Source organism: Schistocerca piceifrons, chromosome 6 (genome assembly GCF_021461385.2).
Source record: "Schistocerca piceifrons isolate TAMUIC-IGC-003096 chromosome 6, iqSchPice1.1, whole genome shotgun sequence".
NCBI classification, from domain to species: Eukaryota; Metazoa; Arthropoda; class Insecta; order Orthoptera; family Acrididae; genus Schistocerca; species Schistocerca piceifrons.
In genome coordinates, this window is record NC_060143.1 from 507,130,198 (window position 1) to 507,274,376 (window position 144,179).

Consider the following 144,179-nt stretch of genomic DNA (forward strand, 5'->3'; position numbering starts at 1 on the left):
GCGCCATCTTACATAAAAATCATTCTACTTACACACTCAAGCTGTTGAATGGCTAGAATGACGCTGGTGCCCAAAACACTCTCACAACGTTTACCAGTTACGGCACAGGCAACAGAGCCCTCAGGACCCATTTTCTGGAAAAAATATGACCCTACTATGAAGAACGCTGTCACACAGTCACCTTTCCTGAATGAAGCCAAACCAGCTGATGTGCGAGCGGATTTTCGATTGTGTATCGAAACATCCTTGAAGATGGAAGTGGGCTCCGTGTCCACAGAAAGCTCCATGACGTTTCATGTCCGTTTCCATGCGAGCGAGAAATTCTAGAGCCAACGTTTGACTTACAGGCAAATCAGTAGAGGTGGCAAAAAAAAAACCTACAGAAATAACCGATTAGCGAGAAGTAGCAGCAGTTACTCTAATAACCGCTCATCTGAGATCACTAGTTGTTTTAATAACTGCCAATAGTGCTTCGCGCCATCTTTTGAACAAAGATCGCACTAAGCTTTCACGTCACTTGAAATCTAGCCACAAAGGAGAGGGGCGGACCATCCAGGTGCTCTATAGCCCATGGAAGCAACTGAGACTGCGCGCCTTCTGTTAAACAAGTGTACACTACGCTTTCGTGAACTCTCACTACTGTCGGCACAAACTAAGTTGGAGTGACGATAAGGAACTCGCGCGACTATGGAAATAACCGTCAGACGTCGGTATTTCTCTGTGGCGGTTATCGTATTCACTCACGGTTGTTCTCTGAGAGTTAACGGGCTACCACTAATCATAACTGATAAATTAGTAACTGTGTTCCGGACTCCAGTTAAAGGTCTTAGAAAGCAGTGATACTTCGAGAAAGGGTAGACACTGAAATGAACAGGTATTTACCTACTGTTACGGAAATAGCTGCTGGCCAGAAATCATTTAGCTGTGTAAAATTTGTAAGAATATTTTGTGTTAATTTTGGGCAGTACAGAAATCTCATATCAGCAGTAGTACAAGATGTAGCACATCTCCAAGCTTCTCAAAAACTGTGCTTAATAATTTGTGGCATTACTGTGAGGAAAAACTCGCTTTGTTTTACCTCATACATAGTACACAAAGATACGAAATATTGTAAAGAGTATGCAACATGTTAATAATTTTTAGATATTTTACACTTGCTAAAGTATTTGAGTACTGTAGGCGATCTGAAACGGAAAATAGTTGAGTATCTTGTTAAACTATACCATATCCGTAATGCTTAGTGGTATCATTGATGAAAAAGTGCCAGTGCTGTATCACTGGTCAAGCTCATTAAAAGTTTCTTACGAAATTATGAGTAAAAAAAACTTGTGTAATTTGGCGATACTTAGCATTGTGGCATTACTAAGTGAAAAACGAGTTTTCTCAATTTGTAAGCGTCCATTACACAAATAATTTTTCATTTTATTAGTGTCTACCCAGTGGCTCCGAAAAATTTTCTACAACGTATTAGGCACATCAGTTTTATACAGGAAAATTGACAATGGAATATTTCACTTCAGACAAGAATGGCAAATTACGCATTCCATGGAGACATATTTGGAATAAATACAGGTGTTTACATTAACAACCAGGTCAGATTCTTGTCAGCGGTATGTAAATAGAAGTGTAGATTAACTTGCTTTAGGGTCTACTAGTATTCGTGCATATTACATGAACACATTTGAATGATATATGCTTTTTTGGTTTCAAATGGCTCAAGTCAGTTCATTTTCTATTATGTTAGGTAACACTGCCGGGTCACTCATTACCACATTGAGGTTTTGTTACATACAAAACTCATGGTCATCCGTCTCTGGTCATCCGTCTCATTCATGAAGTAGCCTGTTATGTGTTTAGGCAGTTAACTATCATGGTATTAAACTGTAAAAAAAAGAAAAAAATAAAAGCACGTAGGAGACGTTGACAGGGAAAGGGCGCATATTATTGCCTCATATATTTGACAGAATGTGTACACCATCATCATATTTAAGTTAAAAGAAAGGCAAAACATGGGTCGACGCCGGTCGGCGTGGCCGAGCGGTTCTAGGCGCTACAATCTGGAACCGCGCGACCGCTACGGTCGCAGGTTCGAATCCTGCCTCGGGCATGGATGTGTGTGATGTCCTTAGGTTAGTTAGGTTTAAGTAGTTCTAAGTTCTAGGGGACTGATGACCTCAGCAGTTAAGTCCCATAGTGCTCAGAGCCATTTGAACATGGAATCGACAGGTGAAGTGTTTCTCAGGTCAGGAAATTTTGTTACTGAGAAATATCTGAAAACATTGCACACTTGTATTCTCCCCACATCAGTACTATTTATTCAGAAACTTACAATCTGGACATCCAAAGAAGAATAAGATCAACAGAGGTCAAAGGTACAGTAACAAAAACTGAAGCGCATAAATCTGTTACTCTTACGAGATTAACAAAATCAATCATCCATAGGAATCCGGCGTACAATAACACCAAACGTAAGAGGCAGATAACAAACTGAAGAAGACTTGGAGAAATATATGTAGCCATTCTCCCACCAAAAAATTAAGGCCCTCTAGATAGCTGAAGAAATCGAGAAGTTTTCCAGATCTCTCTTAAAACGTCGCTCAAATGGATTATGTTGTTCAGGAGTAAACGAATCTATCACGTTGCATATATTTTTGTGGCGTATTACAAGACCCAGCACTTGTTCCATCAAGCGAACAGCACCAAAAATCAAGCTTCGAATTTTACCTACAGTATTTAGCTTACATATTAGTTCATACCAGAAAAAGCGCGTTTTTAACATGTTACTTTAACAGTACTGTAGCAAAGTTGCGTTTACTTTTTGTTGCAGCTTCCAGGATAACATTTCTAATAGCGACCGATAACCTGTATACTTATAATATGAAACACTAACATCCGTTCAATCATCAACTGAAAGCTAATAGACCGTCAATACGCTAAAGGAGCGTCCACACGATGTCTTTATGCCTGTTTTGTGTTCAATTTGGCGCATGTGCATAAATATCCGACAGTGGAGCGACGCACGCACATTTGTGCATGCGTCATTTCCTAGAAATGGAGGCCGTGCGTAAAGCTCATTGCTACCCGCCTTCGGTGGGAATCTTTGAGCTTTTCAGCAGCCGACAGGCAGCTGGGGCCGACGGGTATTTGATTGTGCAGTGTGTTGAGGTTATGCTGTGAAGCGATTTATGTGCAATAATGTCTGTTGACTTCAAACGAAACACGCTGAAGTTTGTAGATGATTACAGACAGAGAAAAAAGTCGTATGGAATGTCACTTCTGAAGATTATTTGAATAAAAGTTCTAGATTTGTTGGCCTGTGTGCCACGTATTAGATAAAAAGCCCCCGATCACATTTCAGTAAGGAATAAGATTCTCAAAGTATGTGTGTACTGAAAGTAAAGATTACTGTAAGTTTTGTATATGAAAAGTATAAATGAAAACTGGACGAATATACATACTGTGGCGATTTAAAAGGACAACAAATGACGAGTCTGACATCTGAACAAAAGAACTATTTGGGTATGTGAAACTTCTCGACAAACTACAACAAATAGAAATGAAGCACACTGACAATGCAAAAATACGAATCTGAAAACCACAACCTCCGTTCTTTTGGATTCTGGCGTCTATGAAATTCCTAAATTTATAAAGTTCGAGGATGTTAATCTACGTACCATATTTCATGATTACATACAAATGAAGCACAGAAAGTTAATTAACCCTCAAATAACGACTAAGAATCACCCTTAAGTATATTACTATATTCTTATTTCTTTATTCGTGTTCTGTTGATCCAGTATCCAACATAATTGCATGGTAATGGAACAAGTCATAATCATACATGAGAACGTTACTTATAGATTCTAACAGATCCAAATTGCAATATCTGTTGTTGTTGTTGTTGTGGTCTTCAGTCCTGAGACTGGTTTGATGCAGCTCTCCATGCTACTCTATCCTGTGCAAGCTTCTTCATCTCCCAGTACCTACACCAACCTACATCTTTCTGAATCTGCTCAGTGGATTCATCTCTTGGTCTCCCTCTACGATTTTTACCCTCCACGCTGCCCTCCAATATTAAATTGGTGATCCCTTGATGTCCCAGAACATGTTCTACCAACCGATCCCTTCATCTAGTCAAGTTGTGCCACAATCTTCTCTTCTCCCCAATCCTATTCAATAGCTCCTCATTAGTTATGTGATCTACCCATCTAATCTTCAGCATTCTTCTGTAGCACCACATTTCGAAAGCTTCTAGTCTCTTCTTGTCCAAACTACACTCCTGGAAATTGAAATAAGAACACCGTGAATTCATTGTCCCAGGAAGGGGAAACTTTATTGACACATTCCTGGGGTCAGATACATCACATGATCACACTGACAGAACCACAGGCACATAGACACAGGCAACAGAGCATGCACAATGTCGGCACTAGTACAGTGTATATCCACCTTTCGCAGCAATGCAGGCTGATATTCTCCCATGGAGACGATCGTAGAGATGCTGGATGTAGTCCTGTGGAACGGCTTGCCATGCCATTTCCACCTGGCGCCTCAGTTGGACCAGCGTTCGTGCTGGACGTGCAGACCGCGTGAGACGATGCTTCATCCAGTCCCAAACATGCTCAATGGGGGACAGATCCGGAGATCTTGCTGGCCAGGGTAGTTGACTTACACCTCCTAGAGCACGTTGGGTGGCACGGGATACATGCGGACGTGCATTGTCCTGTTGGAACAGCGAGTTCCCTTGCCGGTCTAGGAATGGTAGAACGATGGGTTCGATGACGGTTTGGATGTACCGTGCACTATTCAGTGTCCCCTCGACATTCACCAGTGGTGTACGGCCAGTGTAGGAGATCGCTCCCCACACCATGATGCCGGGTGTTGGCCCTGTGTGCCTCGGTCGTATGCAGTCCTGATTGTGGCGCTCAACTGCACGGCGCCAAACACGCATACGACCATCATTGGCACCAAGGCAGAAGCGACTCTCATCGCTGAAGACGACACGTCTCCATTCGTCCCTCCATTCACGCCTGTCGCGACACCACTGGAGGCGGGCTGCACGATGTTGGGGCGTGAGCGGAAGACGGCCTAACGGTGTGCGGGACCGTAGCCCAGCTTCATGGAGACGGTTGCGAATGGTCCTCGCCGATACCCCAGGAGCAACAGTGTCCCTAATTTGCTGGGAAGTGGCGGTGCGGTCCCTTACGGCACTGCGTAGGATCCTACGGTCTTGGCGTGCATCCGTGCGTCGCTGCGGTCCGGTCCCAGGTCGACGGGCACGTGCACCTTCTGCCAACCACTGGCGACAACATCGATGTACTGTGGAGACCTCACGCCCCACGTGTTGAGCAATTCGGCGGTACGTCCACCCGGCCTCCCGCATGCCCACTATACGCCCTCGCTCAAAGTCCGTCAACTGCACTTACGGTTCACGTCCACGCTGTCGCGGCATACTACCAGTGTTAAAGACTGCGATGGAGCTCCGTATGCCACGGCAAACTGGCTGACACTGACGGCGGCGGTGCACAAATGCTGCGCAGCTAGCGCCATTCGACGGCCAACACCGCAGTTCCTGGTGTGTCCGCTGTGCCGTGCGTGTGATCATTGCTTGTACAGCCCTCTCGCAGTGTCCGGAGCAAGTATGGTGGGTCTGACACACCGGTGTCAATGTGTTCTTTTTTCCATTTCCAAGAGTGTATTTATCGTCCATGTTTCACTTCCATACATGGCTACACTCCTACAAATACTTTCAGAAACGACTTCCTGACACTTAAATCAATACTCGATGTTAACATATATCTCTTCTTCAGAAATTCATTCCTTGCCATTGCCAGTCTACATTTTATATCCTCTCTACTTCGACCATCATCAGTAATTTTGCTCCCCAAATAGCAAAATTCCTTTACTACTTTAAGTGTCTCATTTCCTAATCTAATTCCCTCAGCATCACCCGACTTAATTAGACTACATTTCATTATTCCCGTGTTGCTTTTGTTGATGTTCATCTTCTATCCTCCTTTCAAGGCATTATGCGTTCCGTTCAACTGCTCTTCCAAGTCCTTTGCTGTCTCTGAAAGAATGACAATATTATCGGCGAACCTCAAAGTTTTTATTTCTTCTCCATGGATTTTAATACCTACTCCGAATTTTTCTTTTGTTTCCTTCACTGCTTGCTCAATATACAGATGGAATATTGAATAACATCAGGGAGAGGCTACAACCCTGTCTCACTCCCTTCCCAACCACTGCTTTCCTTTGATGTCCCTCGACTCTTATAACTGCCATCTGGCTTCTGTACAAATTGTAAATAGCTGTTCGCTCCCTATATTTTACCCCTGCCACCTTCAGAATTTGAAAGAGAGTATTCCAGTTAACATTGTCAAAAGCATTCTCTAAGTTTACAAATGCTAGAAACGTAGGTTTGCCTTTCCTTAATCTAGCTTCTAAGATAAGTCGTAGGGGCAGTATTGCCTCACGTGTTCCGATATTTCTACGGAATCCAAACTGATCTTCCCCCAGGTTGGCTTCTACTAGTTTGTCCATTCGTCTGTAAAGAATTTGTGTTAGTATTTTGCAGCTGTGACTTATTAAACTGATAGTTCGGTAATTTTCACATCTGTCAACACCTGCTTTCTTTGGTATTAGAATTATTATATTCTTCTTGAAGTCTGAGGGTATTTCGCCTGTCTCATACATCTTGCTCACCAGATGGTAGAGTTTTGTCATGACTGGCTCTCCCAAGGCCGTCAGTGGTTCTAATGGAATGTTGTCTACTCCCGGGGCCTTGTTTCGACTCAGGTCTTTCAGCACTCTGTCAAACTCTTCACGCAGGATTGTATCTCACATTTCATCTTCATCTACATCCTCTTCCATTTCCATAATACTGTCCTCAAGTACATCGCCCTTGTATAGACCCTCTATATACTCCTTCCACCTTTCTGCTTTCCCTTCTTTACTTAGAACTGGGTTTCCATCTGAGCTCTTGATATTCATACAAGTGGTTCTCTTTTCTCCAAAGGTCTTTTTAATTTTCCTGTAGGCAGTATCTATGTCACCCCTAGTGAGATAAGTCTCTACATCCTTACATTTGTCCTCTAGCCATCCCTGCTTAGCCATTTTACACTTCCTGTCGATCTCATTTTTGAGGCGTTTGTAGTCCTTTTTGTCTGCTTCATTTACTGTATTTTTATATTTTCTCCTTTCGTCAATTAAATTCAATAATTCTTCTGTTACCCAAGGATTTCTACTAGCCCTCGTCTTTTTACCTACTTGATCCTCTGCTGGCTTCACAACTTCATCCCTCAAAGCTACACATTCTTCTTCTACTGTATTTCTTTCCCCCCTTTCTTGTCAATTGTTCCCTTATGCTCTCCCTGAAACTCTGTACAACCTCTGGTTCTTTTAGTTTATCCAGGTCCCATCTCCTTAAATTCCCACCTTTTCGCAGTTTCTTCAGTTTTAATCTACAGTTCATAACCAATATATTGTGGTCAGAGTCCACATCTGCCCCTGGATATGTCTTACAATTTAAAACCTGGTCCCAAAATCTCTGTCTTACCATTATAAACCTGTTAGTATATCCAGGTTTCTTCCATGTATACAATATTCTTTTATTATTCTTGAACCAAGTGTTAGCTATGATTAAGTTATGCTCTGTGCAAAATTCTACTAGGCGGCTTCCTCTTTCGTTTCTTACCCCCAGTCCATATTCACCTACTACATTTCCTTGTCTTCCTTTTTTTACTATCGAATTTCAGTCACCCATGACTATTAAATTTTCGTCTCCCTTCACTATCTGAATAATTTCTTTTATTTCATCATACATTTCATCAATTTCTTCGTTATCTGCAGAGCTAGTTGGCATATAAACTAGTACTATTGTGGTAGACGTGGGCTTCGTATCTATCTTGGCCACAATAATGCGTTCACTATGCTGTTTGTAGTAGCTTACCCGCACTCCTATTTTCCTATTCATTATTAAACCTACTCCTACATTACCCCTATCTGACTTTGTATTTATAACCCTGTATTCGCCTGACCAAAAATCTTGTTCCTCCTGCTACCGAACTTCACTAATTGCGACTATATCTAGCTTTAACCTATACATTTCCCTTTTTAAATTTTCTAACCGACCTGCCCGATTAAGGGATCTGACATTCCACGCTCCGATCCGTAGAACGCCAGTTTTCTTTCTCTTGATAACGACATCCTCCTGAGTAGTCACCGCCCAGAGATCCGAATGGGGGACTTTTTTACCTCCGGAATATTTTACCCAAGAGGACGCCATCATCATTTAACCATACAGTAAAGCTGCATGCCCTCGGGGAAAATTACGGCTGCAGTTTCCCCTTGCTTTCAGCCATTCGCAGTACCAGCACAGGAAGGCCGTTTTGGTTAGTGTTACAAGGCCAGATCAGTCAATTTTCCAGACTGTTGGCCCTGCAACTACTGAAAAGGCTGCTGCCCCTCTTCAGGAACCACACGTTTGTCTGGCCTCTCAACAGATACCCCTCCGTTGTGGTTGCACCTACGGTACGGCTATCTGTATCGCTAAGGCACGCAAGCCTCCCCACCAACGGCAAGGTCCATGGTTCATGGAAGGGGGGGGGGCATATCTGTATAGGAACAAAATATGATAATAATTACGAACTTAGGTATTAACTGCAGCGAAAATAGGTATAAAATAATCAAATAAGAAATTACAATTATTCCACATAACTAGTTACAAATCTGATAGAACTGAAATGTATTGTTCTGAAATGAGGAATAAATAATTCAAACGAGTATGCAAGTCGCCATTTGTTGGCAGCGTAATCGCTGCTATTTCCCGAGCACAAAATAAAAAATCTCGTTATGACCTCCTTCTAAAATATGCAGACAAAGTTTTGTCATCACTTTGTAGTTCTCGCAACTCTGTTGCTTATAGACCTCTTAACTTACAATCATTTTACGTTTCCTTTTTCTGTTGCCTTTTCATCGCAATAAACGTAAGAGAAGTTCCCAAGCAAACAAGGGGATACATAGTAGAATGCCAGCGCAATGAGGCAACGTGTGCACACGAGAACACCCAAGCGTACGTGCGTACCCTCCACAAATTTTTGTGTGTGCCATTTTATTCCCGTTGTAGCTGCTCACTGTTCTCCGAAATAACTGGATTTATAGATTCGTGTCGAAGCAAATATTTATTACTCTGATAAACACTGAATTATGACAACCACAAAATTACATAGAGTAAACAACGACGGCGAACTTGTCAGCCGTCTCACTATCGTGTCTGGACTACCGTCACTGTGATACGTCGCCACAGTAGCTCCCCCACCCATTTCTGAAGACTGGACATGCAGGTACCATTGTGTGGCGACTCTCTGGGGAATATGGCTGCTGTTTCTTCTCTTCCAACCTTAAAAATATTCTTCTGGAACCCTGGTACGCCTGTAACCTCTCGATACGTAGGATAAATGTGACGTCCAGCTCGGGAGAGCACTTCTCTCCGCTGTCCTGTTGCTGATCGAGGTGTCTCAGTAGGTACTACAGCGAGTACCCATGGCTTTCGTTGTTGTTCCTGTGGCTGCGGCTGATCAGCTGCAGTGGCGTCTGGAGAGTAGAGGCATCGAGGTACGACTTTTCTTCCTGCTCGCGTTCTGTGTTCCACCTTGAGTGAGTGGGCAACTGCCTGCTCGTCCACTTCTGACACACGTGTGAACGTTTCTACTCGCTCGTAAAGACCCCTGTATTGTCATGTGTTAATTTCTCTCTACTTTGTCGACTGTTTGTGGTTCCGAGTGTTGTAGACTGCGCTGTATCCCCCTCCTGTGCCACATACGCTGGCTTCAGTCTCTCTACAGATACTGCCGTGGCCTTGCCTTCGTGCTCTGTGACAAAAGTATGTGTCTTACACTTCAATACTCGGTATGGCCCCACATATGGCGGGCACAGTGGTTGTTTGACTGCATCTACTCGTAACCACACATGTGAACACTGATGAAGATCTTTCTGAGTAAATACTGTTTAGTATCGTGATGCAGAGGAGCCTGTGGACGAAGTTTTTTGCACTGAACGTTGTCATTTTTGTGAGAAGTGTTGTAGGACGGTAGCTGAAGGTACCATTGCATTTCGTTGCTCTGTTAAATCGGCGGGAATACGAATCTCCTGGCCAAGAACCAACTGACTTGGTGCTAGGTCTATATTTGTTTAACAGCTGTTCTTAACCCAAGTAGCAATACCGGCAAAGCTTCGGTCCATGTCTCCTGGTGACACATGAATGCAGCTTTAAGAGTTCTGTGGAGTATTTCTACCATGCAATTGCAGTCCGCAAATGGGAAATTCCACATAATCTCGTAAGCTATGAAAAAAGTTCACGTTCAAACTGACGTCCTCGGTCGGTTGTCACCGTGGATGGGACTCTAAATTCATACATTGATAAAGTTCCTAGCCACTGTCTCTGCCGGAATGCCCGTAATCGGTACAGCTCCTGGGCATTGCGTGGAGCGGTTAATCATTATAAGCAGGTAATTATATCTTTCCGACAAGGGTAATAGTGCCACGATGTCTACATAAATGTAGGTGAATCTTGTTGCTGAGGTACTGGCATTGCCAACGGGTGAAAAAACATGCCGTACGACCTTACGTTATTGACACTGTAAACATTCACTTGCCAGTTGTCGGCAGTCCTTGTCTGCGTTCGGCCAAGTAGAACACTAACAAGGGGAGGCCGCCAATTGTGAAATTCAGATTCGATTCATACTGCGCATAATAAAAGCTCATGGCCAGAGGTGTAATGTGGCAAAGCACCAAGATGCACTTCTCAGCCGTTGTCGAGAAAGTCGACAGTTAAAAGAAACCGTTGCGGTGAAATACTCTCTACGATTAACGGCTTTCTACAGCGTCGTGGTGTAGCGGTAAGCGCTCGGGTTCGTAATCCGAAGGTCGCCGGATCAAATCTGGCACCATGCAATTTTTTTTATTATTAGTTTTTGTAATTGGTTGGTTGGTTGTTTGGGGAAGGAGACCAGACAGCGTGGTCATCGGTCTCATCGGATTAGGGAAGGATGGGGAAGGAAGTCGGCCGTGCCCTTTCAGAGGAACCATCCCGGCATTTGCCTGGAGTGATTTAGGGAAGTCACGGAAAACCTAAATCAGGATGGCCAGACGCGGGATTGAACCGTCGTCCTCCCGAATGCGAGTCCAGTGTCTAACCACTGCGCCACCTCGCTCGGTTTTGTAATTCAAGTATATATATATATATATATATATATATATATATATATATATATATATATATATATATATATATATATATATATATATACTATTAATGAATTGCTTATGCATTTTGGTGAAGGCGGATCGCTCTCCAAATGTACCGCCTCCATTTTTCCGTTTGTTTAACAGGGTGTACCAAAGCTCTCACGTCCGCACTGATTTTTCGACGATGTTATAAGTTGCGCTAGGGACCGCATCTACCTTCTTTCGAAGTTAGCAGGCAACTACGCTGTTATGCGGCGGCTCGTTTCGGCCCATTCAACATCTGTCCTTCAAGTGTAACGAGCGAGTAACAAAGTTTATATTTCATACCTGCCACAGCGAATTTGTGTTCGTGGGGTCTCTATTCTAATTCGAACGTTTGACTTACGCTATACGTAATCGTTTCGGAATATCGTTTCTACGTCTTCCGTTAACTATACGTGGTTAACATTATGAAGACAATTAATAACGTTTGTGAAATATAACTCTGTTTGCGGAAAAAATAATGATGTTCGAAGTCGCCAGTTTTTCCACGACAAACAACTTTCAACAACTTATTATATGCATAATTGTTGCAACTGATTGCCGGGAAATATATATATATATATATATATATATATATATATATATATATATATATATATATATATATATATATATATGTGTGTGTGTGTATACACATTTGAATAACAAAAAACAAATACTAAAAAAAAAAAGTTGCATGGTGCGAGATTCGATCCGGCGACCTTCGGATTACAAACCCGAGCGCTTACCGCTGCGCCACGACGCTATAGAAAATTCATTAATCGTAGAGAGTATATCACCACAACGGTTTCTTTTAACTGTCGATTTTTTCAACAACGGCTGAGAAGTGCATCTTGGTGCTTTGCCACATTACACCTCTGGCCATGAGCTTTTATTATGCGCAGTATGAATCGAATCTGAATTTCACAATTGGCGGCCTCCCCTTGTAAGTAACCGCGAGCGCCGACGCTTGAACTGCTGGATGTGAAAGGTCGTGAACCGTGTGAAATGCCGTCATACTCTGTTATTCGGGAATGTGGGGGTGGATCTGACCGCGAACTGTGTCGCACCACAATGTCGTTTGCGCGGCCGGTACATAAATTTCTTTCAACTCATAACTCGAATTTTTGTCTTCCTTTAATTTCTCCAGTTCATCGTCCACTTTTTTTGACGGCGCAATAGCTGGCCATGATGTTCCTTGAATCGCTGTACACGTTCCTGAAAGACAGCTCGCCACAGTGTCGCCATAACCACTGATGAGACGTATGTCCGCTGTAAATTGTCCTATGAATTCCAGATGTCTGATGCGACGTGGTGTACTCTCTTAGTGATTCCTCTCAAATGCATTGACCAGTGGATGGTAGAGTAGGGTTTGCCTCTAAATCTGTACTGAGATACGTTACTCGTTTGTGTATTGCCAATAACTCCCTATCGATAGCTGACCACAGAGTTTGAGCCGGCATGAAATTTTTGATAAGAATGCCAGTGGCTGCCATATCGCTGCTACCCGCTGCAGTATTGCTGCACCAATGGCGCTCTGGCTTGCGTCATCCGTTAGAGCCAACGCTGCTGTATGACTTGGATGACGTAACAGTAGCCAATACCAAAGAATCGTTGAGGTTAGAAAAGGCTCCTCTCTTCTCCTGTAACCGCGGCATCTATCATTTGCCACTGGTAAGTTTCTCTGTTAGCACTGCATTAAAGTGCTCTTGAATCCTAGCGACAGGTGGTAAGTGACGTCTGTAAAAATTTATCAATCCTAATAAACGACGAACTCTTTTTATGTTTCTGGTTGGCGCGTATTTACTATTTCTTGTACTTGCTCTGGAAGGGGCTTACACCTTTCCCTGTTACCTCGTACCCCAGAAATTTTACCTTTCTTTTTCCTAATGTACGCGTATCATGGTTTAAAATGAAGTCAAATTTTTTCAAACGATCGAACAATTGTCGTAAATGTCTTTTGTGTTCTTCCTCGTCTCATGAAAACACCAAAATATTATCAATACAGGCGATACGAAAATTGAATCCACGTAACACCTAATCTATGAATCGCTGTATTGTTTGCACAGCATCAAATAACCCCTATGGCATAAATTAAAACTCAAATAGCGCTAAAGCTGTTATAACCGCTGTTTTTGGTATATCACAGGTAGCCATCGGGATCTCAGTGTACGTCTTATCACAGTCTATGGCACTGAATACTGTTGCCCCCCGTAACGTAACCGTAAAATCCCGAATGTTTGGGACTGCGTAACCGTCTGGCACTATCGTGGCGTTTAGCGCCCTGAGATCACCACGAGGTCTATAGGTACCATATTTCCCACTCACCAGATATAGAGGCGACGCCCAGCGGCTGTCTGAATTACGTGCAGCTCCTGTGTCTAACCATCTATCGACGTGTTTTTTGGCTGCTGCGTACTTTTCTAGTGCTAGGCGGCGGGTTCGAGCATAGACCGGTCGACCAATTGTAGTTCTGATACGGTGCATCATTGAAAGCTGACTCTCCTTCCGTCGTGTCGTCGGGTAGTCGTGCGTTGTCTGTCGAAATGGGTCGTCACTCTTGGCTGTGACTGTTGTTGTTTGAAATTCCGCCAGTTTAATTGCAGGAAACGTGTGTGAGGAATCGCCAGTAATTATTTGTTGATTATGTAAATCAATTAGTAACTTGAAATGTTCTAAGAAGTCCGTCTCCAAGATGCGATGGGCTACTGCAGCCACGACGAAATTCCATGTCCCCTGAATCTCTGGACTTAGTGTCTCTGACGTTAGAGTTGTTCTGAACGTCGGCATCGTTATCTCATTCGCTACTTACACCGTAAACATTTGCTTGGGTTGCATCATCACCAAGCACTGTTGTGGCGGATTGCTAATATCTGCTGTCGACAAGGTATTCTTTCGCATTCAAGGTGTGCCTGACAAAAATACGGCTATCTTTGGTATTGCTGATTTGTCGACTAGCATTTCGCGCTACAGTCACGTCGTGTTGCTCCTGTCTCTCGTTGAGGTTTTTGCGGCGATAAAATCGTAGCTGGCTGTCGACAACGTCTCTTATCGGCCGCTCTTGGCTTTTGGGTACCCGCATGGTTGTTCACACATCTTAGCGCATTAACCCAACTTTCTGTGACGCCATCACCACGCTCCAGTGTTTTCGCTTTTCGAACCTGGCCTCTGGTTGTACTGTTGAGCCAATCATGTCTTGACGCCGACTAGTGATGAGTTCTTCTTCCAATATCGTGTGGGTCTCAATGCTCCACACAGTTTGTCGTTTTCTTCCTTTTTAGTCTCTACATGCGTGGCTTCCGCCTTCCTCACCTCCGTGCTGTCCTCTTGATTCACCCTCAATAGCGACACATTTCCTTCATGTTATAATCGCTGGTGAGAACTGGGAGGTCGCGTCCGCTTTTTCCGTCAGTTCTGATAGCGACAAGGTATCGTGGGCTGGCAGTACTAATCTGATATTTGTTGGAAGACGGTTGAGCCAAATACTACGTAATGTTTCGTCCGAAAATAGACTATTTCCTGCTAAGTTGCTAAACGTCGCAGTAATTCTGATGATGGCGCCCGCTGTGGCCAAGCGGTTCTACGCGCTTCAGTCTGGAACCGCGCGACCGCTACGGTCGCAGGTTCGAATCCTGCCTCGATCATGGATGTGTGTGATGTCCTTAGGTTAGTTAGGTTTAAGTAGTTCTAAGTTATAGGGGACTGATTACCTCAGATGTCAAGTCCCATAGTGCTCAGAGCCATTTGAACGATTTTGAGTAATTCTGATGGAGTACGTTCACCGATTTTTTCCTCAAACAAAACATGTTGCATGCGTTGTTCCTTGTGCAGTACTAAGCGTTTTATAACTGCCTCTTTGAAGGCTTGATACGATTGCTCATGAAATGGCTGCATTATGAGATCTTGTGCTACTTTTGCTATCTCTTGGTGCATATTCGCGAAATACAGCTCAGTTTGTCACTGTCGCTGTTCACATTACATTGCTGGAAAATATCCTCCGGTCTTATAAACCACTCTTTAGGTAATGTAGTCCAAAATTTCGGCAAACGTAATGTTATAGTTGTGCTTCTGGTTGATGTAATGGAATCACTCATTTGTGTCGAATACGACTGTACGCTCGTACAGGGTGTTTCAAAAATGACCGGTATATTTGAAACAGCAATAAAAACTAAACGAGCAGCGATAGAAATACACCGTTTTGTTGCAATATGCTTGGGACAGCAGTACATTTTCAGGCGGACAAACTTTCGAAATTACAGTAGTTACAATTTTCAACAACAGATGGCGCTGCAAGTGATGTGAAAGATATAGAATACAACGCAGTCTGTGGGTGCGCCATTCTGTACGTCGTCTTTCTGCTGTAAGCGTGTGCTGTTCACAACGTGCAAGTGTGCTGTAGACAACACGGTTTATTCCTTAGAACAGAGGATTTTTCTGGTGTTGGAATTCCACCGCCTAGAACACAGTGTTGTTGCAACAAGACGAAGTTTTCAACGGAGGTTTAATGTAACCAAAGGACCGGAAAGCGATACAATAAAGGAGCTGTTTGAAAAATTTCAACGGACTGGGAACGTGACGGATGAACGTGCTGGAAAGGTAGGGCGACCGCGTACGGCAACCACAGAGGGCAACACGCAGCTAGTGCAGCAGGTGATCCAACAGCGGCCTCGGGTTTCCGTTCGCCGTGTTGCAGCTGCGGTCCAAATGACATCAACGTCCACGTATCGTCTCATGCGCCAGAGTTTACACCTCTTTCCATACAAAATTCAAACGGGGCAACCCCTCAGCGCCGCTACCATTGCTGCACGAGAGACATTCGCTTACGATATAGTGCACAGGTTGATGTCGGCGATATGCATGTGGGCAGCATTTGGTTTACTGACGAAGCTTATTTTTACCTGGACGGCTTCGTCAATAAACAGAACTGGCGCATATGGGGAACCGAAAAGCCACATGTTGCAGTCCCATCGTCCCTGCATCCTCAAAAAGTACTGGTCTGGGCCGCCATTTCTTCCAAAGGAATAATTGGCCCATTTTTCAGATCCGAAACGATTACTGCATCACGCTATCTGGACATTCTTCGTGAATTTGTGGCGGTACAAACTGCCTTAGACGACACTGCGAACACCTCGTGGTTTATGCAAGATGGTGTCCGGCCACATCGCACGGCCGACGTCTTTAATTTCCTGAATGAATATTTCGACGATCGTGTGATTGCTTTGGGCTATCCGAAACATACAGGAGGCGGCGTGGATTGGCCTCCCTATTCGCCAGACATGAACCCCTGTGACTTCTTTCTGTGGGGACACTTGAAAGACCAGGTGTACCGCCAGAATCCAGAAACAATTGAACAGCTGAAGCAGTACATCTCATCTGCATGTGAAGCCATTCCGCCAGACACGTTGTCAAAGGTTTCGGGTAATTTCATTCAGAGACTACGCCATATTATTGCTACGCATGGTGGATATGTGGAAAATATCGTACTATAGAGTTTCCCAGACCGCAGCGCCATCTGTTGTTGAAAATTGTAACTACTGTAATTTCGAAAGTTTGTCCGCCTGAAAATGTACTGTTGTCCCAAGCATATTGCAACAAACGGTGTATTTCTATCGCTGCTCGTTTGGTTTTTATTGCCGTTTCAAATATACCGGTCATTTTTGAAACACCCTGTATCTTCCCGTTGCTCCGCCACCGTTGTGCTACACTGCTTTTTATTTGTGATTTACACTGTATTATTTTTCTGCACTGGGTCACCAATGTAGCCACGCATCATTTTCCGAAATAAATGAATCAACAGATTCGTATCGAATCGAAAAACCGTATCTCTATTATTGGTTTCACAAACACTAAACATTGATAGCTAGCAAATTACAAAGAATAAATAACGGCAGTGAAATTCTCAGACATCTCAACTATCGTCTTTGGAGTCTTGTCATTGCAATACGTCGCAACATCATGAGTCAAAGACTGCCCATCGTGTGGACATACGTTATGGTTATGCCACGGTTCATGCGACATTCTTACAACTTCACACTACTCGCATTTATACTGACCAATTAAACTGACGAATTCCATGTAGATATTTAACTGTAACCCCGTCTGGAGAATCCGATAGTGAAAAATAACTGACATTTATAACGGTTAAAAATAACTGATACAAAAAATAACTTTAATTGTGGTAACGAATACTCCAAGATATTCGTTTGACAAATCTCCAAGGATCAGCAATAAGCAACTCCTATACGTAGTTGATTTCGTATGGATAGCAGTGTAAGACGTTTCACACAATTTTATGCACCGTGCTCACAGCCATGTACGAAGTTGCGGTAATTCCACGCGCACCTCATTTTTGCACACACCGCTCGATTCCTCCTGCAATGCTGTTTCGGCGTCTCCTACTGGCGTCGGATCAATTGTTTCCTCCCTCTGCCACGTTGGAAAGAACCTGTCTTTTCGAATTTTGTAATCATTATTCTCCATACTCTTGGCAGAAATCGGACCAATGTCTTTTTTCATACTTGTGGTTGTCCCGAACTTCTGCAGAGCTACTGGCGCACAGTCACCATTCTTGTAAAAGAACCTTACCAGCACCAAGCAAAATGAGATACAGCCACACACCCAGCATCCTTTATTTCGCTTATTCTTCCGCTTATAACGCCAGTTACTGTTTTTTTCTTTTATTTTCATAGTGTTTCCCCCTTTTTTCGGAAATATTCCCTTCACATATGATGTCATTCCGAAAGAGTGTTTTTTTTTTCACAGCGTTTTGAAATTGGGACTTAATTATAATCACCCCGTACACTCATGAATTAGTGCGGTCGTAAACTACTCTATCGTTTATGAAATCTTCAAACATTAAGAAAGGAAAACATAACTGGAATGAACTTCCATATTTGCAACTATATCAGGCAGGTCACATAACGGAGTGTGGCGGAGCGTATTCCTGTACCACAATCAATCTTTTTCTTTCTTTGGTTTAATTCCAAATGTTGAGTAGGAAGGACTGTCGGTAAACCATCATATTTCCGTTAATTTCACTGATTTTCCTTTCATGGTCATTGCAGTATATGTTTAAGGGAGGAAGTAATATTTTACTTCGCCTTTCTTGATTCTCGCTATCGGAATTATAACAGTAAACCTTGATGTGCTTACTAAACGAAACTGTGACGCAACTCGGCGCTCTTCTACTCATTTTATTTGTCACGTTCATTAATTATATCTGTTAACGATCTCAAACACCCAGGAATCAATCGAATTATTTATGATTTAATTAGTAATAACTGCACCAGTAACTAATTTTTTGATGCTTACCGCAACGCGTTGGGAGAATTTATTTTCATTTTCAAGTGCACCTCTGCATTTGTTTACGTGAATATGTTTGGTGATGTTTGCATGTGCGATTTTCTGCGTCTCCTGCGTGTTTCTGAAGTTAGACAGCAGTCGAAAAATCGGACAAAATGAAGGTGTGGACTACAACAGAAATTATTATATACCTCAAACAATGGAAGAGATAAATTCTCAGACTCAGGAATACACAAAACAACACGTAAAACTTGCTCAAGCTGTTACATAGGACGAACTGGCAGGAATTTTAAAGTTAGATACAATGAACATATCAACTGCTACTCACATAACTAATTTACATAATGAGCAATAGCAACACACATAATAAACACAGGACTCCCATTCGAAAAAAAAGAAAAAGATCTTAAGACAACCCGCCACTTCCAAAAATCTCATGCCTTGGGCTTAATGGAGGAGCTTCACATTTTTGTACACCGCTAAAAGCAAGCAACAAAATTCTTAATGACAAACCAGAAAGTGAATGAATTCCTTCAAATACTTCTCCTGCATATGATAATTGTAACAATTTTTCTAAATATGTACATTTCGTCATAAGAAAAAAATCGATCATTTAATAGCCAACAGTGGTAAAAGTACGTTTTGTATTTTGCAACATACTGCAACAACTCCGACTGTGTACAAACTCTTTGTGAATTCATAGTGTCGTAATATCTTTGTAACATGTTTTGTAAACAGATAGTGGAATTGATGATTTGCGTTGTGTGATATCTGTATAATGGAGGAGACACAAAACCTTTAAGTATTTTCTATAATTAGCACTTAGAAACACTCAAAGATTCATTTTTTTCCGATTTTTTCTATTGCAGTCTAACTACAAGAAGACACAAGAGAGGCTGAAAATCACACATGCAAACATCACCAAACATATTCCTGTAAGCTAATGCAAAAATGCACTTTAAACTGAGAATAATTTCTCGCAACACGTTGTGCTAAGCGTCAAAAAATAAGTAATTGATGCAGTTTTGATTATTTAAATCACGAATGTCACAGTTGCAGGCTTTCCTGAATCATCCAATATGATGAACGAAATTAAATCGATTTATTATTTTGCAAGCCACATCTTCCGCGTATGACACATAACCAACATGAATTTAGCAAACGACGTTATTTTGAAACACAAATGGCGGTTTATTTATACGAAATACTGAGTTATTACCGAGCGAGGTGGCGCAGTGGTTAGCACACTGGACTCGCATTCGAGAGGACGACAGTTCAATCCCGCGTCTGGCCATCCTGATTTAGGTTTTCCGTGATTTTCCCAAATCGCTCCAGGCAAATGCCGATATGGTTCCTCTGAAAGGGCACGGCCGACTTTCTTCCCCGTCCTTCCCTAATCCGATGAGACTGATGACCTCGCTGTGTGGTCTCTTCCCCTAAACCAACCAACCAACCAACTGAGTTTTATTGGCAGGGGATCTCAAGTTCAGTTCGAATTTCGAGACTTCCATGACGCTTTTGACGCCTTTTCCCACAATCGGCTTCGAATCAAACAGTCTCATTTTCCTGACAGAAAGATCACAGTAAGTAGTAACTGGCAGAAAGTCATCTATCGAAACCGAAGTGATACTTACGGTTCCCCAAGGAATTGTTACAACGCCCACTACTGTTCTCAGCCGATACTACTGACTTTAGATGACAATCCGCGCAGCCCTCTTACAGTGTTTGCAAATGATGCTGTCGTTTACCGTCTAGTAAAGTCGTCAATAGAACAAAGCCAACAGCAAAATGATTTATGCAGAACGTCTGTATGGCACGAAAAGTGGCAATTGACTCTAGTCAGTAAAAAATGCGATGTCCTCCACAATTTAAAGACTGCTGATTCAGTTGTAAGGGGTGATCAAAAACTTTCCGTTTGGGGTCGCTGTTGCAGATTATATATGCAACAGCGCGACTCCGATGCTGGTATATAAGCAACGACATGTGGGCAAGAAATCCGTGCAGCAATCGTGTCTGTGCGCAGCTATAACAAATGTGTCCAAACAGAACCAACGTGCTGTTATTCTTATCTTAGCCGCCAAAGGACAAGCAGCGACAGATATTCATCGGAGAATGCAGAATGTGTATGGCGCAGCATGTCTGTAGGAAACCACCGTTGTGGAATGGTGCAGGAGGAGGTGTTAGTACTTAATGATAACGCACGAACCCATATCCCAAATGTCGTAAAGCGGAAGTTACGCCAACTCAAGTGGGAGGCACTCGAGGACCCGCCCTACAGTCCTAATTTGTGCCCATGCGATTACCGCCCTTTCGGTTCCTTAGAAAAGTTCTTGAAGGTTCGTCGATTCCTCTCAGACGAGGATGTGCATCGGGTACTTACGGTCTTCATGCAGCAGGACATCGTGTTCTCCAAACGGGTATCATCAGCTAGGTGCGAGGGTGGGATTATTTCCTCAAAGTTCAGCGCAATTTTTTCCTGACTGGCATATCGATTCTGGACTGTGCGCCCATGAATGGAAACTTTTTGATACCCATTAGAAACATCTAGGAACTACCGTCATGAACAACTTATACTGGAGCCAAAAACTAGAAAAAATGTTGAGGGGAGACGAAACCAAGATTTTTTTTTCCAGAACATTTACAAGATGCAACATATCTACAGAAGAAACTGACCGCACTACACTTGTCCGTCCTCTTTGGAATGCTGCTGCGCAGTATGGGATCCTTACCACACAGGAGTGATGGGGGTCACCTAAAAAGTTCAAAGAACGGCAGTACGTTCCGTATATCACCAAATAGGCGATTGAGTAACATAGATATGGTAGCTGACTTCTGAATGCCAGTCATTAAGACAAAGGTGTTTTTCGTGCAGGCGAGAGCTTTTTCTCTCCCGAGAGCAAAAATGTTTCATCGACCCATGTATATAGGGAGAAATCACCATCGTAATGAAATGGAAATCGGAGCTGGCACGGGAGGATTAAGCAGTGCTTTCTCCCCATGTCCTATTCGAGAGCGGAACGCTCGAGAAATAGTCTAAAGGTGGTGCTATGAACCCTCTACCAAACACGTAAGTATGAAATGCATAGTAATCATGCAGGTGTAGATGTAAATTGAACTATATCTCTGTAGGGGTCTTTCTAAGTCTTTAAGGCTGGAAATCTACTGTTCCCTCAAGTCGCTTTACATCATCGCTCGCTTCACGTCGCTCCTAGCTACTTTACAATTCTTGCTGCTTCCAGGGATTTCTCGCTAACGGTTTAATCGAATGGTAACTCATCTTACCGTTCCAATGCGCTACGTTCATTTATGTTGAGCAGCTGGCGCTCATCACTGCAACAAGCAGCGATCCTCTACAGTTCTTACTGCATTTCCCTATAGACATCCTCATCAAGCTTCTTGTGTTTGCCACCGCGTCTTTTATAAGGCTAACGAACTGTATTCGTTACGATCTGTCACAGTTTCTCAGCATGATAACTTAATGGTGCGCCGCCGGATGTATTTCGGTGCTAGTACAGTCAGCCAGTGACTCAGTAGATGAGTATGAACTGTTAACTAACTTCAGCTAAGACCCATACGTGGCCAGACTTTTCGATGGGACAGCGGGTAAAATTCGGCTTTCAGAATTGATTGAAAACTTTAAGAGATAACACCACTGATATGATCTTAATAAAAGCGTTCGTAATTTTTTTTCCAGAAGGAAACAGAAGAGAGAAATAATACTTGGGATAGTTATTGAGTGAATATTTAAATATATTGGAAAAATTTGTCGGAAAGTATTACAAAATGGCGACACTGCAGCAATTCTCCCGAGGTGTGCTGAATTCGAGGCGATCTGCGGCACACACTATAAATGGTGGCAGTTTCAGTCTGAAAAAAAGAAAAACAGTCTATGTAATCTGCATGAGTGTAGCTAGTGACTCACACAGGGAATTTAAAAAAAATATATATTTATATTTGTGTAATTGGCGAGTATTTGATAAGAAAGTTCAATTTTTATCAAGACGAACAACCATTTGTTAATAAATAGTGTTTAAATTTACTAATCTAAAATCCCCTCCATGTTGGCTCTGAAATAATAGTTCAAAGTCGTCAGATTTTAAAATAAAAAGATCGAAAAGTTTTGAAGTTATGCTGCGTGCGGCTTTGAAAAATTATATTCCGAGGATAACGCGTTTCAAGTTTTGAAGCGTCTAATAGACATGAATAACGAAACAAATTTTCTTTTACAAAACTCTTACCATTAATTAGCTATCAAAGGACAGGCCTGTCGTTCTGTTACAGTTGCTATCGAAACCATATCCACTAGTTTATTAGAGAATGATTGGAATATCGGCCGTGGCAGTTCCATGAACACACAAAACTTTACAGTTCCGTTTAACCCTAGTCCAAGCAGGTGCATTTCTAGACGGTAGCAGTAATCTACTAAATTACAGGCCCATATCATTAACGTCGATATGCAGCAGGATTTTGGGACATATATTGTGTTCGAGCATTATGAATTACCTCGAAGAGAACGGTCTATTGACACACAGTCAACACGGATTTAGAAACCATCGCTCTTGTGAAACATAACTAGCTCTTTATACACACGAAGTGTTGAATGCTACTGACGAGAGATTTTACATTAATTTCGTATTTCGAGATTTCCAGAAGGCTTTTGAAACTGTGCCACACAAGCAGCTTGTAGTGAAATTCCGTTCTTATGGAATATCGTCTCAGTTATGTGACTGGATTCGTGATTTCCTGTCAGAGAAGTCAACTTCGTAGCAACTGTCGGAAAGTCATCGACTAAAACAGAAGTGATTTCTGCCGTTCCCAAAGGTAGTGTTACAGGCCCTCAGCTGTTCCTTATCTATACAAATTGTTTAGGAAACAATCTGAGCAGCCGTCTTAGGTTGTTTGCAGATGATATTGTCGTTTATCGTCTAGTAGAGTCATCAGAGGATCAAAACAAACTGCAAACGACTTATAAAAGGTATCTGTGCGGTGCGAAAATTGGCAATTGACTCTAAATAAAGAAAAGTGTGAGATCATTCATATGAGTGCTAAAAGGAATCCGTTAAACTACGGTTACACGATCAAACAGTAAAAATCTAAAGGTCGAAATTTCAACTAAATATTTAGGAATTACAATTACGAACAACTTAAATTGGGAAGAATACTAGAAAATGTTTTGGGGATGGCAAACGGAAGAGTGCATTTTATTGAGAGCACTTAGAAAAATTAACAGATCTACTAAAGAGACTGCCGACGCTACGCTTGTGCGTCCTCTTTTGTAGTATTGCTGCGCTGACTGGGATCCTTAACAGATAGGATTAACGGAGTACATCGAGAAACTTCAAAGAAGAGTAGCATGTTTTGGGTTATCGCAAAATAGGGAAGAGAGGGTCATTGATATGATACAGGATTTAGGGGGGTCATCTTTAAAACAAAGGAGTTTTCGTTTGGGCGGAATTTTCTCACTTAATTTCGATCGCCAAGTTTCTCCTCCGAATGTGAAAATATTTTGTTGACGCCGACCTATATAGGGAGAAACGATTATTGTAAAATAAGAGAAATCAAAGCTCTCACGAAAGATATAGGTGTTCGCTTTTGTTGCGCGTTGCTCGAAATTAGAATGGCTCTGAGCACTATGGGACTTAACATCTGTGCTCATCAGTCCCCTAGAACTTAGAACTACTTAAACCTAACTAACCTAAGGACATCACACACATCCATGCCCGACGCAGGATTCGAACCTGCGACCGTAGCAGTCGCGTGGTTCCGGACTGAGCGCCTAGAACCGCTCGGCTACACCGGTTGGCTCGAAATTAGAATATGCAGAGTTATTGTGAAGGTGGTTCGATGAACCGTCTACTAAGCACTTAAGTATGATTTGCAGAGTACCCATGTAGATGTAGAGGAGGATTCGACGGTTGATTTCACTTGCGTTTCGTATAAACTTACTACGTGCTAGAACTTCTGGGCAGTTTGGACAAGCAATAATTAATGTGAAGTCTCAGCCTCGATGATTTCGTTCTTGGTACGTGATGTCTCCATTTCAGGTATTGAGAAACAATAGAGCAAACGGGAAGAAAATTTGTAATCCCCTAGCTCAGTCGGTATTCACATTAAAATCTTCGTCACTGTCTTTCAATTTGTTAACAGAGGCACTGACCCTTTCTGAGCTGCTATCAGCCTCATTATCTATTTCCTGGCCGATTTGAACACATACCACATCGACGCCGCGTGGGATACGTGTTCCTTTTCTGCCAGAGTACACTTTCTTACCACTCATTCTTACTTGGAAGGCAAAACTATATATTGTATAATCACAAATAATCTATCAAAGATAATACTGCACACAAAAATCAAACACTCTTTCGTAAACGCACCGCCACTTGCCGACGCCAAGATAACGAATTATTGTTTGGAAATGTTTCAAACTATACCCAGTCACCCCAGAAGGTGTCGAGCTGATGCGCGTAGGCCGTTTCTGATCATCCGAGGCGCTAGAGGAGCAGCTCCGAATTCCAGAGAATATTTTTTTTAGACTAGACTTTTTGACGCGTATTTTAGAAGGTTCAAGGCCTCTGATAAGCCAATAAAAAATTTTTTTTGGAAAATTTTGCAATGCTTTTACCCCTTAAGTATTGGTTTCTTAATGCTAATATTGCTTCTATCACCTTCCACCATTTCATTCGTATATAATTGCCACAGCATCAAGAATTTCACGTACGAACACTCTTCCTACAGATCTGTAATGTTACCACTGTCAGTACACATACTCGTACGTATTGATGCTGTGCCGTTAGATATGGACGAGTAGGATCCCTTCTGAATACCTGTCTAGCCTAATTACTTTTGATACTGTGTTATGCTATAATATCTTTGCAGTCTGATTCATTTACGTTTTTCTTATATACTATTGTGGCTTTTAGAAGCTTTACAGTGTCATTCCGTGTAATCAAAAGTTATGAAATATCTGTCATCATGGTAATCTCAGAAAAAAGACTAGAGCACATTACATAAAATGAATTTATACGATGCCTGATTTGCGAACAGACACATTAGAGCTCGTCAGATCGTTTGTAAGATTGCTTTGATGAGATTCCTGTAACACTGTCACAGTAAGTGCAGGCGATTGGTCTTCGTTGCCGGCCGCTGGTGGCAGAGGGTTTCTAGGGGCTTCAGTCTGGAACCACGCGACCGCTAAGGTCGCAGGTTCGAATCCTGTCTCGGGCATGGATGTGTGTGATGTCCTTAGGTTAGTTAGGTTTAAGTGGTTCTAAGTTCTAGGGGACTGATGACCTCAGATGTTAAGTCCCATAGTGCTCAGAGCCATTTCAATTTTTGGTCTTTGTTATTGCCCCAGGCAGTGTACTTTATGTAGCGTTTACGATAGTGAATGATATGGGGTGAGCTATGTCTTACTATACTAGTCAGCCTTTTTATATACTCAACTGCAATATTTCAGCGTTGGTCAAATAATCGTGGACATAAATACTGAGACCTCACTAACTGTGTTACGAAAGAAATTAGTGTGACATTCTAGACCGAAAATATGCTTCACAAATCAATGATGACACAGGAGTCCATCACCGAAACGTCTCTACGTCTTCGAGCACGACCGTCGATCTACATAATACTGCTATTATTTTGGTATGTTCAGTTTTACACACTCGAGCGTGTAAGCCATTCAAAAGGGATCAACACGCAAGAAATGAAAATGAAGCAAACCTTGATTAGGTACGCTCATATATCTTATTAAGGGTTGAGATAAGAGATATTTTGAAAGTAGTAATTTTTGATCTTTCTGAAATTTGATGCGTCAATGATATGGTCAGACTGGATCCAGTAATGCATTGTAGATCTGATAATTAGAGTGTTGCTCTTTCCGACATTTGCTGTTTCAACTAGGGAGACAATTTATTTTCTAGTCGTCGAGGACTGATACGTGATTGAGCTCCTTCTGATAAATAATATGCAGAAGATACACTGTGTGTTGGGATTCTAAGGGGTCCTTTGTTTAATGAGAAACAGGCAAGTGGTGTGGGCCTGTTTCAATTACACTCCCTGAACACCCTGAAGGGAAAGTTTTACAGCGCCACGCCTGTGGTTGCAGTTGCAGCCAAAAACAATCTCGCCACGCCTGTGGTTGCAGTTGCAGCCAAAAACAATCTGGGACTCGTCAATGAGCGTTTCTTCCCATGCCAAGACGACTGTAATTCGTCCTGCACGACACTTTGGAGCGACTATTTTAACACACACCTCATAGTGAAAGCAATACGTGCCGTTAGTTCTTCATTCTTAACTGGTCTTTGTAATACGTAAGTTTCTGTCAATAATAAGCAGTTTACCTTGTAATATTTCCATAAGTAAAACATGTTGTGCGGCAGCAAGTTTGGAACATTAGTGTAGTGGTTTAACGTTTGATTTTTTTATGTTGAGAGTTATATATTAAACTTTTCAACACATTTTCGTTAAAAAATATGTAAATAACTTACATTTAGCATTTCTACGTGTATTTGGACGTAATGCAGTGAAAAACAGCCACTAAAAGAAATGCTGAGCTCCAGCTTCCGACACCCGTGAGCTCCTCTACCCCATTAATATAAATATTTATTCAAATACAAATACTGACCTAAACTACAAACGTTTACTATGGCAAATCTATATATAAGTGGCAATGATCTGACCGGCTCATCATCGCCCTGCCCAAGCCTCTAAGAATAGAAACTTAAGATTTGGAGAGGTTGATGATCTTATACTGTAGGCGTTTAAGAAGGGATTTTTCGAAATTCCACCCCTAAGGGGATGACATAAGAGGTGAAAGGCTTTTTACAAACACTCACTCTTAATCCAATTTTGAAGCTGGAATTATGAAAATTGGTCTTTTGGTTTCTCGCTCAGAAATAAAGAAATACATGTTTCAACATTTCTAGAAATTTAACCTCTATAGGTTGGGGGGGGGGGTGAGGGGAGGAATAGTTGGTGAAAGCTTTTTGGCAGCGAATCACTATTAAAGAACTACTGAAGAATTTTTAAAGCTACATCTGTAGAATTGGTATTTGACTTCTCTGACAGAAATGAGAAGTACGTGTTTCAGTGTTTTTGGAAATTCAACCCGTAAAGGGATGAAACAGGGCCTGAGTGAGTCACTGACTCATCATCACTCAGCCCAAACTGCTAAGGACAAGAAATTTAAATTTAGCGAGGGTGTTGATCTCATACTGCAGGCACCATTTAGTATGAGTTTGTTCAAAATTCCACCCCTAAAGGGGTGAAGAAGAGGATGAAAGGATTTTTGAATATATGTCACTATTAAGGCAAATTTGAAGGTATAAGAACGAAAACTGGTATTTATTTTATCAGTCAGAATTGAGAAAAAAGGTACATGCTTCAGTGTTTTTGGAAATTCAACGACTAAGTCCGTTAAACAGTAGGTGAAAGATTTTTTTTTAAATAAGTCATTATTAAAGTTTTCTTGCAGAAATAGTAAACAGCTCATCAGATGCAAAATGGAGTTTTATTAAAACTTCTTTATGTTGGTTTCAACGTTTACAAAAATATCTCCCCAGGGAGATATAGACAACCGGATTACATGTTGTTGCAAAGGTACTTCAAAATACGGCCGAAAGGCGTCAGTTAAATATAAATTTTCACCTCTGTAATAAATTAAAATATGCACAACGTACTCGTTGTCATATGCTATTTCCTCGCCAGCGTACACCTGGTGCACACGTTGAAACCATAGGAAAGGGTCTTTAATAAACTTTCCAATTTGCAGCTGATTGTCTCTTTACTACACTCCTGGAAATTGAAATAAGAACACCGTGAATTCATTGTCCCAGGAAGGGGAAACTTTATTGACACATTCCTGGGGTCAGATACATCACATGATCACACTGACAGAACCACAGGCACATAGACACAGGCAACAGAGCATGCACAATGTCGGCACTAGTACAGTGTATATCCACCTTTCGCAGCAATGCAGGCTGCTATTCTCCCATGGAGACGATCGTAGAGATGCTGGATGTAGTCCTGTGGAACGGCTTGCCATGCCATTTCCACCTGGCGCCTCAGTTGGACCAGCGTTCGTGCTGGACGTGCAGACCGCGTGAGACGACGCTTCATCCAGTCCCAAACATGCTCAATGGGGGACAGATCCGGAGATCTTGCTGGCCAGGGTAGTTGACTTACACCTTCTAGAGCACGTTGGGTGGCACGGGATACATGCGGACGTGCATTGTTCTGTTGGAACAGCAAGTTCCCTTGCCGGTCTAGGAATGGTAGAACGATGGGTTCGATAACGGTTTGGATGTACCGTGCACTATTCAGTGTCCCCTCGACGATCACCAGTGGTGTACGGTCAGTGTAGGAGATCGCTCCCCACACCATGATGCCGGGTGTTGGCCCTGTGTGCCTCGGTCGTATGCAGTCCTGATTGTGGCGCTCACCTGCACGGCGCCAAACTCGCATACGACCATCATTGGCACCAAGGCAGAAGCGACTCTCATCGCTGAAGACGACACGTCTCCATTCGTCCCTCCATTCACGCCTGTCGCGACACCACTGGAGGCGGGCTGCACGATGTTGGGGCGTGAGCGGAAGACGGCCTAACGGTGTGCGTGACCGTAGCCCAGCTTCATGGAGACGGTTGCGAATGGTCCTCGCCGATACCCCAGGAGCAACAGTGTCCCTAATTTGCTGGGAAGTGGCGGTGCGGTCCCCTACGGCACTGCGTAGGATCCTACGGTCTTGGCGTGCATCCGTGCGTCGCTGCGGTCCGGTCCCAGGTCGACGGGCACGTGCACCTTCCGCCGACCACTGGCGACAACATCGATGTACTGTGGAGACCTCACGCCCCACGTGTTGAGCAATTCGGCGGTACGTCCACCCGGCCTCCCGCATGCCCACTATACGCCCTCGCTCAAAGTCCGTCAACTGCACATACGGTTCACGTCCACGCTGTCGCGGCATGCTACCGGTGTTAAAGACTGCGATGGAGCTCCGTATGCCACGGCAAACTGGCTGACACTGACGGCGGCGGTGCACAAATGCTGCGCAGCTAGCGCCATTCGACGGCCAATACCGCGGTTCCTGGTGTGTCCGCTGTGCCGTGCGTGTGATCATTGCTTGTACAGCCCTCTCGCAGTGTCCGGAGCAAGTATGGTGGGTCTGACACACCGGTGTCAATGTGTTCTTTTTTCCATTTCCAGGAGTGTATTTCTACAAGAAGATTACATTTTATGGTTGCTGTTTAAGCTACAGGTTGACAATTATTGAACTGTATAAAAATAACGTAAATTAGTTACAAACTATGGCGTGCACAGTTTATTCAACATGTAAACGCACTATAGATATTCCGATTTAGGTTATGACGTGTTCGATATGCCTATCATAATTGGCAATGATATGGCGCAGACCAATAGCGAAATTCTGCATGACCCGCTGAAGTGTCTGAACATTGATGCTATCGATGACCTTCGGAATGGCTGTTTTCAGCTCAGCAATGATTTTTGGTTAGTGCTGTACACTTTGTCCATAAAAAGGAGTCGCATGTGTTCAGATCCGGAGAATATGGTGGCCAATCGAGACCGATGCCAGTGGCCTCTGGATACCCCAGAGTCAGAATACGATAACCAAAGTGCTACTGCAGGGCATCAAACACTCTCCTGCTTCGATGGGATCGAGCTCCGTCTTGCAAGAACCTCAACTTGTCGAAATGGGGATCACACTGGATAATGGAGATGAAATGATCTTCCAAAACCTTCACGTACCGTTCGGTAGTCACCGTGTCATCGAGGAATATCGCAAAGATTATTCCATGAGTGGACATTCTGCACCACACAGTCTCCATTTGAGGGTGAAGATACTTCTCGATCACGAAATGCGGACTCTCAGTCCTACAAATGCACCAGTTTTGCTTGTTGACGAACCCATCCAAATGAAAGTGGACTTCGTCGCTAAACAAAACCATGCAGCGCGTACAAATTCCCATCATGCTCCGCCGCGTACCGTGCAGTTTGAACGTCCTAACGGAAACCGTTCAGAAGTTATAACGACTTTGTTTCATGTAGTTCAATAATCGTCACTCTGCCTGTGCAAAATTTTAAAAGATTATTAAAGTACTAATAAATCATTTTTAAAGCTACATCTATGAAAACTGGTATTTGACTTCTCACTTAGATTTTAAAAAATACGTATTTTCAATGTTTTTGGAAACTCAACCCCTAAGGGGTAAGGCAGAATGAAGGTTTGTATGAGAATACTTCGTTATATTAAACCATTTTTAATGTTAAATCTACGAAAATTTGTATTTTGCATCTAAAGAAATATATGTTATCAGATGAAAGTTGTTATGGAAATAACACTACAAGAACTCAAAAGATAAGATTAAAAAAGAAATCAGGTTCTAGCTGCCAGAATCGCTATTTGGTCAGAACTACACTCGGAAAATACAATGCTTCTATGGCGTTAAGTAGCCAGTGCAAAGTTTAAAAGATGCTGCAGTTTGTGAACAACATATAAATTAGATTAAAGGGGAAAAAAGCAACTGTGGAGACTATACAGTGAACGCGAGCAAAGCAGCGGGCACTAAGCTAGTTTCGTAATAACTGTGAATCCGTGAGGTGAAGAATGACTCTAATAACATGAAACACTTGCACTCGTAAAATTCAATAGGCATCAACACAGAAAATTATAAACGAAAAGAAACTGTGATGCTGAGAGCTGGGCCACCAGGATCGAAAGGGTGGAGCGATTGATTGAGCTTGAATCACATATTTCACACAAAACATTTTTTGAAACTTTTATTAACTTTAACATTAACCCAATCATAAAGACAGCTTTAGTGCAATAGACTTTCAATTATTTAAGCATGTTTGGCAGTAACAGATAATTCCGAAAACCCTTACAACAATAGGAAGATGAAACGCTGGGACGTAATGCAACAGTCGAAAATTATTAACTGAAGAACGAATTAATATTCTTGAGGAAAATATTTAGTCAAAACTGGTCAGCAAGTGGGGCTTAAGTGTAAAAAATTAAACTAGCCAATTCATACACATAACTGTAACTACCAAAGGAAATTCTTGATCATATGATTCTCTTTGGCACATTATTACGCAAACATAGGGAACGAAACCGCTTAGAATTTCTATAGCAAACATAAGGAAAACTATCTTTCAACACTTCCAATTAAGATTAGAGAATACTATTATAATAGATATAAGACATTTATTATAATGTAGGTCTACACAACATTAGCTTCCCCTATTCACTGCGTGCTGCGGCGGTGTCGGTCTCCTTCCCATATGTGGCAGGCATTTAGCGAATCGATTCTTACATATAATAACTGTAAAGGATTCTAATCAGCAAAAGACTATAATTTATAGCCAGTAATCACTGTTCTTAATGTCAATGCAGTTCAACACTTCTTTTCACTACAAATGAGGCCAACATAAACATCGGTACACATCCCAGTGACTGGTAGTTAATTACGTGAGTGAAACTGGTATTCAGCAAAGAACAAGCAGAAATGTCAGCCCCCAAAGAAACACTCTGTGGTGAAATGTTTCAATAAATAATTTTGGTGCCGCATGGAATATTATGATATCTGGATAACAAAAGTAGATATGTTAAGGTTGGTCTTGTTTCATTACACTCTGGTATCTTTAATTTTTTAACGTTGAATACGGTTTTGGCAGGGGGGAGTAAGTCCAGTCAGTATTAAATAACAACCATTCAAGTGAGGAAATCGGTGTACATAATTATTATTATAGTACCGTGCCTCCTGCACGTCGACCTGAAGGGAGACAGGTGTTCTGTTTCTAAATCGTAAAACGAACCATAATCATGAAATATGGCATTAGGATATAACCCGTTCGTATCTTTCTCGGAAAAGTAAATGCCTTTGGTATGCTGCGATTAACGATTACATCGAAAATCCTCCTCATGTTGCGGGCGTATCTGATTTTCAAAATTATTGAATTTATTTCTCTCACTAAGCAGTTAACATCGTTTCCATCTTTTTCTATCCTCGTCAGTAAACGTAAGTACACAGAGGAAGATTTCAGTTTGGTTTATTAAGGGAACACTGTCGGTCGGTGGACTGGGAAGTAAGGTCGCTGCCATCCAAGACGGAACTCAGTAGATATGTCAGTACCTTTAAGCACGAAGAGCAAGCGCAACCCAGGCTCTCTACACACCCCACAAATGCTCACTCTTCCATCCTACAGGCTCAGAAGGATACAGACTCCGATATACAGGGTGCGGCATTTAAATCCGGACAAATTTCAATTTGAATTTCTCGCAGTATCTTAGTTCCGCCGGAGGTCGCGATTGGCCTTCTTGAAAGCCAGAGGCATATAGTAAACAGTCATGACCTCAAAATGGCCGACATGTCACGGACAAGAGCGGAGTACAACCAAAGAGCTGCCATTATCGAAAGTCTTCACGCTGTGAATTCGCCTACTGAAATAGTTCAATTCTTCATGTACCCGAGATCAACTGTTTACGATTTTGTGGCCAAGTATAACGCTTCGGAGTAGACTGAGGAAGGTTCCGATAACCCGGCGAAGAAACTCTTTTCGAGGAAACGCGTGTCACGAACTGCGGCAGTCATCGAAAAGGCTCAGGCGCTGATTTCGGATGACCCGGGGCAACCGCTGAGGAAACTGGCGTCAGTATTTAATGTCAACGAGAGAAAAACGCGTCGGATGGCAGAGGAGGACCTCATACGAGCCATTCAGTCCAAAACTGGCCCTCGTATAACGTTGACATGTTTGTTCAAAGGAGTTCTGACCCTCGAATAGCACACATTTTAACCCTCTCGACGACTATGTTTGGAGCTTAGCCGAAAGAGTTACCAATAAGACGAGGCCCCCTAACGTCGCATCTCGGTTAGACCGTCAGTGAGAGAGCACTTCGATTTCCTGCTGCTAATAAGGCGAGTACACCGTTCGCTTGTTACACATTTTTGCGAGCTTCAAATAGGTACAACTTATTTTCAGTTATCTGGGTATTTACTATTTTATTTTTGTAATTTCTTGCGTGTTTGAGTGCCTACTAGACACAACCTTTTATTTTAATAACAGTGTAGTGTACAGTATCGCCGTTGCTACTGACCCTCGTATCGTACAGGCTTTTGTTTGTTTGGTTAGAACAGCTCAGTGTCGGTTAGACCGTCAGTGAGAGAGCACTTCGATTTCCTGCTGCTAATAAGGCGAGTACACCGTTCGCTTGTTACACATTTTTGCGAGCTTCAAACAGGTACAACTTATTTTCAGTTATCTGGGTAGTTACTATTTTATTTTTGTAATTTCTTGCGTGTTTGAGTGCCTACTAGACACAACCTTTTATTTTAATAACAGTGTAGTGTACAGTATCGCCGTTGCTATCGACCCTCGTATCGTACAGGCTTTTGTTTGTTTGGTTAGAACAGCTCAGTGTCGGTTAGACCGTCAGTGAGAGAGCACTTCGATTTCCTGCTGCTAATAAGGCGAGTACACCGTTCGCTTGTTACATATTTTTGCGAGCTTCAAACAGGTACAACTTATTTTCAGTTATCTGGGTAGTTACTATTTTATTTTTGTAATTTCTTGCGTGTTTGAGTGCCTACTAGACACAACCGTTTATTTTAATAACAGTGTAGTGTACAGTATCGCCGTTGCTATCGACCCTCGTATCGTACAGGCTTTTGTTTGTTTGGTTAGAACAGCTCAGTGTCGGTTAGACCGTCAGTGAGAGAGCACTTCGATTTCCTGCTGCTAATAAGGCGAGTACACCGTTCGCTTGTAGGGTAAACATAGTCATGTGTAGGGACTGTGGTTGTTGTGAGCGGACGCAAGGAGAATTGGCCACTCTTCGGGGGCAGGTGGAGGCTTTGTCTGTTAGGCTCATCGAGCTCGAGGCGCAGGCGTCGGCTCGTAGTGGCGTTGGGGCAACTGTGGTGAGACCTATGCCTACTTCGATGGCCTTGGAATCGCATGGAACCCCTGATGTCGCTGCGTCTTCCGGCAGTGAGCATCTTACCGGTCAGCCATCACTCCAGGGTGAATGGCGGACAGTGGTGGGCTCGCGCGTGCCTGACCGAAAGGCGAAGGTGGGATCTGGCCGCGTGGCAGCTGCCTTACCCCTTTCCAACAGGTACGGGGTGCTTCCTAGTGGTGATGACATCGTTTCCGAGCCACCACAGGATGCCTCGCTTGTTGGGCCAGTGGCCGATTCTCCGGCAAGGTCCCGACAGTCACAGAGGGCGGGCCTATTAGTTATAGGGAGCTCCAACGTTAGGCGGGTTATGGAGCCCCTTAGGAAAATAGCGGGTAGGTCGGGGAAGAATGCCAGTGTGCACTCGGTGTGCTTGCCGGGGGGTCTCGTCCGTAATGTGGAGGAGGCCCTTCCGGCAGCTATTGAACGCACTGGGTGTGACCGGCTGCAGATAGTAGCACATGTCGGAACGAATGACGCCTGCCGCTTGGGTTCTGAGGCCATCCTTGGTTCCTTCCGGCGGCTGGCTGATTTGGTGAAGACAACCAGCATCGCACGCGGAGTGCAAGCTGAGCTTAATATCTGCAGCATAGTGCCCAGAGTCGATCGCGGTCCTCTGGTTTGGAGCCGTGTGGAGGGTCTAAACCAGAGGCTCAGACGACTCTGCGACTATAATGGTTGCAAATTCATCGACCTCCGTTATTGGGTGGAGAACTGTAGGGCCCCCCTAGACAGGTCAGGCGTGCACTACACACCGGAAGCAGCTACTAGGGTAGCAGAGTACGTGTGGCGTGCACACGGGGGTTTTTTAGGTTAGAGGGACCCCCCTTGGGCGAAACGATAAAATACCTGACGGCTTACCAGAGAGGACATTATCATCGTTGATAAAGAACGTCCGTCCTCAGAGACCAAAAACAGGAAAAGTTAACGTAATATTGGTAAACTGCAGGAGTATCCAGGGCAAGGTTCCTGAATTAGTATCTCTTATTGAAGGAAATAGTGCGCATATAGTATTAGGAACGGAAAGTTGGTTAAAACCGGAAGTGAACAGTAACAAAATCCTAGACACAGAATGGAATATATACCGCAAGGATAGGATAAACGCCAATGGTGGAGGAGTATTTATAGCAGTAAAGAATTCAATAATATCCAGTGAAGTTATTAGCGAATGCGAATGTGAAATAATCTGGGTTAAGTATCAAAGGTGGGTCAGATATGATAGTCGGATGCTTCTATAGACCACCTGCATCAGCAACCGTAGTGGTTGAGCGCCTCAGAGAGAACCTGCAGAACGTCGTGAAGAAGTTTCGTGATCATACTATTGTAATAGGGGGAGACTTCAATCTACCAGGTATAGAATGGGATAGTCACACAATCAGAACTGGAGCCAGGGACAGAGACTCTTGTGACATTATCCTGACTGCCTTGTCCGAGAATTACTTCGAGCAGATAGTTAGAGAACCAACTCGTGAAGCTAACGTTTTAGACCTCATAGCAACAAATAGACCGGAACTTTTCGACTCCGTGAATGTAGAAGAGGGTATCAGTGATCATAAGTCAGTGGTTGCATCAATGACTACAAGTGTAATAAGAAATGCCAAGAAAGGAAGGAAAATATATTTGCTTAACAAGAGTGATAGGGCACAAATCGCAGAATATCTGAGTGACCACCATCAAACGTTCATTTCTGAGGAAGAGGATGTGGAACAAAAATGGAAAAAATTCAGAAACATCGTCCAGTACGCCTTAGATAAGTTCGTACCGACTAAGGTCCAAAGCGAGGGGAAAGATCCACCGTGGTATAACAATCATGTACGAAAGGTACTACGGAAACAAAGAAAGCTTCATCATAGGTTTAAGAGTAGTCGAATCATAGCTGATAAGGAAAAGCTGAACGAAGCGAAAAAGAGCGTAAAGAGAGCAATGAGAGAAGCATTCAACGAATTCGAACATAAAACATTGGCAAACAATCTAAACAAGAACCCTAAAAAGTTTTGGTCATATGTAAAATCGGTAAGCGGATCTAAATCCCCTATTCAGTCACTCGTTGACCACGATGGCACCGAAACAGAGGACGACCGAAGAAAGGCAGAAATACTGAATTCAGTGTTCCGAAACTGTTTCACTGCGGAAAATCGTAACACGGTCCCTGACTTCAGCCGTCGCACGGACGCCAAAATGGAAAATATTGAAATAAACGATATCGGAATTGAAAAACAACTGCTATCACTTAGTAGCGGAAAAGCATCCGGACCAGACGAGATACCCTTAAGATTCTACAGTGATTATGCTAAAGAACTTGCCCCCTTTCTATCAGCAATTTATCGTAGATCGCTGGAAGAACGTAAAGTACCTAGCGACTGGAAGAAAGCGCAGGTCGTTCCCATTTTCAAGAAGGGTCATAAATCAGATGCGAATAATTATAGGCCTATTTCGCTTACGTCAATCTGTTGTAGAATAATGGAACATGTTTTGTGTTCTCGTATTATGACGTTCTTAGATAATACAAATCTCCTTCATCATAACCAACATGGATTCCGCAAACAGAGATCATGTGAAACTCAGCTCGCCCTATTTGCCCAAGAAATTCACAGTGCCGTAGACACTGGCGAGCAGATTGATGCCGTATTCCTGGACTTCAGGAAGGCATTTGATACGGTTCCGCACTTACGTTTAGTGAAAAAAATACGAGCTTACGGAATATCGGACCAGGTTTGTGATTCGATTCAGGATTTCCTAGAAGAAAGAACACAACATGTCATTCTTAACGGTTCAAAATCTGCAGATGTAGAGGTAATTTCGGGAGTACCGCAGGGAAGCGTGATAGGACCTTTATTGTTTACAATATACATAAATGACTTAGTTGACAACATCGGTAGCTCCGTGAGGCTATTTGCAGATGACACGGTTGTCTACAAGAAAGTAGCAACATCAGAAGACTCGTACGTACTCCAGGAGGACCTGCAGAGGATTAACGCATGGTGCGACAGCTGGCAGCTTTCCCTAAACGTAGATAAATGTAATATAATGCGCATACATAAGGGCAGAAATCCATTCCAGTACGATTATGCCATAGGTGGTAAATCATTGGAAGCGGTAACGACCGTAAAATACTTAGGAGTTACTATCCGGAGCGATCTGAAGTGGAATGATCACATAAAACAAATAGTGGGAAAAGCAGGCGCCAGGTTGAGATTCATAGGAAGAATTCTAAGAAAATGTGACTCATCGACGAAAGAAGTAGCTTACAAAACGCTTGTTCGTCCGATTCTTGAGTATTGCTCATCAGTATGGGACCCTTACCAGGTTGGATTAATAGAAGAGATAGACATGATCCAGCGAAAAGCAGCGCGATTCGTCATGGGGACATTTAGTCAGCGCGAGAGCGTTACGGAGATGCTGAACAAGCTCCAGTGGCGGACACTTCAAGAAAGGCGTTACGCAATACGGAGAGGTTTATTATCGAAATTACGAGAGAGCACATTCCGGGAAGAGATGGGCAACATATTACTACCGCCCACATATATCTCGCGTAATGATCACAACGAAAAGATCCGAGAAATTAGAGCAAATACGGAGACTTACAAGCAGTCGTTCTTCCCACGCACAATTCGTGAATGGAACAGGGAAGGGGGGATCAGATAGTGGTACAATAAGTACCCTCCGCCACACACCGTAAGGTGGCTCGCGGAGTATAGATGTAGATGTAGATGTAAGCACCGCTATCGAAGCAGCATTCACGCATAGGGACAGCGCCGTTTTTAAAAGTTCGTGCGATGGTTTCAGGACAAGACTGGAGGTGGTCATTGCGGCTGATGGAGGCTATGTCGAGTAATGTTACTCTTGAAAGATACCACTACTTAAATGTAAAATGATTTTCGTTTTATTTTGTTTTATAAAATTGCTTTTAAAAAGAAGTTTCAATTGTCCAGATTTAAGAGCCTTACCCTGTACAATCTGTCAGATCACAAACTGAAGGGCACACACCAGACCAGCTGCGGACGTCAGTTTACGAGGAAAGCCGTCACGACTGTCCGCTTCCTTCTCCTGTTGAAATGAAATGGTTCAAATGGCTCTGAGCACTATGGGACTTAACTTCTGAGGTCATCAGTCCTCTAGAACTTAGAACTACTTAAACCTAACTAACCTAAGGACAGCACACACATCCATGCCCGTGGCAGGATTCGAACCTGCGACAGTAGCGGTCGCGTTGTTCCAGACTGCAGCGCCTAGAACCGCTCGGCCACCCCGGCCGGCTCCTTCTCCTGTTCCGTACAGTCATTATCTACAGCCTTCTTTCTGGCCCGCAGATAAACACTCTTTCTTGCAGCTATCTCGTAATACACAGATGGTGGACGTATTGCCAACTTAGGTCATATGTGCTAACCAAGGCACAGCTGAAGAATTTTCCATACATTTTCGTACAGTTTCCTATAGATATTACCAAACATACGCAATTAATACTCTAATTTATATTCCATACATATTACGATAATGGGTACACGAGTATGTATGTGTGATGTGTTAATGTGTATGTAAATGTGTGTGTGTGTGTGTGTGTGTGTGTGTGTGTGTTTGTGTGTACCTCACTGTCAGACAACAATCGCTGTGGGGGTAAGAACCACCGGCCCGGCAAGAGCGTGGGGCTGGGGATGAAAATGCAGCGAAGCTAGGGACGTGTGAATTCTCAGAATCTGTACATCGACTATTTGAGAATTACAGCACTTAGCGACTTGGAACAAACTTTACATACAGTTTCATATATTTAAGAAATTTTTTTGTCTTTGATAAGGCCTGCAAAATAATGAAAGGAAAACAATTTATCCCTTACCACTTTTCCTCTGTTCATATAGTAAAAGGCATTATTATTTCTTTACTACTAACTACATTCGCATCAAATTTTGCAGACGGTATGCACATGTAGCAGTCAATGTAACTCCAAATTTATATTACTGTGAGATACTTAGTTAAGAAGTATGACGTCACAAACAATGAGATGCGTGAGAAACAGTCACATCGTGCATGACGTTTAAATTTACTACTTCTTTACTATTAAATCCATTTGCAACACATTTTTGCAGACAGTATCCACATACGCCGTGATAAGTACCTACAAAATTATACCATTGTACGAGGCATGCGCCGGCTGTTGTGGCCGAGCGGTTCTAGGCGCATCAGTCCGGAACCGCGCTGCTGCTACCGCCGCAGGTTCGAATCCTGCCTCGGGCATGGATGTATGTGGTGTCCTTAGGTTAGTTAGGTTTAAGTAGTTCTAAGTCTAGGGGACTGATGACCTCAGATGTTAAGTCCCATAGTGCTCGGATCCACTTGACATGCTTCAAATGTATGAAATTATAAACATTAAGCACAAGGCCAGACGCTGCGCAGTACGGGCGTGGAGAGACAGCTGTAAATACATACCTGGGAAATCCAATGTTCCTCTACAGGTGAACCACTATAATAACGGTAGACAGCCCTGAAGTGTATAATTTCAGTACTGTAAACACTTTTACCATCGTCAGTGTCCCGATGTAACATTTAGAAGTATTTTTGTTCGCACTATAAACCAGCGGTGCATTTCTGCTTGCCTCGTCGCTTGAAAGTTATAGCTAGAGCATCTCTAACAATAGTCCAAAAGGGGTCTGTCAAAATACCAGGGAGCCACTTCTCTGCATGCCATAACTCCTCTCAGTGGGTCCGTAGGTCGTGGTCTAGTGGCCAGCGTCGCTGCCTCTGGATCACGGGGTCCCGGGTTCGATTCCCGGCCGGGTTGAAGATTTTCTCTGCCCGGGGACTGGGTGTTTGTGATATCCTCATCATTTGTCAAAGTGGCTAAAATTGGACTGTGTAAAGGTTAGGACTCTGTACGGGAGCTGATGACCGCGCAGTTGAGCACCCCACAAACCAACCATCATCATCATCTCTTCTCAGTGACTACAGTAACCTGATAAAAATCGATAGCTATGTTCGTCAGGAAGAGTTCTGCAATATTCAGGGCAGAAGTCGTCGGTATGAGGGAAGTGCCTTTCAGAGGCATGTTACAGCCAAGGTTTTCGTACCATGACAACAGTTCACCCACAAGTTACTTATAATTATGTGCTCCCTTATTACCTAATTAACTGAAGCAAACGTTATTAAAACTTTCCTAGGCAGCCTTCTCATCTCATCTCACATTTCGTCAAACTACTTGTCTTTGCAAAGGTCCGGAATCTAGTCAACGAAGATGCTGTCTTTCACTTTTGATTCGTCCAGTCGTGGGAGCTTTACCCTCGGTTGCGTATACACCTCACCTTCGTGATTCATTTCCTTTGTGAAATTTTTCATAAATATATAAATATCACTTTAGAAGAAAACATAACGATAAACATCTGTAACTACCACCTACTATTGGTCCCCGGCACTAATCTCCCCGGCGGATTTGTGTCGAGGTCCTGTGAACCGGCCAGTCTGTGGATGGTTTTTAGATGGTTTTCCATCTGCCTCGGTGAATGCGGACTGGTTCCCCTTATTCCGCCTGAGTTACACTAAGTCGGCGATTGCTGCGCAAACAAGTTCTCCACGTACGCGTACACCACCATTACTCTACCACGCAAACATAGGGGTTACACTCGTCTGCATCTACATCTACATGATTACTCTGCAATTCACATTTATGTGCTTGGCAGATGGTTCATCGAACCACAAGCATACTATCTCTCTACCATTCCACTCCCGAACAGCGCGCGGGAAAAACGAACACCTAAACCTTTCTGTTCGAGCTCTGATTTCTCTTATTTTATTTTGATGATCATTCCTACCTATGTAGGTTGGGCTCAACAAAATATTTTCGCATTCGGAAGAGAAAGTTGGTGACTGAAATTTCGTAAATAGATCTCGCCGCGACGAAAAACGTCTCTGCTTTAATGACTTCCATCTCAACTCGTGTATCATATCTGCCACACTCTCTCCCCTATTACGTGATAATACAAAACGAGCTGCCCTTTTCTGCGCCCTTTCAATTTCCTCCGTCAATCCCACCTGGTAAGGATCCCACACCGCGCAGCAGTAGTCTAACAGAGGACGAACGAGTGTAGTGTATGCTGTCTCTTTAGTGGACTTGTTGCATCTTCTAAGTGTCCTGCCAATGAAACGCAACCTTTGGTTAGCCTTCCCCACAATATTATCTATGTGGTCTTTCCAACTGAAGTTGTTCGTAATTTTAACACCCAGGTACCTAGTTGAATTGACAGCCTTGAGAATTGTACTATTTATCGAGTAATCGAATTCCAACGGATTTCTTTTAGAACTCATGTGGATCACCTCACACTTTTCGTTATTTAGCGTCAACTGCCACCTGCCACACCATACAGCAATCTTTTCTAAATTGCTTTGCAGCTGATACTGGTCTTCGGATGACCTTACTAGACGGTAAATTACAGCATCATCTGCGAACAACCTAAGAGAACTGCTCACCCAGGTCATTTATATGGATCAGGAACAGCAGAGATCCCAGGACGCTTCCCCGGGGAACACCTGATATCACTTCAGTTTTACTCGATGATTTGCCGTCTATTACTATGAACTGCGACCTTCCTGACAGGAAATCACGAATCCAGTCGCACAACTGAGACGATACCCCATCGGCCCGCAGCTTTATTGCAAGTCACTTGTGAGGAACGGTGTCAAAATCTTTCCGGAAATCTAGAAATACGGAATCAACTTGAGATCCCCTGTCGATAGCGGCCATTACTTCGTGCGAATAAACGTCTGGTGTGAGACGTTCCCTGGGGAGTCCACCGGGGGCCGAACCCCGCCATAACCTTGGCTTCGGTGTGGGGCGGCGGAGGAGTGAAGTGGACTGCGGTAGTCGTCGTGAGGTTGTGGACCACTGCGGCTGCGGCGGGGACGGAGCCTCTCCGTCGTTTCTAGGTCCCCAGTTAACATACAATACAATACAATACCACCTACTATTACTACTGACGTAATATACTGAACTAATATGATCTGAGCAGTGAGTAATGTTTGCGTTTCATTGTTTCATTTTTTACGTATGGAGCAGTTATACGTGCATTGGCAATAAATTTCTTCTAGTTACCTTTGTATAATGAATGCCTGAGCTAAGTTTCACTATTCTTTATTATATTCGTCATTAGCACTATGAAATCGATAAAAATTTCGTATTTTATGCAATTTGCATTTTTTCACTGTTGTACGGTGCTACCTAAATCCTATGATCTCTAGACTTCATCGTGTCACGACTGTTATATGAGCTTGCAGCATTATGCGTTGCTATAACTTTCAATTGCAGCTGAGGTTCTCAACTACAGCTATAGTGCTTTCTGTCCGCAAGGATGTGGCGGAAGCTCCGTCGCTGGGTTTCGTGCTGTGTGAGGGGAGAGGAGGAGGAAGAGGAGAGGAGTGTCCAGCTGAAGGAAGAAGAGGAGGAGGAGGTGTCCAGTCCAGTTCCTCTGGGGGACAGTGTGCAGGTGAGCATCGCCGTGGTTCCTCACTCTAGAGGGGTTACAATACAGCAGTGCTTCGGAGCAGCCATATTGTGTTTAGCATGCCCGAGGCATTATACGGTATCGTGATTTACTGTTACTGCTTCTGGACAATAGCAAGCTTACTTATGCCACTACTTATGAGCGTATCCATCTGTATCCATGTTTATAATAACAGGAACGAAATGTCACTCGAGTATAGAGAATCTTTTTCAGTACTTTTATAAGGGACAATCAAATGGAAATGAGGAAGGTGGAATAAAAGTGAGTAAATTGTTTATTATTTCAAAAGTAATCATTGTATCTGTTAATACAATTATCCCACATTTCATGAAAAAATGTTTGCGGTTGTTGACGAAAACATGATTATTCCCAGGCATGCAACTCTTTGTTCGGAGCAAATCGGCAACCACGAACATCTTTCTTCAGGGCTCCAAAAATACGAAAATCGTATGGGGTGGTACCGGGACTTAACTGACGACGTGTAAGCACTTCCCAGCGAAACTTGTGCAGCGTGGTCGAAACAACCGTGGCAACATTCAGGCGGGTCCACGTGTTGCCAAGGGTGTTTCGAGTAAGCCCACATGCTGCTAATATCGTACTGACTAAGTTGCACAAGTTTCCCTCGGAAGCCATTACAATCGTCCAATAGTTGAAAATCTCTCCCCATCCTTTTTGCGAATTTCTGGAGCTCTAAAGAAAGACATTCGTGGTCGTCGATTTGCTTCTGACGAAGAGTTGAGTGGTTACTCCAAATCTGTCGGTGGAAACTAAAAGTAGTCCTCACATTTGAAGCCACACACATTGATAACCCCCTACATCCTACGCTAATCGTCTGAAGTAACACAGAAAAAGACATCACGTAAGCAAAATCTTCCGCTTGCTATGTAGAAGCCTGCAACCGACAACATCGACACCACAGTAAAACTACACAGTATGGTTCATGTATTACGGGGAGTATACAATTTTTGCAACGTTTGCACATAACGTAATGGGAGCATCACGAAACAGCGCAATATAAAGATTCACCTAGTTTGATCTCTAGTTAAAACGCTAAGTCATTTTTGCTGAGATATAAAACCAAGTATATTCCTCTTAACGGTAACTAACCAGCAGTTGATAAAAAAAGAATACAATTATACAGCTGTATAAGGTAAAGGTCATAGTGAAACATTTCACAAAAATATTCTTGAAGTTGTGCAAAAGTTTGATCGAAGTTTGTCGACAGAGCGTAGTTTTTCTGTATTTGTTTAGAAAGAAGTGGAGCTGACAAGGCAATCTATTAGGAGATTTCTCATATACGTTTAGAACGGATTCCCACTTGCATTTGTGAAATGTTCGCTGTGAGTTTTGCAACATGTCTCGGCACTACGAAAGTACAGGTGATAGATCTTTGAATTTCTGAAGGATCGATGAAATTAGAAATACAGCGCTTAGTAACAGTGAATCATGAAATCAGTTGATTACTTTAATCACATTGCGTTAAATTACGTATGTACACCAGACTACAATTGCAAAGACAACATGTTTTGTCAAATTGATACACATCATGGAAGTGCGGTTACTTGTTCAATACTAACATCTGCGTTTGTTTTCTCAAATGAAACGATTTATACCGAAACTTGGTTCATTTTACAGCTGTAAAGTGTTGTACGTTTCAGAAGTAGAGCCTTTGGTCTAGAAAACAGCAATTCAGTAATCTGAATTAAACAACACCTGTATCCTAAATGTACAGATACATGTACACCATCTATGGTCTTGAATATATTAACTATATGAAGGAATTATTACGTCCCATTCAACTTTGTGCTCTAGTTAAACCATACACTTACTAAAAATAATTAGAACACTCACTGGCGCTACTGTAGAGTTCATATTGAACCCACCTTTTGCAGGCCAACGCTGTGTTTAGAATTAGTAAGTGATGTCAAAGATATGATAACCGTTGCATACACAAAGATTTAACGAATGCAAACAACGTTCACGAGGACTGTGTATCCCTGTTAGCAACCATTGTGGAAATGGAATGGATACTTCAAGTTATATTGCAGATTACAGTTATACAAGTCCACAACAGTTTAAGAAAAATAGGATAAAATTGTGGAAAGGAAGGTAGATAAATCCGTACCATACAAAAATAAATTCAAGACTGAAAAATAAGCGCAAAGAATAGACGTAGAGGATATACCAGTATATATTAAAAAAAGAATTAAATGTGAAAAACTTAGTGAGTGATAGATTAATCCCATTATTTGCTACTTCATAAGTTGCATGCAACTATCTTCAATCGATATCTTGCAGTATTTTCGCTCCTACTTGTAAGAAACGAGACCTACGTTCTCGAACAGATATACATAGCTTCCAGTCCTTTGATGTTGTCCTAATAAGAAACCTAGGACACTAGATTCATTTAAGACAGACTTGATTACTCAGTAGAAGCTGTGAAGTAAATGTCCTTTTTTCCGGTTTCCTCTCGTTGTCTCTCATACATTTTAAATCACTATGTTAGTATCCGTATTCTTCCCTGCTAGCTGCGGCTTCATTCGGAAACAGTTGAGTCATTTCTCCGTTACGGCGTTGTATGTGTTTCACTAAAATGGGATGGTGGTGTTTGCAGGCGCTGGTCAGCATCACCAACCATAAGACACTGTACTGGCATGCGGTGTCTACATAATTGAGGTTACAGTGAAATCATCCGTTCCTCACATAGATATTGCAGAATTTCACTGAAGCTTACAAACTTTTATTGTGCCTTTAAACGTATTCATGTTAAATCAGAAAGCATAGTTAGATTTTGTCTACCATTCAGCTCATAAATAGTTTTGTTTACAGGATAGTCCCGTCTACCATGGCGATTTGTGCGGCCTCTACGGTGGACTGCTCGTGAGGCTGACGTTGGAGTCATCTGGGGTGAGTAGCATCAGCTCTGTACACTTCGGTCGTAACTAAAGGCCGCAGACTGTAGCTGTACGTCCACTTGTTACCTTCCGTTCATAACCGACAACAGAGGTTTAGCCATTAGTTACTTCGATCCCCAGATTGGTTCAAATGGCTATGAGCACTGTGGGACTAAACTTCTGAGGTCATCAGTCCCCTAGAACTTAGAACTAGTTAAACCTAACTGACCTAAGGACATTACACACATTCATGACCGAGGCAGGATTCGAACCTGCGACCGTAACGCTCGCGTGGTTCCAGACTGTAGCGCCTAGAACCGCTCGGCCACACCGGCCGGCGATCCCCAGATTTTTTAACAGTTAAGGCTGCCATTGTGATCAGATGACACTGATATTTTCTCGTGTTTCTGAGGCCGTATCCCGACAATTGACATACTATGTGGGAAGGTGGACTATGCACAGAGATGGAAAGAGCTGTCTACTGCTTGCCAGGAGTGATAGACAGTTCACTTACACACTTCTTTGTGTAGAGTTAGAAGGGTAGCAGACGTAGGCACGATGTGAAACATCAGTGCACGTTAATTCAATACATGTGGATGAAAAGCTACAGTATATACTAATGGACCAAGACACTGTGAACATAGCTCACCACGAGACTGAATGCGACGAGGTACAGAAAGCGTGTAAGTGGAGCAGAGTGGAATGGGAAGTCATTCCAACGACAACACGGGCCAAAAATAGGGAAATCTACAGACATAAGCGACTCTGGCAGAGGGCGAATTGTTATCTCCCGGCGCCTCTGAGCAAGCATTTCGGAATTGGCGAAGCTTGTCGGATGTAGGCATGCTCCTATCTACTGACGTGAGCGTCTATGGAATGTGGTTGAAGGACGGCGAAACCCCTAGTAGCCGACAAGTTGTTCGACGTGCACGCCTGATCACAGAACACGGAGGTAGGGTGCATGCCCGCTTTGTAAAAGCAGGATAGGTTAAAAGAATACATGGTTCAACAAAGGTGATAGGAACAGGTCTTTTTTTAATAAAATAAAACGCTGAGGTGAAAGGTTTCGCAGGTTACAGAAAATCTGTGGGTTTCGATTTGGAGAGCATAGGTTTCCAGCACTAGAATCAAAATTTGACAGTGCTGTAGGCGAGGTACCATTAAAGAAGACAGAAGGGACAAATAACATTATTTCGGCATTTGTAAAATCATTTTGGATCTTGGTATCCTATCTACTCTCTAAGCAGAAACGTAGAATCAATGAGCCGAGGGACTTAACCATCGAATTTTGGTAAGAAGACCGTCCACACAATACCGAGGGAAGCAAGAGGAGATAACTAAAGTACAATCAAACTCGACAGCCGATGCTTCCCACGTGTTGATCACAAAAATATGCGAAGAAACGGAAAAGAAAACTTAGGTTTCGTTACATGACGAGCAGTTTGACGTTAGAGGAGAGGGACGTCATTACAGACGGAGCACAAACTTCGATTAAGGAAGGACAGGGAGGGAAATCGGCCGTGCTCTTTCAAACGAACCATCCCGGCATTTGCCTAAAGCGATTTTAGGGAAATCACGGGAAACCTAAACCAGCATGGCCCTACGCGGGTTTCAACCGTCGTACTCCCGAATGCGATCCAGTGTGCTAACCACAGTAATTTGACTTTAGGAAGGGCAAGGGCACCGTAGTCCCTGCATTGTGTTGCGTCTGATAGTAGTAGCAAAATTTTAGAAAAAATTTTCATAGCTAGATTGATCTGCTAAGGATCTTGGCAACTGCATATTACACTTGCCTGTCAAACTGAACATAACTTGTGTAAGCAACACTAATTACTTTTTAAAATTTTATTGTGGATTTTGTGTTAGTATACAGGGTGAAAAGTATTTAAACTGACAAACTCTGGGAGGTTGTTGGGGACATCAAAACAAACATTTTTCACTAATGTCATTTTTTCGTATGAGGAGTAGTTAAACCGGTAGAGGAAGATTTCTCTGGCGGCAAATTAATTAAACCAACAAACACTTTTCCATTTTTTTATGACCAAGAGACAACACATTAACACAACCAAATTTCAATTACAGTAGATTTTCAAATATGCCTCCATTGACACGTAAACAAAGGTTACACCGTCGGATCATGTTCTGACACGGGCAAAAACCCCAGGAGTATATTAAAAAACTGAAAACCCGCCTCGATTGCGAAAAAAGCACCTAGTGTTAACCTAGGTTTCGGCGTAGATAACTACAGCTCCTTCAGAACAACAATAAAACCCGCAAGTGCCTAAGAAGACCTTTGTCAATGATTAAAAGAACACAATAGCTATACATTTATACACGAAAAAAAGGAAAACACAAACAGTACATATGTACAAAGTCAAAACCACTATTTAACTTGATGGTGTACGCTCAACCTCACACCGGCCTAAGTTAACACTAGGTGCTTTTTTCGCAATCGAGGCTGGTTTTTAGTTTTTTAATATATTAACCAACGATTGCTGACGTGCTGCGATGTTGAAGGTTGTTAAACCCCAGGAGTATCCTGAATTGTTCCTGCTGCTGCTACTAACCGGCCAACCAGATCCTCTTCTGATGCAACAGGAGTTGCGTAAACAAGGTTGCGCATCTCTCCCCACACAAAAAAGTCCATAGGGGACGTATCTGGGGATCGAACAGGCCGTGGTACAGAACCACCTCTGCGAATTCACGTTTCTGGGAACCGTCGATCCAGGAATCGACGCACACGACGACTGGAAAAGTGCCGGCGCCCCGTCATGTTGGAACCACATGCGTTGTCTTGTAGGGAGCGGGTAGTTGATAAACCCGCTGTGCAGCTCGTCCGTTGTGGTACGCTACGTAGTACGCAGCAACCATATCAATGTACTCACTCCTGGTGTATCGCTCCATTAGTAAACAGAGACAGTGCACTACTACACTGGTGGACAGAAGTTGCCTACAACTGAAGAGCGTAATAAACCCTCTAACAACTGAAGGCCGTAATACGGCCTCCACCGGTTTAAATAATCCTCATAGGAAAATGGGTCTGAGCACTGTGGGGCTTAAGATCTGTGGTCATCAGTCCCCTAGAACTCAGAACTACTAAAACCTAACTAACCTAAGGACATCACACACATCCATGCCCGAGGCAGGATTCGAACCTGCGACCGTAGCGGTCACGCGGTTCCAGACTGAAGCGCCTAGAGCAGCACGGCCACACAGGTGGAAATCCTCAGAGGAAAAAAATGACATTAGGGAAAAATATTTGTTTAGATGTCCCCTACAACCTCCCAGAGTTTGTCGGTTTAAATACTTTTCACCCTGTATATGATTTAAAATTGAAGTAATGACTGAATAAAACAAGTTTCTCTGACTTTTGAAACGTTCAAAATAAAGAAGGTGTACTATCGAACCACCATGATTCCCAAAGTTTTCCGTACGAGCAGAAGTTTGGAAACCTGTTTTCTAAATCTACATGAGCTATAAACGTAGTTTATCATAACTGCAACGAAGTTCCCTGCTGTTTCGTAGGAATATGCCAGTCTTGGTAGTGCCCCCTCGGTCTCAGCAGTTGACGCGACCCCGCTAAGTGTTGTCCCTGTCGTGCAGGACACGTCGGCCCCAGCCCTCGCCGCCTACTACTCCGACAGCCGCTGGGAGGCGCCGCACCGGAGGCGCAAGCGCCGTGAGGAGCTGCGCCGCCGCTCGCCGACGCCCAGCAGTTCGACCTGCAGCAGCGAGGAGAGGCGGCGCATGTCGCGGAGGCGGAGGCGCCGCTGCCGCCCCTGCGACCGCAACGCAGCCGCCGCGCGCCAGCCGGGCCGCGTCAGCCTGCGGTGTAACTACCGCCTGTGTCCGCGCAGTCGGCGCTCTCAATAAACGGCTCTGTCTGAGCCACACGAGTACTCTGCTGTTGTTCTTGTAGTCTCACTTAAGGGTCCCAGACACGCACCAATCACCCGACATATCAACTTCGCGGGAAACTTTTACACGACCCGACCGACTTTACTCAGCAATTACGATGACACGCAGTGACAAACTTCAGTCGGCGGATGGAACTACAGCGCTACGCACGGCACAGTTAGTTGTAGTAAAATGGCGAAGCGGTCGTTGAGGGAGGGGGGGGGGGAGGGGGGGAGGGGGGGTGGTCGAGTGAAGTGGTTCCGCGGATTCGGCTGTCGAGTAGTCGTACCCAACAGACCAACTAACAAGAATAGTTGGTCGGTCGGTCGGTTTGCCAAAAAGCCTGCAAACATCCAGTTTGTTGGTCGGTCGGTCGATTGGTACTTGTGTTGGTCGGTCAGTTTGCCAAAGAGCCTGCAAATATCCAGTTTGTTGGTCGGTCGGTCGATCGGTACGTGTGTATGGCCAAAAACATGTTCGGCGTTGTGCATTCATTGGTCAGATAGTTGAACCAACTAGAGCGTTCGATACCGCGCATCAACTATGAGCTGTGACGTAGTAGTGTTATGCAGGTTAAGTCATACATGCCTGGAGCGTTGTTCGGTTTTCTCTGGGGCGCTATTAGTGTGAGTTAATGCTGCGTTTGCATTTTGTTCTTTACATGACATGGCCTTGCTCTCACACAAAGGAAGGAAGATCCGTAAGTTGGTTTAATCAACAGACTTTTGTAAACCCTCGTCGCCAGTTTTGAGAAGGCCTTGTCGCTAATGCTGTGAGGGCGAGTTGCCACTATTACGGTAGGCCGAGTTTCCGAGTTCGTGAAACGGCTTCTGGTGCAGTACACCGCTAAGACAATATCTCCCTGCCACTGCATAACAGATATACCCCAGGCTCAGGTAAAAGTATAGGAGAATGAAGGTTTTACAGAATTCCAACAAACTAGTAACAAATTTACAAAAAGTTAAAAGGTTTACTTATCTTTGTCGCTATTGAACATAGGAGTCTGGAACACTGCATGTAATATAACACAAAAAACGCCCTCAATGGCTGAATGCAGGTAATCATAGGTAGCCTTCACAGTATATGTTGTTGTTGTTGTGGTCTTCAGTCCTGAGTTTGGTTTGATGCAGCTCTCCATGCTACTCTATCCTGTGCAAGCTTCTTAATCTACCAGTACCTACTGCAGCCTACATCCTTCTGAATCTGCTTAGTGTATTCATCTCTTGGTCTCCCTCTACGATTTTTACCCTCCACGCTGCACTCCAGTACTAAATTGGTGATCCCTTAATGCCTCAGAACATGTCCTATCAACCGATCCCTTCTTCTAGTCAAGTTGTGCCACAAACTCCTCTTCTCCCCAATCCTATTCAATACCTCCTCATTAGTTATGTGATCTACTCATCTAATCTTCAGCATTCTTCTGTAGCACCACATTTCGAAACCTTCTATTCTCTTACTGTCTAAACTATTAATCGTCCATGTTTCATTTCCATACATGGCTACACTCCATACAAATACTTTCAGAAACGACTTCTTGACACTTAAATCTATACTCGATGTTAACAAATTTCTCTTCTTCAGAAACGCTTTCCTTGCCATTGCCAGTCTACATTTTATATCCTCTCTACTTCGACCATCATCAGTTATTTAGCTCACCAAATAGCAACTCCTTTACTACTTTAAGTATCTCATTTCCTAATCTAATTCTTTCAGCATCACCCGACTTAATTCGATTACATTCCATTATCCTCGTTTTGCTTTTGTTGATGTTCATCTTATACCCTCCTTTCAAGACACTGTCCATACCGTTCAACTGCTCTTCCAAGTCCTTTACTGTCTCTGACAGAATTACAATGTCATCGGCGAACCTCAAAGTTTTTATTTCTTCTCCATGGATTTTAATACCTACTCCGAACTTTTCTGTTGTTTCCTTTACTGCTTGCTCAATGTACAGATTGAATAGCATCGGGGAGAGGCTACAACCCTGTCTCACTCCCTTCCCAACCACTGCTTCCCTTTCTGTACAAATTGTAAATAGCCTTTCGCTCCCTGTATTTTACCCCTGCCACCTTCAGAATTTGAAAGAGAGTATTCCAGTCAACATTGTCAAAAGCTTTCTCTAAGTCAACAAATGCTAGAAACAGTATATCGGAAATGCAATTTACAACTGTCAGTTCACTTCAAAGAGTTCACTAACGACGTTCCCTATCTAAGTCGGCCCTGGACGATGACCTACAATCAATTGCAAAAGTTGCTCTTCTATATTCCTAGCAGGCTTCTTTCCTTTGCAACTCTGTCATTGGCGGACTGCACTCGCCCGGCAATTGCCTGAGGCGAAGCAGCTATCTTCATCCTCAGCACCGCTCCTGACGCTGGTGAAACCGCAAGCGGCGAGTCTCTATGGCAGTGGTACAAGCTTGCGTCTTTACGCCTCTGGTGCTTTTGCCCTGGCTGTGTCGTTTTAGACTATACAGCACAGACCGTGTGAGAAGTGCACAACTTCTCAACCACTTTTCGCTGTCAGCAGTAGTGGTACCTCATGTACTACCATGCTAAATCCAAGCAGTACAGCTTCAAATAATCTCATTACATTCAAACAGATGAATGAAAAATTAAAACCACTCACACTTCATATCTTCCTATTGTGGCGACCAAAAAAAAAAACTCACCTCGAAAATGAATCAACCACTCATACTTGAGAGATATTATGTGGTTATTTTGGGATAAAATCTGGTGGAGGTAGGCCATCAGCATCGTCCAACAGGAAAACTGAAAAATGACGCTGTTTTTTGCGAAAACATCTTGAAAATGCCTATCCCAAAACAAAATAAAAGAGAAAGGCAGTGACAGATGATATAGTGCTGGATATTGGCAGTACCGCGCACAGCTGGAAAAACATTTCTGTCCATTAAAATTGCAACACCAGGAAGAATAGCCAATAACGAAATGTTAACTTATTGTATTTATTTGTAGTATAGTGGTGTTACGCATCAATATAGTAAGGGAATGGGAGAGAGAAGATTTTTAAGTCCTTACAGCCCGGCATTGCTCCAGCACATGGAAGAATCAACACAAGCCAGCCACTAGGCATAAACAATTCTACACGGTTAGGCAGTCACCAAGAGTGTAACATCAACACATCTGCGTGTGAGTGAGCTTAGTGGAAAAGTGTAAGACAAGTGCATACCAATTTGCCTCCATCACTCTCATTACATTATGGAAGAAGCACTAGGTAGGACGCAACAACACTTATGAAGGGTTTGATGAAGCAGTTAAGACACTGAAACAAACTGATTAATCAATACAGCAAAACTTAAATCTGACGATTTGTAATGAGCGAGACCAATTGGGTCGTTACAAATGACGCCATACTGCAAGCCACTCCTCACCGCCATAAATACCCCGCCCTCCTAGCCTACAGGCAGTCGACCAGTATGATCAATACGGTTCATGTCGTTCGCACTCACGACATCCTGCATAAAGTTATTCCAGTATTGTCATACTCTTGGTGCCTGATGTGATGACCACCAATCCGTAACCACGGATGGCTATGAACCAGTATCCAGTACCGACCCCGCCACTTATGGGCACTCCACGAATGTGAACCCTCTTCCACTTCACGGCACCAAATGCTCTGAGTTTTGAGCATCGTTTGGGTCAAACAGCCTACCAACTTGCAAGCCAGCATCAACATTCCACACGACATCATAGCATCTTTCATCACGGTCCATCTGATGAGACAGCATGGGCAGTGACCCAACGGGACTGTGTTTTCTCAGGACAGCTTGTGAGCCAAACACATATGTGCCGCAGTCACGGGCTCATCTCTAGCAGACCAGCCGAGAGGAAGCGCCTTCCAAACCAACGCGTGGGCAACCCATTACACTCCAAGTCACCGGCCTGCCCTCAGGGCTGACGCAGTGATCTTTTGGTAGCCTGAGTCTGCCTCCAGATTCAGCTATGTCCACTCCAGCTTACGAGGCCACAAGCTACTGCGGAAACCACAGGGACAAGATGTATTTGGGGGAATAAAACAAATCATATTTAATGATGTTTTATAGCATTTGACGATGCCATACAGGATCCTCGGCTTCCATGCTGACGAAAGTCAGTGTTTTCCAGCCTGCGAGTGGGCGACCCTTAAATGCAGGAGACCACGTGATCAAATTTATAGGTAACTACGATGTGTGTATGGAGAGAGCTGCCACCTTTGGCTATGAGAAAGGCGCAAAATCGGCTGGACATGAAGACTAACTGAGCCTTTATCCGCTGTGTGGACTGTTTGTTATATCGCCAACATCATAATTCCCGCATCACTGACACGCAAGACACAGAAGTGGTGTCAAATAAAAAGAAATGTACTGGTGTCCAAACACCCCATGTGGGGTTTCCCAGTCAATAATTCCATACAACCATGTAATTTTAATTTCGGTGGCAGATGAAGGTAAGTCACTCCATGCTGCCTCAAATCTGGGCCAAGAAGTTCATAAATCGTCGTTGGTGGCCTGCCAGTCTCCAGGAAACCCATGAGTAGCTGTTTTCAGTGGCTAAGGTATTTGAAGATCGTTCTGGCAAGAGCTACAGATGAACGCGCTCTGTATCGAGATAGGGCAGGACAGCACAGTCAGCATGCTGTCTGACATTATCTTGTTGAAAGATAACATCATGGACATCTCGAAGACGGTGCACAGCAATCGGCTATGACACCTCAGAAATGTAACGGCTGCTGTTCATTTTATTGGCTATGTGAACCAGAAACAATAGGAATGTCTACCAAATGGCACCCTACACCATCATGCTATGAGCAGGACCGGTATGATGACGTCAAATGCCCTCACGCACAAATATTTCCATTTTGAGTCTATATGCAGAACCAGAAGTTGTCTGAAGAGACTTTCCGCCTGCCCTGTGTCCAGAGTTGAGCACTGGCTTCAAAGGGAAGCTGCAGAAGCAGTCGCCGTGCTTGGTATGTCCGATGTGGCAGCACCCACTCAATAACTGATTGCCCCAGGTCATACTTAATAGGATTTATTTTCATTACACGCTAGAACTCAAGACACAAAGAAACTTATTCAGCAGAGACTTAGTACGCCAACTGGACATCACCACAAATTAATGATTGTCTATGAAATTGCTTGAAAGTATGTTGGTTCCAAAGGAGGAATCACGATGATGGTGTTCACTGAACTAGTTTCTGATGGGGATAATAAGTGTTACACCCAGTCAGCGCTGGCCCCTATGAGGACGTGTGACGAAGTCACAGTCTGTTTCGTAATATAATGACGGCAATTACTGAGCACAGTTGACAGTCTAGGTTCCAGACGAGAATACCGGTCTTGGAGCACCTAGCCCGAGGTACATCAAGTTGGGGGAGGCCAAGCTTGCTGGGAGACGGTCGGCTCCTCTTTGTGACTATGGTGCAGTATACTCCAGATCGGACTCGTTCCTTCTGTTCAAAAGAAGAAATTAATATGTTTCAAGCTGGTAATATTACACTCGTTGTTATTGAACTAGTGTGTGTAGTATCTCTGTTTGTATCTCTGTGAAGGACAATATCCCAAACATCGTCGACTTCTCCCACAGCGTACGTAATGTCGTACACGTAGACAGGTTACTCTCGTGGTGGAGAAGCAGCTGCCGACTCCGGCGGTTGTATTTTTGTAATGTAAGAGAAAGAAAACTTCTATAGGATCTTCTCGAACTGGAGCTCTGCCATTCGCCTTTGATCATTCGATGATTGTCTGCGAGTGAAATGAGTTGCTTTTAGCAGAGAAAACTTTCCCTATGCCTTTGACCGTGTTACTGAAGCAGGTTCTACAGCAAACATCGACCATCAAATGCTCGAAGTCCTATACATGCTTGTAGTACGTAATAGTTCATCACAGAATCCTTTGATCAAAATTAAATATGCGCATTTACCTTTGAAATGCAACAGACTGTACTCTGTCGGTTACTAAACTCCACATTAACATATCACTTGTGACTCTCAAACAATACAACTTATTCAATATGGCGACCAGCAATGACTCTTTCATTGCACACATTTCATACATGTCCTCTCGTTAACCTGTTTCGTAACGAAGTCCAGTCACATTCCAATCTTCTTACTTTTCTTCGCTCGCCATGGAGCAACGCGAAGTCGAGAAATAACTACCTCACTCGCGCAGGCGAAACGCACAACCCCGTAGTGTATATTAATTTTCGACCAACCGTATTAGAACTTGTCTGCTGACTTTCACCCGTATATAAATTAATCAGCGTATGTTAACAATCACAAATGCGATGATTGGGCAGGAGTCGTAGTAAACGTCCACTGTTGTTACGCTCTTGGAAGTAGACATCTTTTCCCACTTATGTAGTAGATATCTTGTGACTAAGTTACGCTCTTGGAAGTAGGCCATACTTATGAATTGGATATGTTATGACTAAGTTACGTTAAATGAAACGTATTAACAGTCATGTATTAGATATCTTGTGACTAAGTTACGCTTCTGGAAGTAGGCCCTACTTATGTATTAGATATGTTATGACTAAGGTACGTTAAATGAAACGTATTAACAGTCATCGACGTTTTTCTTAATCACGCTTTAGCTATGTAGTTTCTATTTAAAAAATCGTGTACTGTCTCAGCCTCTACAGCGTTGTGCTCTGATTGTCTAGCTGCTAATGCGCATTCTGGAAATGGCTGAGGCTGCTTTCTGTTCCATAGTGAAACACGGGGTCGGAGCACGGTTAAAGAGTGACGAGAAGTAGGCTGTTGTTAATGTTTTTCAGAAATATACGGAGATAATCGGCTTTGATGTTTTCCTAGCGTTCTATATAATGCAATTAATAAACGTACTACGTTGAACGCAGCCGACAGCGTAATGGAATGTGAACAAAATGCTGTTATTCGTGCGTTTGTTCAAATATCCCCAGTATAATTTTTTCTCTCGTTCAATTTGAAATACCTACAACTCGTAATTATAAAACTCATCATCATTTTTTTATGAATAACGCACATATTATTTATTGTTTCTAATTATATATTGGGCGCGAAATTCCTGTTTCCATTTCAAATAGAAGTTCTTAATTATCGATGTTTTATGGAAGACTGTTCATAAAAGTTGTTTAAATTAAGAAAACATAACAATTTAATTTTTTAAGCCAAAAATGAAAAACCAAATCCTCTTTATTTGGACTATGTCCATCGTTTTATACCACAGAGGTAGATAAGTATCATATAAACGAAAAACAATCATTTTCACAGCATCGAGCACATGATACAAATGCTGCATTTTTACATTTGCTACTGTGCCATTACAATATGAACCCAACAGAAATGATCTGGAGCCAAACTGCGGGATTTGGCTCGAGAAGTAACAACACTGTTGAGCTGCCGGACGTACTGGAACTAACGCACGGATCTTTCTCACAAGTCACTGCCGAACGCTGGCGGGATGTAGAACGGCTCGTCATAAAAGAAGAAGAGAACAGGCGGCGCCTGGTTGGCGTAGATTCTGTTGTTCATAAGCTCGTTATCAACGTAGCAGGTGATACGTCCAGAACTGAAATGTATTTCTCGGATTCGGATAAGAAAGGACCTAAGAGATTACCAGACGATTGACTGTAAGTAACACCTTCAGTGGCTTCAATATTTAACTATACGGTGAAATCCTTCAATACTCTCTTATGTTGCACACAGCTTATGCAGAAATATTACCCTGTGGTTAAGTCAGGAATTTTAATCATTCTTGTTCTTAATTACAATGGTACGTTAGCTAAAAACGATAACGTGTTGCGGTATTCGTGTAGTCGTCTAAGGAGCGTATTGTGGGAGATTTGTAGTGTACTATTTCATTCTACTGAAAAATTAAATGACATCGCTCCTCTGCTCGTTTTTTTTTTTTTTTTTTTTTTTACGTGTGACCTGCAGCTGGCCACTTCACTGTAGGCTAGCTGTACCAGCTGATCGGCCAGTACAGTCCAAGTTAAATGTGCCGGTAAAGCTGTTGTCCCATATTACCGCTAAGTCGATGTGCGCGTAACGCACAGCACAAAACGTACCCTTATTATCGTACCTGACAGTACTCGAGGCAGCTTGGCTGTAGTCCCACGTGAAATGGAAATCCATTGACGTTCCAGGAAACGCGGAAGAATACATAGTGCATCAGCTTTATTCTTATCGTGAACGAATTATACTACGTGCCAAGGGATATTATACTCTGCTTCAAAATTGTAAAACATCTAAATTGTAAAACATCTAACACATATAGTGAATCAAGTTCTTTCTCTGTCTCTGTGTAATGCGTCTTTATGCCTTGAGAGGGTAGAGCACCTTGACCTTCTTCGTTCCTGAGTATGCTAGTCAGTACACACCAGGATGTGGAATACTTACAATCTCAAAAGGAACTACAGACAGTAGCTGCCATTTCTTATTGCGTTTCATGGAAAGGGATGCTTGTGAGTGGGCCCTTAAGAGTACCCTATCCCCCACATTAAAGGTCTGCCCTCTTCTCAAACTACTGTTACGCTTTAGTCTCCTCATCCTGGCGACTGTGACCATGTCACGTAAAGCTATTTGTATTTCTTCTTTCCAGCACGGTTTCTCATTCTGTAGTTTGGGTAAACTAGTGACCCATTCATATTTTTCTTCTTTCCTAAACATCAGCTTCACAGGTGTAAATCTTGCTGAGGTATGAGTCAGATTAATCACATTTTCCTCAAAATCTGATAAGTAATCTGTCGACTTCATCTGGCGATTTGGACAATATGCCCTTATAAATCTACTGAACTCTGGAAATGCCTTCACTATCGGACTTGCCTAAGTTGTTGACGTTGATATGGGCTTAATTTCGTTTTGGCCTAACGTTTCTCTCCAAGTGTACGAGGTAAAGTTGCTGGCATTATCTGACAAAACCGCTCGTTGTTTGCCCATTTGTAGTACATACTCCTGTAATAGTTTCCGAAGAATGGTTTTACTCATGGTTGTTTTCAATGTATATAGCTTTACAATTCACCTCTTGTTCTTGGTAACTGTCCACATATACCGGCGGATGACAAAGCTAATGCCTTCCTTGGCAAAAGTGAATGGAGTTGGGTAAATAGCAGTATGTTCATAGTTTATTAGCACACTTAAGCACTCCGAAGTGGCCCCATACCAGATGTGTATACTGTATCAATTTAGTTTCATAACTTTCAGAAATTCATACACGCCAATTATTGCTTTTGGTGCTCCATCAATGGAACAGTACTTCATTTGTTATCCTAAAATATTGCTTTAAGTCTCAATACTCAAGTTTCCCCAACTTCTGTTGTACGCCACGCAAGAGTAAATCCTTTCTTTGTAATGACGACATATTCTGACACAGCTCTAAATAATATCTCCATGCCGTTTGTTCCTTCATCAACAGTAATGGAAATTCTCCCCGACTCTCATCTGTCGTTTGTTCTTGTTCTAATATCTCAGGAAGTCCCGAAAGGGCATCTGCTTTTTGATTCTCCTTTGCCTTGATGTATTGTATTCGAAACCTATACTACCTATTCGAAACCTATACTACTGCCCATCTTAATAGCCTCGGAGTAAGTAACTTGCACAACTGCAAGAAATCGAGGGCTTGATAATCACGGTATACTTACTGTCTGTGCTCCATATAAATAATAATGGAACTTCTTAAAGGCCCAGACAATTGTTAAGCCTCAACCTTGGCAGTCGTATATGCCCTTTCACTACTTAATAACTTGCAAAGGCTATAGGACAGATTATTGGTTGTCCCTCAACTGTCTTAATTTGAAACAGACGCATCCCTAATCCTGTGTTCGAGAAATCGGTCATTAGATGACATTCAAGCTCCATATCAGAGTGATATAGTAATTTTGCGTTTGACAAAGCATATTCAATCCCCTCAAATTCATTCTGACATTCAGCTGTCCATTGCCGAGAAAGGTTCTTTTTCAACAGACTGATTAACAGCTCTGCATTCATAACCTGGTCTTCCATAAACTGACGTAAAAACGAAGCTAAGCCCAAAAATCCTTCCGGCTGCATCTAATTCTTGGGTGTGCGATAACTCTTAATAGCATTTATCTTCGTGCTGTCAGGTTAAATTTCTTTTTGTCTATCATGTGGCCCAAAACTCTTATCCTTTTCATTCCAAACGCGACTTTTGTAAGTCATCTGAAATTCCACACCTTCGAAACGTTTCCAGCAACCAGGCTAACAAGTTCACGTGCTATTCCCACGTCGCTGTCGCTATTAATATATCATCTACAAACATCATTAGCTGGCTTTGCAGTTCTGGCCCAAAAACTGCATCCAGTACCATTATAAATGTCCCTGCATTTATGTTCAGTCTAAAAGCCCTTACTTTAAACTGATAGCTTCCTCCTGCATCCACGAAAGCTGTATATTTCCTTAATTATTGATCTAATTGGATCTTCCATTATGGAGCCACAGATCTATACTTTTGAAATATTTTGCTCCATGAAACTTTTGTGTCAGTTCGTCAATGTTCCCTGGCTGGGTTCTCGCTCGTACAATAATTGTATTTACGACCCATGCCTCCAGTACCAACCTTATTTCCCTCCTGGTTTAGGTGTAACCTCTAATGGGCCTCAATACGGACTCATTGATGGTTCAGTTATGTCCCTGTCTACCATTCTATTTATTTCTTCATCTACCGATTTCTTCATTTTCCACAGAACTGGATATGATTTATTACAATATGTATTGTGTCAAAGCACTTATAAAATCATTTAAATCCATGGGTTAGTCCAGCTATTTCTTCAAAAACCCAGACAATGTTTCCAGAATTGTTGACAGCTGCTCTCTTTCTTTGGACTCTATTCCATCAGCTTCCTTTGTCTCCTCTTCTACCTATTCATATATCCCACATATCCTCCATTCCTTTCCTTCTTCTGGAAACTTCCGACACCTTTCCTCTCTGATAACTTTAATTCCACACCCAGTACAGTACCTTCCTTGACTTCATTCATCCCCAGTAAGATCCACTTGTACTACTTTCCCCTGATTCCAGAAACTGACTTTATCCTCTGAGAAGACTATTTTCAAATCCTTCTCTCCCATTGTCTCCAATCCAATGATACAGTCTTCAATTAATTTGTGAATCACCAGGAACACGCATAAAATCACTGCATTTTCCATTGTCACTTCTAACACGGTCTGTATCCAGATGGTTTCCAAGTGGATACCTATAGCTCCAGTCATCTTACAGCTGTGTACTGGAAATGTCGGTAACTGCGGGCTGTGTGGCAACGGGGAACTACATACCCCTCAGTTAACCATCTACTATTGCACTGGTCGCTGTATTGTGGCTCCCCACAAACTCAGCCCATCTGGAAAGAGGCATGGAGTTCCATGAGGCCAGAAACCTTTCAGCTAATGGAGGAGGAATAGGCAGGAAGGAAGAAGACCATGTCATCGCCTCGTGCACAGCATCCATGCCACTTGAGAGTCTATTCTGCGGAATTATACACATATTACCTAGAAAGTAATTACAAAACACACACATTTCTTCTGACAATTGTCACTGCATGCTGAGTGAACATTACAAAAGAATTCTCACAGATTACTACATGCTGTCTTTTCTGCAGCGAGATGTCACAGTCAATTTAATACAGGCGAAAAATACTAATGATAATATACAGAGTATGAACATACTTTAGTTTAAGATTACACACATTGTGGTCAAGCCACCAATACGCCTCTGGCAGATTTCTAATGCCACTGAGCTTAACTCATCAAGAATGGATTCCCATTCATGATATTCATAGGTCATGGTTCACAATTAATCACACATGTCTAAAGTTTTTAAATAGCTAATGCACTGCCCATCAGCACCATCAAACCATTAGTTAATGTTTACAATATTCCACGTCATCTAGTTACGGATCTACCGTTGTATGCTACACCTCCTGTAAGACTTCACTGAACTTGTGGTATGTTTTAGAAGGCGAGAGGCCACTTTGATTTACTGCCCTGGTACCATTCACACCAACTAGTAAACCTTCCACTTGACTACATGCCCCACGCACCTGCTAAAACTGATTCTTCCCTTTGACTGTGCCTGTTGTTGGTAACCTGCATTAGAGGTTATCAGGGTCTAAATGAAATTGAATGATGAAATAGTATTAATGAAATGGTGGCCCTATCATTATTTTAGACAATTATTGATGGGTGATTAATATATCAACACTGAACTGTTCTTTTAGAAGTTATGACACAAGTTTATGGGATAAAAGTTTGGACAAAAATACATTTTTAGCGTGACGACAAAAATAAAACATGATCTGACGGCAGCACAAATATGCAACAAACAGTTAACACTCCCCTAGGCGGCAGCTGGTTGGAAAAGACTAAGGTTTGTCTCACTTAACCATTTACTCTGGCTCAAAACATGAATAACGCAATCTGAAATTATCTAACGTTGAATAGATTTTGATGGACTTATTCTACACAGATAGTACGTTGGTGCAGCTGAGAACGAGTGGGGATTCTGTTTCACGTAACAAGCCAGAGCAGCAATACAATACCCCTTTCTCGATATGTGGCGCTGTCTCAGGTGATGGTTGTTGTTCATGCGTCAGCACAGCAGCAGTTTGTGGTGCCTGTAATTCGCTGTCGCGGACACGAAAAATGCGAAGTCGCTGGTGGCAATCTGTTAGAAGGAGCGCAATCACTCTCTAATGGAGCCTTGAAATCTCATCAGATTCCAGCTTGTGACACTCCGATTCGCCCTTCATACCATGGACCAATTTGACTTACTTATATAGCAGTGCGCACAATGAGATCAAATGTCAATGCGGCAGACCCGTCACGAATAACACTGCCCTCGGCACAGTGAGTTGTCTGAGTTGATTGAAGTCTAAACTGTTGGTGCAGCTAGGTCTTCAGCACAGGCTCCCAATCAAGACCACTGCTAGTCCGAAGACGCACTCAGGACAAGTGTCCCAAGTTCAACTCATGCATAATAAAAGCCAAGCCCAGAACCCTTTCCAAACTGGATCGGGAGACGACTCTAGACATTAGTCTGAATCAGAGGACCAAATTTCTCCTCTCCTCACTTTCCATCAAACCTCGGTAAACTCCACAGTCACCCCCACAAGGGTTTCACGCCAATCACAAGACTCTACGAGTTCGGTGTTTCCCCTCTGACGCATCTGTCTACACATCAGCCAATCATAATCAACATTAACAATATTCTTCACTTTTCAGGAGAAGCAGCCAATCCCTGACTTGCAAATTACAGTGCAGAGAGGAGGGGATGTTGCGCTCTCGAATTGTTTTTTTTCCCACAACCATTCTAGGAAGCGTGTTTTGAGTTTCTCTGTAGCTCTAAAGTGAGCAATAAATTTATCCTGGAGATAATTCTTGGACGGCCCGAACGTTACTGCGTGTCTGATCAGGGGTCCCAGCTAAACTAAGAGAGGTGCTTTTGTGTCCCAATGTATATCATTTCAGAGCCGCCACAAATGTTGAATTCCTTCTAAAATTGTTTTGAAAGCCTGACGCTTCCCAAAACACTCTGCGGGCCAGGAACGACACCACCTGATGGCTCCCTTGATAGCGTCCAGTCCACGGTGAACGTGGAAACTTGCGTACTTCGTACTTTTATGGCCGCTATCCCTGTTCAGAAGGGGCATTTACGATACTCTGTAGCGCCTTGGCCGGGCGACCTAGATTTCTTTCACGCGCTCTGCCCCTTCTGTGGCAAGAGGCGCCTAACAGGTAGGTCCAGGTAGGTCGCTTTTGTGCGAGAATTTCTTGGGTCTAGCAGTCTGTCTCCAGTAAGTGCTTCATGATGTTCCTTTCACTAATATCAGGCCCCAAACGTCCACTGAAAGATTTACTGTTAAATGACCAAACTGCCTGCTCTCTCTCAACTAAAAAAAAAAATACTATTTGAAGGAGAGCCACGATAAACATCACGGACGCATTAACAGTGTACATGGTCCCATCAATACCTGCTCATGCTGATAACTTCCTATTATCTCACAAACACGATGTCTTGGCCGAAAAATCAACATTAGATTATGCCATTGAATAGTGAGACAGTGACTCATCCTCTCGCACTCTCACTTAACTCCCCACCCCTTCAATCACCATATCCATCAGATGTAATTTTTTTATGCTTCCATATAAAGTACTACCTCTCATGTTAATCAAGTTACTAGTACACTTCAGCGCATCCCGTTTATACTTAAGGTACTTCACTTACGGCCACTCAATCACTCCGGAATGTACATACATGCATTCCACAGACGAAAAGATCCAACTTGACAAACCTGTCATTCCTCACATCTCATCATCTGTAAAATGATTAATCAACTCGACCATAAAGGACAAAGCTACACCAGTGTAGCCAAACCTAATAAACACCTCACACACAGGACAAATTGAGCCTAACCAATAAAACTTATCGCTTTACACAGAGGACAAGCTTTTTTAAACATTACTAGTGAAGTCTTCCTAATAGAGGGCTAAGTTTAATTTAAGTTATGGTAACTGAAATAAAGCCTACTCTAATTAGCCCGTTCTTGTAAAAAATGAATCGCAAAAACAGCATATCAGCGACTGTCAGAAACCCTTCGTCCCAAACTAAGTACACTTTCTACAAGCATAGTGGATTCACTGCCAGTATGTCAGAGGTAAACGTAATGACACATACGTTCTTTCTCAGTCATACTACAAAATAAGATATTTAAATAACCACAGTGATAAAGTAGCGGCCGGCCGGTGTGGCCGTGCGGTTCTAAGCGCTTCAGTTTGGAACCGCGTGACCGCTACGGTCGCAGGTTTGAATCCTGCCTCGGGCATGGATGTGTGTAATGTCCTTAGGTTAGTTAGGTTTAAGTAGTTCTAAATTCTAGGGGACTGATGACCTCAGAAGTTAAGTCCTATAGTGCTCAGAGCCATTTGAACCATTTTTGATAAAGTAACGGATCAGTAAAGATTGGTGATAATAATTATTATGCAGCTAAAATGTAACTGTGAGGCTTGTATAATGGTTCTTGATAGCAGACTGTAGCGACCGATGATTCTGTATCACATTCAGTATTTGGCACCTCAAAACTACCTGATTAATGTTAACTATTTTTGGCCCTGCTTTAGGTTTTGCAATACAATAAATTATATTGCAGTACTTTTCCCAAGTTGTCAATCAAAAACAGGGTTCGGCAAAAAGACCTTTTGTTAGAGAGACCGCTGTGTGACTTGCGGTAGGGTTACTGATGTGGGTGAGCTATCGATCGATACCGGTGTACGTGCCATTTTGAGCAGGCGCAAATGTTTGGCTATGTGACATTTGTGCGTCTGTTGTGGAGGAGTTTATTTGTAATGGTGGTTCTGTGATTGCTACTCAGCGAGCATGTCGCATTCAGTTAAAACTTGGCTGACATGATTTTATTCCTGATAGAAAAATTCTTCGAGTTTGGGTATCAAACTTTAGAGCATCAGGTTCTGCACTGAAAAGAGAATCTACTGACCTCGGACTGTAAGAACGCCAGAGAATGTGACGCGTGTGAGAGCGTCCATCCAGCAATCTCCAACGCGTTCAGGACTTCAACATACAGCTGTTCTGGGAGTGTCTGATAGGAGCATCCGCACAGCGATCTTCACATGCACCTCTGCAAAATGATGATTGCCCAAGAATTAAGTGAGAAAGATTTTGCAACTCGCACAGCTGTGTGTGTCGAAATTCTTCAGAACATTCCCACAGGCGCTGCTTTGATTTGCTTAATGAGACCCTATTCCACTTTTCAGGTATTTTAAATAAACATACTTTCCATTGCTGGACAGCAAAAAACTCTCAGAAACTTCGCCAACGACCACTTCGCAGCCATGGTATGACACTTTGGTACGCCGTTGCTAAATTTGGTGTGAGGGGCCTGTAGTTTTTCGAAGAAGATGGCTTAACGGTAGCGGTTAATTCAAGTTCCTACTGTCACAAGATAGATACCTACGTTAGACCAGTTTGCTTAGAGACCATGAAGAGATAGAAATCTGGTTCCAACAACACAGAGCCACAGCTCACACTTGTCGGCGTTCTCTAGAAATTTTGAGAGAGCTGTTTCCTCAACGTCTTCTCACTTCGCGAGCAGACATCGCCTGGTCCTTAAAGTCACCTGCTTTATCAGCCTGTGACTTCTTTCCTTTGGGCACACTTAAAGGCTCAAACTGAAAAAAAAATTGCCCATAATCCTTCAGACACTTAAGGATGTAGTCACCTAGGAACTGCTGGCTTTTCACCGGAAATGTCACGGAAGACTATGGACAGCTCCCGGGAAAGGTTTCGTCGATGTGTCAACTGTGGAAGGCGTCATTTGTCGGACATATGTTTTCATACCAACTAATATAAAATGGCATAGTATTTTTTGTTCATAAAGAAAAGTATTTTCTCTGTACCTTTCTTTGTTTGTTTGCAACTGCCTTTTGAAGTACGGGAGGTCATTTTACCGGACACTGTATTGCGCGTAAATATTGACGTACAAAGGTCTGAGAAGTTTCACCGTCCATTGTTGCCACGGCTGTGTTTCGTCAAGGACGAAGACGTAAGCTCGCAGACGCTACAATAAAATCTGCAACTACCGCTACACCAAGATAAAACTGAACGTAAATGAAACTTTCTGCCAGATTAAAACTGTGTGCCGGACCGAGACTCGAACTCGGTCCGGGACACAGTTTTAATCTGCCAGAAAGTTTCATATCAGCGCACACTCCGCTGCAGAGTGAAAATCTCATTCTGAAAACTGAACGTGTTCGTAAGTGCTCGCAACCACAGTTTTATGTCAGCATGCCCGCTTTAAAGCCGGTTTAGGGCGAAAAACTGAGAGGGGCGTCAGAAACACCACAGTTGTACTACTTCTGCACAGAACCTATCACAATTATTAGCGGCCGCCTGGGGCACTCAGATGCAGATGCAAATGCAAGATTCGTTTACGGCGTGAATCGCAAATAATAGCGAAACCTACACTGGTGAAAGGGTGCAAGGGAAAAGAGGGTGCCATTAAGTCGCTTGTGTGGAAAAATGTTCTTCATCTTGAAACTGAATCCTAATTACTTTTTATTAAACTCGTGTACATTCGTAATTATCGTTTGTCCTGCTGAAAGATATACGGAAATATGTGACAAAAATATAATTCTGATTGAGAACAACGATAAACCTAAATTAATTACTGTTCCCACAATCTTAAAGAAATCATTTGTTAAGCATCTGACTGCGAATTTTAAAACATTCTATAACTACACCTAACAACTGTTCTGCAATGGTTCAGTACACAACGCACAACTTACCTCGCCATGCCGCTGCAACTGCGTGATCAGCAACATGCTAAAAATATTTAAAAAGCAACACTGCGATCCATGCAGAGTACAATGCATGGTCATAATAACTGCAACAACTAGAGGCATATATATAGATATTTTTAATGTAGAAACTGAATGATCAAGAGGGGTTTGTGTAGCTAGTCTTAAACGTGTAAAAAAAATGAAAGAAACCGATAAAGACTCTAATTTACTGTTTTCGGTAAACAGATTAGTTAAACGCTGACAATCGTTACACAAACTTTAATTATTCCACAACGTCTGTACTCAGTAAACACGTCTCTGATCGAAACAAGGATACGAATATTGCTCTCAATGTATGCATACACAAATCTGACAAAATCCCTCCAGTGAGCAAGCAGCCAACAACTGCGTGCGGTGAAAAGGCAAATTAGTAAAAATCCTCACTTAATACCAAAGTCTTCTCCGGCGCTACTAGCAAGATCACGGCAGACTGCGACCTCTCGTGGCGAGCAGCTTCTCTTTACCACACCCTGCGTCCGACCATTTTCGATTCCCCTCGACAACTTCAGTGGCTCTGAACACTAAGGGACTTAACATCAGAGGTCATCAGTGCCCTAGAACTTAGAACTACTTAAACCTAATTAACCTAAGGACATCACACACAGCCATGCCCGAGGCAGGATTCGAACCTGCTCGGCCACAACGGCCGGCCCTCGACAACTGCTCGCTAGCTACTACTCGCGAAATTAATATATCATACTTAGAGTGGTGTGTGCACATCACAGCAGAATCATTGGTGAATTTTTCAAAGAAACATTAACGTCCAGCTTTCAATCTTGCGCTGATATCAGTAACCTGCAAACTAAAATTCAGTGTGATAGAATTCCGTGCTAGGAGTCCGCCGTTCAACAGTTTGCGACGTGCTGAATGTCTGAAACTCACATACGGATGCTATGCGCAAATTTAATGTCCAATTAACGCAGAACCCGGTTAATACCGTCAGCAGTACACGCCCGCCCCAAGTGTATTTTATCAGTGCGTGCACATCTATTTTATCCAGTACGCAACATCTGAAGTGCGCCGCTGACCCATACACTCGGTCAGCTTCTGCCTGTTAAAACTTCAGTCGCTAGCCTAAAATCTTAGTCCCTCCTTAATAAATTCCTGAAGAACATATTGGAGAATGGACAAATGATAGTACACGAGTATCGATGCGTACATTTTTTTTTAAAGAAATATCCGTGTCACAGCGTTCCTTCAAGCACAGAGCGAGGCGACATGATCGTTAAAACAGCTATGAAATGTAGAGAGAACGAGAAGAAAACCTCGTTCTAGTGTTTTCCGTCGTATCTGTGTGTCTGTATTATTAAAAGACGTAACGTTTTCGTTGACCGAGCGAGGTGGCGCAGTGCCTAGCACACTGGACTCGCATTCGGGAGGACGATGGTTCAATCCCGCGTCCGGCCATCCTGATTTAGGTTTTCCGTGATATCTCTAAATCGCTCCAGGCATATGCCGGGATGGTTCCTTTGAAAGGGCACGGCCGACGTCCTTCCCCGTCCTTCCATAATCCGATGAGACCGATGACCTCACTGTCTGGTCTCTTCCCCCAAACAACCCAACCCGTTTTCGTTGCCGACGCGGAAGGAAGTTTCGGTACCGTCAATGTACATCACCCACTATATAACAATGCATTTATATCTGCAGCGCAGGACCAAGATGGAACTGCAGACTGTTTCCTAAACAAACAGCCATTAACGCTAGGCAGCACAGTTTTGACAAATTTTCGTCTACAAAGTTAATCATTGTTTTATTAATATTCACTTATGAAAGAAAAGTGCATAGGAAGGTTGTGTGCTGTTGTCCTGTTACTTGCTTTGCTTCATGTGCTATAACTCAGTGTTAATACAACAAGGAACACCAATCTTCAGTCCGCTGATCGTGGTCGTGCGGTAGCGTTCTCGCTTCCACGCCCGGGTTCCCGGATCGATTCCCGGCGGGGTCAGGGATTTTCTCTGTCTCGTGATGACTGGGTCTTGTGTGATGTCCTTAGGTTAGTTAGGTTTAAGTAGTTCTAAGTTCTAGGGCACTGATGACCTCTGATGTTAAGTCTCATAGTGTTCAGAGCCATTTGAACCAATCTTCAGTTGGATGCAATAAAGGAATAACGTGTGGCAAGAAAACGAATAACCCCTCTGAGTTGCACAAAGATCGGGTACTCGACACACGGCTTTTCCTGCATTGTATAGCAGTACATATTATTATTGAAGAATCCGCATAGTAACAAGTATTATGTATGGATAACACTGTACTTGGAGAAACTAATGTAGGTATACGGAGGGTAGAGGGAATATTGCATTAGATAACTGAAGTAACACTCAAGCTTACCGATGAAAGGAGGAAATGCAATAGCACATCGCATGCAAAAGACGTCAGCAGTCTCTGTCGGGTAGAGATGAGATCTCTAGGAAGTGCAAGGAAACAAGGGCGGGGAGGATTCGAGTCAAATAAGAATAAATTGAAAGGCAAGTACTGCGAACTAGAAGTAATGCACATTGCAGAAAGAGAAAACGCAGTTTCGAGAAAGAAAAAAGATGTCGACGTCAAAAGCGCTTCTGAGTGCGGCCAGGCTAGCGAATGGATAGAAAGAGCACACTGAAAGCCTGAGCAAAAGGTTAGAAATGTGGAACTCGTGTTGAAAGACTGGAAAAAGTGTTCGATACAGTATTACAACAATTTTTCGACCGTACGCGTAGTGATTTAGTCTCATCCAGGTGTTTCTGTGATAATTTGCGGTCTTACTGCAATCGTTGGTGAATTTAGAAGTTAAAATTTAGAGAATCTGATTAAGAAGTGCACTTACCGTCAGATTCACAGAAAAGGATTTGTATCATACTCCTAGCGAAGCCACAAGCAGGCAATTACATACACTTTTGTACAAACAGTTTAATATTTGATTTTAAGTTATTAAATGCAATAATATCTGTATAAAGAGAGAATTCTAAAACAAGTAACAGTGAGTTAGCGTACATTCACATACGATTCACGATAAATACAAGCAGTCATGAAAGTATAATAAGGCTACGCTTCGTAATAGAGAGATGACTGAAAAAATGTCGGGCTCCCATTATACTTTTTAATCCAGAGATTACCTTCGTCAGAACAAACTGGAATCAAATTTGCAGACAGAAGTGGATAGTGAAGTGGTATCAACTTGTGCTGCAGAGACAGCATAAGAGAAGCTTTCAGTTCTCTTTTGTAGTCCTTACGCCAAAGAGATGCTAAAATATCGTTTCAAAATAGGATGGAATAAGTTTTAAAGCAGCAAAACACGTGGACCTTGTGTATGAGAGTACGACGAATTGAGGATACTGATAAAATGTAATAGATTTTTCATTAGAACAGAATGTGAGTTAAGAATCAAATAACATTGGCTATGAAAAGCAAATTAGCAAAAACTGGAATAATAGCCAGTTGGACATAACATAATTGAGCAGAATGTATGAGAGAACTGTTCTATATCCGTTATGAGAACTTCTTCCTGCAGTAGTTGTTAGACCATACTGAAACGTTCTGACTTCGAGCTGGTACAGTACATAAATGAAATAGTAAACTGTAGCATTACCAGTAGTATTGATAACATCGCTAGGGAAAGAAACATAAATGAATCTGTGGGAGAGAAACTGGGAGCCTATGACCTCTCTTTGTTTTTTGTTTGTTTGTTTTGCACATAATTAGAACCACACTTCAGCGTTAGTACATTTCTTATTTTGTATCCTTACAAAATATAAATTGGATTTTATAGGCAATAAAAATTAGCTGCTCGCGTAATGTTCTTTTATGTAACCAAGGCAATTACTTTTGATAAAAATACCATTTACATGCACAAACTTTAAAAAAATCTATTGCGTTATTGTTTTTATTTTGTAACCAAAAGAAAGTTTTTCATCGCGTTAAAGGCAAGAGTTTCCTATTATTCAATAACCCTTGCCTCTGATACGATAAGTGCGAAAGTTGTTTAGCAATAATAGAAGCATGTCTATACAAGCTCGATGCAGTATGGAAGCGATATTTGATACGTCTTTGTTTTGCATTTTTTGATTTTACCTTTTTTTTTAGGAAACTGCGTTTTCTAACGTTGTATGATAAATATTTATTTTTACCTCAAGATCACTCCGTTTCATGTTGCAAATCAACAATTCGCGAATAAAACTTGAATTGGACATTGACAGTTTCGTATTTGCTACAAATACGGTTTACTTTTAAGTAACAGACAAGGGAATCAATATGTAGAACAAAAATGTTACATAGGTTACGTGGCCCTTTGTATATATCCTGACTGAGTTTGTAGACGGTTCATTGTCTTCGGTTTCTGGGGAAATTTGGTAAGACACTGAGCGCATGCGTAGACAAAGCAATTAAAATGAAGTAACGCCCGACAAACATGCAACACACCCAACGTACTTACGATCTTAATTGAACAAAGCTGCTAATTAAACTACCGTAGTCTACGATCACTTAGGATTGTCTGCAGTAGTTTTACAACTCTAATCCTGCTAATTAAAACTGTGTGGCAGACATAACTTCAGATCTAGGCTTTACTTCCCATCTGCATCATCTAAAGGCTCGCATGATCTTTAATCTTACACTTCGAGCCCCTGTACGCTGCGAAGATTTCGGCTGTCAGTAAGTTTCGATCTTCTGCTGGATCTCAATACACAAGAAGCTCAGCAGCAAAAGAAACCTAAATTAATACACTCAAATGAGTCACAAAATTTCAACCACCTGCTTCGAGAAGTCCTTTGTAGGTTTCCGAAAGTGTGTGGCAGCAGGTGTCTACGTACAGGTCACACAACTCGGTGAAGTTACGGGGCTGAGGTTTGTGGGTGCGGGGCTACAACCTGATGCCTTCCCAGATATGTTCCGACACGTTGGGAACCGACGGATTTGGTGGCCAACGTGAATACATTGTCACTCTCCTCAGACCACTGTAGCACGATACTGGCCTTGTGATACAGGCAGTTATCCTGGTGGAAGATGCGATCCCCGTCGTGGAATACATCCAAGCATGAAGGGACGCAGGTGGTCCGCAGTAGTGTTCACGTTGTCCACAGCTGTCATGGTCCACAGCTGTCATCATCCCTTAGATCATTACCACAGGTACCACGGAAGATGATGCGAGTATCGCCCACGTCGTTGGCCAGGATCAGGGCGTGTCAGGATATGCCACGGACCAGATGAAAGACAAAAGCATAGTTTACCCCACACGTCTCCACTGATCCACGGCAGATCAGTGCAACGTGCCACATTTACTCGCCCGACTACCGGAGGGGCCGACCGGTTAATCCTGTTGCGCGCACCGCAGATAGTCGGGCTCAGCTATACCGGCAACGCAGCGCGCGGACCGCGATGCACCGTCGAGGCCCGCGGCTCGTTCTGCATCTACATCTACGTGATTACTCTGCTATTCACAGTAAAGTGCCTGGCTGAGGGCTCAATGAACCACCTTCAAGCTGTCTCTCTACCGTTCCACTCTCGAACGGCACGCGGGAAAAAGGCGAGCACTTAAATTTTTCTGTGCGAGCTCTCATTTCTCTTATTTTATCGTGATGATCATTTCTCCCTATGTAGGTGGGTGCCAACAGAATGTTTTCGCAATCGGAGGAAAAAACTGGTGATTGAAATTTTATTAGAAGATCCCGTCGCAACGAAAAACGCCTTTGTTTTAATGATTGCAACTTCAATTTACGTATCATGTCTGTGACAGTATCTCCCCTATTTCGCGATAATACAAAACGAAATGCCCTTCTTTGTACTTTTTCGATGTCATCTGTTAGTCCCGCCTGATGTGGATCCCACACCGCACATCAGTACACCAGAATAGGGCGAACAAGCGTGATGTAACCAGTCTCTTTAGTAGACCTGTTGCACCTTCTAAGTGTTCTGCCAATGAATCGCAGTCTTTGGTTTGCTCTACCCACAATATTATCTATGGGATCGTTCCAATTTATGTTATTTTTAGTTGTAATCCCTAAGTATTTAGTTGAATTTACAGCATTCAGATTTGTGTGACTTATCGCGTAATCGAAATTTAGCTGATTTCTTTTAGTACTCATGTGAATAACTTCACACTTTTCCTTATTCAGGGTCAACTGCCACTTATCGCACCATACAGATATCTTACATAAATCATTTTGCAAGTCGTTTTGATCATCTGATGTCTTTACAAGACGGTAAATGACAGCATCATCTTTTGCAAACAATTTAACAGGGCTACTCAGATTGTTTCTTATGTCGTTAATATAGATCAGGAACAATAGTGGGCTTATAACACTTCCTTGGGGAACGCCGGATATTACTTCTGTTTTACTCGATGACTTTCCATCTATTGCTACGAACTGTGACCTTTCTTACAGGAAATCACGAATCCAGTCGCACAACCGAGGCGATACTACGTAGGCACGCAGTTTGGTTAGAAGACGCTTGTGAGGAACGGTGTCGAAAGCCTTCTAGAAATCTATAAATATGGAATCAATTTGACATCCCCTGTCGATAGCACTTATTACTTTATGAATATAACGAGCTAGTTGTGTTTCACAAGAACGATATTTTCTGAAACCGTGCTATGTGTCAACAAATCGTTTTCTTCGAGGTACTTCATAATGTTCGTATACAGTATATGTTCGCCGGCCAGGGTGACCGAGGGGTTCTAGGCACTACAGTCAGGAACCGCGCGACCGCTACGGTCGCAGGTTCAAATCCTGCCTCGGGCATAGATGTGTGTGATTTCCTTAGGTTAGTTAGGTTTAATTAGTTCTGAGTTCTAGGGGACTGATGACCACAGTAGTTAAGTCCCAGAGCCATTTGAAACCATTTGAACAGTATATGTTCCAAAACCTTACTGCAAATCGACGTTAGTGATATAGGCCTGTAATTCAGCGGATTACTCCTACTTCCCTTTTTGGGTATTGGTGTGACCTGAGCAATTATCCAGTCTTTAGGTACGGATCTTTCTGTGAGCGAGTGGTTGTATATAATTGCTAAATATGGAGCTATTTTATCAGCATACTCTGAGAGGAACCTGACTGGTACACAATCTGGACGGGAGGCCTTGCCTTTAGTAAGTGATTTAAGCTGCTTCGTTACACAGAGGATATCTACTTCTATGTTTCTCATCTTGGCAGTTCGTCTTGTTTGGAATTCAGGAATATTTACTTCGTCTTCTTTGGTGAAGGAGTTTCGGAAAACCGTGTTTAATAACTCTGCTTTACTGGCGCTGTCATGAATCACTTCACCGTTGTTATTGCGCAGTGAAGGTAATGATTGCGCCTTGCCACTGGTGTGCTTTATGTATGGCCAGAATGTCTTTGGGTTTTCTACCAGATGTCGAGACAGAATTTCGTTGTGGAAATTATTATAAACATCTCGCATAGAAGTACGCGCCGTATTTCGAACTTCTGTGAAACTTTGTCAATCTTGGGGATTAGTAAACAAGGCTCTGAGCAATCGGGAAACGGACAGCGCTGGCAAGGCGGGATTGACTGACCATACACGTTCCGAACGCGGAATTGCCTTCTGAATCGTATCCTCTCCTCTCAGAAACGTGAAGCTTTGACGTGCTAGGAACAGGGCGTCTTTGATACTTCACAAAGAAAAATAACGGGCAATGTAAAATGATGGGTGTAACACAAAGGAAGTACTTACTGTAACATGGAAGTACTTTAATTCAAAGCAAATGGTTTAATAGCCCTACTGGTTTTATAGCGCTTTACATTTCACCTGCGCCACGTCAAAATGGCTCATGAAACTTTTGCACAATTGTTTTCTGTCGCTCTAAAAGTTATTATTGTGGAAATGACTGACTGAACCCTTCCTCGGAATTCTTTGAGGACAATCCATCTGCGTGTGACATAACTCTGAAATCACGAACAGCAGAAGCTAAAGACAGTTTCAAATTATTTTCAGTGTGAAGTTTGTTTCCGGATTTATTTTTTCATATACGAGTAAGAAAAAAAAGCCTTTTCGGACTGATATGTGGACGAGACAGCCAATAACCATGTTACTGCTTTACTTGGTAGCATCGGGAACTCCATCTTTAAGCTTAACCAAAAACTTACCGATGATTTATTTTCTGTAATTTAGTCACAGGAAGTTTCCAGGAGCTGCTCCTTTCCAGTTTTTCACTACATCTGGATTCCAAAATTATTGTCTTTTCCAAGCGATTGCGAATCCAGTTGTTATTACTAGATAGTGTCTGAAATTTTTCCAAATCCCTTCAACAGTTGCTTCATTTTATTCTTGACATTTTTGTCTGCAGTAAGATGAATTTCTACTAGGAAATAGTGAAGGATATCGAAGCACTTAATTTTATTGTAATTTAGACACGTTTCCCAAACTGCAAGGTGTTTAATGAACAGTCATGTTGTCTTGCTCATTACACAGGTCTGTGTTTGATGCTTCCCCGTGCGCTGTGGCCGTGCGGTTTGAGGCGCCATGTCACGGACTGCGTGGCCTCTTCCGCCGGAGGTTCGAGTCCTCCCTCGGGCATGGGTGTGTGTGTTGTTCTTAGAATATATTAGTTTAAGTAGTGTGTACGTCTAGGGACGGATGACCTCAGCGGTTTGGTCCATTAGGAATTTACACACATCTGAACATTTTTTGTGTTTGATCCGTGAAGCAATAAATTTCAGCTGTTGATTTTTTTAGCAAATTTCTGTGAAATAAGCTATAGCCGGAAACGAGACGTAGAGAAAGTTGTACCTAGTGAGGAAAATATAAAACGTCATACAGTATAAGAAAATTTCTCCTGTGATATAACCATCTTACATCCGTGTGAGTCAACAAAATTTTTTAAATATTTAGATTAGTATTGCAAAAATCTGCTAATTAGTAGAATGATAGGACGATCATTAATGAAATTAACCATATTCACAGCATCGTAAGGTACAGAGTTTTTCACACGCACCTGTTGCTGATGTTACAGTTATCAGTTATTTTAATATCAAACCCGAGGTCAAGTACTGCGTGCCGCGCGGGATTAGCCGAGCGGTCTAAGGCGCTGCAGTCATGGACTGTGCGGCTGGTTCCGGCGGAGGTTCGAGTCCTCCCTCGGGCATGGGTTTGCGTGTTTGTCCTTAGGATAATTTAGGTTAAGTAGCGTGTAAGCTTAGGGACTGATGACCTTAGCAGTTGAGTCCCATAGGGTTTCACACACTTTTTTTTTCAAGTACTGTGTCGGCAAATACTGTGCGAAGTAAAAAACTGCTTGAAAACGGGCCACAGAGATTCCGCAACAGTTTGATGCCCAGCGGGCGCACTACTTGAAGAGGTGGCGAACCGCACGGGCGCGGGCCCGGTGCGGCTCTGCCGGCTGACCGGGCAGCGCGAGTCGAGTAGAGGCTCGCCCGGCCGTCGAGGCTCGTCGGCGCGGTAGCTCAGCGTGTCCGGTCAGAGAACTGGTTGGCATTTGTAATACGGAAACTGAGAGGATCAACAAACGAACTTTAACGGATGTCATGTGACGTCCGCAACGACCGAACACAACGATCAACAACGAAACAAAAGGCTACTGTCCCGGGAGGGCCGCTCAGGCTCGGTGCCACACCTCTGATCCATGGTCCACTTTGGACAAACCTGTGCCAACTGGAATCAGAATTGGCGGTGTCGTTGGTTCAATGTGGAAACACGCAATAGTCCGCTACTGCTGCGTTCAGAACTGTGAGCACAACACCGTTCACAAAATTTGTAGTTAGATCTTCCACAGATCACTGCCAATAATACTTTGCAGAACAGGAAACCGTCAGACCTCTATATTCTGTGTCGAGCCGTGGACGTCCAAAACCTAGTCACCTCTAATGGTTTCACAGTTGATCAACCTTTTGCTGTAGGAATTCACGACAGTAGCATGTGCACAGCCACCCAGCTGCGATGGTTCCGATATGCTCATTTCCTGGCGCGGAGCCACAATAATCGTCCCTTTGCTAAAGACTCTAGTGTGAGAGGATTATCCCATCTTCGGCCCATATCGTCTCTAGAATGATTCCCAATTCGTCTCTTTTCCGCTTTTATACAGGACGATTATAATTAAAGGTCTAGTTTCAAAACGCTGTGAAACACGAACCACTTCTCAGAATGACGTCAAATTTTAACAGAATATTATCAAAGAAGAGGAAAACATTATGGAGAAAGAAACAAAAAAGTAACGAATATTTTACCACTAGACGGTCCTGTAAGCGACAGAATCTGGAAAATAGACACGGACTAAACGACTGTTCCTCAGCATGTCTCTGAAGCTCGTCTTAACTATCTCAAAGCAGGGTCGCGCACTTTTGGTAATGCTCTTTTACAAGAACGGTGAGTATGCGACAGTAGCCCTGCAGAAGCTCTGAAAGCTCAGGCGTATGACAGAAGCCGCTGGTCCAGTGTCTGGAGAAAATGATTACGAAATTCGAATGACAGGTTCTTTTGAGTGCAATGTGGCGGATGGAAGAGAGCAGGTGACCGAACGGTTCAAGGCGCTACAGTCTGGAACCGCGCGACCGCTGTGGTTGCAGGTTTGAATCCTGCCTCGGGCATGGATGTGTGTGATGTCCTTTAGTTAGTTAGGTTTCGGCAGTTCTATGGGACTGATGACCTCAGACGTTAAGTCCCATAGTGGTTAGAGCTATTTGAACCATTTTTTGGAAGAAAGTAGTTCATCCGACGACAGTAGAACATGTCGCCACACCACTGCTGGTGATGTCGAGCTGTGAAATGCAAACATGCAGTGCACGGGAAATTGACCGAAGTGCCTGTGAGTACGGTCCATAAAATTCTACAAAAGCAGTCTGCATGCTATCCATACAAAATTACCTATATTCAGCAGTTGCTTCATGATAATCTGCCAGTAAGACAAACGTTTGCTCTAGAATTTGTTGCTCCCATGAAAGTGGACAATGCAAGTCCATGAAACATTCTGTGGACATTTCCATCACGAAGGACATGTTAATACACGGAACTGCAAAATTTTTGTAACGGAAAATCCACTCGCTCATCAGCTGGTACCGCTTCATTGTGCAAAGGTAACTTTGTGGTGCGGGTTGAAGGCATCGTTTACCGTAGGGCCACATTTTTTTTTTTTTTTTTTTTTTTTTTTGGGGAAATGGGCTCTGAGGTTCCTGTTACCCGTACTGTCATTGGTAAACGCTGTAAGATTCTTTCTCGCACCTACGAATTCCAATCAGTAATTAGCGTGACTGTTTAGGTAGGATCTTTGTGTTGCTGTGTCGTGCTCCTCCGCACGTTGTACATTCAGTGAAGCAGCTTCTGGAGAGGCATTTTGGAAATGCTAGAATTATCAGCTGTCAGCTCACTACAGCCTTGCCATCCAAATATCCTGATCTTAATCCGTGTGGGTTATCTGAAAGATGCTGTTTTCAGTGGTCCGACTACAAACGTAGCCAAATTAAAGGCATACATTGTGCAACATGTTCTGAATACGACCCCTGAGACAATCCAATCTGTTGTGGCACATTCTGTTTATCGATTTCAACTTGTAGGAGCAACGGTGTGCAGCATGTTGAATACGTCTTATGCCAGGCTCACGAGAGCTAAAAACTGACCAGGAGCGAACAGGAGTCGTGCACTGGGGGTTCGGTACAAACTTAATTATGTGTGTAGGTACTTCATCCACTACGAGAATCGACACTGATGCTGCGAGATATCGGTCCCAGCTATTCCAAGACTGTCGAGACTGTTTTAATTTCAAGTTCGAAGCCGGATAACAAATCACAAAAGGAAAGCTTTTGTACGATGTAATTACAGATCAACAATTTTCTGATTTTTTCTTCTAATTGTACTGTGAAATCTTTCTTCTTGCCAAATTTCTTGATTCTACAGCATAGGGAAATATCCCACAGGTTTCAATGAAACCGGCCGGGGTGGCCGAACGGTTCTAGGCGCTACAGTCTGGAACCGCGCGACCGCTACGGTCGCAGGTTCGAATCCTGCCTCGGACATGGAAGTGCGTGATGTCCTTAGGTTAGTTAGGTTTAAGTAGTTCTAAGTTCTAGGGGACTGATGACCTCAGATGTTGAGTCCCATAGTGCTCAGAGACATTTGAACCATTTGTTTGTTTAAATGAATGAGTTTGCGAGTATCAAAATATGTGATAAGTTACGATATCATGTGACGGTATTGATTAGGAGCTTAAAATTTTATACCACCTCACCATGTTATATAAATTTCGACTTGATACGTCTACCCATTCCTGAGAAATAGGGGTCTTAATAGATGAAGGAATAGACAAACAGTCTGACAAAAAACGACAAAATTTTTTTGTTTGAAATAAGTACAAATCAACAATTTAGGATTTTTCCTTTATCAGTAGTGTGTAACATCGCTTCTTGACAAATTTCATGACTCTGTGTCAATGGGAAGTTCCTTATAAGTTTTGAGATGAGTTAGTTTGGGAGTATCAGAGTATGTGGCATGGTCGTATCTTTTGATTTCATTGACTTAAAAGCATCACTTTTTTAAGCGAGCAAGACACTGTAGATCTTAACATGTGACAAATTTCAACTGGTAATTTCCACCCGTTCCTGAGAAACAGGGTTCTGAATAGTTGGACACACAGACAGACAGACGGAAAGACAGACAGACGGATAACAAAATGAGTCTACAATGGTTCTGTTTTTACTGGTTGAGGTACAGAACCCTAAAAAACGATTTCACTGTTGCTTCTTATGGGGTTTTTGGCCTCATGACAATTAAAAACCAATGTTTCCCATTTGATCAGGTACGATGTTGCTGTGTTGCATGGGCTTACCTAACTAAGAGTGCCGCAATTATTGAAGGCCAAACTTGTGCAGTCATGCACATTCCACTGTACGGTTGGTTTAATGTGCAACTCACACCACAGCAGTCGTATTGTGATACATCTATCATTTGTGGTCGAACCTATGTACGTTATGACACTTATAGCGCCATCTAGTTGGACAATTTTGGTTAATTTTTTTTTTGTTTCCATAATGTTTCCATCTTCTTGCTAGTATTCCTTTCAGATTCCTTTTTTGCAGCGTTTTGAAACTGGAATTTTAATTATAATCAGCCTGTGCTATTCTTACCTCATCATGTGCCCATGATGCCACCAGGTGACAATCAACCTCACTGTGAGCAGTGGTCTTAATGGTTTGGTCTATCAGTGTGTTGATGTGAGGAGCTACAGGAAGGAAAGAATTGTGGGAGCGCAACGTGAAATGTTCCATCTTCAGCGATCAGCGACAGACTGCAAACAGTTTAAATGCCACCGTGGGCACATCACAGACGATTGTGCTTTTCTTTTGTGGTAGCACTCATTTGTTATGAAATACACGCATTTTGCAAATTGGGGCATCAAACTCCTGGTTCATTCATAAATCAACATCGCCTGAAATATTTTGTTCCGGCCATTCTTCTTCAAAAACATCTAGTTTACGATCCCAGACCGGCTGTATAACGTTGCCCCTAACATTTTCGGCCTCCTGTGGTCCCTAAAAACAGTCATCACTACTCGGACTATTGAAATGATATTGATTATTTTTTGGAACGATTTCGCTAGGGCAACTCCAGCTGGGAACACGACTGTATCAATACTTCTGTGACGTTACCGAATTCGTTCCGGTAGTGACCAAGTAAATTGTAAAACCATGTGTGCTTCCTATTCAACATGTAAACGCCACTACACATATTCAGATTTAGGTTATGACATGTTCTGTATACCCGCCATCAGTGGCGCTGATGTGGGGCAGACGAATAGCGAAATTCTGCATGACCCGCTGAAGTGTCGGAACATTGATACTGTCGATGACCTCCTGAATGGCTGTTTTCAGCCCAGCCATGGTTTTGGGGCTTCTGCTGTACTCCTTGTCTTTAATACAGCCCCACAAAAAGGAGTCGCACGTGTTCAGATCCGGAGAATATGGCCACCAATCTATGCCAAAGCCAGTGGCCTCTGGGAATCCCAGAGCCAGAATGCGGTACCCAAAGTGCTCCTCCAGGACATCAAACACTCTCCGGCTTCGATGAGGTTGAGCTCCGTCTTGTATGAGCCACATCTTGTCGAAACCGGGTCACTTTGGATAATAGGGACGAAATCATCCTCCAAAACTTTCACATATCGCTAGGTAGTCACCACGCCATAAAGGAATATTCCGTGACAGGACACTGCACACCACAAATTCACCCGTTGAGGGTGAAGAGACTTCCCGATAGCAAAATGTGGATTCTCAATCCCCGAAATGCGGCAATTTTGCTTATTGACGAACTCATCCAAATGATAGTGCGCTTAGTCGCTAAACCAACATATTAATTCCCAGCATGCCCCTCGGACAACCGTGCAGTTGAACGTCCAAAACCGTTCAAAGGTTATGACGATTTTATTTCATCTAGTTCAATAATTGACACCATATGAAATGGCTCCATTTCATGCAGGTACCGCTTGAAAATGAGTCCAGCCCGAAATTAGTTTCTTTAACACAAAAAAGAATGCACTGCAACTTTGGTGGAATACAGATATGAAAGAACATTTCATGCAATATATTGAAGATGTAGAACAACATACATGAAGAAAGACGTAGATTTACATCACTGTATATACAACAGGTAGAATTGTTTTCCACGCCTCAAGAAACAGTTCTCCACATAATTAGAAAAAAAAGCTTTTAAGTGCGATGCGCAAAGAAGTTTACATCAAGCAAATTCGAAACTAGGTGAATTAACAAGGCTAATGCAATTTCCATGACGAGCTTTTTCATGAAACTGTTTTTACCCACTGTATTTTTAACCTGTTGATCATTATACATACATTGTTGGGGAACAAATTTTGGTGTTTTATGCTTAAAAGCGTATTAGCTCCCCTGGACTAGCCATTCTCAAGGTATTTCACATTTATTTATCTCCCCTTTAAGATAAGGCAATGGCTTGAATGACACACTGTTCAAACACTCAGTTTGAACACTCATGCTTTTAATTACAACACTTTTAAACTATGGATCTTACAAGTGACGCCAATATTCAGGGTGATATATTTTAGATGATGATGTAGTCTACGGCGTTCAACTTTATGAAAAGTAAATGGGGGATGTCACTCCGGATAGGGACTGCATACAAGTGTCTGAGGCTGTCGGTTGCCACAAAATTTGGAAAGACACTGAAGTACCGATTTATTTTTGAAATCACATCCCTCACAAGCGTAACATTTTTATTAATTCTGGGTTTTCGTTCAGAACTTCTAAACGTTTTCCCATCTGTCCCTATGAAGTTCTACAATGGGCATTGCACGTAGCTTTAAGTGAAAATTATTCCACGCTGTATTCATCAACGAAAATACTTAGTTCGTAGCTGCGTTCGGCCCTGGCAAACAGAGAAGCTACTAGGCGATGCCATTCAGTGGTATTTGCCTTTCATTACACATTCCAAATACCTCTAATCAGTGTTACTGTGTGCTGCTCGTCATTTCCTCCCACCTCTTCAGAACATCGTGTTCCACGCAATTTGAAGCGTAGCTTGCTTCGTCGAACAAGCTATCTTCGCCCAAAGTAATATCCGTTGCACCCACCTGACAGTTAACTCTTGTAAGCTCTGTGCCAGCCCATTTCAGACGTTATTTTAAACTATCCAAATTATATGTTTGGAGTTCATTGTACTGATGAATGAACTTCTGTAGATACTGGATGTAGTTATGATGGACGTTTCATATATGCCCCATAAAATAACTCTTTCGATTTTCCCACTTTCCACCAGCTTTTTTAACTAATAAGGTTTATTGACTTGTATGTTAAATGCACAAACAAGTGGTAAACTTCTGCAAAGCTACACTCCTGGAAATTGAAATAAGAACACCGTGAATTCATTGTCCCAGGAAGGGGAAACTTTATTGACACATTCCTGGGGTCAGATACATCACATGATCACACTGACAGAACCACAGGCACATAAACACAGGCAACAGAGCATGCACAATTTCGGCACTAGTACAGTGTATATCCACCTTTCGCAGCAATGCAGGCTGCTATTCTCCCATGGAGACGATCGTAGAGATGCTGGATGTAGTCCTGTGGAACGGCTTGCCATGCCATTTCCACCTGGCGCCTCAGTTGGACCAGCGTTCGTGCTGGACGTGCAGACCGCGTGAGACGACGCTTCATCCAGTCCCAAACATGCTCAATGGGGGACAGATCCGGAGATCTTGCTGGCCAGGGTAGTTGACTTACACCTTCTAGAGCACGTTGGGTGGCACGGGATACATGCGGACGTGCATTGTCCTGTTGGAACAGCAAGTTCCCTTGCCGGTCTAGGAATGGTAGAACGATGGGTTCGATGACGGTTTGGATGTACCGTGCACTATTCAGTGTCCCCTCGACGATCACCAGTGGTGTACGGCCAGTGTAGGAGATCGCTCCCCACACCATGATGCCGGGTGTTGGCCCTGTGTGCCTCTGTCGTATGCAGTCCTGATTGTGGCGCTCACCTGCACGGCGCCAAACACGCATACGACCATCATTGGCACCAAGGCAGAAGCGACTCTCATCGCTGAAGACGACACGTCTCCATTCGTCCCTCCATTCACGCCTGTCGCGACACCACTGGAGGCGGGCTGCACGATGTTGGGGCGTGAGCGGAAGACGGCCTAACGGTGTGCGGGACCGTAGCCCAGCTTCATGGAGACGGTTACGAATGGTCCTCGCCGATACCCCAGGAGCAACAATGTCCCTAATTTGCTGGGAAGTGGCGGTGCGGTCCCCTACGGCACTGCGTAGGATCCTACGGCCTTGGCGTGCATCCGTGCGTCGCTGCGGTCCGGTCCCAGGTCGACGGGCACGTGCACCTTCCGCCGACCACTGGCGACAACATCGATGTACTGTGGAGACCTCACGCCCCACGTGTTGAGCAATTCGGCGGTACGTCCACCCGGCCTCCCGCATGCCCACTATACGCCCTCGCTCAAAGTCCTTCAACTGCACATACGGTTCACGTCCACGCTGTCGCGGCATGCTACCAGTGTTAAAGACTGCGATGGAGCTCCGTATGCCACGGCAAACTGGCTGACACTGACGGCGGCGGTGCACAAATGCTGCGCAGCTAGCGCCATTCGACGGCCAACACCGCGGTTCCTGGTGTGTCCGCTGTGCCGTGCGTGTGATCATTGCTTGTACAGCCCTCTCGCAGTGTCCGGAGCAAGTATGGTGGATCTGACACACCGGTGTCAATGTGTTCTTTTTTCCATTTCCAGGAGTGTATATTGTCTCCTCCCAGTCGTCACATGTTACAGCTCGAACATGTACTACAGCTCAGAGTATTCGTTAGAAGATAATGCGTGTAGCACTGCAGGACATTTTTCCTGTCATAAAAGGTAAGATTCCAACGGTGAACGCAACTAAACTCCAGCCAAAAAAACAACTCTACGCTTCCCAGGATACTGCGTCTACCGTACCGACCGACCAAACGGCGCGACTGCGGGTGGAACAGCAAACATCACACATAGTGGCAGAGAACACACAATCATTGAACTCCCTTAACTAGAAAGGTTAGAGGCCACGGCCGTCAGGCTGAGGTTCAACGGAGCGACCACTATGCTGATATCGGTATACAATCAACCTGGTAACATCATAACACGCGATATCAGCACAATGTTTAACATACCACCGCGGAAGATAGCCAGTGGACACCCTAACGCTAAACACACCGATTGGAACTCACGAAGACGAAACACCAAGGGCAAAAAAAAAGAAAGTAAAAAAAAAAAATTTTTTAAAAATTGTACGAAATGCACTAGGCCGAAACTATGAGTACGTTACACTATCGCCGGCCGAACTGATGCTCGTACCTTACCGCAGGAACCGCAGACCAGACGTAATAGACATGGCTCTCATCAAGGGCATCACAGTCACACTGGATGTTGAAGTTGTACACGATTTGGCCTCGAACCACACACCTGCAGTACTGAAGAAGCACTGCAATACAATGAACCACGCAGGATACTTAACTAGAGGCCCACGAATTGGGCACTGTGCAAGAGAACCTTTGGTAGTTGTGTCCCAGAGACTCATGAGATTACGCAAACCGCAAAGTCTGATGAAGCTGTCGAAGCCCTCTCCACTGCGGTCACGACGCTATAACTGGTACCATTCCAGTACTTACACCATAACAACGTACAACCTACGGAAATCCAGGGCAGACCTTAATGAGAAACCGTCTCAGGAGATATTGGCAGCGCCCGGTGTACAAACGGCATATTAACAGGTTCCAGGCCATCATACGGGCGGGGGGGATTGAAAATGTGGCAACTAACTCGTCATTTCACCAAGAAGAAACATTACACTCTAACTTTATAAGGACCTGACGGACCAGCATACTCCGCAAAGGAGAAGTCTGAGCTGGTGATTAGAACACCAGCAGCGTCATTCACAGACCGAATTTAGCACCTTCCGAGCTAGAATTCACACTTAAAATGGACCACGTGCGACGAAATAAGACGTGGTAGTACACATAAAATTGCATGGGTTTTAAGCACACCGCAGGTGCAAAAGCTCCTGGTCCCGATGGCATTCAAAACCGTGTCCTCCAGGATTTTGCATATAAAGCTATAGAGTATCCTACACATATTGCGAATGCCATTCTACGACACCAACACTCCACTGCCTTTTGGAAGGTGGCCAGTGCCCTGTGTTGAGGAAGCCAGGGAAAGACCACTCCCTCCTACAAAACTACCCACCCATCAGTCTGCTGTGCTCGCTCTGTAAGATTGTTCAGAAGGTGATTCTCAAATGTCTCACTAGGCATTGCACAACCAATGACACCCTGAGACCGGAGCAATTCGGATTCAGGAAACACCACTCCACAACACAACTTCTCCGCGTAGCTGAACACATTACACACGGCTACAACACCAACATAACTACAGGGGCGGTGTTCCTGGACATCTGGCATCGTCTGTGGCACAACGGTCTCATTAGCAAACTCGGCGATGCTGGTTTCCCCGATGAACTCGTACTCACATCTCACCAACAGAAGCTTCAACACTGACGTTCAGGAAAAACAGTCAACATGACACGATATACAAGAACGAGCACCCCAAGGCAGCAATCTAAAAAACTAAACTAAAGTCCTCCCGAACAGACCATGAAGGCCCAAAGGTACCGACCAGCCGCCACGACATCCTCAGCCCACAGGCGTCACTGGATGCCGATGTGGAGGGGCATGTGGTCAGCACACCGCCCTTCCGGCCGTAGGTCAGTTTCCGAGATCGGAGCCGCTACTTCTCAACCAAGTAGCTCCTAAGTTTGCCTCACGAGGGCTGAGTGCACCCCGCTTGCCAACAGCTCTCGGCAGACCGGATGGTCACCCATCCAAGTGCTATCCCGGCCTGACAGCGCTTGACTTCGGTGATCTGATGGGAACCGGTGTGACCACTGCGGCAAGGCCGTTGAGAGGCAGCATCCTCGGGCCCTCTTGTTTAACCTGTACATGAATGACTTTTGAGCTGCACAAAACACGATGGTAGCCATCTACGCAGAAGACACCGTCATCCTAGCGCGAGGCTGGAAACTATCAAACATTAATTCACGATTACAGTTAGCATTCAGAACTGCGGAAGCTTGCCTTGAACGATGACGCGTTAAAGTAAAGGTCGACAAGTGCGAGGCTATTCTATTCACACGCAGATCGATACAACCACGCAAACATCAACACTGCAGACAAATAACACTACACACACCCCCAGTACGTGCGGGAGTGCGGGAGTGCGGTACCTCGGTGTCTGGCAGGACAGTAAACTTACTTGGGGGGAATGGTGCTGAATAAATAACCAATCGAGCAAACGCATGGCTCAAATAGCTTTACCCTATGAACACGCAAACCACACTGAATAGGAGGGTATCGAGGACCATGCACACGGCTCTAATTAGACCACTGATGATATATGTAGCTTCATTCTCGAGACACGAGGCTCCAACAGGGCCCGCGCCGCCTGCGGGTCACACAGAACAAAGTGCTACGCATCACAAACAATGTAAACGTTACACACGCACCGTGGACCTTCACAGAGAACACCGCCTCCAGACTCTCAGGGCGGTATTCAAAAAAATCTAGCCATACGACTACTCAGGAACTCGAGACGCTAGACACTAAATGACATGCCCGTATTAACGTCGATATGCAGCAGGATTTTGGAAAATATATTGTGTTCGAACATTATGAATTACTCAAAGGGAACGGTCAATTGACACACAGTCAACACGAATTTAGAAAACATTGTTCTCATGAAACAAAATCAGCCCTTTACTCACAGAAAGTATTGTGTGCTGTTGATAAGGGATTTCGAATTGATTCCGTATTCTAACATTTCCAGAAGCTTTTTGACACTATACCACACAAGAGGCTTGTAGTGAAATTGAGTGCTTAAGGAATTTCGTCTGAGTTATGTGTCTGGATTCGTGATTTCTTGCCAGAGAGCTCTCAGTTGGTAGTAATAGACGGAGGTCATCGAATAAAACACAAGTGATTTCTGGTGTTTCCCTAGGTAGTGTTACAGGCCCTTTGCTGTTCTTTATCTATATAAACGATTTAGGAGACAATCTGAGCAGCCGTCTTAGGTTGTATCCAGATAATACTGTCGTTCGTCGCTTAGTAAAGTCATCAGAAGATCAAAATAAATTGCAAAATGGTTTAGAAAAGAAATCGGTATGGTGAGAAAATTGGCAGTTGAACCTAAACGCCCGCATCTCGTGGTCGTGCGGTAGCGTTCTCGCTTCCCACGCCCGGATTCCCGGGTTCGGTCCCCGGGGGGGTCAGGGATTTTCTCTGCCTTGTGATGGCTGGGTGTTGTGTGCTGTCCTTAGGTTAGTTAGGTTTAAGTAGTTCTAAGTTCTAGGGGACTGATGACCATAGATGTTAAGTCCCATAGTGCTCAGGGCCATTTGAACCTAAACAACGAAAAGTGTGAGGTCACCCACCTAAGTGTTAAAAGGGATCCGTTAAACTTCGGTTACATCATAACAACGTAAATGGAGAAGAACACGTAGCCGGCCATTGTGGCCGAGCGGTTGTAGGCGCTTTAGTCTGAAACCGCGCAACCGCTACGGTCGCAGGTTCGAATCCTGCCTCGGGCATGGATGTGTGTGATGTCCTAAGGTTAGTTAGGTTTAAGTAGTTCTAAATTCTAGGAGACTGATGACCTCAGATGTTAAGTCCCATAGTGCTCAGAGCCATTTGAACCATTTGAAGAACACGTAGAAAATGTGGGGAAGTCAAACCAAAGACTGCGTTTCATTGGAAGAACACTTAGAAAATGTAACAGATCTACTAAAGAGACTGCCTGCGCTACACTTGTCCGTCCTCTTTTGGAGTACTTCTGCCCTCTGGGGTCCTTACCATGTAGAGTTTACGGAGTACATCGAGAAATTTCCAAGAAGAGCAGCACGTTTTGCATTATCGCGAAATGGGGGAGAGAGTATTACCGACATGATTCAGGATTTGTGGTGGACAAAATTAAAACAAAGGCGTTTTTCGTTGGGGCGGAATCTTCTCACAAAGTTTCAATCATCACCTTTCTCCTCCGAATGCGAAACTATTTTGTTGATGCCGGCCTGCATAGGAGAAACGATCATCATAATAAAATAAGGGAAATCAGATCTTGCGTAGAAAGATATAGGTGCTCTTCATTCGTGTTGTCATAGTTGCTTTATTATTCATGAGGGTATTTTTGAGCCGTCATTGCAACTACAAAAATGTGTGATTTTTTCGCCAGACGCGTTTCGCTTTATTGGGGTAAAACATCATCAGTGGTCTGTAATTAGGTTTATTTACGTTTTGATTTGCTTTTTAGGTCAAAAACAGTTCGTTAAGAATGCTTTTGGGGAAAAATTCACGCATTTTTGTAGTTTTAACGACTGATCAAAAATACCCTCATCGAATATAGGTGTTCGTTTTATGTTCGCGTTGTTCGAGGTTGGAATATAGAGAGTTATTATGAAGGTGCATCGATGAACCCTCTACCAGGCATATGAGGGTGATTTGCAGCGTATTCATGTAGATGTAGGTGAATCCCTTCAATCATAACCTGGGAAACTACGACCACAACGACAGGTGGAAACACAACTACCTAAAAAGACTTCTAGCTGGGGACAATTAACCACCGACGGACAGCACAGGCTCACAGACAAAGCAAATACTGATGAACTCCTGCAAAAGTAACTGGTAGTGCCAACTGCTAATACCTAGCCAACCAACTGGCAACGCAGAGAAGCACTCTAAACGCAAACAAATCCAACGGAACCTCGTACAGCATTAGATCGATTTATGGCAAATCGAGCACTCTTATAACGATCTTGGCTTGTTACAGATATGCAGCTGGCCCCGGAGACTTCGCATGTGCCAGACCCAGCAGTACCCTCCTCGATTGGACTGACACTTGTTGTGACGACATAAGCTACAGCAGTGGAACAGAGAACTGGTTGAAATCCAAAACTAACAGCAGTCTCCACCTTTCACAATCTATTGCAGATAGTAAGAAACCGCTACTGCTCTTACTACCCGTCCACACTATCGCAGAGGTATTCTTTTTTCACTTGTTGCGTGGCTGGAACTTTTTTTACCTCTGTTCTTCAAACCGCTACCATTCGTTCGCTTTTCGGCTACTTGCATCTCCTCGACGCACCCTTGTTAGTGGGTAAGCCTGCCCAGACGTACGGACGTCACCGTCCCACATCCCGTGAACTAGCCAAACGGAAGCGACAACAGAGCTTCTGTATTGGCCACCACGTCAGTGTGACCGTGGAGGGGAACCAACCTATATGAAAGAAAAGGTAAGTACATTTGAAAAATTCTCTCAACTAGAGACGAAAGTGCCGGCGATCTTATTTTACTGTGTTCCAACATTCTTTTCTATTGCATCTCTGCTTCCTTACAAAAACCTTTGAGAGCTTCTGGAGGCACTATGTACGTATAAAAGTACTGTTAAATATTCGCGACTACATGTTCGACATCCATCGGTAAGGGATCTGCTGATGTTTGGATAGTGTTGTGCGTAATATGTTCTGCGCAGTCCACATTAACTCCTTTTCTTCCTAAGAGCTGTTGAGGTTTGTAGAAAAATTACACTGTCTTATATGTTGAACCCTACCAGAATTTGTACTACACAAATTCCTATCACTTTGTCTTTAAAGTTGAGCTTTTCAAGAATTTTCATTAAACGATCATATGTAAAGACTTGCAGTTTCGACAAGCAAATCCAGGAAATCTTATATTTTGACGTTAATTGCAGTAGTAGTATGAAAGTTCCGCACTAACGTTTTGGTGTCCGTATGGTCTTAAACATTCGTATATATACAGATATTCTAAGTTCTATCGTAAGATTATCTGTTGAATACGGCGCAGTCACATTCTTCGCAGTAGTCTCCCACTTAATGTTCACGCAGCCAAACTTCTTTTCAAAGCATTTTTGAATTTGTTTGTAACTGTATCTCATCGAAAGACAACCGGATTGTGACTTAGCGCATGAAAAACTCATAAACGCTCTTTCAAGCTATGCTTCTTTATCGACGCTTTTTGCATGACTGAATTAAATTCGCAGTCAGCGCTTTTTAATGCTGCTCAGATGTTAAAGGTGTATCATGTCTATCCCTGTGAGCAACGGGAAAAATTCTGTTACGCACATTGCATTGTACTTAAAAAAGAGTTAAAACCTTTTTGAAAAAAGATGAACATTTTTTGCAATTCTTGGTGAATTGACAACTTAGCTTTTTTGCCAACGGCGGCATTTCTAAGTAAAACAATGAAATATTTTAGCCAAATTGGTTCAAACAGACAAACACAAGCTACCAACTCGTGTCATCGTACGCACTATTTTAAAACGTGAACAATTGCCACTACTGGCGCTTCTTGCTGCTAACTGAAAGTACTATTTTTGTTTTACGGGCATCAGTGGATCTGATGTCTACAGCAATAGAAGACTAAACGTTACGCAGAGGAAACTGCCTTGGCACACGGGCTACTGCCTACAAAACAAAATTCACCGAGGACGCGATGGACCGTCCGAGCAAACCTACACTGTGTAGTCCTATGTTGCGTTTCTTCCTCTTTCGTCTGCACTCGTCGCGCGAAAGGTATTGCACTCACACGCATACACTACGTGATCAAAAGTATCCGGACACCCCCAAAAACATACGTTTTTCGTATTAGGTGCATTGTGCTGCCACCTACTGCCAGGTAATCAAGATCAGCGACCTCAATAGTCATTAGACATCGTGAGAGAACAGAATAGGGCGCTCCGACGGACTTCGAACGTGTTCAGGTGATTGGGTGTCACTTGTGTCATACGTCTGTACGCGAGATTTCCACAGTCCTAAACATCCCCAGGTCCATTGTTTCCGATGAAATAGTGAAGTGGAAGCGTGAAGCGACACGTACAGCACAAAAGCGTACAGGCCGACCTCGTCTGTTGACTGACAGACAACGCCGACAGTTGAACAGGTTCGTAATGTGTAATAGGCAGACATCTATCCAGACCATCACACAGGAATTCCACACTGCGTCAGGATCCATTGCAAGTTCTATGACAGTTAGGTGGCAGGTGAGAAAACTTGGATTTCATGGTCGAGTGGCTGCACGTAAGCCACACATCACGCCAGTAAATGCCAAACGACGCCTCGCTTGGTGTAAGGAGCGTGAACATTGGACGACTGAACAGTGGAAAAACGTTGTGTGGAGTGATGAATCATGATACACAATGTTGTGATCAGATGGCAGGGTGAGGGTATGGCGAATGCCCGGTGAACGTCATCTGCCAGCGTGTGTAGTGCGATCAGTATATTTCAGAGGTGGTGGTGTTATAGTGTGATCGTGTTTCTCGTCGAGAGGGCTTGCACCCCTTGTTGTTTTGCATGGCACTATCACAGCACAGGCCTAAATTGATGTTTTAAGCACCCTCTTGCTTCTCACTGTTGAAGAGCAATTCGGGGAAGGCGATTGCATCTTTCAACACGACCAAGCACCTGTTTATAATGCACGACCTGTATCGGAGTGGTTACACGACAATAACATCCCTGTAATGGACTGGCCTGCACAGAGTCATGACCTGAATCCTATAGAACACCTTTGGGATGTTTTGGAAAGCCGACTTCGTGCTAGGCCTCACCGACCGACACCAATACCACTCCTCAGTGCAACACTCCGTGAAGAATGGGCTGCCATTCCCCAAGAAACCTTCCCGCGCCTGATTGAACGCATGCCTGCGAGTGTGGAAGCTATCATCAAGGCTAAGGGTGGGCCAACACCATTACCGATGGAGGGCGCCAAGAACTTGTAAGTCATTTTCAGCCAGGTGACCGGATACTTTTGAGCGCATAATGTAGATGCTGCGTCGTGAAGTTGACCGTACCTCATGCGGCATAGGCAAACAGATAAGACTGTTACACACAGACTAGCATATTAACCATTGGGGAATTACGGGACATGCGGAAAATGTTTAACACGTGGTTCAAATGGCTCTGAGCACTATGGGACTTAACATCTATGGTCATCAGTCCCCTAGAACTTAGAACTACTTAAACCTAACTAAGCTAAGGACATCACACACATCCATGCCCGAGGCAGGATTCGAACCTGCGACCGTAGCAGTCGCGCGGTTCCGGACTGAAGCGCCTAGAACCACTTGGCCACCGCGGCCGGCCTGAGGTCATCGGTCCCGCAGTTACACACTACTTAAACTAACTTATGCTAAGAACGACACACACACCCATGCCCAATGGAGGACTTGAACCTCCGGCGGGAGGGCCGGGCAATCCGTGCATGGCGCTTCAAACCGCGCGTCCACTCCGCGGGGCTAGTTGATGGTAAATTAACTTCCAGATGAGCTACAGACTTTACACTTCCATCATAGCTCAGACCTGGACGACAATGCAATATTAAGTCGCTTACTCGTCTAGTGTGTGGCTAAGGGTACTTTGGTGCCACTACTATTTCCCCTTTTCGCGCTGCAGTCGCGAACGTTTCGCGGTAATAAAGATTGATGATAAGCCTCCGCGTGGGTTCAATTCTATCTAATTTATAACTTCACTTTCTTTTCTCGAGATATACGCATGACGGAGCGATAAATGGGTTGAGTGGTTGACTCAAGTGAGGAGAAACAGAAATACGCATGCAGTTTACTGATGTCTCTGTTGTAATCTCATCAAAATGTTTGAAGTCGACTGAAAAATTTGACACACACAAGGCCAAAATGGATAAAATAATTATGTAAGAAATAAACTCTTTAATAAAACACGCTTTTATAACAGACTAAAACTTATTAAATAATTTCTCCTAGTCCCATACCGATACCTGGTCCCATATGTTTAAAATTTGTGGTTATAAGTTTTTATTTGCTACCGCAATACCTGTAAAATTTAATACGAAAAATGTCGGGCGCACTTAGTAAATAAGTGATGCATAGCTACTTCACCTGATCAATAACAGTTCTATCGGACTGCAAGTGATATGCCCTGTACGTGACTTTTTCCGAAAGACAGATATTCTCTACACTCCTTACCGTTACGTGTTGCATGTGCTCCAGTTTTTTTAGTTTTAAGTTTTAGGAGTATTGTCACAGCTATTAAAGATTCACAAGCTCAGATTTTCAGGACTGTGTGTATGGGGTTTGTAATCTATTTGGGGCTAGGAAAAATTATTTTACCTTATCTAGTTCGCTTCAAAAAGGTATTATATTAAAAAAATTTTATTTAAATAATTTAGTAATTATTCCATTGCGGGACTGAAACTGTCATTTCGGGATCTCGCAGAATACGAGACGACTGGCCAGGTTATTGTAGACTGATATGCATGGTAGGCAAGCATCAGAGTGCCAATAGCGTCTGGAAAATCACGAAGCTTAATCAACACTTCTGTTACTGGTTAAAAGCAGTGTTATCCACAGAGTAAAACTGCGATGTTTCCGCTAATGAAAGCGGTCGAAGGGAGACGGGTGGTCATAATACATGCAAATAACAATTAACATACACGAAATCACGAAGTAAGAAACTAATCTTTTTTCAGGCGAGGATGGTCTAAGAGAGGAGTTTAAGTGTCTCCAGTCGCTGCCGGTAATGCTTTGAATACTCTCTATATCTCATGTGTCTGACAATTTAATCCTCACGTCTATATACATATTTTTCCAGTTCGAATATGTGCTCCGTCTTTAATCATCTCGTCACCGATCTTATTTTAAACGCTAATCTTACCTTCCTATGAGCTTCCATCGACGCGGTTTTTATCTAGATCAGTTCTTGTTTGAAATTAAAATGTTTAATCCCTGCATGAATGTCTTCCGTAACTTTTATGTGAATCGTATTACCCCCATCACGTAAGACAGTTGTTAAAAAATGGCCGTGTATTACATTTATTTGAAAGTTCGAAAAATTATTTTTACAAGAACCGTTTCTACGAATTCTCCATCTACATCTACGTCCATACTCCGTAAGCCACCTGACGGTGTGTGGCGGAGGGTACTTTGAGTACCTCTATCGGTTCTCCCTTCTATTCCAGTCTTGTATTGTTCGTGGAAAGGAAGATTGTCGGTATGCCTCTGTGTGGACTCTGATCTCTCTGATTTTATCCTCATGGTCTCTTCGCGAGATATACGTAGGAGGGAGCAATATACTGCTTGACTCCTCGGTGGAGGTATGTTCTCGAAACTTCAACAAAAGCCCGTACCGAGCTACTGAGCGTCTCTCCTGCAGAGTTTTCCACTGGAGTTTGTCTATCATCTCCGAATATGTCGCCATACAGGCGAATAGGTAACCGAAATGCGTACCACGCCAAGGACGGTAGGTACGGCATTATACCGCGTATTATAATTAAAGGACAGCTACTGACAGAGGTCCAGTGTGGGCTGTAATTATCGTGTATCACCGAAACTTGGTAGATATTCTAAGGCGTTAATGCGGAACCGATTTACGCTGGAAAAAATTAGCTCTAATCTTATTCACCAGGTGCAAAACTGACACTATGACTGCAAGAAATACGTACAAAATTGTTTCCATATGTAATGTAATAGGAATGGGTCGTCGACAGAAAGATCAAACAGTGAGAAAAGTAAAATGTTGATTCCACTATTGAGCGCCGCTTACACAATTTGTTCATAGTGAGCACTGGAGACGTCGACGAGATGCTGTACAACGCCGGATTTGCACCTGGTGACAAAAATTTGAACTAATTTTTTTCCAGCTTGAATCGGTTCCGTGTTAACGTTTAGCGTATCTACCAAGTTTCGTTGCCATACAATAATTACAGTCCACACTGAACGTGTGTGTAGCTGCAACTGAATGATAACATCCGATACTATGGGGGACGTTAATTCGGGCTCCCATGGGACCTTTAATAGCAAAAGGCATCGTGACAGCTGTGGACCAAGTGAACATGATTGAGGAACACTTGTATAACTTCATGCCTGATGCCTTGCCCGACGCCCGTAGCATCTATTAATAGAATAACTGTCCTTGAGAGAAGGTCAGAATCGTGATACAATGACGTTGAAGGGCTTCATAGTGAATTCACGTAGATGCCTTTTCCACCAAATCCACGTGATCTGAATCCGTTGGAACACATCTGGGATCCTATCGGGCGACAGCTTCGCCCCCACAAACCAACACCCCGCAATCTACGGGAACTGCGTCACATGTGCGTACATATTTGGTGACACCTACCTCTGGGAAGCGACCAACGATTTATCAGATCCGCATTAAGAACAACTGCCGCTGCGTTGTGTTGTAAATATGGACCAACACGCTAATAATCAGATAGTAATTATGTTTTCTCTCATCAGCGTACGAGAACATCGGAATTTTTAATTGAGTGCCCACAGTCACATAAAACTGGATAAGGTGTCAGACTGAGTGCACACGCGCCCATTGCACAGACCCTGTTACGTACACACAGATTTTATCAATAACATACTTTAAAGCAAAAAAATGTATACATTGTGAACATACACTCTAAGACAAAAAAGGGATGCACCGCGAAGAAGTTATGTAAACTGGTCACAAATTGATGTTCATATATATGATGATGATGATGAGGTCCCATACTCCGAGGAGCGTAGGCGGCGATGCGGGAGATCCGCACCGCCGTACTAGGCAAGGTCGTAGCGGAGGAGGTTTGCCATTGCCTTCCTCCGACCGTAATGAATGATAATGATGATGAAAACAACACAACGACACTCAGCCATCTCGAGGCTGGGAAAATCCCTGACCCCGCCGGAAATCGAACCCGGTATGCCGTGCGCGGGAAGAGATAACGCTACCGCAAGACCACGAGCTGCGGACTTGAAAAGAAAATATCGCAAGAAAACTATACATGGTAGCGCTCAATGGGTGGTTTACTATCAAAAGGTCTGATAGGTTTTGGAGAGGGTTATGGTATAACGTGACGATTTAGAAGACCCTAATGCGCTCGTTGAAAAGTTCTGGAGGGCTCAGTCATGGCTGCAGCATTTCAGACAGTACGCTAAACAAAAATGTCGCTGAATAAATGGCTTTGGACCATGCGAACTGTTACTACAGTTACAGCAGGTTGAAGAGTTTTGTGGGGTATATCTCTCGCTATCTCGGAGCAGCACGCTGCTGCGAGCGATGCTAGAGTGCGGCCTGACAACGAAGACCTTCAGAAGTTTATTGGGTGATTTCAATCCCATGATCCTTTCCCTGTTACTAATTTTGTTATGTCCATCAGCACAGGGATTACTCAGTCAACGGTGACAGAGCCTTTGAAACTGGTAATCCTCAATGCTCACCTTGGTTGGTCAAACCTTTTACAAGATCAAATTTGTCTGAAAAAAAGTAATGAGTAAACAAGGACTCGAATCTAATGTGACGATTAATGGGGAGAATATACCAGAGAACCCTGAAACCATATTCCACCGGATAGCACTCCTCAAGAAAAATACTGAGCAACTTAAAGAGGGATTCCTTTACGAACGGGCACCCAACCCCGCTCTCTGTTCGATGGAAAATGCAAAACTGTAAACTCTCGCTGTCGATGGAGGTATTTGTGCCACAGTTGTGCAGTGTCACCGAGCAGCTGGCAAGGATGGAAAGCAGGGGACATGTTGATACCAGGGCGTAAGGTCTTCGTGAATTCCATGCTGTGTACTCAGTTTCACAGTGGCCATGCCTCGCAAATAGAAGCTTGAATGAAATATGCAGATGTCAGCATTTGAGAGAGGACATGTAGTTGGGCTCAAAGAAGCTTGTTAGAGTAATCGGTAAATCGCTCAACATTTAAACAGGAGTGATGCCACTATTCGATGATGTTGGCGGGAATAGGTGAACCGTGGCTGAACAAGAAGTCGAGCTAGAAAGACAACGGAACGTGAGGACCGAGCAGTCGTCAGAGAGGCGCTCTAAACACAAGCTTCATCACTGTCATCGACTCGACGTGCAACTGGTGCTTCAGTGACCACCAGTACCATTAACAGGTGGCTCACAGAAAGGGGGCCGAGTTCCTGGCGCCCGTTGCGCTGACTAGCATTGAGTTCTGTACATCAACGAGACCGTTTGCAGTGGTGTCCGCACATTTGGTATGGAATCTCATCGACTGGTGTAGAATTGTCTTCAGTGATGAATCACCCTCCGAAACGAGCCACGATGACTGGGGAAAACGCGTTTGGAGATTCTCCAGATAGCGTTGGGCTACCAATCTGACTGTCGGCCACCATATGGCCCGACAACCAAGAGTGATGGTCTGGGGTGTCATTTCATTTTCATTTCATTTCATTGCAGGACCCATCCGGTTGTCATTCGCAGCACACTTACAGCACAGCGGTACGTCAACGATATTCTATGCCCTTTTTTTTTTTTTTTCTTCATGGAAACCCAACGTGGGGTTAAATACGAGGTGAAGCCCTCCCACACACTGAGAGAGTTTCTACCGCTTGTCCTATATTGGCCAGCAAGGTCCACAGGTCTCTGCTCAGTTGAGATGTTTGGAGCGTCATGGGTACGGCCTTCCAACCAGCTGGGAATTTTGATGAGCTATCTCGCCAGCTTGACATAGCCTGGTGCAATATCCCTCAGGAAGATATCAATCAGTTCCATGCCGAATAATTGCTTGCGTAAGGGCCAGATGTGGACAACACGTTATTGACTTGCTCAATTTGCGGAATTCTTTTCCTTGAATACATCGTCCAGTTTTTCTAAAGCTGTAACCATTTGTTTGTCTGTTCATGTACATAACATCTATTGATTTCCACCCTTTTCGAAAAGGTCTTTCGTGATGGATCATTAGTCTTTTTGTCTTATAGTGTATTTCGTTGCACACGAATAGTTAAATAATAATTGTGATGAATAACAGCTTCCGTTTTGGTTGGCAGGAGAGCCAACACCGTGTTACTAGAGGAGGCCGAAAGGCACGCGTTTTAGCTCACGCACGCTGGCGTGAGGTCTGGAATAGGACAAGGAAATTAGACTTTAGAAAAACGGACGTAGCTGGTGGAATACTTAACTTTAATCCATTAATGATGAACGTCGGTCTTGACGGTACATTATTCACAAGATCAGTAGTAACTGATAATGGCGCCTTGCTAGGTCGTAGCAAATGACGTAGCTGAAGGCTATGTTAAACTATCGTCTCGGCAAATGAGAGCGTATTTTGTCAGTGAACCATCGCTAGCAAAGTCGGTTGTACAACTGGGGCGAGTGCTAGGAAGTCTCTATAGACCTGCCGTGTGGCGGCGCTCGGTCTGCAATCACTGATAGTGGCGACACGCGGGTCCGACGTATACTAACGGACCGCGGCCGATTTAAAGGCTACCACCTAGCAAGTATGGTGTCTGGCGCTGACACCACATTCCTCCCCCGCAAATCGGCGTACGGTTGTGGCATAAGGCTTCCGCCCGCCGTGGGAAGGACCCCATGTTGACGTATGCGACGAGGTGGGGAGCCTAACAACAGGCGAGGCTGTGCCACCCGCACTCTGCCATTCGGACCGCGGTGAGCTAGGAAACGCCTGAAAACCTGCTCCAGGGTGCACGCCAACATGCGGTGTATGCGCCCGTAGAGAGACAGGAGGGGCCGAAGGGTCGACCTCCATCGGGTCGGGGCACCCGACGGGCGAAGACGACATATGGTCTGGAGCGAGCAAGAGTTCCATGTCGGAGGACATCCGGTCACGGGAAGCGATCGGCAGCGCATGACCCAGGGAGGCGCCCGGCGGTTGCAGCGACGCGTCCACTGCGGGCGTCGCCGGCGGGAGAACAGGCGGCGGCGGCGGCGGCGGTGGCGGCGGCGCGTCGCCATGGGGCAAAATAGAAGGCAGCGTCGGTAACACCTGGGGCTGAGGCGAGCCAGTAGATGGGTCCTCAGGGCGCTGACCAGACGGCACCGTCGCTGAAAGCAGACGGGGAGCAGCAGATCCCATGCGACGACAGAGGCGCAGCTGGTTGAGATGCCGGCGAACCTCACCAGAGGCCCCCAAAACCAGATAAATAGCGCGTCCGAGGCAGCGAAGAATGCGCCCTCCGAGCCAACGCCGTCAGCCTCGGTAGTGACGATAGTAGACAACGTCGCCTGGAGCAAAATCAGGTGTCTCCCGCTGCACAGGAACCTGATGCGGCGGATGTAGCAAAGACATCAAGGTTCGATGATGACGACCGTGGAGCAACTCAGCCGGCAAGCAACCATCTCAGGGCTGAGAGCGATAGGAGGACAAAAAGAGCAATAACGCGTCCTCCCGAGAATGCGACTCTTTTAACTTCAACATCAGTGACTTGAAAGTCCTGACCAATCGTTCAGCGGCACCGTTTGACTGTGGCGAAAACGGCACGGACGTCAGATGTTCAATGCCATTGGCCTTGCAGATTGACTGAAATTCTGCGGACATGAAATGTGAGCCATTGTCGGATACAATGCAAAAGATAGCAGATAACGCTTGGATGGTGGCAGATGACGTCGTGGAAGACATCCGGACAACAAAAGGAAAATTACTGAATGAATCTACCACAACCAACCATCGAGCATTCCAGAATGGACCAGCAAAATCGATGTGTAAGCGAAAATGGCTTTTGGCCATGCAAAGAATTTCCGTGGTGGTGCTGATTGTTGTTCGGCAGACACCATGCAACAAGAGCACATATTCGTAATCGCGGCATCGATTCCGAACCAAGTACAGTGCTGACGAGCAAGTTGTTTCGTTCTCACTATACCCCAATGTCCTTGGTGGAGAAGCTGTAAGACAGAGGACTGTAACGAACGTGGGACCACGACCCTGGACTGATCATTATCAGAACGCAACAGCAAAACACCACGTCGAACAAAAAGTCTCTCTTTGGGAGCAAAAAATCGGCGAACCAACGGGTCCCCGATCCGTGACTTTGGCAAGGGCCATTGCGTAGCAACAAAACGCACAACGGTAGCAAGAACAGGCTCGACAGCTGTGGCTGTAGCTACACGACGAAAATCAATCGGAAACGATTCGACCACGTCATCGGTTTCCGAATCAATGAACATGCAAGCAAGTTCGGAGGAATCAAATGCTCTATCCTCAGCAACAGGCAAAAGGGACAACGCATCGGCGTTTCCGTGCTTAGCAGTGGACCGATACAAGATATCGTAGCGGCACTGCGAGAGGAAAATAGACCAGCGAATGAATTTCTGCGCTGTATGTAGAGGTACAGGCTTGTTCCGATGAAAAAGCGATGTCAAAGGTTTGTGGTCTGTGATGATGGTAAAGTGACGACCATACAAGAAATCATGAAACTTTGTAACACCAAAAACGAGAGCCAATGCTTCTTTCTCGATCTGTGAATAATTTCTTTGCGCAGACGAGAGCAATTTGGAGGCAAAGGCAATAGGGCGATCGTGCGATCCATCTTTGTGCACAAGCACTGCACCGATCCCGAAATCCGATGCATCCACCATCAACAAAAGGTGCTTCTGGGGATCGAATGGCGTAAGGCAAGTATTGGAAAGCAACGCCGATTTCAACTGGCGAAAGGCGCGTTCGCATTCCGTCGTCCAGACGAACGGAACACCTTTACGGCGTAAGCGATGAAGCGGAGCTGAAATGGAAGAGGCGTGTGGCATATAACGGTGATAATAATTAATTTTTCCCAGAACACCCTGTAGCTGCTTCAAATTCTGCGGCGAAGGCCAGTCTTGTATGGCACGGAGGTGCTCGGGACTGGGATGTATGCCTTGGGCATTGAGTACATGTCCCAGGTAGGGCAAGTCACGAGCAAAAAACACACAGTTGTCCTTCCGCAAGCGAAGACCATTTTGTCGCAAGACCTGAAATAATGTTCTGAGATTGGCTAAATGTTCTTCTTACGTCTTTCCGGAGATCACAATATCGTCCAGATAGTTTGCTGCAGTAGGGACCGACGCACAAACAGTTTGTAGATATTGCTGAAACAATGCAGGGGCGGATGCACACCTGAATGGCAGTCGTTTGAATCGATACAAACCAAGATGCGTGTTAACCACCAAAACACGCTGGGATTCTTCGTCCACCGGTATTTGCAAGTACGCATCTGCGAGGTCCAACTTCGAAAAATATTTACCCAGGCACAGTTTGTCAAAAAGATCTTCCGGGCAGAAAATGGTTCAAATGGCTCTGAGCACTGTGGGACTTAACATCTATGGTCATCAGTCCCCTAGAACTTAGAACTACTTAAACCTAACTAACCTAAGGACAGCACACAACACCCAGCCATCACGAGGCAGAGAAAATACCTGACACCGCTGGGAATCGAACCTGGGAACCCGGGCGTGGGAAGCGACAACGCTACCGCACGACCACGAGATGTGGGCTTTCCGGGTAGAGTAAAGGAAAAGTTGCAATCACTAGTTGTGGATTCACTGTTGCCTTGAAGTCCACACAAAATCTCAATTTGCTGGAAGGTTTTGGCAAAATTACTAAGGGTGATGCCCAGAGAGAAGCCTGCACACGTTTAATTACACCTTGTGATTCCAAATCGTGTAATGTTTTTGCGACCTCATCACGCAATGCGTGGGGAACATTGCGCGCTCTGAAAAATTTCGGTTGGGCGTTTACTTTCAGTTCCAAATGTGCTTTATAGTTCTTAGTGCAACCAAGGCCTGGTGCAAAAATGTCTGCAAATTCTTCACATAGACGAGAAACACTGTCTGAAGGCACAGTCTGGTTCACTGATAGGACCTGATTTACAATAGACAAGTTAAACAACTGAAATAAATCGAAACCAAACAAGTTCACTGCAGAAGATTAACGAAGGATGTAAAATGACACAAGTTTTGTTTGTCCTTTGTATGTTGCAAGAAGGCTGCACTGTCCTAATACAGGGATATCTTGACCTGAATAACTAGTTAAATTAACATTTGCGGCATGCAACGGAGGTGTGCCCAGCTGTTTGTACGTGTCTTGATTGATCAGTGAAACTGCAGCTCCGGTATCGAGCTGGAATGGTATCACTTTGCCGTTAATGTCCAAGTCTACGAAAAGTTTATTGTCCTGCTGATGACAAGAGCGACTGTCTTGTGCAACATTAACTGACGCTGGCACGTAATCACTTGCGACATGGCGGTATTTCCGGCTATGTCGACGCACACTATTTGTGGGACGAACACAGTCACTGTTAGAGAGAGTGGCACTGAGCAGAGTCGAATTAACTACATGAATTTCCATGGGCGATGTTTCACGAGCCTGAGTACCCTTGGTTCGAATTTGGCGCGAAGCAAAGGGCCTGGAATGGTTGTGAGTTTCCGATCTGAGCTTTTTCTGGCAAACACTGTGAACATGTCCTTTTTATTACAGAAAAAGCAAATAGCCTGGCGTGACGGGCAATTCTCACGTGAATGTCTAGCAGCACACTGCGGGCATGATTTTAGCATTGCATTTGCGTGCCTGTGTGGCACACGCGGCTGAGAGCCTGGCGGCCGCGGCACGGCCGGGCGCGAGAGCTGTTTACTGCTCCATGCAGCTCGCCCGGCAGGCCGGTTAACCTGACACACGGCTGGTGAAGTTTCAAATGATTCCTGAGCAAAGTCAAGTGTGTCCTGCCGATCCAATATGTCCATCACTTGTTGAAGGGAGGGATTGACTAGTTTCAAAATCTGTTCCCGTATACGAACATCAGAAACGTTCTGTGCAATTGCATCACGTACCATAGTATCTGTATAAGGGAGTCCTACATTGACACTCAAAAGCACAATCCCTAGTAAGGCCTTGCGAGGTTGCAACCCACTCCCGAATAGTCTGACTTGCTGTACGTTTTGTACGAAAGAAGGTATACCTTTTCGCAACTACATTTACGGATTCTTTGAAATATGCATCTAATGCAGAAAAATTTCGTCATAGGACAGAGTTGCTACGTCGCGTCAGGGAAATAATTTGACTATCACACAGTACGTCTGGACGCCGACCGATGATAACAAAAAAGGCTACCGCTCGTTACCTTGAATTCCGTAGGCGGCGAGATGGAATCCAAATTGGCGTGACCACTCCGTCCAGCTTTCCAGTGCAGCATCAAAAGGTCGAAAAGTTGGTGCAACAGCGTGTTGTGGCTGCGTTAGCGGTGGAGCTGCGGCTGCCGCATCGTTTTGCATTGCCCGTTGACCCTGGATGAGCTGTCCAAGGGGCTCCAGTAAGGCCTTCTTCTGCTGATTCTGCAAGTGATAAAATTCGGACAGTACATCTGGAGATTGTGGCGAAGCCATTACACAAGTAAATCAGGGCAATATCGATAAGAACGCGGTTTTGCCTCGTCGCCAATTTTTGGTTGGCAGGAGAGCCAACACCGTGTTACTAGAGGAGGCCGAAAGGCACGCGTTTTAGCTCACGCAGGCTGACGTGAGGTCTGGAACAGGACAAGGAAATTAGAATTTAGAAAAACGGACGTAGCTGGTGGAATACATAACTTTATTCTATTAATGGTGAACGTCGGTCTTGATGGTACATTATTCACAAGATCAATAGTAACTGATAATGGCGCCTTGCTAGGTCGTAGCAAATGACGTAGCTGAAGGCTATGTTAAACTATCGTATCGGCAAATGAGAGCGTATTTTGTCAGTGAACCATCGCTAGCAAAGTCGGTTGTACAACTGGGGCGAGTGCTAGGAAGTCTCTCTAGACCTGCCGTGTGGCGGCGCTCGGTCTGCAATCACTGATAGTGGCGACACGCAGGTCCGACGTATACTAACGGACCGCGGCCGGTTTGAAGGCTACCACCTAGCAAGTGTGGTGTCTGGCGGTGACACCACAGCTTCCGTTAATCGTGTGGATATACAACATATCGATTGTCTACATGCCCCTGTCCCACAAAGCTCTGCTCTCATACCGAGGAAGCTGGCGCAAAGGTACAGCGTTGGACTCGGACTTGGGAGGACTGCGGTTCTGAACTTCGCCTAGCCGTCCAACCGTGATTTGACTTCCCTACAACGCTTGAGGAAAATTCCAGAAAGCTTACGTTGAAAAGCATGCGCCTTATTTCCTACAATATCCTACCCCAGTCCAAGAATGGCCTCCAATTGCAACGATCCTCTCTTCAACAGAACGTTAAACACTAATGAACATTTCTTTTTATTCGATCATTTGGTAAGGATTTTTCTTTATGGTTCTCTCGCATCACATTTATTCTAATATGCCTACATTCAGTTTTTATCCACGCAGTTAGATTTTAGCTCCAGTTTGTCGTATACTTCTTGTGTATTCAGTTAATTCAGTTACCTGTTGCGGAATTACCCACTGTCTACTTCGCTCCCGGCGTCCAGTTTCGTAAATGTGTCCCTGTCTCTTTTCTTCATCCTTGGAAAACATAAGTTCATCTGTGGTAATCGTGTACACACTACTTCTCACCGAGCGAGGTGGCGCAGTGGTTAGCACACTGGACTCGCATTCGGGAGGACGACGGTTCAATCCCGTCTCCGGCCATCCTGATTTAGGTTTTCCGTGATTTCCCTAAATCGTTTCAGGGGAATGCCGAGATGGTTCCTTTGAAAGGGCACGGCCGATTTCCTTCCCAATCCTTCCCTAACCCGAGCTTGCGCTCCGTCTCTAATTACCTCGTTGTCGACGGGACGTTAAACACTAACCACCACCACCACCACTACTTCTCAATGTCTGACACGTAACACAAGTTTGCTTTCTACACAGCTGATTTCCTTGACTCACATTTTCTACTGCTGACACGATAGGTATTGTTTTCGAGTAAAACGCTTCTTTGTTTTAATTGATTTTATTTATAAATGGCATGTTCGTCATGTTAATAGTACACATGATACAGTTGTCTTTCGGCAGTAATTTCATTTGAAAACCTTATAAATGCTATGTTTCTCTTCCGTTTAAACTGACGCGTCGTAAGTCATTGGATAGCGATATGCTTGTATACAGAAGGCGGTGGTGTGGCGTACACAAGATATAAAGGAGCAGTGCATTGGCGGCGCTGTCATTAGTACACAGGGGATTCATGTGAAAAGGTTCCCAGCGTGGATGTGGCCGCACGACAGGAAATAAGAGACTGAAAGCGGAATCGTTGTTGGAGCTGGAGACGTGCGACTTTCCACTTATAAATCGTTAGGGAATTCGGTATTCCGAGATCCACTGTGTCAAGAGTGTGCCGAGAATACCAGATTTCAGGCATTGCCTCTCATCACGGATAACGCAGCGGCCGACGGCCTTCGCTTAACCACCGAGAGCAGCGGCGTTTGTGTAAAGTTGTCAGTGCTAACAGATAAGCAACATTGCGTGAAATAACCGCAGAAACCAATGCAGGGCCTGGGCCACACGTGTATGATAGTACAGTGCTGCGAAATTTGGAGTTAATCCGTTACGGCAGGACACGACCGATGCGAGTGCCTTTACTAACAGCACGACATCACCTGCGGCGTGCCTCCTAGGCACGCGATCATGTCGATTGGATCCTAGACGACTGGCAAACAGTGGCCTGGTCAGACGAGTCCCGATTTCAGTTGGTTAGAGCTGATGGTAGGGTTCGAGTGTGGCGCAGACCCCACGGGGAAATAGACCCAAGTTGTCAACAAGGCAGTGTGCAAGCTGGTGGTGGCTCCATAATGGTATGGGCTGTGAAATGATCATTGACTGGAAAGGTCTATGTTCCGCTACTTGCAGATCATTTTCAGACATTCATGGATTTCATGTTTCCAAACAACGATGGAATTTTTATGGATGAAATGGAGCATTGTCACCGGGCCACATTTATTCGCGATTGTCTTGAAGAGCGTTATGGACAATTCGAGCGAATAATTCTGCCACCCAGGTCGCCCGACATGAGTGCCAACTAACATTTATCTTACATAGTCGAGAGATTAGCTCGTGCACAAAATTCTGCACTGGCAACACTTCAGTAGTTATGGACGACCATAGAGGCTGCATGGCACAGTATTTCTGCAGCGGACCTCCAACGACATGTTGAGTCCATTCCACATTGAATTGCTGCACTTCGCCGGACAAAAAGAGGTCCGATATATGTTAGGGGGTATCCCATGACCTTTTTCACCTCAGTGTATATCTTTGTGCGTTACTGATTTTTTCTATAATGTTTTCACGGCAAAGTTAAGTTTAAAGGGAGTGCATAATAATCAAAGCGTAAACGCATTAAGTAGAAAGTATAGGATACTAGCAGCAAAAAAGTGTCAGTACACATACGATTTAAAACGCATACTTGAAGAACTATTAGCAGTTGTTCAGCTCCTATACTGTAAAAAAAAAAACCCTCTTTCATTGTAATATCCTTGCTTTCCACAAGAAGGGAGGAGGCAGTGTGCATCAAAACAAGGAAAAAATGTCCAACAAACATGGGCTCTAGTGTGCGTAGCTTAAGAGCTGTGCGCACCTGCGTGGTAGAAGAGATGTGGATCAAGGAGCTAAGATGAAGTGCACTTCAGAGCCCATGTTTACTGGACTTTTCTTCTTGTTTTGGTTCACAGTACTATCTCTAAAAATATGAAAATAAGGGATTTTACAGTAGAAGAGATTTGTTTCACAGTGTCGAAGATGAAGAGTGTTCACAGCTCTTAAGGTATTTGTTTTAAAGCACATGTTTGGTGACACGGTTTTTGCTCTTAGAATCGCGTACTTTCGTCTGTATGTGTTCACGACATTATTTATGATACACCACGTACACCAGTTTTGAGTAACTGTAGTAATGTCTCACACACTGGGAGCATCTTGTCTTTACGTTCAGCATCTGTAACCTGATCTATTTTCGCTGATATTCTAATGTACTCTTTGAAGGTATTCCGATTTCTCTCTTACCTTTCGTCATTACGCTAATGCGATACGTAATGTTTCCAGTAGTCAGTTCAACAACAGAGTAGACACTACTTTAATGTAACTGAAAACGTATTACGTAAATGGTCTAGTAAACTATCTCAGATTTTCCATTTAACAGAAGAATATCACTATCCTCGGGACGTGTAAATAGGAAAAAAAGTAGTGGAAACAGATCACAGTCATTCTGAGGCCTCCGAATCAATATACTGATTTATTTCACGTATCAAGTTCAAGCAATTCCATGTGAATATCTATTTTGCTACTGTCTATTCAAAGCGATCTGTCGTACCTACTGGTCTTCCCCTTCTCAATTCGACTGACACTCTCATTATGTGGCCAAAGTAGACTAGCTACAGCATCACTATCTCGTCTTCCACGGAAACCTTCGTTGTAATATGCTCTAATGTGCGCTTGTTAGTACAATGATGATCATTAAAACTGCAATCACATGAAGGCGACATGCAAAAACCATCCAACTGGCATGAAGTGTACTAGATGTTTGGAAATTCAAATGATTGGCACTGCAGCGCACCTGTACAAATTGGGTGGCTGTAGCGCCGCCTATATTCTGTATATGTGGGGAGAGATCACGCGGGTGCTTATTCATTCGAAAATCCATTTGTATCTTCAGTTAAAACTTCCGGGAAGAGAGGCCGTGGTCGATGTACAAAACTGCTTCCTGACGTGTCGTCTCCAACTTTGGGAGACGACTTCCAAGGTAAAACGGCTACTGCCACTAAGGCTCGAGAGCTGTCTCTTTTATAGAGAGCATAGAGAGCACCACCATATGCCATGTGACACCGGCTGTGTTACTATTTTTGGATGGCGTCATAATTCTAGTTTAAAAATAATCGACTGTCATTCCGATGGTGCAAAGTCGATGTCCGTATTGTATCAAACTTTAGATCTTCTTCTTTTCTATGAAAATTATTGTGGTGTCTCTGAATCTCAATTTTACAGTACCCGTGTTCTACGGGTAACATCTTTGATTACTAATCAAGTCGTCCTCGGTCTCGGTTTCAGACCCGATCACCCTTCAAATTTTGAATAAGACTCATTATGTTTCAAATGGTTCTGAGCACTATGGGACTTAACTCCTGAGGACATAAGTCCCCTAGAACTTATAACTACTTAAACCTAACTAACTTAAGGACATCACACACATCCATGCTCGAGGCAGGATTCGAACCTGCGACCGTAGCGGTCACACGGTTCCAGACTGTAGCGCCTAGCACCGCTCGGCCACTCCGGCCGGCAAGACTCATTATCAGTGTCGGCGTAAGACGTCCGGCATAAATCACCCTCATTCTGGCAGAGGCTTTGTCAAAGAGAGTAGAGGAGCGGACAGTTGTTCAGGGTACTCACTTGGGGTGGGAAAATGCCCCCAAAGTCGGGAGAATCAGCAGCGATCAATGGTGTGGGGATGCAGAAGGCAATGGAAACGACTGAATTAAGGACAAGTAATGTGTGTCCACAGGACTTGTGGGCTGTAATTGAAAAAGTGTCATGATGATTTCTACATTGGCAAAAGATTCCGGAATATTCCTCCATTCGGATCTCTTGGAGGGGTCAAGAGCGAGGTGACCGTGAGAAAAATATTGAACAAGCAACGAAAGGCTAACGTTCTACGAGTCGGGGCGTGTAATTTCGGAAGTTTGAACGTGGTAGGGAAGGTAGAAAATCCTAAAATGGAAACGCAAAGGCTCAATGTAGATATAGTGGGGGTCAGTGAAGTGAAATGGAAAGAAAACAAGGATTTCTGGTGAGATGAGTACAGGGTAAGATCAACAGCAGCAGAAAATGGTATAAATGGTATGGCGGGAGCATGATTCGTTATGAATAGGAAGGTAGGACAGAGAGTGTGTTACTGTGAACTGTTCAGTGAATGAGTTGTTCTCATCAGAATCGACACCAAACCAACACCGACAACGATAATTCAGGTATACATTCCGACGTCGGAATCAGAAGATGGGTAGTAAAAGTATACGAGGGTACTGAACGGGTAATTCAGTACGTCAAGGGAGATGAAAATCTAATAGCCATTGAGGACTGGAACGCGGTTAAAGGGGAATGCGTAGGAGAAAGGGTTATGAGGGAATATGGGATTGGCAGTAGGAATTAGAGAGGAGTAAGACTAATTACGTTCTGCAATACATTTTAGCTATTAACAGTGAATGCTCTGTTTAATAATCACAAGGGGAGAAGGTATACTTTTAAAAGGCCGGGAGGTACAGAAAGATTTCATTTAGATTTCATCAAGGTCATAAAGGGAGATTCCTAAATCAGGCATTGGACTCTAGGACGTATCCAGGAGCAGATATAGACTCAGATCACAATTTAGTAATTACGTAGAGTAGACTGAAATTAGACTCTTCTGGAAAAATCATTCCGCTAAGAAGCGGGATACGCAAGTGCTATGGAACGAAGCGATACGCTTCAAGTTTGCGGAGGCTATAGATACTGTGGTAATTAACAGCTCAGTACGCAGTTCAATTGAAGAGCAATGTACAGTCGTGCACAAAAGTATCCGAACGACCTGAATTGCAATTCGCCTGATTCGCATGCAACCAACATAACGCAGCTGTCTAGCAGGTCCTCTAATTGCTCCTCCATACAGTCGTTTGACGATTGAAAGTGGTTCCAACAAGTCACCACTAGAAAACACTGCTCTCTATCGCAATAACTCAAGCTGTAAAGCAATATCAAGGTACTACACATATCAGGGAACACCTTATCAGAGATAAGACTGCCCTTAAGACTTGTAAGCTCACATTTATTACAATGAATGACATACCTGAAATGTTACCACTCTCATTATTACGTCAGATAGGTAACGCACGTAGTAAGTTTGTCGTATTCATGATTTCCTCTTCAAAGTAACATATCGTACTTATTATTTAACACAAAATGACATTAAAAATTTAAGTTATTCACGAGCAGCTAGTTGAGAATATGTATGAACTTCAAATGACACGGCGGACCGTCTTGTTCTGCATACGGATTGAAACCCAAGTCATGCAGACTAAGCAAAGATTTCGTGACTGACGGAAACTAACAGTCATTCCTGACTAGGCACACAGAAAGTGATATACCTCGATTTCAGACAGTATCAGTTAGCAAATATCAACTTTACATTACATAACGTAAACATTTTTAACGGACGCGAATTCCTACCAAGCATCTATTTGTCCTTGTTAACGAACTACGAGAGGTGTTACATATTACTTCTTCACAAGTAACTTACTTGAAATGCTGTGACGTAAAGCTTTGCGTTGGACAGGGATTTGAACCCAGAACCTAATTGGATTGTCATCGAAACACAATCAACTGTGACATATCGGATTTTCTCGGCAGTAGCTAGATGTTTTAACTGAAATGACAAGACCAAACATTAATTTTTTTTCTTCCCAGGACTCCAACCGGGCACCTATCGCTGTTATATTCTAGAGAAAACGAACGTTAAATATGGGTTTGTAACACCATCAGCGACATGTGAGCATTTTGAATTAGAAATAATATGACGAAGAGTTCAGTGCTGACTGGGAATCTAACCCCACACATATCATTGTTGGCTGCACACAAATTTTTCTCCACCAGCAGCTCGGAATCACATCTTTAAACTTACAGTGATCTCGCAAATAGTTCTGTGTCTCACAGGAGTCAAAAACGTCAGATATCGTTAGTGTTGACGACGAATGAAAATGCATCAGAAATCAAACTTATTATCCACCAGCAGATAAGTGTTCTCATGGTAGAGCTTGAGAATACGTAGCGAAAACTTTGGTGCCGGGTCAGGATTCGCACCCATTCACGCGCAGTATGTGGAGATGTTGAGGAATCTGCAGTTTTGAACAAACAACAAATTGTAGTCGAGCTTTATTGTCACGAAGGGATCAAATTCCTCGTTGAGGGGGGTCTGAGTGTCATTCCCATTTCAGAACTTATTTTATCGACATACAGAAGCTCAAATAAAAGATGGAATAAGTGTCCTGTGACCCTACACAGCGTTTGTTTCGTCACTAGAAATAAATCACAAGAAAGGTTACTGGTGATAGAGTTTCTACATATCGCCACTCCTGACTTTATTGTGGTTCAACCTAACGTCTACTTGGTGGAGAAGGAATATCATGTTTAATGTGAATTTCAGATCACAATGCCATTATACCTACTTCACCCGGCGTAGCCAGAAGAGAATAGAATTCAGAAATCATCAGCAGAAGTTGGAATCGAACCCAGTCCATAAGTATATGAATCTATCATCAAATCAACAGACCACCAATCCTCTTCTCTGTGACTCACTTTTCTGTCATAACGCCGTTGCACCATACTGGATGAGATTTCTGACCCACAGGCTCTCTGTAGTGGTTCGCAGCATGTTCAATACGTTCATTTACTTGGTTGACCAAATCGCCATGAACTAGCTGCCTCAGCTACTCAGTGCATACATTCGACTCTCTTTTGTTATCAACGAAATAAAATCACGTAACTGCCACCTACACAGAACTGCCAACAGTGTAGGATGCAGAAATTTAAGTAGGAAGTGTTCCTTTCCACTTGAGCTACTCTATTGCACTATCTGTTTGTTGAATATGTCGTGCAGTGCAGAAGAAAAGCTGTTACTGGCTGTCTCTCAGAAGTCTAGATCCGGCCATATGCATTATCTCACAGCTCTGTGGACTGTGGAAGTTCTGGAGGAATTGTTGTTTACTAATGGAGCTGCTGTAGCTATGTGTCAGCTACTAGCGTAACAGTAAACATCGTGAGTTCAAGTACATTCACTGCTACATTTTTTAAAATTCAATTCTGCTGTCTGCTGAAGTTATCAATCTAATGGAACATTGAACATAATTCCCTTCACTTCTCAACCCAAAATAGTCACACCTGGAAAAAGGGCTAACTTCTGTGACATTTTGTTCTTTTCAGGTTTAATAGACGGCCAGGCAGCAGATGCATCTCGAAACATTTGTATTATGTATGGAGAGAGCGCATCGTGCCAAAATGCGTCAGAAAAGTATTTTCTACATTAGCTGTCGTGTGGTAGTGGCATTTTATTCTTCATCAAACCCTCTTTGACAGCTTAACCGCAGAAAAAGTTTTCTACATGCATGTAATCAATAAACTGTATGTGAATTGTCAGTCTGTAATACATAACATCAGAGAATTCGCATATATCGTTGATGATTAATTTCTCTCTCATGTTTACTATTGTTTTAACAACACTACAAGAAACCTTACAAAAATTGTGCACTGTACTATAAGAAATGAAATAAAACTACCCACGATAACCTTCCGACGAAAGTCTGTTTCAACAGAACTGAGTATCAGTACACAAGCGTGCCTATATCGGCACGAATTAGTAAAATACTACTCACACAGATTTCGATTGGGTCTGTGTTTGATTGGTATGCTGTGTCATACTCAAGTGGTATGCAAATGCGGCATTTCATAGATAAAGTTATGTAATCCTAGAAACCCAAAATTTGCTTGCCAGCAACGGAAAGAGGCGATACCTGCTGTGCAGCAGTGTAGGTTTTTCACCATTGCACTATGAGCCGAAAGTATTTTCTTGCGATTTCCTTATCAATGTCTGATCTGACTGCTTGTAGCTCTTTCACAGAAGGGATAAAAACATCACAGTCAACAAGACAGGAACTGCAAACCATAGGAGACGCTTATGTAGAAGTCATGACGTTCCCCCAGAGCTAGGGAAGAGCTTCCTCCTACCTGGCCAATAATGCCTAGAACTCGTAAACTGCTATTTAAAGGACGAGATTAGTTGCGATTTCCACGTGCAATGACTTTCCTGGGCTAAAAACCGCAGATTTACAATCTTTTGTTACACCTCAAGCGATAATAAATCAGATTCTTAAATGGAAATGACAGGAAAAATCAAGTGAACTTTGAGGCTTAATTCCGTGCACACCAGGAAGTAACTCGTCTGTCAGAGAGTTGCCAAACATACCTTGCCTTGTTACCAAATCTCAGTTACATTACCAGCAGGAAGAAGACGAACCGATGGGATCCTACGTTGTTGTTGTTGTTGTGGTCTTCAGTCCTGAGACTGGTTTGATGCAGCTCTCCATGCTACTCTATCCTGTGCAAGCTTTTTCATCTCCCAGTACCTACTGCAACCTACATCCTTCTGAATCTGCACAGTGGGCTGGAAAGTGACCATACCTGGCGTCTCAAAGACGCGGCTGCCACGGTCTGGAATACGTAATGTGTCTGATTCGCATTTCTGTAACTAGGTTTGGGGACTGGAGCGTAGTTACTGATAATACTCAGAACTGACTGCAAACTAAGCATCATAAATCAGTAACTCTCATAGTTGTTTTTGTATTTCTTTCGTAAGTGAGTCAAAACTAAGAAATTCATTGACGGACGTTTTCGTGCCTCGCCGATAGTCGATCACAACAGACAAATAAAAAAAAAAGAATGCTTGTGCGTATGTGTGCGTGTGTGTGTGTGTGTGTGTGTGTGTGTGTGTGTGTGTGTGTGTGAGAGAGAGAGAGAGAGAGAGAATAGAGAGAGAGATAAATATAAAAAGAATGAGAAAGAGAGTAAAAAATTGTTGTAAATAAATTGAATCATGGTATGTAAAGAAATCTTTCATTAAATTGACACGTTCCACATCACTACGAAATGTCGTATTCATGATCTGTGGGAAAAGTATCAATCTAATCAAATCAAATCTAATCATATCATATTGCTGACTACCCATGAAGAGGTATGAATTACCGACGTTGTCGCCTATATCAGTTACCAAATCTAAACCTGAAAATATTGATGACAGCTTTGGTAGTACACCAGGACTCCTAACAAGACCCTTTCGTCCCTGTTAACTAACCACGAAAGGTGTCTGATATACTTCCATTCAGAAGTAACAAAGTGTGCATGCATTTAAAGATGAAGCGCATGATGTGAAGTTTTGTGACGGAGATATGAACCCAACACGTAAACGGATTGTTAACTAAGTAAAATCAAATGTTAAGTATCGGCTTTTCTTACCAGGTGCTAGGTGTTTGAATCTAAAATAAGGATACAAACTTTTTTGCCTGAGCGACAATCGAACCGCACACCTACTGTCCTTCTGTATCATCCACGAATACAGCTTAAGTATCAATTGCTTACTCACTAACAGTAAGATGTGTGCGTGTTTGACCAGAAATAACGACACCTATTGCGATTGTTGGCAACACATAAACAGACATTAAAAATGCACGTTAATTTTCACTAGCTGGCTGGTGTGCACGTGATAGGGCTTGAAATGAAATTATGAATATTTTTGTACTGTATCAGGATTCTGACTAACATACTTACCTTTGAAGGAGACCTAGAGAAGATTGCCGTCTTGGGAAAAGGAACGAAATGATTGAACTATACTGTTCTGAGAGATTCAGGTCCACGAAGGACGAGATACGAATTCGAATCACAGTCCAGCACCAAATTTTTCAGCGTCTCTAGTTCAATCAAGTACAAGTAAAATAAGAGCCCTGTTCCTTTATATGGCTATCGGTTCATCAAATAAAATAAAATTTTCTAATGTAAGTAAGTTTTCTGGCGACAGTATTTCTGTTTACCATGACTTCCGCCTATGTCATTTCCTAATGTAAACCAGCTCTGCCCAGTTGGTAATAAAGGAACGTGATGCTTAATGCGGATTATATATTATATCTTTTCTTGAGGTTACCAGAGGTAAAGTAAATCTGTTTGTGCCTCTTAAAAGTAAATGCCTGGACCCGCGCAATGCCACTGTGATAGTTCGTTCCACCAGACCACTGTGGCCACATTTCCCAGCCCCAGGAGTGTGCTGTAACGGATGATGTGCTTAGCTTACAAAATTAGTCACGGTGGAAAAAATGCGAGTCTATTAAATGGTTAAATAGAAACAAGCTTCTGATGTGGAGATTATGCTATTCTCATGTCAGCAGTATGTAAAGACTCTTCTAGGCATCATAGTGTCGATGTGAAGCCATTTTGAAAGTTTCACTAATTCAGCTAATTTCTTAGTTCGAGAAAACCCACTGTGAAGTGTGAAGTTGCCGAATAATTCGATTATTACCAAGACGACAGACAAATTGGCGTCTCAGAGTATTTTGATTATAGTAACGTTAGACTGCTTGCGACCTCGTTCTAATACGTCGTGGGAGGAGGCACAATATTTTGCTTTTTGAATGCCGAGCAATAACGTACAAAGATAGTAGATGGAAGGATACAAAGAAACAATCAGACTCATGGGTGTGGATCTAGTTCATCATTAGAAGACTATACAAGATGGAAACATTACGAAAGCAATGAATACGCTAGTTAGTATGCATTATTTGTATAGATCTGAAGATGAAAAAGCACAGATCTGCACAGTGCCCGCATCTGCACTTTAGTTTCTGCCTTAATGGGCATAATTTTTAGTTTGTTCTCTTCTGAATTTTCAAATGAATTATTTGGTGCGGACTGTTATTCGAATTCGTATCTCCTCTTTTGAGGATCTGAATCTCTCGGAACAGTATAGTTCAATCATTTCGTTCCTTTTCCCATGATTGCAATCTTCTCTAGGTCTCCTCCAACGGTAAGTATGTTTGTCAGAATCCTGATACAGTACAAAAATATTCGTAATTTTATTTCAAGCTCTATCACGAGCTCATCGGCCTGCTAGTGAGAACTAATGTGAATTTTTTATGTCTCTTGATGTTTTGCCAACAAACGCAATAGGTGTCGTTATTTTTGAAAAACACCCATACATCTTACTGTTGGTGAGTAAGCAATTGTTACTTACGCTATATTCGTGGATGATAAAGAAGAATGGTAGGTTTGCAGTTCGATTGTCGCTCATGCACAAAAATTTGTGTCCTTAATTTAGATTCAAATACCTAGCAGCTGGTCAGAAAAACCGATAAGTAACGTTTGATTTTATTTACTTAACAATCCGATTACTTGTTGGGTTCGTATCTCCATCACAGAACGTCACATCATGAGCTTCATCTTTAAATGCATGCTCACTTTGTTGCTTCTGAATGGAAGCATATCAGACATCTTTCGTGGTTAGTTAACAGGGACGAAAGGGTCTTGATAGGAGTCCTGGTTTATTACAAAAACTGTCGTCAATATTTTCAGGTTTAGATTTGGTAACTGATATAGGCGAAAATTTCGGTAATTCATACCTCTCCATGGGTAGTCAGCAATATGATATGATTAGATTTGATTTGATTAGATTGATAATTGTTCCACAGATCATGAATACGACATTTTATAATGATGTGGAACGAGTCTATTTAATAAAAGATTTCTTTACATACCATGATTCAATTTATTTACAACAATTTTTTACTCTCTTTCTCGTTCTTTTTATATTTCTCTCTCCCTCTCTCTCTCTCTCTCTCTCTCTCTCTCTCTCTCTCTCTCACACACACACACACACACACACACACACACGCACGCACAAGCATTCTTTCTTTTTTTATTTGTTTGTTGTGATCGACTATCGGCCAGAGAGGAAAACGTCCGTGAATGAGTTTCTTAGTTTTGAGTACACTTATGAAAGAAATATCAAAACAACTATGAGATTTACTGATTTATGATGCTTAGTTTGCAGTCAGTTCTGAGTACTATTAGTAACTACGCTCCAGTCCCCAAACCTAGGTACAGGAATGCAAATCAGACACATTACGTATTCCAGACCGTGGTAGCCGCGTCTTTGAGACGCCAGGTATGGTCACTTTCCAGCCCACTGTAGGAACACATCGGTTCGTCTTCTTCCTACTTGTTCTGTAACTGAGATTTGGCAACAAGGCAAGATATGTTTGGCAACTCTGTGATCGACGAGTTATTTCCTGGTGTGCACGGAATTAAGCCTCAAAATTCACTTGATTTTTCCTGTCATTTCCATTTAATAATCTGCGTTGTTATGGCTTGAAATGTAACAAAAGATTTTAAATTTACGATTTTTAGCCCAGGAAAGTCGTTTCACGTAGAAATCGCAACTAATCTCTTCCTTTAAATATTGACGTAGTAAGAGGAAACCAAGATGCATACCCGTTTCGCAGCTTTGTGGTTATGTGCTGACCTGTGAAAAAGCGTGTATGATTGTTCGTGGTTCCAGTCTTGCTGTTTATAACGTTTTCACCCTTTCTGTGAAACAGCTACAAGCAGTCAGATCAGACATCGATAAGGAAATCGCAAGAAAATACGTTCGGCTCATAGTGCAATGGTGGAAAACTTGTAATGCTGCACAACAGGTAACGCCTCTTTCCGTTGCTGACAAGCGAATTTTGGGTTTCTAGGAATACATAACTTTATTTAGAAATGCCACATTTGCATACCCCTTGAGTATGACACAGCATACCAATCAAACACAGACCCAATCGAAATCTGTGTGAGTAGTATTTTACTAATTCGTGTCGATATAGGCACGCTTGTGCACTGATACTCAGTTCTGTCGAAACAGACTTTCGTCGGAAGGTTATCGTGGGTAGTTTCATTTCATTTCTTATAGTACAGTGCACAATTTTTGTAAGGTTTCTTGTAGTGTTGTTAAAACAATAGTAAACATGAGAGAGAAATTAATCATCAACGATATATACGAATTCTCTGATATTATGTGTTACAGACTGACAATGCACATACAGTTTATTGATTACATGCATATAGAAAACTTTTTCTGCGGTTAAGCTGTCAAAGAAGGTTTGATGAAGAATAAAATGCCACTACCACACGACAGCTAATGTAGAAAATACTTTTCTGATGTATTTTGGCACGATGCGCGCTCCCAATTGCAACCTTCCAACAGTAAAAAATAAATAAGTATAGCATTCACATTCAGCGTAACCTACCAACAGATAAATTCCGTAACCTACCAATAACACAATGTGACTAATCTCTCAATAAAATTGTGGATCACTTATAACCTTTCAATAATTGACTGTGAATTTAAAACTGGTAAATTTGGACGTCAGCAGTGCTGCGTCATGGCCCTGAAAGATCGTTCTGAATAAATTGAAATTTTTACCTGAATAAGGTCGTCGGATGACGCATATATATATCTGCTCCTACAAGGAATTTTGAGGCACAGCTCAGTGCAATGCTGGCCGATAGATTTGTCATGTATAAAAAGAAACAACTGATTTTTCTTTACAATAATCAGGATGACCATGGATAGGAGAAATTAGTAAATTCTTTAAATTGAGATGTATGATTATCAAAAGTTAATTTTTATAAGAAAGATTATTATTAAGAGATTTCTTAAATACATTTACATGGGACTTGCTATTACAATAGTACATATGCGCGAGGGTGCTTTTACCTTATACTACAACGCTGAGGCACCGCCATCGCTCCCCACGACCAGCCCAGCCAACTCCATACACACGACTGCTAGCAACAACTAACTACTACTGCCACACAGTTCCTACTGCTGACAACACTGCTCTCTGGTCTGAGACACTCTCATAGCTTACATATCGCAGGCAGCACGTAAGCAATCCATCGAAATTACATCTCCTCAAGTGCGCTAGCAACAAATTCCTTAAACATAGACCTCTTACACCATACATTATACAACAGTTTCGAGATGCACCCGCTGCCTGGCCATATATTAAACCCGAAAAGAACAAAATGTCGCAGAAGTTAGCCCTTTTTCCTGATCATCCAGTGTGGCGCAACGGTGTTATGATAGAAAAATGAATGACAGAGAAGAGGTATTGGTGGTCTGTTGGATTGATGATAGGTTCGTGTATTTATATTCTGGGTTCGATTCTAACTTCTGCCGATGGTTTTTGATAGGGAAACTTAGAGTCTGTTCTCTTCTGGCTACGACAAGTGAAGAAGGTGTAATGGCATTGTAGTCTGAAAATCACATTAAACGTGATATCCCTTCTCTACCAAGTAGATGTTCGGTTGAACCACAATAAAGTCAGGAGTGGCGACATGTAGAAACTCTGTCACCAGTAACCTTTCTTATACTATTTATTTATTTTTAGTGACGAAACAGACGCTATGTAGGGTCACAGGACACTTATTCCATCTTTCATTTGAGCTTCTGTATGTCGATAAAATTGGTTCTCAACTGGGAATGAAACTCAGACCGCTCTTAACGCGGAATTTGATCCCTTCGTAACAATACAGCTCGACTGCAATTTGTTGTTTGTTCAGATCTGCAGATTCCTCAACATCTCCACATACTGCGCGTGAATGGGTTCGAATCCTGGCCTGGCACTAAAGTTTTCATTATGTATTATCAAGCTCTACCATGAGAACACTTATCTGCTGGTGGATAATAAGTTTAATTTTTAATGTATTTTCATTCGTCGTCAACACTAACGATATCTGACGTTTTTGACTCCTGTGAGACACAGAACTATTTGCGAGATCACTGTAAGTTTAAAGATGTTATTCCGAGCTGCTGGAGGAGAAAAATTCGGTAGCTGACGTCTCTTTGTGTGCAGACAACAACGATATGTGTGGGGTTCGATTCGCAGTTAGCACTGAACTCTTCGTCATATTATTTCTAGCTCAAACATGCTCACATGTCGCAGATGGTGTAACAAGCCCATATTTAACGTTCGTTTTCTCTCGAGTATAACAGCGATAGGTGCCGTGTTGGCGTCCTGGGAAGGAAAAAATTTATTGTTTCGTCTCGTCATTTCAGTTAAAACATCTAGCTGCTGCCGAGAAAATGCGATATGTCACAGTTGATTGTGCTTCGATAACAATCCGATTATGTTCTGGGTTCAAATCCCTGTCCAACGCAAAGCTATACGTCACAGCATTTCGATTAAGTTACTTGTGAAGAAGAATTATTTAACATCTCTCGTAGTTCGTTAACAGGGACAGTAGATGCTGGGTAGGAATTCGCGTCCGTTAAAAATGTTTACGTTATGTAGTTTGTTCAAATGTGTGTGAAATCTTAAGGGACTTAACTGGTAAAGTCATCAGTCCCTAAGCTTACACACTACGTAACATAAATTACCCTAAGGACAAACACACACACACATTCATGCCCGAGAGAGGACTCGAACCTCCGCCGGGACCAGCCGCTTAGTACACGACTGCAGCGCCGTAGACCACGAGGCTAATCCAGCGCGGCGTTATGTGGTTTAAAACTGATGTCTGCTAACTGATACTGTCTGAAATCGAGGCATACCACTTTCTGTATGCCTAGTCAGGAATGACTGTTAGTTTCCGTCAGTCATGATATCTTTGCTTAGTATGCATGACCTGGGTTTGAATCCATATGCAGAACGAGACGGTTCGTCGTGTCATTTGAAGTTCATACATATTCTCAACCAGCTGCTCGTGAATAAATTAAATGGGTCAAATGGCTCTGAGCACTATGGGACTTAACATCTATGGGCATCAGTCCCCTAGAACGTAGAACTACTTAAACCTAACTAACCTAAGGACAGCACACAACACCCAGTCATCACGAGGCAGAGAAAATCCCTGACCCCGCCGGGAATCGAACCCGGGAACCCGGGCGTGGGAAGCGAGAACACTACCGCACGACCACGAGCTGTGGACAATAAATTGAATGTTTAATGTCATTTTATGTTGAATAATAAGTACGGTATGTTACTTTGATGTAATAATGAGAGTGGTAACATTTCAGGTATGTCACTTATTGTAATAAATGTGAGCTTACAAGCGTTAAGGACAGTTTTATCTGTGATAAAGTGTTCCCTGATATTTGTGGTATCGTGGTATTACTTTACATCTTGACTTATTGCAACACAGAGCAGTGTTGTCTAGTGGTGAATTGTTGGAATCATTTTCAATAGTCAAACGACTGTACCGAGGAGCGATTAGAAGACCTGCTAGAAAGCTGTGTAATGCGGGTTGCATGCGAATCAGGCGAAATGCAATTCAGGTCGTTCGGATACGTTTGAGCATGACTGTACGTATTTTAGTTTGTTATCACTTTTCATGTGATGCCTTGTGGTCTCAGCAGTACAAATGAAACTTGCCCTTGTTCATCGCTTCCAATAATAGACTCGTTCCCAGTGCTTAGCAATCCCTTCTGGAGAGTAAATGCGCATAACGCGGAATTAAATTGGTAATATTTTCTTGTTATGCCTTATGTGACGTTTAGATCCAGAATTGTGCCCCAGTAGCATAAAAAAAGAGACCCTTGCCCATTGATTTCAACAGTAAATTCACTATCACTGTTTTGTTTTCCCTTTAGGAGAGCAAATATTTTTAAACATCAGGTGAGACATCGCATGATTTGGCGCCTGTCTTCCAAACAGTCTGGTTTCTCTGGATAAGACGCTGTAGCGATTTTGCAGTTTTGATGGGTGGTTGGAGATCTAAAACTGCACTTATAGCACATGAGTACGGATGAATCACCCTGGGTTTTTGCTAATGTAGTTTATCGCACGTCCAGTCCGATATTCCCAAAATGCTTATGGTCCTTCGAATAAACTCAAGTTACGCTGGCAAGTTGCTAATACTGTCGTAAGTGGGGATCGATTTTTATTATAACTGCGAAGTAATGTGTCAAATAACAAATCATTTGAGATAACAAATCTTAGAGGGAAATCATTAATAATCTATGCCTACTGATTGTAGTGTCCCAAACTATCCCCATGTTCCATAGCCATAGCCTTCCAGAAACCAGAGATGAGTACCCTGGGCTGAAGGGTGGATGAAGCAGAACAGGCCAATGAAGTGTTGTTATCTCCTCTCGGGTGCGCAGAGCTCTGTGAGGCCTTGCGTTGTCATGGCGACTAAAACAGTGAAGTCGTTTCTTCAATTTCCTGAGCGTAGCACAATACACTTCAGAGTTGATCGTAGCACCATGAGGGAGGACACCAAACAAAATAATCCCTTCATAGTCCCAGAAGACCATCGCCATGGCTTTACCGGTTGATGGTGCGGCTTTCAATTTTTTTCTTCGGAGATTGGACTGCCGTTTTGTTTCGCGATCGAAATGATGAACCCATGCTTTATCGTCTGTGACAATGTTCGACAAAAATTTTTCATGATCAGCCTTGTAACGCGGAAGCAATTCCACACAGATGTCCCTTTGTTGTTTATGATTTTCTGTTAGTAGACGAGGAAAAGGGAAATGCAAAGGCTCAATCTAGATATAGTAGGGGGTCAGTGAAGTGAAGTGGAAGGAAGACAAGGATTTCTGGTCAGATGAGTATCGGGTAATATCAACAGCAGCAGAAAATGGTACAACAGGTGTAGGATTCGTTATGAATAGGAAGGTAGGGCAGAGGGTGTGTTACTGTGAACAGTTCAGTGACCGGGTTGTTCTAATCAGAATCGACAGCAGACCAACACCGACAACGATAGTTCAGGTATACATGCCGACGTCGCAAGCTGAAGATGAACAGATAGAGAAAGTGTATGCGGATATTGAAAGGGTAATGCAGTATGTAAAGGGGGACGAAAATCTAATAGTCATAGGCGACTGGAATGCAGTTGTAGGGGAAGGAGTAGAAGAAAAGGTTACATGAGAGTATGGGCTTTGGACAAGGTATGAAAGAGGAGAAAGACTAATTGAGTTCTGTAACTAGTTATAGCTAGTAATAGCGAATACCCTGTTCAAGAATCACAAGAGGAGGAGACATACTTGGAAAAGGCCGGGAGACACGGGAAGATTTCGATTAGATTACATCATCGTCAGACAGAGATTCCGAAATCAGATACTGGATTGTAAGGCGTACCCAGGAGCAGATATAGACTCAGATCACAATATAGTAGTGATGAAGAGTAGGCTGAAGTACAAGACATTAGTCAGGAAGAATCAATACGCAAAGAAGTGGGATACGGAAGTACTAAGGAATGACGAGATACGTTTGAAGTTTTCTAACGCTATAGATACAGCAATAAGGAATAGCGCAGTAGGCAGTACAGTTGAAGAGGAATGGACATCTCTAAAAAGGGCCATCACAGAAGTTGGGAAGGAAAACATAGGTACAAAGAAGGTAGCTGCGAAGAAACCATGGGTATCAAAAGAAATACTTCAGTTGATTGATGAAAGGAGGAAGTACAAACTTGTTCCGGGAAAATCAGGAATATAGAAATACAAGTCGCTGAGGAATGAAATAAATAGAAAGTGCAGGGTAGCTAAGACGAAATGGCTGCAGGAAAAATGTGAAGACATCGAAAAAGATATGATTGTCGGAAGGACAGACTCAGCATACAGGAAAGTCAAAACAACCTTTGGTGACATTAAAAGCAACGGTGGTAACATTAAGAGTGCGACGGGAATTCCACTGTTAAATGCAGAGGAGAGAGCAGATAGGTGGAAAGAATACATTGAAAGCCTCTATGAGGGTGAAGATTTGTCTGATGTGATAGAAGAAGAAACAGGAGTAGATTTAGAAGAGATAGGGGATCCAGTATTGGAATTTAAAGGAGCTTTGGAGGACTTACAGTCAAATAAGGCAGAAGGGATAGATAACATTCCATCAGAATTTCTAAAATCATTGGAGGAAGTGGCAACAAAACGACCATTCACGTGGGTGTGTAGAATATATGAGTCTGGCGACATACCATCTGACTTTCGGAAAAGCATCATCCACACAATTCCGAAGACGGCAAGAGCTGACAAGTGCGAGAATTATCGCACAATCAGCTTAACAGCTTATGCATCGAAGCTGCTTACAAGAATAATATACAGAAGAATGGAAAAGAAAATTGAGAATGCGCTAGGTGACGATCAGTTTGGCTTTAGGAAAAGTAAAGGGACGAGAGAGGCAATTCTGACGTTACGGCTATTAATGGAAGCAAGGCTAAAGAAAAATCAAGACACTTTCATAGGATTTGTCGACCTGAAAAAAGCGTTCGACAATATAAAATGGTGCAAGCTGTTCGAGATTCTGAAAAAAGTAGGGGTAAGCTATAGGGAGAGACGGGTCATATACAATATGTACAACAGCCAAGAGGGAATAATAAGAGTGGACGATCAAGAACGAAGTGCTCGTATTAAGAAGGATGTAAGACAAGGCTGTAGCCTTTCGCCCCTACTCTTCAATCTGTACATCGAGGAAGCAATGATGGAAATAAAAGAAAGGTTCAGGAGTGGAATTAAAACACAAGGTGAAAGGATATCAATGATACGATTCGCTGATGACATTGCTATCCTGAGTGAAAGTGAAGAAGAATTAAATGATCTGCTGAACGGAATGAACAGTCTAATGAGTACACAGTATGGTTTGAGAGTAAATCGGAGAAAGACGAAGGTAATGAGAAGTAGTAGAAATGAGAACAGCGAGAAACTTAACATCAGGATTGATGGTCACGAAGTCAATGAAGTTAAGGAATTCTGCTACCTAGGCAGTAAAATAACCAGTGACGGACGGAGCAAGGAGGACACCAAAGCAGACTCGCTATGGCAAAAAAGGCATTTCTGGCCAAGAGAAGCATACTAATATCAAATACCGGCCTTAATTTGAGGAAGAAATTTCTGAGGATGCACGTCTGGAGTACAGCATTGTATGGTAGTGAAACATGGACTGTGGAACAGAACAGAATCGAAGCATTTGAGATGTGGTGCTATAGACGAATGTTGAAAATTAGGTGGACTGATAAGGTAAGGAATGAGGAGGTTCTACGCAGAATCGGAGAGGAAAGGAATATGTGGAAAACACTGATAAGGAGAAGGGACAGGATGATAGGACATCTGCTAAGACATGAGGGAATGACTTCCTTGGTACTAGAGGGAGCTGTAGAGGGCAAAAACTGTAGAGGAAGACAGAGATTGGAATACGTCAAGCAAATAATTGAGGACGTAGGTTGCAAGTGCTCAAGTGCTACTCTGAGATGAAGAGGTTAGCACAGGAAAGGAATTCGTGGCGGGCCGCATCAAACCAGTCAGTAGACTGATGACCAAAAAAAAAAAAAAAAACAAAAAAAAAAAAAACAAAAAAAAAAACACGAGGAACCCAGTGGGCAGATACCTTTGACCACCTGAACTGGTGGACGGGTGTGCCAGCACTACCAACAGAGACGTCCAGTCGAGCTGCGAGGTGTTTGATTGTTATGAGTCGGTCACGTGAATGACAACGTCCGCACGTTCCTGCATTGCAGCAGCCACAGCTGTGTGCGGTCGGCCGGCGTGCGGCAGATCGCACACGTCTGCGCAATTATCGTGACGATGACAGGCGCCTAGCCTAAATTCTCGTGCTTTTGTTCCCTGCCAGGTCTTCGTAGACATACTGCAAGCGCCTATGAATGCCAGCGACGTCTGGTTTCCCACCAAAATAAACTCAATGACAGCCCTCTGCTCGGAGCCTACCTCCGTTATTGACGTCATTTTGAAGACTACGTATAGTGCCACCAACTATCGGATCTTCGTGAAACCATAGAAGTTGAAGCGGGAATATTTCACGATGACTCACAGCAAATTCCTTAGTTTTCAGCCGAAACTGTACGAGAAAAGTGTTGCATTACTTATTGAAAGCCTCACGTAAGTATGCTCTCTCCTTCTGGGCAACTTCTCCTCCGGTAAACTGCCTCACTTTTTGTTTTTTATATCACATATCCCTAATGAGAACAAGATAAAGAGAACTACACTACTGGCCATTAAAATTTCTACACCAAGAAGAAATGCAGATGATAAACGGGTATTAATTTAACAAATATATTATACTAGAACTGACATGTGATTACATTTTCACGCAATTTGGGTGCATAGATCCTGAGAAATCAGTACTCAGAACAACCGCCTCTGGCCGTAACAACGTCCTTGATATGCCTGGGCATTGAGTCAAACAGAGATTGGATGGTGTGTATAGGTACAGCTGCCCATGCATTCAACACAATACCACAGTTCATCAAGAGTAGTGACTGGCGTTTTGTGACGAGCCAGTTCCTCGGCCACCATTAACCAGACATTTTCGATTGGTGAGAGATCTGGAGAATGAGCTGCCCAGGGCAGCAGTCGAACATTTTCTGTATCCAGAAAGGCCCGTACAGGACCTGCAACAGCCGGTCGTGCATTATCCTGCTGAAATGTAGGGTTTCGCAGGAATTCAAAGAAGGGTAGAGCCACGGGTCGTAACACATCTGAAATGTAACGTCCAGTGTTGAAAGTGCCGTCAATGCGAACAAGAGGTAACAGAGACGTGTAACCAATGGCACCCCATACCATCACATTATTAGGAACAAAACTGAAGGTGTCCACGGTTTTATATATTGGCATTCTTTGCCTCCTGTAATATCTTCTCCGACGGTAAGGCATGGCTGTGTGCTTCGTGCGGCTGCCTCGAGTCGAATGAGCATGCTGTTGCCTCACGAGAGAGATATACAGTCCCATGACGTCATACTGATAAGCTTATCTGGGCGTGGCAGGAAGTAAGCCCGCTCAGTAGCGCAATGGCGGCACCGGAAGCGGGGCTTTCCAGCGGATCGCGCTTAATTAAAACTCTAGCGCGATCCTGCGCGGCGCCTCGTGCAGCGACTAAGTCCGTTTCAAGGTCACCCGCCATTGACAGCGTTATGCAATAAAAGCACACAGCCATATGGCGATGACGAATACACGCTTCCAATGTGCGTTCACCGCGATGTCGCCAAACACTGATGCGACCATCATGATGCTGTAAACAGAACCAGGATTCATCCAAAAAAATTACGTTTTGCCATTCGTGCACCCGGGTTCGTCGTTGAGTACACCATCGCAGGCGCACCTGTCTATGATGCAGCGTCAAGGGTAACCGAAGCCATGGTCTCCGAGCTGTTAGTCCATGCTGCTGCAAACGTCGTCGAACTGTTCGTGCAGATGGTTGTTGTCTTGCAAACGTCCCCTTCTGATGACTCAGGGATCGAGACGTGGCTGCACAATCCGTTACAGTCATGCGGATAAGATGCCTGTCATCTCGACTGCTAGTGATACGAGGCCGTTGGGATCCAGCACGGCGTTCCGCATTACCCTTCTGAACCCACTGATTCCATATTCTGCTAACAGTCATTGGATCTCGACCAACGCGAGCAGCAATGTCGCGATACGATAAACCACAATCGCGATAGGCTACAATCCGACCTTTATCAAAGTCGGAAACGCGATGGTACGCATTTCTCCTCCTTACACGAGGCATCACAACAATGTTTCACCAGACAACGCCGGTCAACTGCTGTTTGCGTATGAGAAATCGGTTGGAAACTTTCCTCATATCACCACGTTGTAGGTGTCGCCACCGTCGCCAACCTTGTGTGAATGCTCTGAAAAGCTAATCATTTGCATATCACTGTAATCTTCTTCCGGTCGGTTAAATTTCGCGTCTGTAGCACGTTATCTTCGTGGTGTAGCAATTTTAGTGGCCAGTAGTGTATTTTATGTAAAAGTGTTCAGCTCCGTAACTGATCTGACCCGTCCTACCAGATGTAGAAGATCCTCTCCGCTTGTCAGGGGCTCCTTCCCCTCCGATCCTCTCCACCCACTTTCTTAGTCTTGGTTTGGAGCCGCATTCCTTTCCACTCGTCCCCATCCCTCCACCAAACACAAACCATCTTCCACTCACTATCTATACGTTCTGCGCCCCATGAAACCCTTGACGTGGACTCTAAATCCACTCATCTCTTCATTCGTCTACGTATCTATTTTAATTAGTCAGCACATCGACCTTTCCGTTTTCCATTATGCAACTATTTGCCTGTTCTTATACATTCGTGTGCAACTCTCATTTTCCATTAATCTGTGTTTATATTTCAATTAATCTCCAAATCAGCCTTTTATAATTTAACTTGTTCTACTAATGATCTGTCCTGTCATTGTACAAAAGGTTTATTTTTGCCCACAGGTACGATCAATTTTTATATTATGTTCTTGAAACTTTACTCTCAGGTGGCTCGAGAACAGCAAATTATATCCGCTGGCAGACCATCCCCTGATCATAACGGGTGGGGAGCGGGGTAGGAAGGGAGGAGAGGTGGGGGTGAAACATCAATAAAAAATAAGTGGCCTGATATTCCGTAAAAAATGCATTTATTTTTACTAGCAGCAGTACTGCACTATATCGGATTCTTTCCAAAAATCAAGAAACATTCTATTATATTTTTTTGTTTCAGTTATTTAAAGGAGAGTACTCGTTTGCACACGACCCAAGTTTATGGAATCCGTTGAGGTCTGACAAGGAGTTGAAACAAGAAGTCACCTCATGTTGGCACACTACATTTTCATAAATGTAATTGATGTTAATGAAATGGATGTTTATTGAGCCATATGTGACGCTAAGTTCTTCAGAGACGAACAGTAAGCAGTTTGCTATAAGACGATCTACTTTTTTGCAAGATCTATATAGAATTTAACGGGTACCCCGCCGTCTCATCTCCGCTATTGAATGATTCCGCAGTCATTTACGTCTCCAGCTTTTATTTCTTGGCCCGTGTGACAATCTAAACGAGGATCTCAAGTACGATCTTTTTCCACTAAACGGTTATTTCAAGTAAACAACCATAGATACTGCAGGTATTTAAGCTTTGTTATTTAATTAGTCACTTAATTTACAGTCCACACTGTGCAGCAATGTCTTCCCAGAGCACTGCGTTTCACCCACCATTTCTCAGAAACATACTCTACCGATATCTGATGGACGGAGCCTTATCAAACACAGGGACAGTTACCAGATATTCTACAACCCTCACGAGGTCAAAGGGTACACATGCGATGAAAAGAACCTCCAAGGTTTCCCTCGCGAGACAGAAGAAGCGGCCACATACATATTTAACGAGTCTCGTCTTCTCCCCGACTTCCAGGTAGTAAACGGTTGTGGTTTCTTTTCTTGTTCGTTTATGATTTATTCATCCTTTCCATTAACTTATCCGCAGGAAACGTGGGCAGCTTAAAATGTGCAAGTCGACGATACGAACAAAATCTTGTACTTCACTCAGATCGTGGGTCTTCGTGCCCTCTTCTTTATTTGTGATGTCGTTGTATAGAGACAATTGTCGGTCATGGAGTTTACGTCAAAATTTTTGTGGGACTGGAGAAAAATACATAAGTTTAACGTTTCCTTGATGCGACAACGTTCACTGACTCGTAGTGGAACTGATGCTGCATGCAAAAATCTGAAACACCAGAAAAACATGGTGTACACTGCGAAGAAACGTCGCGAAGATGTAGAACACGTGGCATGATGTAAGCAGAATACGAAAATATGTCTCCATAAAAATATTATTTGTTGACTGTGACCCTTCAGGCTTCCTCGGGAGAAATCTGTGGTTCGCAAGATACTTTTTTTTGTTTTTGTAAACCTTTTGCACAACATAAAAATGTGTGAAATGCGTAAAAATGGTTATGCATTCGGGAACAGAAAAAGTTATTTTCACATCGTAAGATTGTTTATGTGTTTACTAATACAGTTTGAATTTATTTTGTAAATATCATTTAGTTGTTTCCAACAGGTCAGTCACAAATATTCACTTCGGAAGTCAAAACCCTGCCTTTTAGGCGAATAAATACATTACCAGTGAACGTGTTTATCAGTTATTTCGAATTAATTGATGTGAATTGGCATTCTGAATAAATCACTCGCTGTCGTGAAATTTTGTATTAAATTTTCCAGTGAAAGTTGAATAGAAGCGAAATGAACATCGGGTGTTTCTCCAAAGAAGAGCAGCTGGGCAGCTAATTTTCTCATTGGACAATCAGAACCCTCAGACTGTCAGCTAATGAATTAACAGTCTACACGAAAATGACACTGCTGGACGATTATAGTGATATGCTGAATATCTCTACTTTGTGCACTGAAATGTTTTTCTTTGAATATGGATAAATGCGTGATAACGCCCGTTTTCGCTATGGAGTCGCTTATTGATAAAAACATCAATTACATTCAAACAAGTTAGATTTGTACCTAATAACTCACCATACTTCAAGTTCTTGATATAATTTTCTTCGTTGCCCAGACTCGCGTTACAACAGCACACAGGGAACTAGAAGCCAATTACAACAGTGATGGTCGACGCTTGGAACGTGTCACTTATTTTGGAAATTACAAATTAATTTTATTATCTTTTCGTTTCATCTTTATTTTACATGCAGTACCCAGTTATTCTTTCCAGGCACATGTGCTACCATATGAGCGCTGAATCGCTGGATCAACGTGCAAGGCTAGAACAGAGCCCTTAGTGAGACTCTGCACAGTCTAGCAGTTTTTCAGCAACTCGTCAGTAGGCATCAGTGAGAGGCCTTGTGATTATCTGCAACACCTGCTTTCAGAGATGCTCATGAATTATACTCTCCTGTGTTTCAGCACTGTTCTAGGGTAGACGGCTCAGATTGTCTCCCCCTCCCTCTCTTGAACTTTAGCTCTTCTACCGAGCAGAAGCTCTTAGGGCTGTGTCTGCCCTCTAATATTCAGTATTCCCCTCCACATCTACATCTACACCTACATCAACATAGATACTCATCACTTCAAAATTAAGTGCCTGGCAGGGGGTTCATCGATCCACATTCAAGCCATTTCTATGCCATTCCACTCTCCTACAACGTGCAGCAATACTCGAGAAGATAATGGACATGTGTAAAGATAATGGACATGTGTAAATGTAGGCAGTCTCTTTAGTGGATCTCTTGCATCTTCCCTAAAATATTACCGTTCCTTTCGAAAATATTTTAACTTTTAGCCACACACCACTGTTTGAGGGTGGCGTTGTATAGCTACTGTACATCCTTTCCGAAGAGCCCCATTCTAAACTGAAACTGTAACACACAGCTAAATCTCATTTTTGTATTTGTGACTTTCATTCACCTCTGGTAATCATTTGTTTCATCCTGCATACTTCCCATTTAACGTCAGGCACAAACAGATGTCGCTGCAGGAGGTCATCCTTTTGTGGCAATGTCAGTCATGAGTAACCAATCCAAAGTTAGCTCAGCCAACAAGAAATAATTTGAGACTCTATGCAGCCACATTGCCATTATCAGCTGCATGCCACCAGACCACAGTCATCACACCATTTCTTGACACATGTCACTTGATGGCGTTCATCACAACACTGCCTGATACATGCCACCAGGCTGCAGTCATTATGACTGACATGTGCCACCAAGCCACAAACATTATGCAGCTGCCAGACCCGTGCCATCAGGCCAGTCAGCACATCACTACCTGACACTAGCACCATGCCAGAGTCATCACGCTGCTACCTGACATGTGCCAACAGGCCAGTTATCACACCACTGCTTCACACTTGCCGCCAGGCCATCGATATCACATTGCAGCTGATAGGTGCCACCAAGCCACTGTCATCACGCCACTGCCTGGCATGTGGCACTAGGCCAGTCATCACACTGCTACATAACACATGCACCCAGGGGGGTCTAGTGAAGCAGGGGATACAACCCGTCGGCTTTGACCAATGAAGTCATACATTAGTCATAGATAGTAATGTCTTCACTTCGAGGCATAGATAATAAAACAGTTCTGTGTTCCGGATAAGCGCTATCATTGTACATTAAAATTATTCGCAATGATATTGAGGTGATTTGGAGTATTAGTTTATTATTGTAGGACAATTTATACTGTCTTATTTTCGTTTATAGGAATGGATTTGTCTGTTGGTGGGTATGTGATTTTCGTTACTGTCTGTCTAGGCGAGCTTCGGTTATTCCTCGATATTTCCCTGTGGTACGTTTGCTTTTCCATTTGCTTCTTTCACTGTATTTCATTAATTTCACACATTTCACTGTTTTATTCCATCAATATGTGTATTTTCGTGTTGTGAAGTACGTAATAGAAATTTCTCAGCTGTCGATCTTCTATCGTTTCCCAGCACTAGTATCAGTATGACATTTTCGAATGTGTACTTGTTATATCACAGGCGAAACCCCTGACACAACTAAAATTTGTATCCCGTCCTTCACTTCGCCTTTACAGCGACACTGTATATGTCAATTGGCGAGCAAGATACAAATGTTGCGTCTAGCTATATAGCTCAAGTAACGAATGGGATACTATTAGCGCCCAAGGCAACAAGAAAACTGTACCCCATAGTGAAGTACGGGATACAAATTCTACATTTGTCGTCTTCTTGTCTCCGTGTACTTCAGTTGTAGTACAGGTTGCAAATGTAACTTACGTCTATTTCCACCTTTTCGTTACCAGTGTACATATATAGAGGTCAACGGAAGTCTGGTATACATGTATTATATACGTAGGTCCTTCTGTCATCAGTAGTACTGATATGTACGTAAGAAAGGACTGTTAGCAATAGCGGAGACGAAATAAACAACAGATCGACAATTTGTATCCCGTGTTCCACTTACGGTTTACTGAAGCGGAGGATACATCGTTCAAGTGAAGAACAGGACAGTAATGCTAGTGAAAACGAAGAAATCGACTTACGACAAACTCGTATTCCGTACTGTACTTAAGCAACACACTTCGAGTGAGCTTTTAATTTGTATCCTGTGTTTCATTTGCGGTTTAGTGAAACAGGGGATACATAGTTCAGGTGAACAACAGGACAGCAATGCTAGTTGAAACTAAGAAATCGACGTACGCTGAACTTCTACCCCGTACTGCACTTAAGCAATACATTTCTAAAGAGTTTCGAGATACAACTGACATAAATGGAACGTGATGTATTCTTTGCTAGTAATATATTTCATTCATATCTTTCCGTTGTATTTCCGGAGAAAAACTAAGATACAAACACGCGTTATCGTTAACGTGAAAATACTACTGGCCTTATACATGTGAAGTACAGTTTTTCTCTCTTGCATTCCTTTGTTTCTGAACATTCTTCTCAGCTCTTTCATCTTTGCAATACATGCTCTCTGGCCAATTCTGACGTCATTGGTCAAAGCTGACGGGTTGTATCCCCTACTAAACTAGAGCCACCCAGGGTACTGTCATCATGCAACAACCTGACACATGCCACCAGGCCATCATTATCACACTGCTCCCTGACACCTGCCATCAGGCTACTGTCGTCACACCACTGCCTGGCACATGCCACGAGACCACAGTCACCAATTGCTGGCTGACATGTGCCAAGAGGCCACAGTCACCACACCACCGCTTGACACATGCTGCCAGGCCGCAGATATCATGCAGCTTCCTGGCACATGCCATGAGGCCTACAGTCATCACACCACTGCCTGATGCATGCTGCTGGGCAACAGCCATCGTGTGCACTACTAGGCCACTTGTTCCTCACCGTCGCCCACAGTCAGCTCCCGAGTCACTACTGCACAGCCACTGTTGGTTGCAGCCTGCAACTGAGCTGTCCTTAGGGTCCCGTTGGAATACAGCCACTGTTTTTGGAGTGGTGTGTCCAGGGCTGAGTAAGCAAGAACTCACTTCCACATAGACAATAAACAATACATTTAATGAATAACAACATGAAATCACACTTCGCTATTCTGTAGTAAACAGCTATTTGATTTAAACGGAAGAAACTCATAACAAATTCTGCTTGTGTTTATGGCTCTGTAAATAGCGTAGAGAGCTCCAAATTTTTAGTTACACACACTGATGAAAATTTGAACTGGATGAAGCATAATACTGAGGTTCTTAAACAAAATGGTTCAGTTACTTTTGCTCTTCATGCAGTTGCTAATCTCGGAAACAAATGAATTACGCTCATCACAAATTTTAAGTAAGTATTTCCAATCAGTAACTGAGCCATGGCGCGGCTGGCGCCAGTGTTCTCGCACATAGAATGGCATCGCTGCCATCGATTATAGGGTCACCATCTTTGCCTTCCGCGATTCAGGCCGGTGCCGGTGGTCGGGTGGTTAGAGGGGAGAGAAAAGAAACAGCGGAGTGGATATTCGCAGGGTCAGAGGTGGCTTGTTGACTTTTACCGTGAGGCCTGTGGTACGAAGCCGGTACGCTATGGGCAGGGCCAGCAGGAGATCCCGGCAGTGACTTGATGGGACCCAGGGTTTGGCGGTGGCGCACTGTTGTGTTTTGGGGCTTTTCTGCTGCGGTGGCATGTATAGCTTCTTGTTAGTGGCCATTAAAACTGAGATGTGTCTATGGCGTGACGGAGGAAATGTGTGATGCTCGCCGCTGTTGCATGTGAAAACGCTTCGTCTGCCTTGTGTCTGTGTAGGAAATTATGCGAAGTCAATAACTGATACCACGGCGACGTCTTGCTCTCACAGTTGTTGAATATATTTCGGAATTAGTGAATGGTGAAGATATCCACGTGTAAAGCAAATGAAGCCATTTGCGCCATACTAAGGTACTGTGTGTAAACAGAGAGCTACGTGGAAAGGGATGTAAAGTTGAAACCCTTCCAAAAAGTGAATACACTCGAAGTCTGTATTACTAAAGGTGCCTTTCGATACCAGCACCTACCTTGGGTAATAAGTGTTATTCGGAGGCTGTCATGGTACTGTAAGTAATTATTATACACAAAATTGTTTATTCTGATTATACTAAATTGGAGATGAAAGGTCGGTTGTGTGCCGCTGTAAAGTACTATTGTCTCCTCTGTGTGGCAGCCTAGCATTGTCAATGGCTTCAATCATTATTCCTGTCATATTTCGAGTTTTGTATTCGCTAGTTTGCTTAAGCTGACACTGTTGAGTTGTAAGACCTATAACCAGGCAAGTCAAACTGAGTGTTCTATTAGCTCAAGACGATATTCTATTACGTGGTACCTTAGTTTGTTATAGGTTAGAAGTATTTTACGTTTTATTAATATTCTGCTGTTTGCTTTGTCTAAAGAGGAGCTAGTTCTGTGAAGTAGTCGTTTATATTTTATTAGTGTGTTATGCGTTGTGCCTTTTCATGTTAATTGTTTTCAAGAAGCTACAAATGACGCTGTGTATGTTGCAGGTAGCTGAAACTGACATGTTCACGGGGGTTGCGTCCTGACGGGGTTGATAGTGGCCCTTTATACTACGGCACATCCGGCTATCCTCCTTCAGTACACTTGTCTCACTTTTATCGTTACTACGTTTGTCGAGTGGAATTAGGGCTTACTGTAATCACCTTATATGTTGAAGTTAAGTATCTCCCTTGCCAGGGTGCGAACCTTCGTGGATGTAGTCGTATTCTCATCTGTAAAGATTGATAGTGTTATTCAATTGTTCTCGTCACATGTATGATTATTAAATCTTGTGCTATGTAATGTCAGTAAAATGTAAGTGTTACCGAGGTCCGAATTGGGACGTTGTATTCTCCTCTTGTGGAAATAAATGTAAGTGATTTTATTCCTTTTTTTAAGTAGCCTTTAGATGCGTACATTTTGTCTCCATGTTTGGTGTTTTTATGGTTTCCACGTTAATTAAAATTACAATAAAGATAAATTTGGCAACGGACGGTTTCGTGTATTTATTAGTTCCTAAGTGGATCCTAAGTTAAGTGCAGGAACCCTACCAGTAACGTCTTACGTAATTTTTTGAGGAACTCACCACTTACAAGGACAGTGCTGACTGCAAAAAAGAGAGCAGTAATAGTAACATGTGGTGGTCATCCATGGTCATCGTAGAGGTATCTGTTCAAGGAGTTAGGCATTTTAAGTGCACCTATGGCGTCATAAGTACCGTGATGACAGAAGAAACTGTTGCAGGCTATTTACGGCCATGTGATAGAGCAGAAGCATATAGATCATCGCGAGGCGCACCTCACAGGGGCAATGTAGCTGCCGCCTGGCAGCAAGGCGAGCCTCCTGGGTCCATCGATGGCGTCCTGAATTGCCCCTTACAACATGCCGTTGTTGTTCTTGTCTTTTGGAAGTCATGTTGTTTCCGCTCTCGTTACTGTGGCCCTTTAAGTTTTGGTGTATCGATTACCAATGGTGCTGTCCTGCTGTGTTTGTGTGCTACATGCCCAGACACAGTAATTTCGACGAATATGTCACTACGGGCTACTGATTCCTTACAGACGAGAGTACAGTGCCACGCAGGATGGACCTAGGTACACGCACGGCCAAGGCAGACACCTTGGTCACGCAGGAGTTCACCGATCGCTGTCCAGCGGGGCTTGCCCCGCCGTCGGCCCCATCGACCGCTGCACTCTCGACGGTCCTGGCAACAGTGGACGGACAGAGGCTTTTGATGCAGCACGCAACGGATATGGTACACGAGGGAGCAACACGCGGAGAGGACAACCGAGCGCCTGGTTCCCGCCTTAGTGAGGTCAGCCCTCGCCCTTTCACAAAGGTCGCGGTCGCGATCCCGGCAAGCGGAATCAAGCAGGATCGTTACACTAGAACCACACGTTCCTCTTTCCCAGACAATTCAACAGTTGTAGAAGGCACCTGAAGACCGTATCACCGCCCAGGAGAGAAGACTCTGAGATGAACGTGTTAAAGGACTCATACCATTGACAAAGGAGAGGACATGACACATTATACGGCGAAATCGATAGAGTTACCAAGTTTGTCAGATTCTGAGCCACCAAACATGCCAGATGACGTTGATGCTCATCCACCAAATTAGGACGAAGACCAGTAGTTTCATCTTGTGGTCCACCCATCGTCAACCGACAAGTCTCTCAAAGGCCTCATCAAATACGTTCCCACTGAAATCACAGAAGAGGAAACGGCACAAACTATGTACAACATTGATTTCCAAAAGCCACAGTCCTTCAATTTAAATCGAGAGGTAAGAAAATCAGCAAGTTAATATCATGAGCGTGACCCTGCTGGCAGGCACAGCCAGGGAGTCAATATGTGACGTCAAACATCTTCTCGATTCCAAAGTGGTGACTGAACATATTGATCAATAGAGTGACCTCCACAATGCAAAATATGGCAACATTTCTACCATAGAGCCAATTGCTGCCAACTGGCACCTTGATGAGTGAAGTGCATTAATCACCACCCATCCAAGACTTTGCAAAAACCTCCAAGCCAAAAGACAAACTGTGTAAATCGTGAAGACGAGCATCCTGTTACATGGAGAGCATGCACCAAATCCCAGAGAGCACTGCAGATTTACACTCTGCAGGGACAAGTAGCACAGACCTGACGAGCTGGTTGCTGCCCCCACTCAGCTGAATGTTGCCAACAAAAAGAATCGAAATTCTATTCTTGACAGAAACGCACCTCCACCCCACAGACAGAGAAAAAGCCTGAGAGGGCGGCACGGTCATATATATCAAGCGATCGATCACAGAAGTTCCTCTTGCACTGTCACAATTTACATCTCTGAAAGCAACTGCAGTTAACATCTCCACTTGTCTTGGCATCATTACATTACTTGCGGCGCATCTTAGGTTTCAGAGGCCGCTTGTCAAAAATAATCTTCTACTGTAATATGCTTGACATGAGAGGACTCTGCTCTGCAGAGACCTCAACGTCAAGCACTTTGCGTGGAATTCGCGCTGGACCAACCCAATATCGGACCAGCTGTACAGCTTCGAGGAACGACTAGAAGCCATCACATTTAAGCTGGACGATCCAATTCACATCCCAAACAATCCAGCCCATAGGTCCGACGTGTTGGACATAGCTATCGTGAAAAATCTAAGACTCGATCCGTGACTTCAAACCATTAACGATCTGACGTCCGAGCACAATCCAGTGGTCATTATCATCAGAGGGGCACTGGAACATTTACACCCTCCAGTACAACAGATCACGAATTGGAACCAGTACCAGCAACAATGATTGCGCCCACAACAGATGTAACGACAACAGTCTTCATAGACGAGACCATTTCTGGATTGACCAGAAAGATCCCAAAGGTCAACTGCCAGGATATGGTCGCAACTGAGGGGCGCGCATTTTATAGCAAAGAGTTTTTACCACTAATCCAGCGCTTGAAGAACCTTAAGAACAAGTTGCAAAAACTCTGGCAGCAGTGCTATAAATCGGAAGACTACCGAAAACTCAAGCATCTCTCTCGGGAGACAAATTACAGAGCTGTTGAATTCTGCAAAAAAAGAGTGCGAAAATAAAATGACTGTTCTCGCCTTACACAGTGATGAATGAGAATAGGTCCGGGGCCCTGTTAAAATCAGGACCAGCGAAAATGGCAATTCTGGGACCAGCAGGCCCGTTGTTTGTCCCACTGTGCAATGCCACGACATATGCAGCATAAAATGTCTTAACACATGATGATCCAGTAGAAGAGGAGGAGATAAGAATATGACGTCAGGCAGAAGGCATCTGACGGATGGCACAACAGACAGAACGACTGTTAACCACAACGGCTGAGGTCCGCTCTATTGTACGACGACTCGGCAACCGCTCAACCCTCGGACAGGACGGTATAACGAACGGTTGAAGTTGCTGTGCACACCACTGGTGTTGATAATCTGCATCTTTCAACGGCTCCTCCTAGGATATTCCAATTCCGAATGGAAAATTGCTTCCATAGTACCACTACCAACGCCAGGGAAGGACCATCGCCACCTGCAAAACCACTGGCCCATCAGTCTTCTGCCAACACACTCCAAAGTGCTGGAACTGATCATACTCCAATGACTTTGCCCATAAATCACCGAAGGGGGTGTGATATGTCCAGACCAGTTCGCCTTCCAGCAACGCCTGTCAGCTGAACTCTACCTTCTCTGGGTTATGGAGAATATAGCATATGACATCAAACGTGGGAATTATACAGTGACAGCATTTCTCGATGTTGAAAAGGAATATGATCGAGTAGGAAAAAAAGCTGCTCACCTGACTGCGTGACGTCGCCAACATTACGGACTCCTGGGCGGAGATTATTGATAGTTATCTTCAGAGTTGACGCTGTTTTGTGCGAATTGGTTAGCGCTCAACCATTCAACATCTACCGAAGGGCATTCCTCAAGGATGTTTTCTGTCCCTGCTTCTATTCGTCTTGTATGTGAATGACCTACCGTTACTTCCAGAAGTTGTGCTTTCGCAATTCGCAGACCATACAGTGATCCTTACCATCAGCCAGAGTTGAGGCCTCCAACGTTATGGACAGCAGCAAACTACATTACCCTGAGTGTAGAAAAGATGCAGCCCACTATGTTTACTCGTCACTATCTCGAAATCAGAGACCGCCTCACGGTGCACAATATCTCACGTCCTTGGACAAATCGGGTGAAATACCTGGGAGTAATACTGAACCGGAAACACCTATTCAAGGAACATGTTCAGCGAAAACGGACCAGCACCATGCAACTCTTTCACCAATTATATCCACTGCTGTCGAGGCAACATCAGAATGTGAGGCCGAAACTATGCCTCAACAGAGCAAAAATCCTGTCAGTCTGTTATGGATGCTCCTCCTGAGGGATCGCCTGTAACAATAATCTCAGACCACTGCAAACCTTACTGAACTGATGGCTGCCGTTAATCCTGGGGGCATCTATATGGGTAAGCATCAGGGATCTCCATCAGGGGTTGCACGTGGAGACCATCAAGGAAGTTACCGAGTCATCCACACAAAAACAGCTCGCTACAATTGAAGCACTAAGGCTCACTACGAGACGATTACACAAGGTCTATCGCTTCTGAGAGGTGGCACTGCATCAGAGCTATGTGCACCATCACCGAGGCACCCCAATGACATAACAGCGTAATGTAAGTTTATAAACAAAAAAGGAGAAAAAGTAATGTAATGTTATGTGATAGAAATATAAAGTCAACTTGACTTATGTAACACTAAATGAATTGTAATAAAATAGCCAGCATCTTAGAAGGGTCAAACGACATACTGCCCAAAGGCCTTCCCACGCAGAAATAAGAAAAAGTTACCCCTTCACCCTTTACACCTAGGAAGTGCAGCCACGAGGTGGTGGTAGTTCTGTGAAACTACAAAAAAAAAAAAATACTGTGGACTTACGCAGTCGAGTAAAATGACAGAATAGCAGCCTTCGGAAAAGAGCACAGTATTCCTTCTTGCATGGTCCAGCCACATTAATATGACCACCGCCTATGATCGACGTCAGTGTGCAATAATCACTCACAGACAGCAGATTACAGCACCCGCAGTGGAGGGTACATACCGAGTGGCAGGGGGACGTGGAAAAGAGTGTAGTTGCTGTCGTAATGCGCAAATGGAGTTATTTATCTCACGTCCAAAAGAGCATAGTCACTGACTTTCACGCCAAGGATATGTTTGTAAACTATTCGTGTACCGCCATCGCTAAAGTATACCGTGCATGACAAAATGGCGCTATGCAAAACCGGCGCTGGGGGTGGCTGTTGTGCACCATAGGCAACAGATGATAGGGGTGAAAGGCGACTGCAGCAGGGATGTGTACAGGCGAACAGACATGCAACTATTGTGCAACTGTCCGCCCACATGAACCAATGGGCTATCGGTAGTGCCTCTTCAATGAATTTTGCTGCCTATGGGCCTTTGCAGCAGGTTTCTGGTTCATGCATCCATGTTGACTGCCATTCATTGGACATGAAGGCTGGAATTTTCACGCCAATACGGCAACTGGAAGTCAACTAAGTGGGAACAGGTGCGCTTTTCAGATGAATCACGCTTGATGTTCCAACAGACAGATGGCCGTTGGTGTGTCTAGCGTGAAACATCTCAAAGCAAACATCCTGCATGCATTAAGGTAAGGGGAACATTTTAGCACCATTCCTTTGGTTATGTCGTCATTCTGGAAGACACAATGGATCAACACAATATGCATCCATCCTTGAGGACCATGACGAATCGCTACATGTAGTTTGGCTTTCCTCGCAACGATGGCCTCTACTAGAACGACAACACGACGTGTCACACAGTTCGCAGATTATGTACGTGGTTTGCGGAGCACCAGGGTGAGTTTACCGTACTCTCCTGGCCACCAAACTCCCTGCATGTACGGTAAGTCCAATTACTTCGATCGAACTCTTGGCGCCATGCATCCTCAACCGAGTAGAAGCCTAGCCCATCTGCCCATGGCAATAGAGTCGGCATGGCACCACATCCTTGTTGGTACCTTCTAGAATCTCACTGACCTGTTGCAGCACGACTCGCAGTGCTGCGCGCTGCAAAAGCGTGTTATTCAGGCTTTTGACAGGTCGTCAATTAATGTGACCGGACAGTGTATGTTATTTCACATATAGATTGAGTATAAGTTCCAAAGTAGAGGACGCACGCTGCAACTACTGGCCACCAGAGTACATCGTCACCAAGCCACAAGCTCTCTCTGCCACCATCTCCCAGCTAAATCCTTTGTGGACGTTACTTCCGTAATTACTAACTTACTTTTGGAATGTATCATCTCTCTGCCCCGCCACGACAAAATGTGCAAACCCAAATGTGCTCTGAACATGGAATAAGTATCTACATCTGTACTCCGCAAGTCACCCCACGATGTGTGGCGGAGGGTATTTTATGTACTGCTGTCAATTCGCCCTTTCCCTCTTTCGGTCGCATATACCTCACGGGAAGAACGATTGCTGGCAAGCCTCTGTGTGGGCTCGAATCTCTAATTTTATCTTTTCGCGAGATATACTTTGGAGGAAGCAATATATTGGTCGACTCTTCTCGGTACACATACTCTCTGAATTTTAAGAGTAGACCACACCATGCTGCATCGTCTGCCACTTGAACTGACGGAGCATCTTCGTAACGCTTTCGCGCTTCCTAAATGAACCTGTAACGAAAACTGCTGCTCTTCTTTAGATTTTCTCCTTTTGGCCAGGAATCCTCTCTAGTGTAGACCCCAGACTGACGAGCAACACTCAAGTACTTGTCGAACGAGTGTTTTGTAAGCTATGTACTTCCTATGTTGGTGGGCTGCATTTTCTGAGTATTCTCACAATGAATCTTTGTCTGTCTTTTGCTAACAAGCGATTAACTGAATGTGGTGTGTCTGTACTCCTAGATATTTTGTGGAGATAACTGGTTTCAGTGATTGTTCTGCAATCGTGTAACCATACAATAAAGGGTCTTTATGTCCCTCTATTCTCAATACGTTACAGTTGTTTATGTTAAGGGTCAATTGCCAAAAATTGGTTCAAATGGCTCTGAGCACTATGGGAGTTAACATCTGAGAACATCAGTCCCCGAGAACTTAGAACTACTTAAACCTAACTAACCTAAGGACATCACACACATCCATGCCCGAGGCAGGATTCGAACCAGCGACCGTAGCAGTCACGCGGTTACAGACTGACGCGCCTAGAACCGCTCGGCCACACGGGCCGGCGGTCAATTGCCACTCCCTGCACCAAATGTTGATACTCCGCGTATATTCCTGCATTCCTCTATTATTTTCCAACCTTGCGAATTACCTGTAAACATCAGCACCATCTGCAAATGTCTCATGGAAAACTTCTGACATTAATTTTGTTCACACTACTATACATATTGTTCATTTAATGTCCCTTAAAGATGTTCACACTTTGACTATCCTCACCACGCTTACTCTGCACCTGCAAAAACTGAAGTCAGAAGTGGGTTATTAACACGACACAGGACAATATTATGATACTGGGCACATTCGCCTGGGCTGCATGTGGTAGTAATCAAAGAACTCATGACAGCTGCGTACTATGTGAACATTATTGCAGACCACTTGTTTCCCTTTATGCTTGCTGTCATCCTGTTCGGTGATAACCGTTCATGTCACAACTCCAGATTCGTGCGACAGGAGCTCTAGGAGAAACTTATGTTGATTTCTCGGCCAACGAATTCTCCTGATCTGAATCCGATGGAACACCTCTCGAATTCTATCAGACGCCACCTTCGTGCTCACAAACCATAGGCCTGTAATGTGTGGGATTTGAGTGACACGTACATAAATATCTGGTGCAACACACCTTCAGGACCATACTTGTCAAGTTCGTGTCACACAGATTTTCTGCTCTGTTGCGCTGCAAAGGTGGACCAAAGCACTGTTAGCAGGCAGTTATAAAGTTTGTATAAAATTATACTTTGTCGTGTTGGAAGTCAGATCTGTAGAGATTGGATAAGAGTCCCTAACCGTTCTCTCCACCAACCTGTCGTCTTCTAATGTTGTGTCCTCGGCGCAGAAGACAGCTCTTCGGTCGTGGGATAGTCTTTGGCGGAGACTGCTATGCTGTGATCTCGAACCTGAACCTGTGTTTGTGCTCTCTTTTTTTGTGGGATGCCACTTGCCCAGGTTAGCCTCCGTATCTACACAGGGCAAGATTTGTAGTACTGACAAAGATGGTAGGCGACACCTCTCATTAATGAAGCCTGTTTGTTTATATTTTAAAATATCACTTTTTACACTGTCTTCTACAACATTCGACATAGTTTTCTTAATAGTACAATAACCACCTGACAGATTCCGATATAGAGTACGACATGTCAGTCCGAAACAGAGATACACGTCCGGCTCTGAAGAACACCCGAAACAGAGTGCCTAGCGCAGCCGAAGTACTGTACTTCGTCTCCCAGGCGCGCCAAAGCGACCCGAAGGTGTCCGAAGAACTTCGGTTGTAATATCTTTACTCTTATGTTTCTCAAAACTAGTAAAATTTAATAAATAAAAACGGTAGACTCGTAGGGTAACCACGAGAGAGTGTCATACTGACAACTGAGTTAAATACAATTAAAAGCATATAAATAATTAATAAGAGAAGTTAGGCGTTTTGCGCCTAACACCCGAATGTGCCGACCACTCAGAAGCCAAGTTCAGTACAATTGCCGGACTCTCGCACGGGAATGGTACATACTGTACCATGCGTCACTTGTACCTCACTCCACTTTTGTACCATATGCTGCTTAAAGTGTACAAAGCTGCATCAAGTCGATTTTCTAGCAAGATAAAATACTGGCGGCCACAGCTGGGAATATCACACTTAGCTCATCAGTGTAATCACTTTAAATCTGCCTCGGTACCTCAGTCGGTGAGATCATTACCACGAAAGTTACCGTTCGGGTTCGACCCTTGATACCTAGCTTAATTTGTCTTACGCTCCGCTGCAGACTGCAAGATTCGTTGTGGAAATCAACCATGTGGTACCAACATACCGCACACGTCCTGTGCCTCTGTTATTACAGCATCCATGCACTCTGTGGC